The 127,845-nt window shown below is 37.0% G+C and overlaps 10 protein-coding genes, 2 non-coding genes and 2 pseudogenes across 17 annotated transcripts; 10 read left to right on the top strand and 4 right to left on the bottom strand.

The window, feature by feature from the left end:
• Positions 1–15,664: 15,664 nt before the first annotated feature.
• LOC147286657 (uncharacterized) lies at positions 15,665–25,736 on the bottom strand. The gene is made up of 6 exons (XM_086240810.1): positions 25,726–25,736; positions 25,164–25,209; positions 19,801–19,956; positions 16,399–16,672; positions 15,880–15,979; positions 15,665–15,797 (listed from the first exon to the last, which is right to left on the bottom strand). The coding sequence occupies exons 3-6, from the start codon at positions 19,942–19,944 to the stop codon at positions 15,665–15,667; spliced, it is 651 nt and encodes a 216-aa protein (XP_086096936.1). The 5' UTR covers positions 19,945–19,956; positions 25,164–25,209; positions 25,726–25,736.
• Positions 25,737–31,545: 5,809 nt separating this feature from the next.
• LOC147286656 (mediator of RNA polymerase II transcription subunit 15a-like) lies at positions 31,546–33,507 on the bottom strand. 2 transcript variants are annotated; one of them, XM_086242107.1, is made up of 4 exons: positions 33,371–33,507; positions 32,994–33,088; positions 31,956–32,067; positions 31,546–31,829 (listed from the first exon to the last, which is right to left on the bottom strand). In XM_086242107.1, exons 2-4 carry the CDS (start codon positions 33,077–33,079, stop codon positions 31,731–31,733), a joined length of 297 nt encoding a protein of 98 aa, XP_086098233.1. In that variant the 5' UTR covers positions 33,080–33,088; positions 33,371–33,507; the 3' UTR covers positions 31,546–31,730. The 2 variants fall into 2 exon arrangements, with proteins under 2 accessions (XP_086098233.1, XP_086098232.1); XM_086242106.1 differs by having other exon boundaries at positions 32,994–33,106; positions 33,371–33,506.
• A 354-nt stretch (positions 33,508–33,861) lies between these two features.
• Positions 33,862–45,279, top strand: LOC147286655 (RING/U-box superfamily protein). Of its 2 annotated transcripts, none has more exons than XM_086240136.1 (15): positions 33,862–34,442; positions 35,196–35,268; positions 37,056–37,183; positions 38,126–38,241; positions 38,357–38,417; positions 39,304–39,349; positions 39,431–39,508; positions 40,289–40,446; positions 40,536–40,595; positions 40,739–40,832; positions 41,293–41,460; positions 42,984–43,312; positions 43,973–44,089; positions 44,168–44,327; positions 44,742–45,279. In XM_086240136.1, exons 1-14 carry the CDS (start codon positions 34,263–34,265, stop codon positions 44,267–44,269), a joined length of 1,710 nt encoding a protein of 569 aa, XP_086096262.1. In that variant the 5' UTR covers positions 33,862–34,262; the 3' UTR covers positions 44,270–44,327; positions 44,742–45,279. The 2 variants fall into 2 exon arrangements, with proteins under 2 accessions (XP_086096262.1, XP_086096261.1); XM_086240135.1 differs by having other exon boundaries at positions 39,283–39,349.
• A 1,741-nt stretch (positions 45,280–47,020) lies between these two features.
• AAC3 (ADP/ATP carrier 3) lies at positions 47,021–50,473 on the top strand. The gene is made up of 4 exons (XM_086239371.1): positions 47,021–47,159; positions 48,296–48,788; positions 48,992–49,363; positions 49,880–50,473. Exons 2-4 carry the CDS (start codon positions 48,318–48,320, stop codon positions 50,177–50,179), a joined length of 1,143 nt encoding a protein of 380 aa, XP_086095497.1. The 5' UTR covers positions 47,021–47,159; positions 48,296–48,317; the 3' UTR covers positions 50,180–50,473.
• Positions 48,021–48,168, top strand: LOC147286654 (small nucleolar RNA snoR135). Its single transcript, XR_015122186.1, has one exon. It is a non-coding gene; the product is annotated as a small nucleolar RNA snoR135 (small nucleolar RNA).
• Positions 50,474–52,360: 1,887 nt separating the features above from the next.
• Positions 52,361–53,668, top strand: LOC147286652 (Leucine-rich repeat (LRR) family protein). Its single transcript, XM_086242450.1, has one exon. The coding sequence runs from the start codon at positions 52,361–52,363 to the stop codon at positions 53,666–53,668; it is 1,308 nt and encodes a 435-aa protein (XP_086098576.1).
• Positions 53,669–58,319: 4,651 nt separating this feature from the next.
• Positions 58,320–59,395, top strand: LOC147286651 (uncharacterized). The gene is made up of 2 exons (XM_086240809.1): positions 58,320–59,305; positions 59,380–59,395. The coding sequence occupies exons 1-2, from the start codon at positions 58,320–58,322 to the stop codon at positions 59,393–59,395; spliced, it is 1,002 nt and encodes a 333-aa protein (XP_086096935.1).
• A 199-nt stretch (positions 59,396–59,594) lies between these two features.
• Positions 59,595–60,516, top strand: LOC147286650 (uncharacterized; annotated as a pseudogene).
• A 170-nt stretch (positions 60,517–60,686) lies between these two features.
• Positions 60,687–67,758, top strand: LOC147286649 (Prefoldin chaperone subunit family protein). The gene is made up of 11 exons (XM_086241291.1): positions 60,687–60,969; positions 61,100–61,159; positions 61,245–61,412; positions 62,061–62,127; positions 64,379–64,653; positions 64,790–64,870; positions 65,393–65,426; positions 65,774–65,886; positions 67,030–67,071; positions 67,151–67,228; positions 67,323–67,758. The coding sequence occupies exons 1-11, from the start codon at positions 60,757–60,759 to the stop codon at positions 67,377–67,379; spliced, it is 1,188 nt and encodes a 395-aa protein (XP_086097417.1). The 5' UTR covers positions 60,687–60,756; the 3' UTR covers positions 67,380–67,758.
• A 2,764-nt stretch (positions 67,759–70,522) lies between these two features.
• Positions 70,523–76,532, top strand: LOC147286647 (ADP/ATP translocase 3, mitochondrial pseudogene; annotated as a pseudogene). The gene is made up of 4 exons (XR_015121792.1): positions 70,523–70,635; positions 74,643–75,132; positions 75,336–75,701; positions 76,219–76,532. The product of XR_015121792.1 is annotated as an ADP/ATP translocase 3, mitochondrial pseudogene (transcript).
• On the top strand, positions 74,375–74,522 carry LOC147286648 (small nucleolar RNA snoR135). The gene has a single exon (XR_015122187.1). It is a non-coding gene; the product is annotated as a small nucleolar RNA snoR135 (small nucleolar RNA).
• A 5,986-nt stretch (positions 76,533–82,518) lies between the features above and the next one.
• Positions 82,519–90,395, bottom strand: SWI2 (switch 2). 2 transcript variants are annotated; one of them, XM_086240406.1, is made up of 8 exons: positions 89,888–90,392; positions 88,399–88,505; positions 87,140–88,061; positions 85,516–85,763; positions 84,757–84,883; positions 84,407–84,682; positions 84,029–84,302; positions 82,519–83,241 (listed from the first exon to the last, which is right to left on the bottom strand). In XM_086240406.1, exons 1-8 carry the CDS (start codon positions 90,260–90,262, stop codon positions 82,916–82,918), a joined length of 2,655 nt encoding a protein of 884 aa, XP_086096532.1. In that variant the 5' UTR covers positions 90,263–90,392; the 3' UTR covers positions 82,519–82,915. The 2 variants fall into 2 exon arrangements, with proteins under 2 accessions (XP_086096532.1, XP_086096533.1); XM_086240407.1 differs by having other exon boundaries at positions 83,069–83,241; positions 84,033–84,302; positions 89,888–90,395.
• Positions 90,396–107,986: 17,591 nt separating this feature from the next.
• On the bottom strand, positions 107,987–109,791 carry LOC147286645 (wax ester synthase/diacylglycerol acyltransferase 4-like). Its single transcript, XM_086240808.1, has 3 exons — positions 109,465–109,791; positions 109,158–109,295; positions 107,987–108,133 (listed from the first exon to the last, which is right to left on the bottom strand). Exons 1-3 carry the CDS (start codon positions 109,789–109,791, stop codon positions 107,987–107,989), a joined length of 612 nt encoding a protein of 203 aa, XP_086096934.1.
• A 940-nt stretch (positions 109,792–110,731) lies between these two features.
• LOC147286644 (wax ester synthase/diacylglycerol acyltransferase 11-like) lies at positions 110,732–116,167 on the top strand. 2 transcript variants are annotated; one of them, XM_086241309.1, is made up of 5 exons: positions 110,732–111,010; positions 111,602–112,150; positions 112,881–113,246; positions 115,370–115,507; positions 115,670–116,167. In XM_086241309.1, the coding sequence occupies exons 1-5, from the start codon at positions 110,819–110,821 to the stop codon at positions 115,817–115,819; spliced, it is 1,395 nt and encodes a 464-aa protein (XP_086097435.1). In that variant the 5' UTR covers positions 110,732–110,818; the 3' UTR covers positions 115,820–116,167. The 2 variants fall into 2 exon arrangements, with proteins under 2 accessions (XP_086097435.1, XP_086097434.1); XM_086241308.1 differs by having other exon boundaries at positions 110,732–111,013.
• Positions 116,168–127,845: the final 11,678 nt, after the last annotated feature.

Here is a 127,845-nt window from a genome sequence, read left to right as displayed (position 1 = left end):
TGACTTCCACGTCATCACTGATCAGCACTTCCTCTACCAGCTCAGACCGGATCTCCACACCGCCCCTCCTTGTTCGGTCCGAGCCGAACCGATGATCTTCCATGGGATCGAGTGTCCATCTTCCCACGATCATCCCGGCTCGGCTCGGCACAAGAGATGGCTTCCTTCCGAGTTCTGGCGTCGACCAGTTAGGGCTCGGAAAGACTCCAATCTATGGACCGGCTCGGCCTGGAATCCCATGTCCGATCCGACCACATATGGACTTCGTGTCTTCGCATGGGAACATGTGTTCGTATCGGCTCGGCTCGGCTCTCCGCCGCCATTCCCAGGAAGATCACGCCAGGATGAACCGCCACACTTAAATGCACCTGACACATTCTTCTGACAGATAGAATATCAGGCCTGCATTCATGAATGTTGGAGCAGTCTACCTGAACCTTCCAACCTTGCATTTAATGGAGCATTCAATGCAGCATTGAATGCTGAGGAAGCAAGCAGCTGAGCATGCAACTAGGTCTGACCAGGTGCGTGGGTCTCTGGCAACCATTCATTCACATGCAGGTATCTTACTCATTAAGGTTTCCTTTGCTTATATATACCAAGTCATATGTGCAAAATGAGGCGGCTAGTAAGCTACCGATATACACGAAAAACACTTGCATTCCCATCCACAAAAGAGCCTACCCAACTTGCTGAGAATAACCCAGAACATTTGCCTTGTTCTTCCCATTCTCCCAAGTTCTTCCTTTGTTCTTCCTCACCCACCATCAAACATCACCACTGATTTCATCATCGGAGTGTGTTTGGCTGGTACCACACCGGTCCATCTCCTTTGATCTTGTTTTTGTCTGCAGGAAGATCCCAACCAGCATCCACTTCATCATCCAGCGAAGCACCTGATCAGCCAGATCATCTTATCTAAGTTGTTGCATCTACCTTACGAGAATTTGCATCAACAGATTGGCGCCGTCTGTGGGAAGATCGACTTCAGCCGTTGTGCTCATCACTGCAAGCGCTGAGCTCTTCCTTCAAACAAGTCATCATGGCTACCGTCTATCGGGACACCAGTTCTTCTTCAGGAGCGTCTCAGAATGATGAACAACATCAGCCTGAGACACCTGAGAAAACGAGGGGAGCACAACTCCCCAGGACACCAAAGTCCAAAGGTTCCTCCAAAATCCGAGCCGCTCACAAACTCCTTAAGGAGAGTCAGCGACACCTGGCCGCTGAGAATGCACTCCTGAAGCAGAATAACGAGCTGCTCGCAAAACAGGCCGAGCTGGCCGGGGAACTTGCACGCCATCGTGCTCAGCTCGAGAACAGTGGGGGATCGGGTTTCCGATCGCGCCGGACCCGAACCGAGCAGGAGGTCCTTTCACCGTCTCCTTCTCGGCAAAGCATTCCTGCCGAGCCGAACGACCAGACCGATCGGCAGGATTCTGATTACGTCTTCCCGGGCTTCGAAGACATGCCCCCGGCCGAACAGGCCGAATGCCTGAACGCCCACCGTCTTCTTCAGCAAAAACAGGCGGCTTTCGGGAAGCATGCCCCCAGGAACTCGGGCGGAAACCGTGCCGACCCGAATACAAACCGACGACCCCCGGCCCAATCAAGATTGGGGGCCAACAGTCCGGCCGGTTCAACTGAAACCAGGGGCCCGATTCGGAATAGACTCGGCCCTATCACCAGCCAGGATCCTTCCCCATCAGGAGTGCATTCGGGGAGACGATCAGTTAGCGACCGACTGGGATCGACCATGATCATGTCGGATCGACAACCGGCGAGCGAGAGACTCACTCGTCAGCCGGTGAGTGAGAGACTCGGCAACCAGGCCGAGTGCTCAGGGGAAAATGTGGCCGAGCCGCCCCCGCCCAATGTGGAAAATCTTGTTCGGACTTTGGTCCAGGACCAAATCCGAAGCGTCCACGACCGGCTCGGCCATGTCGAAATCTCCAGGGGATACACTGGTAGGGCCGACCACGGAGAGGAACTCCCCCTCCCGTACACCAGCAGAATCATGGATGCTGAGGTCTCCCGCGACACCAAGCCCCCCAAGATGGATCAGTATGACGGGACCAAGGACCCCTACGACCATCTCGACAGCTTCAGATACGCCATGGAGGCCCGCCAGGCATCTGAAGCCACGAAGTGCAGAATCTTCCCTTCGACCTTGAAGGGCTCGGCTCGGGGTTGGTTCCGAACCCTCCAACCGAACTCCATCGACTCTTTCCCCGACCTCCGGAGGGCCTTCCTGGCGAGATATCGGGTTGTATCCGAACGACTCTACAACTTGAACGATATGTCGCTCATCAAACAGCAGGAAGGGGAGAGCCTCAAGGCCTATCTAATCCGCTTCAACATCGAATATACGAAGTGCGACGATTGCGACGATAGGTCAGCTAAGAATGCCCTCATGCAGGGTCTGCACGCCGGGGGACTCCGCTCCCACCTAATGAGGAATCCTCCCTCCACTTACGATGAGCTTTCTGCCGAAGCCACTAAGTGGGCGCGGGCTGAGGAGTGGGATGCTCAGGTGGAGGCCCTGAATCCCAGGCCGACCTCGGCCAAGAGGAAAGAGGGAGAAGTTGCGAGTTCCAAACCCCAGGTCCAATCCAAAAAGACCAGGACCGAGGAGCCACGCCAACTTCTGGGCAAGGGACCCAAGTTTGTCCAGTACACGGAGTACACTCCCCTCAACGCCGGTCTGGAGACAATCTACTCCAAGGTCAAGGACCAACTCCCAGTCGCAAGGGAGATCAAGGGACCACCCCCAGACAAAATCAAGGAGGGCGTCTTCTGCAAATACCATTCCAATCACGGCCACGTCACGGGTGATTGCTACGCCCTCCGCGACGGGATTGAGACTCTTGCCCGGGCGGGTAAGATCAATCAATTCCTGGCCGGTGGGCCTAGGGTGCCCAAGGCCGCGCCGAAGAAGCCCACCAACACCATCGAGGTCCAGGATGCTGCCATCGGATCAATCGGCGGGGGACCGACCTTCGTGGGAAGCTCTAACCGATCCCAGAAGGAGTATGTCAGACAGGCGGCTCAAGCTCACGAGTCCCTGTCGATCCAGGCAGGTCAGCCCAGCACTTCAAAAAGACAGCGGAAGGACTGGGCGCCGGTCACCTTTGAGCCGAACGAGGCAAACGAGATCATCTTCCCCCACTATGATCCGGTCGTCATAGTGGCTGAGGTGGCCGGAACAACCATCGCGCGTTCCTTCGTCGATGGAGGGAGCTCAGTCAACATCCTCTACCACTCTGCGTTCGCGCAGATGGGCATCGGCGAGGATAAGCTGGAGACCGATACACCTGCCTTGGTCGGGTTCGGGGGAGAAGTGGTTCAACCCCTCGGACACATCTACCTTCCCCTTTCGCTCGGGAAGGGGCCGATCAAGAAGACCTGCATGACGTACTTCATTGTCGTCAAGCGGCCGTCAGCCTACAACATCATTCTGGGCAGACCGGCTCTGGTCGACCTTGACTGCATCGTCCATTACGCCAACCTCCTCATCAAATGTCCGGTGGGCGACGACTGCATTGTCATTCAGGGAGACCAGTGCTCGGCTCGGTCATGCTACGCCGCTTCGATCAAGCAGAAGGGTCAGCTGCCGAACTCGCAGGAGCTTGACTCCATCGCCGATTCGGGCAGGTGGCCGAGGGCGGAGACATTCGACTTCACTTCCGAGCCGAGCTCAGATTCTCGGCCCCTCCCCGCCGAGGCTTGGGAGGAAGTGCCGATCTCGGCCGAGACACCGGATCGGCTCGTCCGAGTGGGGACTCAGATCAGCCCCGAGCAGCGCTCCGCCATAATTGACTTCCTCCGTGCCAACGCGGAAGTGTTCGCCTGGTCTTACGATGACATGCCAGGCATATCGTCTGACGTGATCACCCACAGGCTGAACACTGACCCGGGATGCAAACCGGTCCGTCAGAAGAGGAGGTCATACGATCCGGTCCGATACGCCGCCATGGCTGAAGAGGTAACCAAGTTGCAAAACAACGGGTTCATCCGGGAGGTCAACTACCCCGACTGGCTCGCCAACGTGGTCATGGTGAAAAAGAACAACGGGAAGTGGAGGATGTGCGTGGACTTCACCGATCTGAACAGGGCTTGTCCCAAGGATAGTTTTCCCTTGCCCAGAATAGATCAGCTCGTCGATGCAACAGCAGGACATCAGCTCCTCAGTTTCATGGACGCCTACTCTGGATACAACCAGATCCTGATGCACAAGTCCGACCAGGAAGGCACATCTTTCATAACTGATCGCGGCATGTACTGCTACAAGGTCATGCCCTTCGGCCTCAAAAACGCCGGAGCCACCTATCAAAGGCTGGTCAACCACATGTTCAGATCTTCCATCGGCAAATCCGTAGAGGTTTACGTGGATGACATGCTGGTCAAGAGCATCAAGGCGGACGATCACGTCAAGGACCTCTCAGACATGTTCGGAGTCCTGAAGGAGTATCAGATGCGGCTGAACCCAGCCAAATGTGTCTTTGGGGTTCGGTCAGGAAAGTTCCTGGGCTACCTGGTCAGCCAACGGGGGATTGAAGCCAATCCGGAGAAGATCCAGGCTTTGATCAACATGAAGTCCCCAAGGACACGCAAGGAAATCCAGAGTCTGACTGGAAGAGTTGCCGCCCTGAACCGGTTCATCTCAAAATCTACTGACCGGTGCCTCCCTTTCTTCAAAGCCTTAAGGGGAGCAGGGAAGAGCATAGAATGGACCCCCCAATGCGAGCAGGCCTTTCAAGATCTGAAAAGGCACATGGGGGAAACTCCCATCTTATCCAAACCAGAGGAAGGTGAAGAACTTTTCCTCTACCTCTCTGTCTCTGACTCGGCTCTCAGCTCGGTTCTGGTGAGAGAGGTCGGCGGTGTACAACACCCCGTCTTCTATACGAGCCGAGCCCTCGCCGATGCCGAGACCAGGTATCCAAAATTCGAGAAGATGGCTCTCGCCCTGGTTAGCTCGGCTCGGAAATTAAGGCCCTACTTCCAGGCTCATTCCATCGTTATCTTGACGGACCAGCCGCTCAGACAAATCCTGGCAAAACCAGAGACTTCGGGTCGGCTCATCAAATGGTCAATCGAGCTCGGCGAGTTTGACATCATCTACCGTCCCAGGACGGCCATCAAAGGTCAGGCCATGTCGGACTTCATCTGTGAGTCGACCACCTCGACGGAGGATCCACCACGCACCGACGCTATGACAACAGCAGCCGATCCGAACACAATCGGCGAACGCGGCCAGGTTGATCTCCTCACCTGGACCCTCTATGTGGACGGATCTTCCAACGCCATGGGAAGCGGAGCCGGGCTTGTTCTGATCTCCCCAGAACAAGTTGTGATGGAGTATGCTCTTCGCTTCAGTTTTCAAGCATCAAACAATGAAGCAGAGTATGAGGCACTCATCGCCGGGCTCAGATTGGCAAAGGAGCTCGGCGCGACCAAACTAAACATCTTCAGCGACTCTCAGCTAATCGTCAATCAGATTCTGGGAGAGTATGAGACTCGAGAGCCCAGCATGACTGCTTACCTCGAGAAGACTCGTCTGCTACTTGGGAACTTCCACGAATACAAAATATCCCAAATCCCGAGGGCAGAAAACTGCAGGGCCGACGCCTTGGCACGCCTGGCTTCGGCCACAGACACCGGATCCGCCAGGCATGTTCCAGTCGAAATCCTGGACAGACCTAGCACCGCCGAAACCGAGGCCGCAATTATGCAGACCGAGGCCGAGCCGAACTGGATGACGCCGATCATCAGCTACTTGGTCTCCGGGATCCTTCCCCCGGAGAGGGATAAAGCACGTCTCATCAAAACGAGGTCGGCTCGGTTCAGCATGATCGATGGTCAGCTCTACAAGAGGAGTTTCTCCCTGCCTTACTTGCGGTGTGTCACTCCCCAAGAAGGTCAGGATGTGCTGAGAGAAATCCACGAGGGGATATGCGGAAACCACTCTGGAGGAAGAGCCCTCGCCTACAAGACGATCAGACAGGGTTACTTCTGGCCAACACTGAACAAGGACGCAGATCATCTGTCTCGCGCTTGTATCAAATGCCAGCAATTTGCCGCGGTTCCCCATCAACCTCCCCAGTTGCTGACCTCCATATCCAGCCCCTGGCCGTTCGCGCAGTGGGGACTCGATCTGATCGGCCCTATGCCGAAGGCAAAAGGGCAAGTCACCATGGCAGTGGTAGCAGTCGACTACTTCACCAAATGGGCCGAGGCCGAGCCCCTAGCCACAACCACAGCCGAACGGATGGAGACCTTCGTCTGGAAGAACATCATTTGCCGGTTCGGCATGCCGCACACCATCATTGCGGACAATGGCAAGCAGTTCGACTGCAAGAAATTCAGGAGTTTTTGTTCACGTCTGAACATCAACTTGCGCTTCACCGCGCCTTACCATCCGCAGTCGAACGGACAGGTCGAGGCTATCAACAAGATCATCAAGAAAACCCTCAAGACTAAACTAGATAATGCTAAGGGAAATTGGCCTGAACTCCTGCCAGAAGTACTTTGGTCCTACCGAACTTCCTATCGCAACTCCACGAAGGAAACACCCTATGCATTGGCGTTCGGAACTGACGCTGTTGTCCCGGTCGAAATGGGGACTCCTTCATTCCGGACCGGCACGTACAATCCCGAGACCAATGACGCCGGACTTCGGCTCGGCCTGGACATGATCGAGGAGAGGCGAACCGGCGCCAATCTCTGCCGAGCCGCCTACCAACAGAGGGTAGCCAAGTACTACAATCAAAGGGTCAGACCCAGAAGCTTCGGATTGGGCAATCTCGTCATGAAAAAGAATCCCCTTGCCATCAAAGAGAGCTCATTCGATCCGAACTGGACCGGACCATACAGAATCACGGGCATAGTCAAGCCCGGCACTTACAACTTGGCCACTCTGGCTGGTAAGCCTCTCAAGCATAGCTGGAACGCTGAACACTTGAAGACTTATTACCAGTAAAAATGTAGTTAGGATCGGGGACTGTCCGACCTAACACCCATTCCAATCAATGAAAGGATGAACACATTTCTACTCATTTTTCTACTTATTTTTCGAAGCAAACACTGGGGACTCCACTCCTATACACTTCTAACAAAGAGGAAAGATCTAAGTGTTTCCTTCGAAAAAAATAGTAAACCCATGTGCCGAGCCGAAGTGCCATTTTCGGCCCGACGCTCGGTGCATTACAGACTCATCAGGTCTATAAACTCATGTGTCGAGCGGGCGCGCCATTTCCGGCCCGATGCTCGGCATATTACAGACTCATCAGGTCTATAAACTCATGTGTCGAGCGGGCGCGCCATTTCCGGCCCGATGCTCGGCATATTACAGACTCATCAGGTCTATAAACTCATGTGTCGAGCGGGCGCGCCATTTCCGGCCCGATGCTCGGCATATTACAGACTCATCAGGTCTATAAACTCATATGTCGAGCGGGCGCGCCATTTCCGGCCCGATGCTCGGTATATTACAGACTCATCAGGTCTATAAACTCCCGTGCCGAGCTAGCGCGCCACTTTCGGCCCAATGCTCGGCATGGTACAGACTTATCAGGTCTATAAAAATCCCTGTCTGAGCCGAAGTGACTTCCTACAGTCCTAACGTTCAACAGGATATTTCTAAAAGAAAAATATACACTCCAACCAAAACTTTCATCGTGCATACCGAGCCGATCTGAAAGTAGGTTTGAATATTTTTCTCAAAAAACTGCATTCCTAAATATCTCAATGGGTATGCCGAACCCATCCGAGACGACTAGGGTCTTTAAATTTTTACTTATCTTGGTTATGCTTATCAAGCTGATCCGAAGACAAGTTCTAATTTATCATTACCATTCATTTTCATCGCGATCGGCATGCCGAGCCGATCTCCAAATGCCTTGGTTTTTATTATGTTTTTCATTTTTATCATTTTCTTGTCCATGTGTTATTAGTTTTGTCTTTAGCTTAATTTCCGAGCCGAACTGACAACAACTTGTATCATAAAAAGAAAATACTGATAAAATTAAACGAGATAAATCCAAAATATAATCTGTTCCAAAATTAGTCAAACCCGAGCCACACCTCGGCTCGGGGAGAAATATAAAAAACATAAACATTACAATTAAGCAAAATAAGCCATCATGCAGATCGCTCGGCAGGGCCTTCCTGGATCGGCTCAGTTGACTCCTCGGGCGTCTCCTCGCCGAGCTGCACCACCTCAACCCCGCCGATCTGCATCTCAGCGTTGGGATCGGATTCGGGGACCGGGGGGATCGGGGTCGGCTCGTACGCAGGCAGTGGAGGGTCTTCCGGAGTCGGCTCGGCTTCTGCGGGGACTTGGCGATCGAGAGGAGGAAGCTCATCCTGATGACTCCCCTGGGTATCTTCCCCCTCGTCATCGGACTCGCCGAGGAATGAGACATCCCAGTCCGGCCTCTTCGCTTTGATCGCCTCCAAGAGCTCCTGATACCCATCAAAGTGGGCATCAGCCAGTGCCTGGGCGCTTGGAAGCCCAGCTCGACGCCGAGACTCGGCCGCCCTTCGTTCAGCCTCATCAACATCCCGCTGGAGCTGGTCAGCAAGTTGCCCCAGGTCGGCCACCTTTTGCTCTGAAGAGGCAAGCTCCTTGCCGAGCCGAGCGACCTCCTCCTCCTTCCCGGCCAGCCTGGACCGCAGACCCTCCGACCGTTCACGCTCGGCATTGACCGTCCGCTCGGCCTCGGCTAGCTTCTCTTTTAGCTCCAGGATTCGTGCCCGAAACCTCTCCAGTTTCGCCTCGGCATCGACGGCGGCCTTGGCAGCTTCGAACTGCCTCATGGCGAGCTGCAAAAAAAAAAAAAAAAAAAAAAAAAAAAAAAAAAAAAAACAACAAATTCATTACTAATCCGAGCCGAGCGAATAGACGAAATCCGAAGTAAAAGAGACTTACCAACATGGCCTGGCGGGATGCGATCAGAGCCTGGTGGCTGAAGCCCGGCTCGCCATGATCGGCCCACAGCCCCTCCTGCACCCTCGCGGTCATCACGCGCTTAAGGCCCGTGACGAACGGCTCGAGGCCGGGGTCTACCTCCACCGCCTTGAGGGGCGCCGAACCAGACGCTCCGGCACCAGAACCGCCGGGCTCGGCCCGAGCCCTCTTCTCCACCGGGGCCTCGGCCTGGGGAGCCTTCCTCTTCTCCGCTTGCCGAACCGGTCTCGGCGCAGGAGATCTAGGCTGAGCTGCCGCTGGGGCAGGAGCCTGGACCGGCTCGGTAGGGGGCCGCCCCGCCGCTTTCTTCTGGACGCTCCGAGCCGCCCTCCTCCTAAGGCGAGTTTCCAGTTCGGTGGGCGCCATTCCCCTTTCGGCTCTAGGATTCCACCTGGGCACAAACCAGGAGATCCCGCTCAGTCTGATCTGGGTTTCCCCGAGCAGAAACTTGGTTGACAGGTACTCTGCTGGTGAGTCCCTGATCTCGGCGATCTGATCCTTGAGCTCGCCTCGGAGCTTGTACTTGCCCCAGCTGACTGCAAAGACGAAACCAAAAAGAGTTAGGAAAAATACAATTATTACAAGACATATACAAATTGTCCTCGGACCGGCCCCAAACTCCCAATGCCCACCTGGAATTCTAAAAGCTCTGGGGACCCGAGCCGAGGTGATTCTGTTCGGATCGGCGAACTCCCAATCCCCAGAGACAAAGAAGTATCTTTTCTTCCATGTCTTCTGGGAGGAGGGATTCCCACCGAAGAGTGATCCCGAGTACGCCTGGAGGTTATAAAATCCGAGCTCGCTCTGCTTCGACCTCAGCGCGTAATTGCAGAACAGGATATCCTTGTGTGGCACACACTTGTGCACTTTGTGCCACAAGATGTGCATGGACAGGATGATCCTGTATACGTTCGGGTTCAGCTGGTGCGGCGCCGCGCCGATCGTCGCGAGCCAGTCCTGCAGGAAGGGATGCAGGGGAAGCCGGACCCCATTTTCAAACATCTCGGGGTACATTGTCACCCATCCAATTGGGGGTCGGCTCGGCTTCTCCCCCTCGTTCGGCAACCTCATCAGCACGGAGTCGGGGACTGAGTACCTATCCCTCAAATCCCTGAGATGATACTCTGTCATCTCATTGGGGATTTGATCGGCCTTCCACGCCAATTCTTCGTAGAAGTCCGGGTCGATCGGACTCCCCGTCACCCCCTGAGCCGAGGTCGACGCCTCGTGACCCCTGTCCCTTTCATCCGAGCCTGAGGTGAGTCTGCTCGGGATGGTGGCGATCGGCTCGACGTCGAGAGGCTCTTCGTCGCCCCCTTCGGCCGTTCCTTGTTCCCAGTCGGAACTCAGTATCTCGGGATTTTCTTGGTCCCCTCGGGCTCGGCGCTCTCCGCCTGGATTGCGATTCAGTGCCGAGCCGGCCTCGTCCAATTCTTCGGACAACCCGTCCCAACTCGCCTCACCCGCAGGTGGGCCTCGGCTCGGCTCGGCCTCACCCACCGATGGACTTCGGCTCATCTCGGCCTCACTGTCTCCTTCAAAGGCTTCTCCCGAGCCGAGCCGGCCACTCGAGTCAGTCTCAGACATTACAAACACTTTCTCACTTTTCTCTCTCTTGCTTTTTGGATCAAAAGGCAGTCTCTCTCAAGAACACCAAGAACACACACACCCACAAACCCGAAAATACAAAAACTCAAAAGTGAGGAGAATCACTTACTGGTTTTCCTCCGCCCAAAGTCTCCACCCCTCACACACTCAGACCAACCTCGCCTACGGCCACGCTCGGTCGGAACTGCGGCCGGACTGCTGCACTGACGACGGAGATAGAAGAGGACTCGCGGTGGAGGAGAGGATTCGCAGAGAGAGAGAGTGGAGATTTCTGGAAAAGCTGGAAAGTGAACAGGAAGAGAGAGAGAGGGGCCTTTTATACCCCATGCAAATCAAATCTCAGCCCTTCATTTCTGGCGCTTCGCATGCCACATCTTGACACCTGTCAAGCATTCAAAAATACCCATAACGAGGTGACCCTTACGTTCCCCCATGCAGAAAACCAAACGTCCCTTCACATGTCCCTGAGATATTTTGGCCAATCACAAGTCGTCTTGTGTTCGGATCTTCGGGAATATGGGCTCGTAGGGTTCGGCTCGGATCAAGCAACCTGCTATCTTTGGGGTAGCCCTTACACTTCAACTTCCAATCCACGACTGCCCGCTCGGATCGGAAGTTGGGGGACTCCTGTTTGTGGGAAAATCCACATCGATCCGAACAGCCAGTCACAGCTCGACACGTGGCTGGTCAAACATCCACCTCGGAGTTGATTCTCAGTGGTCAAACTTTGACTTCCACGTCATCACTGATCAGCACTTCCTCTACCAGCTCAGACCGGATCTCCACACCGCCCCTCCTTGTTCGGTCCGAGCCGAACCGATGATCTTCCATGGGATCGAGTGTCCATCTTCCCACGATCATCCCGGCTCGGCTCGGCTCGGCACAAGAGATGGCTTCCTTCCGAGTTCTGGCGTCGACCAGTTAGGGCTCGGAAAGACTCCAATCTATGGACCGGCTCGGCCTGGAATCCCATGTCCGATCCGACCACATATGGACTTCGTGTCTTCGCATGGGAACATGTGTTCGTATCGGCTCGGCTCGGCTCTCCGCCGCCATTCCCAGGAAGATCACGCCAGGATGAACCGCCACACTTAAATGCACCTGACACATTCTTCTGACAGATAGAATATCAGGCCTGCATTCATGAATGTTGGAGCAGTCTACCTGAACCTTCCAACCTTGCATTTAATGGAGCATTCAATGCAGCATTGAATGCTGAGGAAGCAAGCAGCTGAGCATGCAACTAGGTCTGACCAGGTGCGTGGGTCTCTGGCAACCATTCATTCACATGCAGGTATCTTACTCATTAAGGTTTCCTTTGCTTATATATACCAAGTCATATGTGCAAAATGAGGCGGCTAGTAAGCTACCGATATACACGAAAAACACTTGCATTCCCATCCACAAAAGAGCCTACCCAACTTGCTGAGAATAACCCAGAACATTTGCCTTGTTCTTCCCATTCTCCCAAGTTCTTCCTTTGTTCTTCCTCACCCACCATCAAACATCACCACTGATTTCATCATCGGAGTGTGTTTGGCTGGTACCACACCGGTCCATCTCCTTTGATCTTGTTTTTGTCTGCAGGAAGATCCCAACCAGCATCCACTTCATCATCCAGCGAAGCACCTGATCAGCCAGATCATCTTATCTAAGTTGTTGCATCTACCTTACGAGAATTTGCATCAACAAGTAGATTAATGGGTGTTAGATTTATTTTTGTCATGACATGTATTTTATTTTTAATATCTTAAATAAAAAATTAAAAAGTTTAATATTTATGGGCTAAGCTTTAATGAACAAGCCAAGCTCGAACTAAACTCAAGCTCTCTCATAAAAATATACGAGTTACTTACAAGCTTTACAAGTTAGGTATACTTAGCAATTAACTGATTTTTCTCTAATATTTTGTTTGAGCTTAACTCATTTATTTTATGGGAACTCCAACGAGCAAAAAACAAGTCAATTTCAAACTATATCAAACCAATTTACAGATCTAGAGAAGACTAGGGTTCGTGCCCGCGCGATGCTGCGGGTCTGAAAGAGTTTTAAAATGTGTTCGAACGTTATAATATTTAAGTTTAAAGTATTGGAAATGTTGTTAAGGTTTGTTAAATTCATATTTAATGTAATTAAGTTATTATGCGTGTGCAATATAAACAGAGCAATAAACATAAATTAATTATTTGAAGCAATAAATAAACAAAGTATTTGTAATGAGAAAATGTGTAAAGACTCTATCATGTGAATTTTTTTAAAAATGCATGGAAGTATGAAAGTGTGAAGATATGATAAATGTGCAGAACTGGAATTTGAAGTTGTAATAACTTAATAAAATTTAACAAATATATTTGTAAATAGTAGCATCAATGTTGCTGATGCATTTAAAGTTACAAAATGATGGTTGACAGTATGTTCTTTATGCTGGTTGCGAGATTAAGAGATTGCTGATATCTTAATAAAGCAAACAGCATGCAAAAAATATTACAACACTTGATTATAGAATTGTATGTGATACATAACAAAAAGAGCAACATGCACTGTTGAAGAGTTGTTTTATGGATCTGGAGTGGTTGATGTATGAGTTTGAGGAGATTTTTGTTCAACATTGGGTGGTTGCTCATCCTCTTTGCTGTCTCCTGCAGGTGGATGCTCCTCTGTTCTGCTGAAAAATTAGAATATGTTATTTGTTAGGTGTAGATGAATAGTGAAACTGTGATTGTGTGGAGTTAAGAACAGTTGGTAGTCGAAAGTAATGTGAATTCAATTTTTCAGTAATATTATGATATTTTTGAACAGGAATTGAATGGTTTGAATGGATTGTGGATGTGAAAATAATGTGGAGTGTATGCTTTTTTGTGAAAACAATGTTGGGCTAAAAATAATTTGTTTGGCAGAGTATATAGTTTGTTTTCGCATAATAGATTAAGAATTGATTTTTGGAAACCAATGATAAAGTAAATAAGAGTGAAAGATAAATGAATGAATGTAAGTAGTATTATTAAAGCAGTTAGTTAACAAAAAAAATTGTGCAATGTTTCATCTAAAGTAGATAGTTGGGAGAAGGTATGTTGTGTGTTTGATGTTATCCAATATATTTTGGCATAGATTTAGTTATTTGATAATTAAATTATTTTATATAGCAGCTAAACTATTTTAAAGAAACATGGAAAAGAGATTGTTTGAAAGGGAAAGAAATTATAGAATTGTTTCCTATATTGGTATATTGCTTGCAACCTGATTTGAAGAATTTGTTTGTTATATATATTGAGGAGATTATAAATGTTTGGAATTGTGAAATCAGCAAAAATGGTTTACAAAAGATAGATACACATACACAGTGTTAAAACTTGTAGTTTCTTTTATTTCTAATATTTTTTCTATGTTGGTTTAAGATGGTTGAGTTGAGGAATACTGTGAATGAAGCAAAATTTATGTTGGTTTTGAATTAGGTTGGTTCTAATGTAATGAATAAAAATTAGAAATGAGATAATTTAATTGGAGTTGAATAAATTATGAATTATAAATAGGAGGGGGATATAATCAAGAGCGTGTAGCATTGTGTAAGGAAAAACAAACCTGATTTTAGCTTTCTTTGCTGCTGGTTTAGTCTTGAATTCCTTGAGTGGAATATCGTCGAAAGTTGAATCAGATTGTTCTGGAGGATTTGGAGCATCACTTTCCTCAGCTTTTTCTTCAGTTTCACTAACAGTTAATGAGATGCAAAGCAAAAGAAAAATGTAAAGCTGTTAATAAGTATTAGAGCTTGTGTGTAAGTCATAGGTAAAGAGTAAGAATACAAAAAAATGTAAATTATTGGAAGAGGAATTACCTTTGGTATTTTTTCCTTTGTTTTTTGATAGCACTGAAAAGAGCTCTTCTCACTGTGAGGTTGGCTTTTGATATGGTTCTTTTCTTCAAATTGGTGGATGAGCTAGGAGTGGGTGTAACTGGAGCTATTTTAGCAGAAGGTGATGGGCTATGGAGAAGCAATTTTTCAGGTAATGGATTTTCTTTTGGAATGGGTACTTGCTCAGCAGGTGGAGTTGATGATGATTCAATCAGAAGGGGTTCTTCATCAAACACAGCATGTATAAGGAGATCATTCCTATTCAAATCACTTTTCAGGGTTCCAAATCGAAGCTGGAAAATTTTTGCCTTTCCTCTCACGCGAAGCAGTGCCTCTGGAAATTGGTTTTGATCAATGAAACCACTTTCAACAACCAGATTGTAGCATGAAACCCGGAATAATTGTTCTGCTTGTTTTCCAATCACAATCACATTGGCCACATCAGTTTGGTCTGCAATTACAAAGCTTACTTTGAACCTGTAATTTCAATTTGTTAGATGTTGCATCAATCAAGTATAATTGTTGAAATTAGTATAAGTCATGTAAAGAAATTTCCACGTTAATAGCTGTTAATTATACCAAGGAATTGGATTGATTGCACTGTGCTTCGGGCAGATGAGTTTGTCATTTTGGGCAGTGATTCTTAGTTGTTTGAAGCAAATTGGGCAAGCTTTATACCACCATCCAGCATGCGTGTCAAAACGCGTTATTGTAGCTCTACAGGTGAGAATCTTATCCTGCATTAGATTTAGAGATAAAGAATAAGAGTTAAAGATAATTTAGATCAGAAAGGAAAATAAAGTTCATGAAAATTGTTAAATGTATTTTGTAAATAAATGTTTACCTTGCAAAGTTGTGGATCAAGCCGATTCAAAGCCTTGACAGTTAATCTGTCAGTAGTTTCTAGTTGCTGAGGAGGTAGTCGTGGGGCTGTGGAAGGTGGTAAGATGTTGATAGGCATTGCAAAACCACGAAAACTGCAAGTTTCATATTTAAAAAGGAATGAAAATTGTTAATTAAAAGGAAAAAATAGTAACGTTTGTATAGTGAAAAAGTGTGAGAATCATACGCTAATTTATATGAATCAATTTCTGGTATCTCTGGATTGAGGAAGATTGCAGTGGCATTGGTGCTGCTCAGAACTGGTTTTTCTACATGTTTATAAGAGGGTGAACTTATCATATTTACCATAAGATTATAAATAAATTGAATAGGAAAAAGGATAAAACAATTGCTTATTTACTCTGGTATTCCTTGACTTTTAAACTGGTGATAACAACGAAGACTGGTGGTGGTAATTGTTGTACAGCTTCATGATCAAAGTCTTTGGCAGCATCACTCCATAGTGTAACTCTGATCTCATTTCTTCTGCAGTAATAGAGATAAAACAGCATGTGTAAGCATTAATATGAAAAATTTGGAAGTTGATAGACAGTTTTTAAGAATTTACCTCATATTCTCTATGTGAATTTCACACTTGTTCTCAATCCTTGCGTTGTCAACCATCATGTGTTCCAAAGGTTGGATAGCAATTATCCGTCCCATTAAATCTGGTAATCATTGGCATGAGATGTTCAACAGTTTGAATGATTTGAAATTGGATAAATGATATTTGAAAGATGTTTAAATTCAAATGATTTTTCACCAGCGCGAAAATTTAAACCTAGGAGAATTGATTTGACAGTTTGCCATGCATTTATTATGTTACTATTAGGAAGAATTCATAATGAAATGATGATTTGCATTTTGATAGTTGGAAAAAAACATAAAAGCAAATAATTAATTGATATGTTTGTAAAATAGGTAGCAGAATCAAATGACAGCACATAATTTTGTATTTGATGGCATTACAAAGTGAGCAAAGTTAAATAATTTATTGTATCTTGAAGCAAATAATGCAACTGAGAATTAGCAAATTGAACTTAAGTAAATTTGTAAGCAAAACTATGACATTAAGTGTCATGATTACCTGTAAGAAGTGTATGGACATTGATCCGCGATGGAAGTTGACTGTAGTCAAGGAGGTGGAAACGATGGATTGGGATGGCTGGGTGAATGGCTGTTAATTTTTTGAAATTTGTTCTCTCATTGAAGATGAGCATTCCAACGTGAGGTACAATCTTGTAAGATGATCGATTGTTGACAGTATGGAAATGAGAAATCTCATAAACACACCCAGCTTCAATTTTTGGACCAACAATATCATAATCTATCTCTTTAATTGTTGCTTGGATTGCATCTCCCTTGATGGTGAGAGACAAAAAAGGTTGGGAAAAAAAGAATTGAATAATGAACACATGGAAAGAAAAGTTAAAATATTAATAATAATGAATGAACAAAAGTAAGCTTGGTGTGGAAAATTGTTGAGAATAGATACATAGTTAAATTATAAGGTATATAAGAAGGCAAAAAGTGGAATGACTTTTGTAGAGTAGGATTGAGCATAAAAAAAAAAAAAAAAAAAAGCAGAAAGTGCAGTCTGTATTTTAAGAGACTTAAAGTCATGCTCGAGATGATTGTAGGTCCATTTTACGTTGGAGAATTCAGTTAAGGATACCCAATCAACAACAATACGTGAGGATATAACACATATATATCCTAAACAACAAAGTTAATAAACACATAGCGTATCATGTTTTTTAAATACCTAATCACATAACCATATAAGACATATAACTCATAATATGTAATGGATATATAACTTATAATATGTAACGGATATATAACTCATAATATGTAATATTCTTAACTCATAATAGCTAGAATGTTTGTTAACTGCCACATAATCATATAACATATATAACTCATAATATGTAATGGATATATAAAATTATCGGTTCTTAAATATCTGAGGGTCTGAGATATATGGTTATTTGATTGGTTTGGCTATTTTTAAGAGCAGTGTTAGATATAACCAAGTTTTGAAGGGATTGAACTAATTGAAATTTGTAGAGTGAAATTAAATATTTTGCTGTGCATATGAGTATATTGGATTAGAGAGTATGTTAAGTATACAGTTGAGAAGATATTAGGATAGATGTTGGAATTGAAAATGGGAGTTACAGATTAAGAGTACTATGTTTTAATAAAAAAAGATAGGGTTGGTGAGCAAAGAAAGTAAATCACATAAGCATCAGACTTAAAATCATCATAAATGAAAATTATTACTGGACAATAAATTTTTTAAATGTGTTAGAGAAAATTAGCGGAAAAATTTAGAATCATCAATAAGTATGGTCATGTTGTAAGGTTTACCAAAAAAATAAAAGAAAAAAACAAATGTTTAAAAACACAAATTAATTAGAGAAGGAAACCAATTGAATTTTGGATTTGTTTGTGATTGGTTTACTCTTTAAATGGCTGTGGATGTTAGTTCATGTTTTATACTTGCAGTATAAACTGAAGATATTGAATGTATTGAAATGGATATTATTTCAAGTGCGAGTTGGTTATAAGAGGTTATCATAACTGATTTAAATGATCAGGAATTTAAGGAATGCAATGTAATTTGAAAGAGGAATGAAGTTAAGCTGAGAATTTGTGAACAATGTATAGAAAGATAATTTGATAGTGTTAGGAAATTGAAATTGGCCATTAAAATTGTTAAGACGCTCGAAATTGTTAGTAATTTAGGAAGTTTAATTATAAGGGAATTTTTTAATTAATTGATGGTAGGTTTAATATGATTATGGAATAAAAGAGCTATAAAATATGGAGTAAGGTTTTAAAAAAGAAGCGTAATGGAGTAAGGTTATAAAAAATAAGCGCAAGTGTTGATTGGAATAAAAGGTATAAAAAGGTGGACTGATGTAATTGGATAAATGTGGATGTATGAAGTGTTTAGAATGTAGAGATACATACAAAGGTTAAGAAATGTTCTAAAAGTCTATAAGATGTGTAGTAAGTGTATTACATTTATATGAAAGTTCTAATCTGTTTATTTGTATAAATATACAATATAATTAATTTGTAGATTGCACAGTTGATGCTGCCAATCAGGAGATTGTATGGTAATGAAGGTAGAAAATTGCTGTGTCATCAATTTATAAATTGTTAAATTTTTGTATTTGGTTATTGATGGGTCATTTTGGCATAGGGGAGCAGTTTTAAATAAATGTGGGGCATGCAATAGCAAAACTGACTGTGGGAATGTAGATTGACAATTGACTAAATAAATGGAGTAGTAAGTAATCTTATCACATGAATCTTTTTGTGTTATGGGTAGATTTGTACTGAATTGTAAGAAAGTGAATAAAAAGTATACTTCTTGTACTCATAGATGATTTCGAAAATTTGATAGTATTGTAGATAATAAGCAAGTGAAAAAGTGAATTGTAGTTTAGTTGCGGACTAACTAATAAGGAAGTGAAAAAGTGAAATGTAGTTTTGTAGGGTTTAGTTGATAGTGTGTGTGCAGCAGAAAAGTATAGAAAAGTATTTAGAATATTATCTAGCTCTCCTTTTTCATAAGGTGCTTTGGTTGGGTTTAGTTGAGATGACTTATTTTCGTGTAGAATTGTTATGGTAAGAGTTAAAATTTGGAAAAGTAATTTTCATTCAGTTAGTGATTGGATTGTGATGTGGAAGTTGCATTATTGTCAGGCAGTATTATACATTTACAGTTATGATTGCTGAAATGTTTGAGTTAATATATATATGTATATACATATATATATGAGCCAAATTAATAGTAAGGATACGATTAATAAGTAATAGAATTTGTTTGATAGATGTATGTGATGGGTTAGGCTATATGAAACAATGCAAATAAGTTGGTTATAGATGTTAACGAAATTTGATTATGGTTTTCCAGACATGAGACAAAAATTGATATAAGAAGATTAATTTGACTGACTTCAGCAAATTTAGTACGGATTAGATTAATTAGCTAAGTATGATAGATAGATTGTGAATAGCATCTTTGGGTGGTTAAATTTTTGTGAGACCATTTGACTATAGTTGGTGTATTTTTATTATATGTTATCACAGCTAGATAGATCATTGATTTATGTTTTGTAATATTAGGTAAGTTGATAAAAAAACATAAATTGAATGAAACACAATTGTAAGTAAAATGCTAAGGTAGGTCTGGTATGATAATGCAGAAAAAGAAAAGTTGAACTGAACGTGATTAACGAAAGTGAAATAGAAAGAAAATGAATAACATAGACAATTGATAAAGAAAATGAATAACACAGACAATTGATACAATGCATGGATAACAAACAGTTATAATTTACAGAAATGAAAAGTAAATATTGATTAAAGGATAGTGAATGCAATATATAGCAGATATTAATGATTGTAAATTTATGTATTTGAAAATTAAGGACAATATGAATAAATTAGTATAAGAAAAGAATTTTCTTACAATCGAATCTACCAACACGCAGTGCAAGCCAGCAAACTGGTCATTAGATCCATATGCCCTTGGCCTCCAAAGCCTGCAAATGCGGACCCTGATTTTTTTATTGTCTTCAAAGGGTATCAGATTGCGGATTGGAACCAAGCTCATTGTGCTGCAGATCTGCAAACATAAGATAACTGTGACTTAGAAAAAAAACAAAACAATGAAATGTTTGTAATAGCAAATATGCATGAATAAAATGACATTCTTTTATAATATGTCCATGGTGTATTTAACCTTTTAAGAAAGGCTGGAGAACATCTTTGTACACTATGTTTTTAGCAAATTTATTTGGTGCTTCTCCATTATTTTCTATCATGATTTTCAGTCCTTGCCTAGATGTAACTCTAGATAATGCAACATAGAGTTGCCCATGAGTGAACACAGATTCTGGAAGATACAAACCAACTGTTTTAAGAGATTGTCCTTGACTTTTATTTATTGTCATTGCATAACATGACCTGATTGGAAACTGACGCCTTTTAAAAATGAAAGGCCATTTTTTTTCGGTGGCAGAAAGAATAATTCTAGGTATGAATACTTTGTGGCCAATGTTATTACCAGTGACAATTTTTGCTTCAATGGCCTTGTCAAGCATTTGAGTAATAACTAATCTTGTTCCATTACAAAGGCCTGAGGATTGATTTAAATTTCTTAACAACATGATAGGCATACCTACTTTTAATGTCAAAATGTGTGGAGGCAGACCACTAAATTCAAGTTGGTTAAGAAATTCCACAGGATACATCAGACTAAGATTTTCAAAATTGCTAGACGAAGAGCATAAAGAATCTGAACTCATATAAGTTCGATGAGTTCCAGGTACTAAATTAATGACAAAATTGTTTATTTCTGTAACTGTTGAATTTCTAGGAGTAATGATGGCTCGTTCTCTCAGATAAGCAATGTTTTCAAAATTGTTGTCAAAATTTGGGTACGCAGCCAAAAAGATTGAATGAATGGGATTTTTAGATGGCTGAATGAGCAAATCTTCAGGAATTTCTATCCAAGATGCTTCTTCATCATTTAAATCATCCATATCATTGATTTGACCATCTCCAATTTTAAGAATCCAGCTGGCAAAATCTGCTATTCTCTGCTTTTCATTAATGTCCAAATCTTTTTTTAATAATCTCATATTTTGCTTCAAAAAAAATATTTTAAAGTAAGGCCATAAATAAGAGTTATTAAAACAGGCATCCACTATTTCCTCTCTTGTTCCCCCTGGAATTACTGGCAAGATTTGTCTAAAATCACCTCCCAGCAAAACAGGTTTTCCACCAAATGGTTTGGCATCACATGAATCATGTATTTCTGATAAGATATCACACAATGATTTGTCCAATGCCTCAAAACAATATTTATGATTCATCGGTGCTTCATCCCAAATAATTAAATGAGCTTTTTGAATTAATTTGGCAAGATGTGTTCCTTTTTTTATTTGGCATATAGAAGAATCTGTAGCATTTAATGGAATTTTAAATCTTGAATGAGCTGTTCTACCTCCTGGTAATAACAAAGATGCTATTCCTGATGATGCAACAGCTAAAACAATTTTGCTCTCAGATCTAATCTTGCTTATGATTGTGTGCCACAAAAAAGTTTTGCCAGTTCCTCCATGTCCATAGACAAAAAATAGGCCTGGTTTTTTTTCATTCACAGCAGCTATGACAGAATCATAGATATTTCTTTGCTCTATGTTTAGTTGTGAGATTAAGTTCAAGCATTCACTTTGTAATTCATGAATATTGTAATTTAGCTCCTCTGTCAAAAGTTTATTTTTTAGCTCTAACATCTTATTTTCATCTGGCAGTGGAAGATTGTGATTTTTTAAAGAGCTAGATGATGCATTAAAAAGTTGTTCTAATTCATACAAAAGAGAATTTTTGAGCTCAGACTCTGGCACAATTAGATTTGGCATGTCAAAAATTTTTCTAACTTTGTACAAAATATCCTCAGACATACTTTGCCAATAAGTATCCAAAAGTAGTTTAGGATTGGCCACATCACAAAACAAAATCATTGTAACAAATAGTTGTCTTAATTCAGAGCATGTTGCTGTACTAATAACATCTCCTAAGGCTTGAAGCCATTCTTTGTCATCACCTAATAAACCTAAAGATTGGCATGCAGATTGATATGACAAATGTTGAATGCCGTTAACAGTTTTGATATCATTGAAGTTTAAGGCACCTTTCTGCAAATTCAAAAGCATCCTAAGATAATACAATTCACCAGATGCAGGATGAACATAAGCAATTCTACCTAAAGATGTTCCTCTTTGCCTAGGTTTCCAAATTTTATTGCGAGAATCCCACACAAATTTTGAAGGGAATTCTGCATAAGATACATCTCGTGCCTGAGGATAGTTTTTATTTGCTTCAAACCAACTTGTAAGCATTGTCATTTGAACAGTTTCTCGATTAACTATCGACTCAAGTGATTGATCAGCGCTAAAAACTACATTTTGCTCTAAAGGCAAATGTATTGGCAATCGTTCCACAGCAGGTTCTCTAAGATGAATAGGGTATTGAAACAATCTCCAAACAGCTTCATATGGAGATATGTACCTACAATTTAGATAGGCTAGGATTTCATCATCTGGTTTATTTTCAAGAACAACTCTAGCTCTATCTGAACCCTTGCTTATATACTTAAAAAGATACTTTATGAGCATTGATTGACAACATGATTCAACATTGATATGAGCATTGTACCTTAATAATAATTCTGAGTTATAAGGAACTACAAATCTGTTGTCAATTTTAATTCCATTTTTTAAGACAAATTTGTCTGGATTTTCACGACGCCTATACACAGGAAAGCCATCTGTCTCCAAAATTGTTTCACTCTTATATTGCTTTGGGAAAAACTTGGAACATTTACCTCCTCGCATGCAAGGAGATTCAAAATTCAATTCTCCACAGGGACCATGAATCATAAATTGATTGACAATATTGTAAAGAGTTGGATGCACAGTCCTATCTGGTATTTCGGCAGAAATTATGCTATTTAAATCTACTGGCGAAGTGCACTTATATTGTTGTTCTAACCAAACTAACAAATGACAGTGAGGCAATCCTCTTTTCTGAAACTCAATTGCGCAGATTTCTGTTTGGAATAAGTTAAAAAAATGTAAGTGTAATTAGTATGATTATAATGAAAAAAGAAAATCTAATTAAAAGAAGCTTCTTAGTTTTGTAAATAGTACCTGCCACAGTGTCTCCAAAAGGTTTACCTGATTTGATATAATTAATCATATCACTTAATTTCATTTTGAAAACCCTTGAAATAATATCAGGTCTATCTTCTGGTTTGTAGCCAGGCTTTATATCCAATTCTCTAACAATTTCAGGCCATTTTACATTGCAAGTAAATGTAATGAATAGGTCAGGATTTCCATATTTTCTACAAATTGCCATAGCATCTTGGTAGTTATTTATCATGTTTCTAGGACTTCCAGTATATGAACTTGGCAATATTACTTTTTGACCTATATCATTTGCATTTTTATCACCTTTTGAAATAGCATCATAAATGCCTTTAAATATCTCACTTCTCAAAACTTTTTGGTTTTTTCGAATATAATCTAATCTGTCTTCCTCAAGCGTTGCATAAGCATCTACCAAAAATTGTTGAAATAATCTTCCACCCTTTAACAATGTACTGAATTCAAGTTCTCTTTCTTGAATTTGATAAGCGATAAAAGCTCTCATAGGCACTCTACCTCTTTTCATTTGATGATTTTTCAAAATATTATTCCATTTGATATCAGGCCTATAACCATCTTCACCGTAGGGAAAGAGAATAGGATACTGTAAAGACATGAATTTTGGGTGTAATTTTGTTATTCTTTGCAATTCTCCACCTTGCAATTCGATGACTATATCTCTATTTGAATCAAAAAGTCCTATATCTCCCACAATTAGACCACCAATTTCATCACATGTTGGCTGTTCATATTGTTTGGTGTCATTTGGCTGCCTAGCTAACAATTTGATTCTGACATTAGAAAGAGAGTTTTCTTCAAATTTGTCCCTCATTGTGCGGAAAAATTTAACCAATTCATTTGATTCATCAAACATCTTGATAAGACTTTTAACAATATTGTCATCCAACTTTTGATTAGTCTGAAGACGGTTAACAGCACTAAGGCGATTAATTACTTCATTATTTGTATCATAAACATAAAGCTGGGCAAATTTTGGACATTCTCCTTCAGGTGGTACTAATGAACCCATTAAATGATGAACTTGACCACTAATTTTAAAGATGTAAGGGCCTGGTCTATTGTTAATGGAATTATCAACTTTGGCTCCCATTGAAGTGAATGCAAACATAGAATTATATGCTCTAATGTTCTCCCTAAATGCTAAACTTGACTGACCTTTAGCTGGATTAAGTAAAGTGTCTAAAAAAGGGGGTGTTGGCTTGACAATTGGAAGTTTTACCTTTCCTTCTTGACAACAAAGAGTGAATAAAGGCTCATTCTTTTTAGATTTTCTTAGAATAGATTCATTTAACCAAAACAGTGCATTACAATATATACACTTATAATTCTTATCTCCAAAATCAACATATTCGTGAAGAGTTCCTAAAAAAAAAAAAAAACACACACAAAAGAGGGAAAAATCAGAATTTCAAAGTATGACTAATATATCAACAATGTTGAAATTGGAAGGAAAATTGGAACAAAAAAAAAGACATACTCTGTCTCTTCTTATGATAATGTGCCTGACCCCTATTCATGTGATTTGAGCTATCTTCGATAGGTGAGGAAATTGAAGCTCCAATAGCCAAATCAAAGTGACTTTGATTAGAGGCTAAAACATGAGAATCAGAAATGATTGAGGAACTGGAAACTCCAGTACCAGAATCAAAATGACTTTCATCAGAGGTGAAAGCATTAGAATGAGAATCCACTTGATCTAGAAGCATTTGATATGTGCTTGTTTCAAGTGCATTTGCATAGCTAGACAATCCACTATCAGCAGTTTTTTGTCTTTTATTCTGAGTTATTTGTTTTTTTTTATAGCCACTGCCACAATTAGTATCACATACTTGTTTGCTAGCTATATCAATGCTACTTGATATATTGGAACTATGGCTTTGTTCTATTATTAAAGTTCTATCACACAGCCTAGGCTTTTTACGCATTGCATTCAAAGCAAAATATTGGAAGCAGTAGATTGATGGCTGGAAAAAAAAAATATGTATGAATATATAACAGCATGTCTAAATGATACATTACTTGTAAAAGTAAGAGATGCACATTGTAAAGATACTGTAAATAAAGTGTTTGAAAAATAGATTAAACAGATACTTACCTTTTGCTTAATGCGCAGAACTCTCACAAAAGCAGGAAAGGAATGCCTACAAAGCAGAATTTTGACAACTTTATGAGCGAAATTTTTCTTTTAAATGAGAATTTCTTATTTTTAAATTATTTGATATTGAGTTTGATGATTGGTATTTTTTTTATGGCATAAATAAAATTGACATTTGCAAAGAACTGGTTGTATAAATGTTTAGATCAGCAAGTAAAGGGTTTAGGGTTTAGAGAATATGAAGAGGTTGGACTCTGGAAACACTGGATCAGACAAAGGTTTAATATGAAGTAAAGACCTTACGATGACATTAAGATTGAAGAAAAATTTTGGGAGGAGTTTGACATGCATATATGAAAAAAGTGTGATAGAATGATGAAACTTGATGCAAGATATTTTCCCATTGAGCTTTAAATTTCAATGACTGACATCATGCTAATTTATATTTGTTCATATTAGCAATGTCCATGAAAATGGCCAAGTTCATTTTTGTGTTTTTTTCAAGCTGACTGAATAGTGGAATTTTAAAAAAAAAATTGAAAGATATTTAATAACAACTCACCTATTGGTTGATAGAATTACAAACACGAAGAAAACAATCTCACAACAACCTTTGCACTGCGAACATAACAACACCTACAGAAGAAATTTTCTTTTTAGTTAAAATTGTAAAATTCATATTTAAAAAAGACATTCACAATATTAGTACAAAGAATTAAGAACCATCACACCAATGTTTTACATTTTGATGAAATTAAAAATTCACTAAACAACTGAAACATATTTGATAGAAACTGACCTGTTGCCAAAAAACAATTAAATAGATTGATAAATAATTTGAACAGATGTTTTCTAAGAGTAAGATATTTGTTTCGCTACTTTGAAGATCAAGCATAGATATAGTTAACACTTCAAGGGATCAAACCAATTGGAATTTGTAGTTATATCTATAATGTAGAGAATATTGACTATCAAAGCATGTTATTGTTGCTTATCTGATGAACTATTTAAAAAATATGATATGTTTATGTGTTTATAAACTTTATTCTTTGGCAAGAAACTTAGTAAAAGCCGAAATAATATATAATGGATTTATAAAATTGTGGGTTGCGGCCTGGCATATATAGTTATGTGATTAATTGATTTGTTCACTCTTCAAAGCAGCCTTAGATATAACCTGGAATTGAAAACGGATTGAACTAATTTAAATTTGTAGCGCAAAAAAAAAAAAATACTTTGGTGTATATATCAGTATATAGTAAAAGTGTTAAAACTGACATCTTTAAAAGAATTTGATAGTAACGACAACATTATTTATGGGCTGTGCACAAAATAAATGGCCTCTTGCACATTTTATAGATTTTCCAGACCTGGAATAACAGACAGGCATTTATTCGTCATTAAATTATGCACTATAATTTGATTATACAAAGCCAGTGAGCACCTTCTAAATGTGAGCAAAATCATAGAGGCATAACAAAAACTCAGTTCACACAACCATATAGATGCATAAGCTAACAGAAGATGACTCAATACATAATTATAGGTTAATTTCTCAGAGCGAAATAACACATCAACCAATACTAAGGGTTATTCATTGAATTGTTTTACGCATGAATGTGCATGTACATCTTTAAAAAGTATTGAATAAAAACGAACCTGCTGCCGAACAGAATTCCCTAAACGTGAGTTGAATGGTGACCGTTGCAAAAGAACGACAATAATACCTATGAAACATAATAGCACCAAATAAATTGAAAAATTGAAACCATAACAATATGAAAAGAAACTATCAAATTATATTCTCCAAATTAGAAAATAAAGAGAACCTATGTCACAATTGACAAAAGCTCGATTGACAAACTTAATTGAATACTGATATGAAAAACAAAGTCAATAAAATGTATACAGTAATTAAAGATTAAATGAATGTATTGAAAGCTGCAGCGATCAAAAAAATTAATGCCAGCTGTGAAAGATCATATAAATCTCAGCCAAAAAAGGAAACAAATTGACCTCACTGAAAGCCTCTCAATGTTTGGCTTTGTTTTTATGATTAGATATATACAGTTGACTCATCCACCAGGGAAACACAAAAAAGGCAAAGAAAAAGCCATTGAATGATAGTTTGTACTCATTTTTTAGCACAAATTTGAAACCAAATAAATGAACACAAATGTGTGAAAAATAATAATTGAATTCCAGAGAAAAAGAAAAAGCCATTGAATGATAGTTTTTACCCTTTTTTTAGCATAAATTTGAAACTAAATAAATTAACACAAATCTCTGAAAAATAGTACTTGAATTCCAGCTCCAAAAAAATATTTTTCAGCATAACCCGAAACTAATTTGTTCTGGTTGATTCAAATTGCTTAATAAGCATTTGTTTGTATTTAAGGATTTCATATTTAAGCATAGAATGTTATTGTTAGCTTCCACAGCATTGTCTTCATTTTAAGGAACACGTATTCATGGAACTGTTCAAGTATGTTAGCTGTGAAATAATAATACTATAGAGATATGATTGATTTTGTTAAACCATCAAAATTGGTTATGTATGTTTTAAGTAGTTGATGCACTCAACATACATACAAACTAATGTAGGGCTGGTTTACAATAATTGATTGCACATGCATTTCATAAGATTGAAAATATCCAGTCAAATTGATTCATGATTGTTAAAATTAATTGCTAGGTTTTAAAATTATTTGGTGCTATTATGTTTCTTTGGTGCATTTCAATAATAATACTATAGAGATATGATTGATTTTGTTAAACCATCAAAATTGGTTAGGTATGTTTTAAGTAGTTGATGCACTTAATATACATACAAACTAATGTAGGGCTGGTTTACAATAATTTATTGCACATGCATGGCATAAGATTGAAAATATCTAGTCAAATTGATTCATGATTGTTAAAATTAATTGCTAGGTTTTAAAATTATTTGGTGCTATTATGTTTCTTTCGTGCATTTCAGTAGTTGTAGCTGAAGTTATGTGACTATAAATATACATCATTAAAAGATCAAAGAAACCAAAATTATTGAAACATATGAATATAACTTAATCAGGTATCACCATGCAATCATGCAATGACATGAAGACTTTTCTTTTGTTTGAGCTTGTTTTTTTTTTACATATAAGAATGACTGAAGTGCAAAGAATTTGTTGGGAACAATTGATAGGAACAGACCAATTAAAATGGTTTAATCTATCTATGTAGATAAAAAAAAAGTACCTTTTGTGACGATATAAAGGTCTCCAATATCTTTTCACTGATGAACCTACCACAAAATGACCATGAAGATTAAATACAATATAAACTAAGCTGTGGGGAGGTGATATAATGTCATACAGGGGACACCCTTTTGGCCAAATGGTCAGTTGTGCGCAGATATAAGAATAAAAATAGATTCATAAACGGGAATGGTTTGAAAAATAGATAAACCATTGGTTCTCTCTAATAATGATACTGGAAAAAGAAAAGAAAAAAGTGACTTATTGATTCTTACCTTAACTGCCGTATGAACAATTGGTATATTATGTCCCTACAAAAAAGTAAAACATACATTAGCAGAAGTATAAAGATAATAAAATACATACAGACGTCAGTGGCATGATCCAAAAGGCAGGTGTAAATTATAATTGGATATGTAAAGCAGCACAAAAGTGAGAAAGTGAATTTGATAGCGAAGATATTGCCTGGGTGCCATATGTTCTTTGCGAAAACATTTAGTGTACGGACGAACCAAAAGAGACACAACCTCCAGAGTAACAGTTTTTCATCTAAAGGTTTGTCAATAAGTTCCAGCGAAAAGAAAAAAAGAATTATACACTTATGATAGAAGCCGAAACACATTAAATGACTGTCATAGAAATGGACCAAACAATAACAACAAATTAAAATAAATGAACCACAGGAGGAATAGACAGAAAAAAAAAAATTTTGAAAGAAAGAAAATCATGAACAATGAAGAATGATATTTGACAAAAGAAATGATAATTAGAAATGATAAATAACCAAGATAAAAGAAAACAAATGATAAATAATGAAGATAAAAGAAAACAAATAATTGTAAATTTCTAAAAATAGTAAAAGATAATGAAGGAAATCAAATAGACTAAATGCAGAGATGAAGAGAAACGCTGACGATGTGGATGAAATGAAGTATATACATTTACTTGACTGCATCTCTTGAACCTCTTAGCCCGTATAGACCCAGTATATATTCATAAAACATAAATAAGATGATAGCCTATTATATGAACCATTAAATTCCCATATGAACAAAAGCTATGTATGCGGAGGTTTAGATAAAAATAAAGCGACAGAAAAACAGAACCAAAATAAATCACACAATAGCACTCAACTCCACTGATATAACTGCATAGCAACAACATCAGTTAGGAAGATAAACAAAAACTGACAACAAACAATCATGCAACAGAAACAAAATAAGTTAAAAAGAGAATTACCCAAGAGAATCGAAAACTCACAAACCCTTGAGAGGCAATCACATTAACCCAGAACAAATACAGAAAGCAAGGAAACATAAGCACACAAATAAAACAGAGCTACTGTAATGGAAATTAGACTTATCTCTTGAAGAACCAGCGAACGGACAGATTCACCCATCGCAATGACAAACACAAATCAACGACGATCGCAACGCCAGATCAGGATGAAACAGTGATTATCTCCTCGGATGCAGAGCCTGCAACATTTCTTATCATCAATCACTGATTATTAATTTTTTTTAAAAGAGGGAAATTTCTTTTAAAAACTTGTGGCAGACCTTACCTCCAACGTCAATCAACGACATGATGGTCTGAACTCATCACCCACCCCAGTCGCGCGACGACGAAATGGAAATCTCGTTAGCAAACGCTTCTCTCAAATGCATCGTTCATCCAGTCAGAAAAGAATTGCACAGTTGGAAACCGACCAAACCCAGGAACCAAAAGGCAAATCGAGCAGAATTACCAAAAGGGGCAGGCCCAATTCGACAATTGCACAGGGGCAATCAGATAAAAAAAGATAACAAATGTGAGGCAACCATGAACAAATGGCAGGAATCGTAAAAGAAGGGAAAACCGAAGGCCAGAAATAACAAAAAATTGCAAAGACGAAAATAGGCCAAACTCACCCTGAAAATTACAACCCCCACCAACACAGCAACAAAAACCCAAGGGCCAAATAGATTTTTCCGTCACACCCAGAAACTAAAAGGCAAACGGGGCAGAATTACTAAAAGGGGCAGGGCCAATCCGATAATTGCACAGTGGCAATTAGATCAAAAAAAAAAATATATGTGAGAGAACCATGAACAAATGGCAGCATGGGTAAAAAAACGGAAAGTCGAAGGGCCGAAAGTAGGAAACCGCGAAAAGACGAAAAAAGACCAAACTGAGGCCGAAAATTACAACCCCCACCAACACAGCAAAAAAAACCCAAGGGCGAAAAAGAATTTTCCAGCTACAGTCTAGCTACAGTAAGCCTCATCTGCGCGTTTAGTATATATAGAATTTGAGTATAAATAGAACTTTTAAACACAAAACACTATCACACCTAAGGGCCCGCCATAAGACCAAACCAGATCACCCAACCAAACATATACAACACAAGAAATGCTTTGGTGTGACAGTAACACCACCACGTGGTACTACTTTTAGGGAATAGAACATGAGTTAATGACAAATTTATATTTTTAGGGTATGTATTAATAAATATACGAACACGTAAATATAACATAGGTGAATTGGTAATATCACGTGGTAGTCTTATAGTTAGTCCGTTACACTGAAAAATTAATTATAATCTAAGCCCTCCAATCAATTGGAGCATGAGTCCCAACTCCCAAGTCCATTAAGCGTGCGCCTACCTCCCAAACAGAGCCTACCCCTCTGACCTGCATTTACCGAAAACCATAGCACAAAAACAAGAAAACCAGTGGACATGCCTGCCACAATTGCCACAAACACCACCACAGCTTCGTAGCTCAAACCCCTTCTTTAATTTTCATTTGGTGCATATAAGAGACTAACAAATTAGTTAAGTTAGGCATATTGAAAAGACCAAAGCAAGACTTAATGTTGTTGGATATAGTATTGGCTGTGCTAACAATTGCAGCTACTCAATTGCATGTACATGCTTAATACACTACAATTATATTGACACAAGCAAATGGATTTAAACTCTGATATAAAACAGCAGAGAATCACTAAATAATCCACATGCTTAACACAATACTACAATTACATCTTTTGTGTTATCATGCATTACCTCACCAAGAATGTCATGTAAATGCAGGGGAAGCAGATGATGATGCTAACAAACTTTGAGAAAATATCAACTTTGCATCTAGCAGAATTGGAAAAGCTTGTGAAAGAAGGAAGATCAAGAATATAAATAGAGTAGTTATTCAGGAATATTACAAGCAGCTTAGGAATCTTGCTATGCTTCAATAGTCAATTGAGTTTCTGAAATTCAGAATATATATATATATATTTTTCTAATTTTGATACATGGATTTTATATAGGACCAAGTTGCAAAACGCGTATACTTCAAGCACGGACACGATGCTGTTTCAGGTTGGAGGGGGTGGTTTGAGACTTGGTCTCCATGGTGAGCATCTTTAGAGAAATTTTCCGTAGATAATCCGACTGGAAAATAGATCCACACAAAACTTAGATTACAGTGCCATCCACAACACAGAGAGTTTAAAAATTAACTCTAAGTAAGCTTGCATGTACTATGAAATATTAGGACCCCAAGAGTTATGGAAGTACCTGACTTGTGGCAGCAACATATATCTTTTCCTCAAATCTTGCAGCAATTCTCTCTAGTTCGTGCAATCCCTCTTCACCAGAGAAGGGAACACACCGCTTTAACGTATCAGTTCTTTATATGCAATACATTTAGTAAGTTATTGACATGAAGGAATGAAGATGGATTTCTTAACAACAAAAGTGGATTCTAAGTGAATAAATAACCCGACTAAATTGTCCCAAAAGAAAAAAAAAGTGCAAAGAATAATAATCCATCAATAGATTTGACAAGAAAAAGGAAAAAAAAAAAAAATAATACAGCATTGGCGTGGACTTGTCCAAGAAAAAAATAGCATGTGCTCTTTTAGGTTCAATATCCGAAGCAGGCATATATGGAACCAAACCTCAGCAGTCACTAGTCCATCATCATATTAAAACAGAAGGCATAACTTGACAATAACAATTTCCAATTTCAATAACTTGAAGAAAAAAAAAAATTGCCATTCATAGTTTTTAATTTCACTACATCCACATGTATAGGAATTCTCTTATAAACATGAGAAAAGTGAGCAAATATGAGAATGGTGAGCTATTGGATAGCAAAACACCTATTTTATTTCAATTAAAATCTTGTAATCCAATGGCTCACATTTCTCATGCTTATGTATGCTCACCTTTCTTATGCTTATAAGAGTTTTTCTCTTTACACTCATGGGTTTCATCTAAGTAAATGAATATATTACAGAGACAACACAATTGACTTATCTATTTTTTATGATAAAACCAGTCTTTAATTATCAGCTATATATCGATCATATGTCTCAAACTTTATTATTTCAATAGTGTTTGCATAATTGAATTTACTGCAAACTGCTAACTAAACGCCTACATTCAATATTGGGATTGCCCTTTATAACAAACCATGACACAACTGTCTCTGACTATTTATGAGCACTTCCATACAAATTACAAAACCTTTTCTGGCATGAACCAAATAAACTTTCACCCATTTATGAGGTCAATAATTTCTAGCTTTTCCTTCTTTATCAAACTACTTACATCTTGTAGATAATTCTCTGTCGTCCATCTGGCGGCAATTGGCTCCTCCAATCGCCTGTGTTCATTGAGGGTTCTCCACCTTCCATCAAATTAATCTAACCAACCGAAAAAACCTTCAAATAAACAACAATTTGAATTGCAAAACCAGATGAAAGAGGAAAGTCAAAAGCAGATACCCAAATTTAAAAAGACCAGCAATCAGAAATTAAGAATGATATGCTTTATATTAAAGGGTACGATCTAAAACATACAGTAAATCAATTCCCTAAGAATTGGATTAGTGTGACTGAGACTGAACTGAGTATCAAAAACTGAATCTATTGCATATAAAACTGAAACAAACCTGGGGTTATTGCCTGAAACAAGAGATGGGTTACCTGGAGGCTGGAGTTGCAGACAAGAGTGAGAGAGTTTGAAAGAGGTTGAAGATGAGTGCGAACAGAGGTTGAGCGAATGTCAGTCAATGCGAACAAGAGCTCAGGTTTTGAACTTGTCAGTGTACTTTACCTCATTTCTCACTTTATAAAGGAGATCATTTGCCAACTCTAATAAAGGAGGAGAATATTTCTAGACTTAATTATGGGCCTGTAAAAAGGCCCAGGCCCGATTAGCCATATGCAAACAAATAAATAATTGTGAGCCCTCTTTAATGATGGGCTCTGGCTGGCCCTGCACAACACTATCATACGTGAGAACCCATCAACATGCAACAGAGCCCAAGTGACTCAACCCAACCAATACAAATACCCAATTGGAGCGTGAGTGCCACACTCCTCCAAGCGCGTACGCCTACTACCTCCCAAACCAAAGCCTACCCCTCTGACCTGCATTTACCAAAAACCACAGCACAAAAACATGAAAACCAGTGGACATGCCAACCACCATTGCCACAAACACCACCACCTCGGCTTCGTAGCTCAAAACCCTTCTTAACCTCCAACCCTTAATCATTAATCAATTTGTTGGTTGTACTATATACTATATTTAATTCTCCTGAAGACCCAAATGAGAAATTTTCAAGGTCTTGTTGTTTTGTTGTTGTCTGTTGTAATTAGTTTTGTTGCTTAGGAGGTCAATTAGTCGTTGAGCTTTCACTTTCTCTATTTGATCGGCTGGTAGTTCCTATGTTTGACTCTAATTGAAGCAACGCATCTCTCTCTTAAGCTCTGTACTGTAATGGGTATCCCATTATTCTCTTCGATTCTCCGCTTTCAATTCCAACAAAGAGGCTTGGTGGTGGTGGTGGAGATTCGGCATTGAATTTCGGGAATGGGGTTTGTGGGTTTTGATATGGGGGTCTTGAGAAATTTGGGGTTTTTGTGGTCACGGAGGAGGAAGTTGAGGTTTCTGTACTTGGTTGTGTTCTGGTTATGGGCAGCTTTTGTGCTTCTTCAGCCAGTGGCGGGTCTCAGACCCTTACGCGAAAGGGCTCGGTCGTGGGGTGATGAGGTTGGTATTGAGAATTTTGATTCTTTTTGGTGTATATGGTTGTTTGTGATTGAAATTTATGGTGTTTTTAGGGTAAATATTGTGGCTTTCAATGTGGAAATGGGAATTTGATCTTCTGCTAAGTGCTATGTGTATTTGTTTATTATATATAGTTTAGCATTTGCATGAATATAGTGTGAAATATTGATGGGAGATACGATGAGAATTGCAAAATTAAAGATGATGTTTCTAGAGTGAGGTTGGAGGAGCTTAATAGTGGTGTGACAGTAACTTTTATTTGCTTGCTAGAAAACATAATAGGTCATGTTCTGAACCTTGTTATGAAGTTGGCTCCAATGCTAGCCCATTAACTAAGTACTGAGCCCTACAACCCTTCATGATTTTCAAACAAGACAAAGATGATTCAGTATTTTACGTAATCTATTGTTGTCTTCTATTTTGTTACTCAGATTCTAATAATTCCATTGATTGAATGTGTGATGGAAACTGTTTTACATAAAATCTTATTTAGTGACATTTTAATTTGAATGTTGATTAGGTCATTAAATCTGTAGCCACAGAAAAAATGAAAGAAATAACTCGTCGTTTACTGTTAACCAATAAATCTTTTCAATTACAGCACCTGCTGATATTGACATTTATATTAGTTGTTTGACATTTCAATTTATTGTTTCTGAGGAAGACCACAATTGATCTTTGGAATTGCAAAAACTATGAATAAACCTACTAAATTCCTCATTTTGCTTTTTGCAGTGGCTATTTGTAAGAAAAGATGAAAGTGATTTGGGTCCATTTTCTACATGGAACATAACAGGAACTTACAGAGGTTTGTAACTTATATATTTGTGGATAAATTTAGTTATTGGGGCTATTTCTTGTTCAGAAGTTGTTGATTACTAACTGGATCAGATGATATTCTTATTATTATTCATAGCATTGTGTATTATGAGGCTTATTGCTGGAGTAATTCTGAAAAATTAGCGGATCATGTAGCTCTAACAATGCTAGTCGAAGGCGCTGGATAAAGAAGGGGGAGGGGGTGCTATAAGCCTGTAGCGAAATTATAAGAGGATGTTGCAATGCAACTTTCGGAGAAGAGAAAAGGTTGGGGATTGGGGGGTGGGGGTAGGTTGTATATGATTCCGAAAAGGGAATATACATAGAGGTTAATAACCTATTTGATAGCTTAAACTTCGGCTGATTCAAAAGGTTTTCAAACTTGTTTGAGATAGATAGAAACATGCAGGGATCAAGTGCTATTATTGATTAAAACACTTAAACGAACTGTTGCCCTAGTTGGCTATTATCTTTCTACCCATCTGTTTGGTTGGTTTTGTCCACCAAAGTTGTGACCCTACTTTTGACACACAAAAAAAAAAAAAAAAATCAACCCACTTTTTACACAATTTTTTTTTTTTTTTACCGTACTTGTGGGTTTCTAATACTCAATAACCAAAGGCATATTGGTTGTATGTTTCAAGGTGCATATCTAAGGTTTTTTTTTATTATTTTTTAACCCTTGATGCAATTGATAGCTTCTAAGAGGTCTACAATTTTGTAAGTAATGCTTCCCTTGGTGTTTTAATAAATTATTTTATACAGTAACGGATTTTGAAAACTTCATAATTTCTCGTGTCATTGGTTTTAGTTTTCTTAAAAGGTTGCATTCACCAATCAAAATCATGAATTTGTTGATAAAGTTATACAAAGAAGGTTATTAGAAATTTAATATTCATGACAGTTTTAACTTTTAACTCCTGAAAGACTTAATTGTGCTAGAATACAAATAATTGTTGTTCCACATAGTAACAGTTTAGGTTTTCAGAACAGTGGTAAACTAACAAACACTTAACATGATGTCAGAGTGGGAGGAGGCCCTTGAGTTTGAATCTTTGCAACTGCAACCTCCCAAATTATACTGAATTCCATGTGTTCCAATGGTGGGGGAGGCCCACACGTGAGATGGAGTGTTAAAGTGAGATGGAGTGTTAAAGAATAAGTGACTGTTATTCCACATGCTAACAACTTAAGCTTTTTGGGAATAAACCCACAAAACTTAATTAATTGAAGATGCAAGAAGATATCTTATTTTCTTAAATTTACTTGGGTTCAACCACAATCACTTTTTGGTGATTTTGTTACTAAAATGCAAAGAAAATATATTTGGATGAGTCCTTAGAATTGCTTGTTCACAGGAAGCATGGAGATATTTACACTATAAGGCTCCATTTGGATGGAGGGATTTAAATAAATGGATTTTTATTTTACAGTTAAGATTACATTGATTAGATGAATCATAAAAATACTAAATACAATGCATTTGAAATTTGAAATGATTGGATTCGATGTAGTATTTTGGATTTGAAATATTAACTACAATGAATCTTTTGAAATCCATGCATTTCTTCTACTTCTTCCCACACAAATACAAAGTTCTTTGCACTGTTAACATTATATTCAAGCACGAACTATAAAATTAACTAAAATGACTACATTTGAAATCTCACAATCCAAATGGATCCTAAAAGTAAATTTTCAATTTGAGGTCCATTCATTGAGCAGGTGTTTCTATCTTGACCTGATTATATATACATCTTTACATGTGAGTTGCAGGGACTTGGAAGTTTCCTGATTCCGCAAATAGCTCTTCCAGGTTTCCAGATTTTAGAAAAACCAGTGGCAACTCTATCATTGAATTAGTTAGCACACAAACAAAAATAACTGGCGTACATTATGTGCAGGTGCGCAGTTTGAACCCTTAATGATGATCATATCAAAGTAAAGTCTGCATCTGTAATTAGCATGCCTTAGTTTATCAGATAAAAGGTGCCTTATTGATAAAGAGGACCATTGCCATGAATGATATTTGCAAGACTAAAATGCCATGTCCATTATCTATTTTTGACAAGTTTGTGCATCTATATATGCTGGAGGTGGGTGGGTGAGTTTCTGTGTGATGTGTAACTGAATTTAGTTCTGTATAAATGTATGTGTGAGTAATCAAAGAATCAAAAGTCAGATGATTTCCTTGTATACTAATGGCATAAACCTATGGGGCCTTCTCCTGCAGACAGGCAAATGCCTCAGAATGCTTTATACCATGATAAATTTTCTCCTGATTGGACATGTTCTCCATGAACTTAGCTGTCAAATGTTTTCCCTGTATTGTTAGCAGCTTGATTTATCAAAGTGTAGCGACTGGTTTTTGAGTCAATCTTTTGGTAGACTTTATCATTTCTTGTTGAGCTTAAGGATCTGTTTTACATTTCCTTATGAGTAATATATTTTGAGGCTCTCAAGTGTCTAATTCAGATACAGTTCCTAGGGCAGAAGCGAGTATGGTTAATAAACAATAATTTCCTGTATATCACTTTGGGGTACATGTTCAATTCTATGATCTGCATGGTATGGGCACTGATCATATTTAAAATGTCATATTATGAAGATGAGCAGCCAAAAGACTCAAATATGCTATCTTGTGACAACCTATATGATTCTAGTAGTCTTTCTCAAGATGTTTATTTTTTAATAATTTGTCCTCTGTAGTGTACTCCTTTATTTTCTTTTAGTGAAAGTATGTTTTTATAAAAATACATGAATAAAGATTTGTTTTACCTTTGAGTTTTCAAGTTAGTATCATACTCTTATAATAATGTTATATTTCTTCATTTTTCTGACAACAGGGCGTAATTATTTTCCATGATATGTTTGACAATGAACACAATGTTGGTGGTGTTCAAATCAAGGTGGAAGGTGTATTTATATGGCCATTTAGACAACTTCGAATGGTGGCTAACAGGTAATTTTCATGTTTTTGTTATTGGAAGTTTGTTCTCCTTTTTGTTGATTCATCATTTGCACCTGGTTTGCATTTAAATTTTTGTATTGTACTTATGTGTCCTATCATTTTGTAGTGGAAAAGAGGGAGAGTCAAGCCAAGAAGAAGATTATATTTTGTCAAACCCGTATCATATGGTAACATTTGTTGCGCAACTCATATTGTTATGCAGCCTAATAACTCTACATGACTTTCTGCCATCTTATGATGCATTGTGTCTTGCTGTTTGTCACATATCTTGATAATTTTCATTATGTTAAGTTTTGTCATCTGTTGTGCAAGAAGGGTGACAATAGAGTGGATTATTGCTTTGATTGTGTTTTAAATAATTTCTTGAACTAGGTTTAGGGATATGCTGTTGTTAATATACCGTTGATATTTTGGAGTGGATTATTGCTTTGATATTTTCGACTAGGTTTAGGTTTAGAGTGGATTATTGCTTTGATATGTTTAGATATAGCTGATAGCTGTTAGGCAGATTCTAGTTTTGGTCTGGTTTTTGTTGTTTTGTGGTAGTGGACATCTTATTTACTGATTTTATGTCCTCTCTATTTTATTGGAAATAAAAGCTTTGGTTTCTCTCTCTATACATTTTAGAGGTACTGCTTTTAGTGTTATTCTTCTTGATTGGGAGGAGCTTTTGCTTGTTGATGTTTTCCAAAATACGATGAGGTTCTCATTCATTTTACTTGTATCTCTTTCTTTAGTCTAAATAAAATTTGTGTTTCGTATAGAAAAGTAATAATAACATTTGGTTTTTATTAAATTGTTATTTCATATTATAATTGTCAAAAGTGAAATAAGCAAGCAAAAAAGAATTGAATGCTTCATTGAGTTTGGTTGCACGTTCCCAAGCCTGCTACCATTCCTTGAACAAGGACTTGCATTTTAATGAATGACAGTATTCATTACACTAGTTCATATCTGTGTACAATATACATAATACATGTACTGATGAGAGTTTTGAGTACTCACATGCTACATGTATTACTTTTTGAACAGCTTGGAGTTTTCTCTTCCCAGGTTTTCCAAGAATCTCCACGAGATAGGATATGGAGGAAAAAGCATTGTAATTTCTCCTACTTCACTATTAACTCACTTTTATATTTCTTTTATGATCTTATAATAATTTATTTTGTTCTTACTGCAGCACCAATTTATGAAATGGAGAAACTTTGTAATATAGAAATTGCGGGCCAAATTTCACGTGTCTCATCCGCCCATAATGGTATTTGAGTTTTCTCAGCGTATGGGTTCTTTCTTTCCTTTTAATTGCTTCCTTACCATCCTTTTCCTAAAATATTAAAAATATGGTATTTTAAAATTTAGGTTCCGTTTGGCAGCATTTTTTTTTTGTTTTTGATTAAAGATAGAGAAGGAGAAAGAAGAGAAAAAGGAGAAGAGAGATCATCAACGTGAATGAGAGAGGAGAAAATGTATATAAAATGAAAAACTAAAAACAATTTAAAGAGTTTATTTTGTTGTTATAGTTTCATATATTCTCTTCATTTCTTTCTCACTTCTCTCATAGCCCTTCTACCTCTCTCCTTTCTTTCATATCTTTGTTATAGTTTTTGTTACTTTGCAACTTATTTTGGTGTTTTTCTATTCAGCATCTCTGAACTTGTGTCATGTTATATGCATATGTGCATAGAAAGTATTTGGCTTATATGAAACTTATTCTACCATCTCATACCTTTGCATAATAATATTTATGTAATTAACTATCATAATCATGTAATTCTATTTCATCTTATTGTGTAAAATTCTGTGTCCTTTATAAAAATTTTTGTTCCTATAAGAAAGTCATCATACCATCTTTATTTTTTATTTATGTCTATTTGTATTAGTCTTTTTAATAAATTTAATAACTGAACTTCATGCATTGAGGGGCTTGTGCATTTGGGGAGGTCAAAACTTCTAACTTTAGATTATGACTGGACATTTTTTTTGTTGTGTTTATGAAATTTCTACTCTTATTACAAATTGGCTACATGTCTTCTATTAGATGGAGATCGTGATCGTTACCAAATAGAAGGGTTGATGGAGAGTCCTGCAGTTGATGATGATGGAGATTGCTTCTCACCCTTGATATTAAATGCTACTTCCATCAATGTTGAGGTGTACTACAACAAAGCAGTGAACTTTACGTTGATGGTCACCTTTGTATCCTTTATTTGTCCTCAGTCTTTCAGGATAATTTCAATGTTATATGCCACTTTTAGGTAGGAATATTCCTTGACATATTTTATCAGATCTCTTTCCTCCAAGTTCTTCTCTTAATTCGGCAAATGGAACATAGCAACACTCAGTCAGTAAGAATTTTTGTCTGAACATACTTTCAGAGAAACAATGGACTTCCTTTTACATGCTGTCATTTGTATTTGTAAGTGCAGTATTTGTCAATTGTTGTTCAGTTTTATTATTTGACAGAAGTAATTGCTGTTGCTTTTCTCAGGGGGCTGCCAAAGTTTCGATTCTAATGATTGGCCAACAGGCTATCATGGATGCTTATCTTTGCCTTCTACATTTGACTGCAGGAATACTTGTTGGTATGTTTAGTTATTCATCACTACCAGCTTATTTGTAAATTGCTTGGTATGTTTCCAATCTTAGAATTTTTAGTATACTAGTAAGACACTCACGATGAAGCTATTGTAATTATACTTGCTGCAAAACATGAAGTTATTGTAATCATCTAAGGTACTTGGTTTCCAATTTGCCATTCAGATCATCCAATAGCTAAGAAGTATTGAATTTAAGATTACATCAACATATCTCCTGTCTTTTGACACATCAAAGTTACAAATAGAGAGAAGTGCTTCATAATTAAAGATTAGAAATTGATTGCAAATAATTTGAAAATTATTCCATTAATTTATAGTAGCTTCTGGAAACATAGATTTCTGAAGGATTTCAGCTAGCTGGAGACTATAAGTGTCTTTTCATCTTGTTTTGCTTTGTTTTTTTCTGTTTGGTGTACCTAATGTGCACTTTAAACGTGTGCTGCAGAATCCTTATTTAATGCTTTTGCAACTGCCGCTTTTTTCAAGTTTGTTGTCTTCTCAATATTTGAGATGAGATATCTTCTTGCGATATGGAAAGCAAGTAGGCCTTCAAATAGTGGAGAAGGTTGGGAGACGATGAGGCGTGAGCTTTCAGTTTTATATAGCCGTTTCTGTAAGTACTATTTCAGAATGGATGCTTCTTTATTTGCATGTGGAATGCCACTTCATCAACTTATGGTCGAAATTCTGAGTTATAACATCTATTGGGAATGATGCACACAGATACACTTGGATTCTACATATCCATTCACATTCAACTCTTTGAAGTTAATCTCTTTGTATTCTCTTGGAAGATTGGATAGGAAATAAAGTGATCTGACAATTGTAGGTTGTGTGTCAGTTTCTTCTTATGAAATTTTGGTTTTAAGCTACATACCGAGCTTTTAGTTTTTAGCTAAGTAATGTTAAAGATGGTTGCTTTTCATTGCTTTTTTAAGGCCGTTAGATAAGTTGTTTGGTTTTTACCTAGTATAATAAGGTAGACAATTTCATCTGATGGACTGGAAGATAATTGGGGGAGAGGTGTCATAAATTCTCTTGTTATTTCAACAAATGTGTAATTTGGTAATGGGCCAATGGCTCAAAACTTGATTGGGTTAATGGCAAGAAACAATTTATCAACATAGACTGGTCTAAGAGTGGGGTGACTTTGGAGACCTGTGGACAATCCCTTAAACCCAAGATGTTCTCTACCAACAGATCAAAATGAGTGTCTCTACCAAAATCAGTAGTTTCATTTGAGTTTGCAAATGACATAAGATTTGTGAATCTTTTGAACGAATTATTCTTGATTTTATGAGTGGGCAAATGACAGGATACTTTCTTAAATGATAATTTCTTGGATATTTTAACTATGGTATACTCCTTAAGTTCTGAGAAAACGTAAAGGTTGGGGCGGAGATAGTGATAGGGTTAAGTGGCCGGGAGGAACCCAAGGCAGATATTGTGTGAAGCTTTGGCCTATTTTTGATTAATACAAATGACTTAAATTCATTAAAAGAAAAAAGTAAAGTTCGGTGAAGTCTCTTACTTTCAAAATTTGCGAGTTCAATACCCTCTGATATTCCAACAAAACTTCTTAAGCAGTTTTCACCATAGCCAATTTACAATTTTACATATTTGTGCTAGATTAATATAATTTGATGATTACTTTGTAGTTTCAAATGTTTATATCCAAATGATATACATTATCATTGCAGTTACTATGTTATAGTAGATGGCCGTTGGTTTTAAAGTATATTTCTAGAAGTGCTCTACTTTGTTTCTCTTCTCAAGGTTCTTCAAGGATGTATGCTGTATCACATATTATTACTAAAGTGTTAAGTTACTAAGAAACGTGCAAAACTTCTTTTTACAATCTATCAATTCATTTCTCTGAGCTACTAATGTAATGATGGAACAAATTCTATTTATTGTGATATTTGTTACCTAATGACTTGGTTATCATCCTTAATCTTTGCTATTTCACTATGGAGAAATAGTCCTTAGACTGTATTGGTTAGATACCCCGTATGCTTTAACCTTTGTTGTGTGCTCTCTGATTTCTGTTTTAGCTCTATGCTGTTGACTCAGATTAATTATATTGTATGATTATTTGTTTCAAATGGCTTTACCTAACTATTTGACTATTTGCAGATGGGATCCTTTTGGGAGGCATTCTGGTCATGTACGAGTTCCATAACTTCCTGAGACCTATTCTTCTTCTTATGTACTCCTTTTGGATACCTCAAATAGTCACCAATGTTATTCGTGATTCGAGAAAACCTTTGCATCCCCATTACATCTTAGGCATGACTGTTACTCGGCTTGCAATCCCATTATACATATTTGGTTGCCCTAACAACTTCATGCGCATTGAGCCTGACAAGAGTTGGTGTATTTGGTTGGGTGTATTTATTGGACTGCAAGCATCAATTCTTCTTCTTCAGCACTATCTTGGCTCTCGGTGGTTCATTCCTCGTCAGGTTCGATGCAACTCTGGTCATTTATATCTTCCTGGAAATTATTTTTTCTTTTTTCTCTTCACTTTTGATGCGACAATGAAACACACAAGCAAATTTGCATAAACACACCATCTGATTGCTGCATTTAGAAGGAATGTTAAGTATATGGATAAGATGTTGGGGAACTTTCCAAGGAGCAGGGTTATTCATTTGGACTATAATGCAAATTTCTTCTTGCAGTCGCATGGTAGCTAATTTGTTTTCACATAAGAATATTAATATATGATTTTATAAAAAAGACTGCCACTAAATGCTTTTTGAATTTTCATTTTGAAGGTCTGTAAAGAATATCATTGTCACACCCAAATTTTGTATTATAAAAATAATATACTTTATGCCGGCTTGTAGCACCTTCACATTCTTTCTATAGTAGTATATGCATGTATAGAGGTACACATATATGGTTTTCTGCTGCTCTTTTGCAATATTTGAAATATACAATGGCCATATGAATATAATAGTAGCCTTTATAATTGTGTACTGAAAAATAATAGCATTTATAATTGTTTTTTTATTTTTTGAGGTGCAAATTATGGCAGGAAGGTTTCTTTGTGGAAGTGTAATTATATTTTACCCTCACAATGTCACATGTACGTGACATTTCTGTATGATGGTTTGCAGATTCTACCTGAGAAGTATAGCTACTATAGACGGTTCGATCAGAATACAAATCATGCCTCAGACTGTGTCATTTGCATGACTGCAATTGATCTCACACAGCGTTCAAATGATTGCATGGTACAGTGATGGGGTGTTAAATATTGTAAATAGTAGCTAGACTTTGGTGCTTGATCTAATTTGCTATCTCCCTTGCAGGTGACACCATGCGATCATTTCTTTCATTCGGGTTGTTTACAAAGGTGGATGGATATAAAGATGGAGTGCCCAACTTGTCGGCGTCCACTCCCACCTGCCTGATCCACTCTGTCTATATCACGTATAGGATCAACTGACATCACCCAACTCACTAATTTTGGTAAATTGGCTTAGATTTTGACTGCTCAGACAAATTTTTTAATTTCTGAAGGCCTTTTTTTGGCCACCAATTTCTGATTATTCTTTGCGTGCCAACGTTTGCTTAGATTTTCCCATGTGAATTTTGGATAACTAGTATCACAATTTTTGTCGCCAAGTTCCAAAATAATTCAATAACCAAAGCATGCCTTTTTATTTTAAGTAAACGTTCTCAATAACGAAAGCATGCCTTTTGTTCAAATCATTCTCATTCTCAATATAATATTGTACATTTGTTTTCTGACATTTTGGAAATTTTGGTTTACTTGAGTGTTTGCTTTTTTGGCTTTTCATGATCTATTCCCGCCAGTTTCCATATGATACCTAGTTGCAAAATCTCATAATCCTGAAATTTCCATTCTGTATTCTATTTCAGGTTGGGTACTAAATCCACGTTCACCTTGAGTGCACCTTCAGGAGAAGGGTGAGATACAACATAATCAATTTCCAAATTGTAACAGATTCTGCAATAGTTTGCAACTCTAGCCAATAATTTTTTGCATTGTTGTATATTGTAAATTTAGTCAGCAATTCCATAGGTGCAAATCCTCATCAATCCCATAAAAATTTGGTTCCCACTGCATTTTTTTGGTTTCTAAAAGTAGGTTGAGAGATGAGTAAATGTCTTCAATGATGATTAAAAAGAAAAACAAAAAAAAGGGGCATTGGTTTTAGGGCTATTGATACCACATCTATGTTTCGTACATCTTAATATTCATGTATCTTAATTGTAGAAGGGAGAAATTAGATTGGATAGCGCAATTGTAAGCATTATTTTGTTCTCATGTAGTAGAGGGTATGCAGTGCCTACGAGGCTACAAGCATCTTTTCTCCTAAGCTATATGCTTTTTATAAAATACTTGTAAGACCTTCCTTGATTGAACCTTACGAGATAGAGCGGAAGTTATGATGAACTGCTGAATTCTTTCTCATTGATAGTTTCGTCTAATTTTAAGCTTGTTTGTTACCCCCTATAGTTGATTTGGCACCAGTTCTAGTTTTTGGTTCGCCATTTTTAGATGTCGCTTGCCAAATATTTCTTAAATACTTTCTCAATTACTAAACATAGGAATGATAATATTGGATTCCCTTCTCCCTAGAAAATGCGAATTAATTTCCCATAAATTTCATTCTGCCAATCAAATGGGATCTACAACTACTATTCTACATGCTAAAGTAATTAGCCCTACATTTGAAGCCCTAAACCTCATAAAAGAACAATGCTTGGCTCCATCCCCGGATGGGGGAACTCTGAACTCTTGTATCTCCATCTCACAAACTCATGTTATTTTTTGTCTTTTTATTCCAAATAAACAAAAAATTAATTCATACATAGAATGATATGAAAAAGGACATACATTTGTGAAATGGGATGGATCCGAGGTTGGAGCCAAGAATTTTCCTTCCTCAAATAAGAAGTTAAAAAAAAAGAGGGTCACACATGTAATAATCTTGTTCGTATCACATAATCTTTATTATTATAAAGTTAGGAGAATGGTTTGATGTTATAGGTTTCACCAAAAATAGGATTGCATAAAATACTTTTTATTCAACAAAATAGTCACATTAAAACAACCTAATAAATGAAGGTATAGTTGTAAAAAACAAGCATTAAAATAAAATTTAGAAGATAAAAAATACCCCCTACCTTAAAATGTAGAAAGAGTAATAAAAATTTATTAAACAATAAAAAAAATAAACACAATATAAATATCAATTGATACGTAAGGAGAGGCTAGTTGATAAGAAAAAAGACATGGGGGGGGCTATGCGCACCACCCCATTCTGCTGAGTTGACCACCCCCCCTAATTTTTTGCCCATTTTTGCCCATTTTGCCCTCCTCTCCTCCTCCCCCACCCAGCCACCTCTCCCCCACCGATCCCCTCCCCTCCCCCACCCAGCCACCTCTCCCCCACCGATCCCCTCCCCTCCCCAGCCCGCCCCTACCCAGCCACCTCTCCAGCCCCTACCCGCCCCTACCCAGCCACCTCCCCAGCCCTCCCCTCCCCAACGACAACCACCACTGTCAAATCCTCATCAAAACCCTCTTCTTCCTCCTCCGCCGCCCCCACCAAGCCCAAGAAGCCACACAACCAAGCCCCAAAACTCCTCAACTTCCGTCGCCGCCGCACCCCTACCCAGCCAGCCCACCCCTACCCAGCCGCGACCCCCGATCTGGAGAGAGAAGATGGCAGACAGAGGGGAGAGAGAGAAGATGGCAGAGAGAGGGGAGAGAGAGAGAAGGGAGATCGGGCGGCGGGGAGGGCTGGGTGTGGGCGGGGTCGACCGGCGAAGGGGAGGGCTGGGTCGCGCCGGCGGCGGGGAGGGCTGGGTGGGTCGCACCGGCGGCGGGGAGGGCTGGGAGGGGTGGCCGGCCAAATTGGAGGGGCTGAGTTTTTTTTTTTATTGCAGGGGCAAAATGGGCACAAAGGGGTAAAAATTTAAGTGGGGTGGTCAACTTAGTGCATTAGGGTGGTGCGCATAGCCCCCCCCAAAAGACATTTTCCCATACCCTTGCCATCTTGCATTCCGCGCTAAATAGCCCAAGCCCGCATCTTAACCAATCCAGTCATTACTGACTGGCGGGTCGGGTCAACTCAGTCAACATGTTCTTACTCAAAGCCGCCAGCCAAGCCATTAATTCGCAGGCAGTACAAGGGTAAAATCGTCATTCGGAAAAACCCTAATGGTCTCTGCGGTCTCGTTTATATCTATCCCCTTCATTTGCTCACGACCGGGAAGTTCTCACTCTCTCTCGCTCTCTCACTGTTTCTCTGTCCGCGATCGTCTCAGGTTAGGCGTTGCTTCGATTTCTCGAATCGCTTACTCTCTTTCATCAAACATCTGCCTCTCCATTTTTTCATATTTATTTGGTTTCTTCATCTCCATAGCTGTGCTCTGCTCTTTTTCCTGACTTTTCTAGTCAACCAAACAACTATTTTCTATATAAGTGTTTATTCCTGATTAATGTTTAATTTTGTAACTGATCGTATTTGGTTGTTGGTTTAGTAACACCTTTACTTCTTTGCTTTGTGAAATGCATTTGATTTCCAACACACCTAGTCCGTAGATCATTTTTATCTTCTCCATGTTTACTTATCTTGGTTGCTGACATGGGAAAGTTTAGATGGAAATTCTGGGTCTTAACAAGTTAAAAATACTATTGATTTTCTACTTAAATCTGGCGCAAATTTATGCAGCCCATTAGTTGTATTAGGCTTTTCTGTAGGAAAATTTTCGTTGGCTGGGAGGAAATGATACAATGCTGTAATGAAAATGTCTCACATTCTTGATAAATGAACATGATTAATTGTAACAAAACACTTTGCTTGCAATGTTGAATTGTTGACCTTTAGTCATGTATGGTTGAGTGGGTATAACATGGTTTAATGATAGGCTTCCTCATTAGTTAATGTAGAATTTGTTGAACTTGTGCCAAATTTATTTCAAGGCACATTGAAGATATGGCCCCATATTTATAATCTCTAAGACCATGTTGGTAGTGTCAATTTGGAAGAATTGGGTATCTTATTGATGCATTGTATGTTGCTTTTATTAATGCCCCTTGACATGTCTCTATGCTTCAGTCTGTGTACGTGTTTTTATCAGTGTGTGAAGATTGATTTGGATTTTTGATCAATTTTTGTTAGTAGATAAGCAGGGATTGTGTGTATCAGCGTAGTGCTACATTCAGTGCACTCTGATCTGAAAGAGTTCCCTGCAACAACCAATCCAGGGGAAGATGGGCAGTTGTATTTCATCTCAACCTATTGAAATTTCAACAATCATCTTCCCCAAATCCCATATTTTCTTATTGTCCCTAAACCCTAAACCCTTTATGACATTGGCATTTTACATATCAGTTACATAAAACCATACCCTTCTTTTTGGTGCTTGCCTATGTTTGAAATCTTGTTATTATTTTTCAGGTCACTGGCTTGAGTTATAATCATGGCTGATGGGTCGTCGCATCCATCGGTATTTCAGAAAATATATGGGCAGTCTTCGCTCATTTCTAGGCTTTCCCCCAACTTGCACACCAGAAACTATGGTGTGACCAGTGCTTATGCTAATGGAGGTTTGCAGAGCTCCCTGCTGCCAGCATGTCAAAGCACTGCCCTTGCCCAGGTCTCATCTTTGCCCCCCATTATGGTACAGGCTCCGTCAGAGAAAGGTGCAGCTGGTTTTGCTGTTGATTTCCTCATGGGAGGTGTGTCTGCTGCTGTTTCCAAAACAGCTGCTGCTCCAATTGAGCGTATTAAACTGCTAATACAGAATCAGGACGAGATGATCAAGGCTGGTCGGCTTTCTGAACCATACAAGGGTATTAGTGACTGCTTTGGCCGAACAATTAAGGAGGAGGGTATCATTGCTCTGTGGAGAGGAAACACTGCTAATGTTATCAGATACTTTCCTACCCAGGTCAATTTTGTATTTTTTAGCTCTTTTCTATTCATTTCAATTAGCATTTTGTTTCCATATTGGCATAAGTGTTGCGTGTTTAATTTTTTTTTTTTATAGAAGAATGTGAGATCACTTCCTAAACCCAAATATCTATATTGTTGTGTTGGACTATAAGCTGCCTTCTAATTGCCATTCTAAACTTGTTAAAACTTGTATATCAGGCCTTAAACTTTGCTTTCAAGGATTACTTCAAGAGGCTTTTCAACTTTAAGAAGGACAAAGATGGCTACTGGAAGTGGTTCGCTGGGAACCTGGCATCAGGTGGTGCTGCTGGTGCTTCATCTCTTCTTTTTGTTTACTCCCTGGACTATGCAAGGACACGTTTGGCAAATGATGCTAAGGCTGCCAAAAAGGGTGGTGAGAGGCAGTTCAATGGTATGATTGACGTTTACAAGAAAACCCTTAAATCTGATGGTATTGCTGGGCTGTATCGTGGATTCAATATCTCATGTGTGGGAATTATCGTGTACCGTGGGCTCTACTTTGGAATGTATGATTCTCTGAAACCTGTGGTTCTGACTGGTGGCCTGCAGGTATGTTAAATCTTTTGAACCTTTGGGAGTTTTCCCTTTTTTTTTTTTTTTGGTGTGTTCATTTGACTTTTGTGCCTGTTTTATTCTCTTATTTGTTGGATATTTTCCTTTATTTTTCCTTATAAATATTGCGATAGTAAAGAGGCAGATTTTGTGTTTGTGTGAAAGGCAGGCAGCTGGTTGAATAATTTGAAACATGGCTTCTCATGGAGTTGTTTTGACCACTGCCTGCCTTGCCCAAAATCAGGTGATGAAGGGCCAACATGGGTTTTGCAAATAGCTCAGATACGTAGTTGAACCTTGGGTTTGTTCTGTTTATCCATGCCATACTAAGTATATGTTGGGAATAATATGTCTAAGTTAGTATTATTTGGCCTATTTTCCAAAAGTATTGGATTTGAACCTTGTGCTTCTGAAGTGTTGGAAAAATATGCATTTGGATGCTTTAGTTTTTCTAGGCATTTGCACTTTAAGGTATGCTTGTGTTCATTTCTATTTTCTCTTGGTGTTTTGCAGGATAGTTTCTTTGCTAGTTTCTTGCTGGGATGGGGAATTACGATTGGTGCTGGATTGGCTTCATACCCCATTGACACAGTGCGCAGAAGGATGATGATGACCTCAGGAGAAGCAGTTAAATACAATAGCTCTTTGGATGCATTTAAGCAAATCGTCGAAAAAGAGGGTGCTAAGTCGCTGTTCAAGGGTGCTGGAGCGAACATATTGCGTGCTGTTGCAGGTGCTGGTGTGCTTGCTGGCTATGACAAACTGCAAGTTGTACTTCTTGGCAAGAAGTATGGATCTGGCGGTGGTGGTTAATGAATGCTATGTTGACGAAAATCATTAGTGATTGTGTAAGCACTGTCTGAGTTGAATAATTTTGGATGTATGAAAGTGCTTTTTCGTCCCCAAATGTTTAGAGATGTGTTATTAGAAAATCATAGTTACAGGAATGAAATGTGAATTTTGGATGCTTGTTATACGTGCTTGAGTTCTAAGATGTAGTATCATGGTTCCGTTGAGAATTATTAGTGGTTTGTGCTCACAACTTTGTTCATTTCAAAATGTAATGGTCTCGTCTGAAATTAGCTCTGAGTTGATCTTTATCCTTAATTTTTGTGTCATCCAGTATGATAAAATCCTTTTTAAACTTGATTATTCATAGCGTTGTATGTAAATTTCCCTACTTTTTGTGTCCAATTCCGTTTCATATTTTACTGGTGCCCATTTTCCAGTTGTTTTCAGCTGTTTTGGCAGCTGCTTTTTTTAAGGAATTTGTTTAGAATATTCAACTAGGCTCCGAATTGTAGGTTTGTAATTTTTGACATTAGATCGAAACAGAGATTTGTTTGTGTGCAAATTGCCCCCCTCTTGTGTGATTCTTGTGGTTCGGATCCGCTCTCATGTTCTTTGTATTTGTATGAGTGGGTCTCGTTGTAAAACCAAACACACAAGTTTTTGGTCATGTATAATGATCAAGTGCTTCTTTAATTTTGACCGTTACAGTTATCAGTCCATTCTTTCTATAAACAAATGTAGTCTGAAGCAAGGGAGTGTAGTTAAGTGTGATTGTTAATAACCCTATGGCTGCCTTCAACAGTGTAATTCACAATCAAGATATCCTGACTAAAGTTTTACTCAATTACAATTATAAGAGATTTTTGCATTCATTCGGGGCAATACATCCGGCACACACACACGAGGTGTGGGACCCACTTTTTGATAGTAGGTCCTACACCTACTCTTGTGAGAATCCAACACAGTGCGTAGTATGTACAATAACTTTCTCAGACTAGAGTGTGTGACGAAAGTAACTGGATCAGCCTTTAAGGGCTAAATGCCTGGCATCAGAGGCCACCAGAACCAATGCTTGAAGCCCCCAACACGAGCAAGTTGGCTGAAAATGAACTACTGCCTTAAAAATAAAACATGTATATACGGTGCTTTTGCAGGCTTGGTTCTCTAGCATCCATGGGTAAAACTGCCTTTAAGATTGGTCTACTCTCTCTCTCTCTCTCTTTCCCAACTTATAATCACTGATAGTCAATATCTTTCATAAATATATACTGTTTAAGTGGTCAAGAAACAACTTGGAAAATTATTGTGCTTTGTGCACCCATCGCAATGCATCGGGCTTGTACGTGGGACTGGATATAGTGCGCCGGGTCACACCTTGTGCATAAGAGCTCGGCGTAGTGCGCCAGCACACACAAGAATTCCTCAGCTTGCTCCAGTTGTTAACTATAGCACAGTTTGTATATGGTATCTGCTGATTGTCAATGTCCTCACCAGACATTAATTCTCAGTAGTCAACAAAATCCGCTTAATTGCTGTCTGAGTGATGTTGATGGCAAGCATAGCAACCACCTTAGTTTCCTTGAGTTTCAAGAAACCACCCCTCTCTCTCTCTGGCCTCTGGGTCTGGTCTTGGGGGGGTTGAAGCTGTCTTTCTCCAGCTCCACTTCAAACAACTGTGAAAACTACGTACACTGGGAGCAGGTAGGTCCTAAATCCTTATCAATGGATGCTAATATTTTGACTTAGGCTGCAGACACTAATATATACATGTACAACTTTATATATATCCAATCCTGTTGCCATCATATTCATCTTCCAAACGTAAAGTACAAGAATATTTTCATTGGTGCACAAATTTAAGTTTGATATAACCATTTAATTGAAAGATGAAGGCTGTTAAATACTCAAAGTGCATATTTTCTTCTGTTGGGGCAGTTGTTATGGTTAACTGTCGCTGTAACAAGTATGTCGATGTAACATTTTCTTTCTGCGTTATCATCTAATCTAAGAAAGAAATTAAGTCTGTTTCATCGGACTCACATGAAGAACATGATTAAAAATGAGACTAGACAATTGATTGTGTTTCTTATAATTTGAATTGAATGGGAGAGAGAGAGAGAGAGTTCCTTACCTTATATATACAAACAGCTCTCTAGCGTCTACCATGAATTCGGACTAAACTCACTGAGGATTGAGTGAGGAATGGCTTCGTTTTCATTTGCTTCCATTGCTATCCATGTATTAACATTCCTATTACTTATAAATCTATCTTGTTTGTTCAACAATCTCAATCTGGCTTCTTCTGTAAAACACAGCAGCAGCAGTGCCACCTATGCCTCTCATCACCATCCCCATCACCATCGCCACCACAACCATCCTGCAGCACCAGATTCTTCAAACCCAAGACTCCACCAAGCTTTTCTTGCCCTCCAAGCTTGGAAATGTGTAATTTACTCCGATCCATACAACTACACCACGAATTGGGAGGGTCCTTCAGTTTGCAACTACAAGGGTGTGTTCTGTGCACCAGCTCCTGATGACCCCAAAACCCAAGTTGTTGCTGGCATTGACCTTAACAAAGCTGACATCGCCGGATTCCTCCCGGAAGAATTAGGCCTCTTGTCGGACATTGCACTTATCCACCTGAATAGCAACCGCTTTTGTGGGATCCTCCCTCAAAGTCTGGTCAACCTTACACTCCTGTATGAGCTTGATCTCAGTAACAACAGATTTGTAGGCCCTTTTCCCACAGTTGTCCTCTCTCTCCCTTCCTTAAAGTATCTTGATCTTCGCTACAACGAATTTGAAGGGCCATTACCTCCTGCACTTTTCAGTAAAAAAGGAGTGGATGCAATATTTGTTAATAACAACCGCTTGACCAATATAATTCCAGCTACTATAGGAGGAAGCTCAGCTAGTGTGGTGGTGTTTGCTAACAACAACTTTGGGGGGTGCCTTCCCCCAAGCATAGTCAACTTTGCAGATACTTTAGAGGAACTCTTGTTGATCAACACAAACTTGTCAGGGTGTCTGCCACAAGAAGTTGGGTTTCTCTACAAATTGAGGGTGTTGGATGTGAGCTCTAACAAGCTTGTTGGTCCTGTACCTTACAGCTTGGCAGGGCTAGCTCATTTGGAGCTACTAAATTTGGCCCACAATAGCATGAGTGGGATTGTACCAGCTGGAGTTTGTAGTTTGCCAAACTTGGCAAATTTCACATTCTCCTACAATTATTTCTGTGAGGAAGAGGGAAGTACATGCCAGAATTTGACATCCAAAGGCATTGCATTTGATGATCGCCGGAACTGTTTGCCAGAGAGGCCTTACCAGAGGACCAAGAAAGAATGTGATGCAGTACTTGAGCACCCTCTTGACTGCTTTGAACATCCATGTAATGGTGGTGGTGTTGGCGGCAGCGGCGGCGCAGCTGCTTTTGCCCCTAGCATTGCTGCAGTGCCAGCAGCAACGCCTCTGTCTTCGCCTCTTAGTACAGCTCCTAGCTATACATAACAATTGTAAGAAATAATAAGAATAATCGTAAGATTGTCAATAATTCTAGTCTTTCTAGAACCATAGTAAGGGCACAAGTTGGTGTAATACCGTGTGGTCTACTGGTCTTGTAAATACTCGGTGGTGTAAAGTTTGTTCAATGAAGATATGAATGTCTTAACACAGTCGGACTTGTTTGATGCGTAGAATTGGATTGGATTAGATAGAATAAATAGTTAAATTAATGTGTATTTAAGGATAAATAGCTAAATATTGGATTCGGATCGGATTTATTAAAATGCTAGACATAATGGAAATTTAATTAGTATTAGGTTTTGAATTTATACAAACAAGTACACTCTTTTTTTTTTTTTTTTTGAGAGGAAACAAGTACACTCATTTAAGTGTATTTTCTATCTATAAAAAATCTCAAATTACTTCTACACACATAGGGTTCATTTGTTGGGTAGGATAAAGAGTAGGAATAGGATAATTAATCCTTCTATCATGTTTGGGCTGAAATTATGACTTTGGATTGGAAAAGACCTAATCTAACCTAGTCCAACTCAACTTATATTATGTAGGATAACTTGATTTGGATCCTCTGCAAATCTCTTGTGTGCTAATTTTATACTAATCAATCAAAACTATGTCGTTTTACTGTGTAAGCTCATGATCGAAACCATTCATTTTTTTACCAAATCTGGATAACTATCCCAACAAAATGGTTGGGATAAGTGAGGATAACTTTAGAGATCGACTCCAAATCTTCATCCTCATCCCAACCACAGCTCCAATCTCTAGCCAACTCCAATCTTTGACCATCATTGTCGTCTTTGTGCACCGCATTCAAGGCTCGATTTGAATTTACCACTACCACCACCATCTTCAACTTAGGCCATCCATTTTTCTCTCATCTCCTCTTGCATCTCCGACCACTGTCACCACCATCGCATTCTACCTCCAAGGCGCTCCGATTTGTTTCTCAGTTCAAGATGAATGTATGACAATTTATTTTGGCCATGGAATATTTTGGATGATAGATTGTTTCTTTGATAGGTTTCTTGTTTCAGGCGCTCCAATTTGTTTCTTAGAATCTTTGTCTCGAGTAGTTTGATTGATAGATTTTGGATCAAACTTGATCACTTTTTTTTTGTCTCTAATAATGCACTCCAGCAAATCTTTGTACACGTAGCACTGTTAATCAGTTCGATACAACTCAAGTTTAGTTTGAGTTTGGCTTGTAAAAGAAATAAGTCGAGTCGAGTTCGGCTGGTTTAAGAAATAAGTCAAGCTTGAGCTTTGGTATATTGGGCTCGTAACACTCGTGAGTAGCTCATATTTTATTATGAACCAAAAAAAGTGTAGCATGTGTATATACCATCAAATAAGACTATGTAACTGGATTAGGATTAGTAAAGAGATCACTCAATATATAATTGCAATTGTAGCTAGGCTTTTAGCATTGGTACATCATCATATAAGACTATGTAAATTGGCTCAATATAGCTTGAGTTCATATTAAGTTCAATATTTTTTTTGCTCGTATGTTTTAAGCTTGAGCATGATTGTGTTTGGCTCGTTTAAACCCTATACACAAATTTTTTTTTTTTTTACAATTTATCCAACTAAACATTGCACACGTACTGATTTTTAATAAAAATTTTGAAATAATGTAACTGAGGTTTGACATTGCAAAATTTTTTAAGCAGTGAAGTGAAAACGAGTGCAAAGTTCAACAGAGTAAAGTGGAAAAAAGCCACAAAAAAAATTATCATATATTTGGGAAAAAAAAAATTTGGGACAAAGGCTGATTAGGGGGATTATTTAGTTATGGGTTGGAGCAAAAACAGTTCAAAATCTCTACATTTTTGTCTTGGGTGTTGCTATTTAGGCCAAACTTATTTATTTTTATCCCCAATACACTTTTTATTCTAAGGAATTAAATTTCGAATTTCGAATAAATTTCGAGGGTTCAAAAATATAGAAATTTCATTGGAAATTTAAACTAAAACAATTGAAACTTTTTACAAAATTTCGACAATTTCGTTTCGATAATATTTTGAAACCTAAAAAAAATAAAAATTTCTTCGAAATTTCAAAATTTAATTCCATGCTTTACACCAATTTGTAAAACTAAAATTATAAAACTTTATCTCTATACCCAACAATTTTTCAAACCCAAGACATTCCTAATCTCTATACCCAATAAACACACCCAACAAGGCAAAAACACCCTCACCACCACTAGCCAACCCCATAACCACCCTATCTAACACCCTCACACCCTCATCATCAAACCCAAAACTATCCCCATTGAATAGTATTTGTTTTCCAAACAGTAGCAACTCCCCCTGCATCAAGAAGGAAGAACCCACCTAATTAAAGTTATTTTTTTTTTTTCAAAAAACATTTTATGAATCATAGATTTGGTTTGATTTTAAGTCTTTTGCTAAATAATTTTTGTTTGGGCTACAATACTATGAATCATAGATGTTTAATGTTGGATTTGAACAAAATGATGAGAGCTTTGAAAAATAAAAAATTTGCATTTTATTCGGCGCTGGTTAACCGAATGCCCTATGGGGTGTTCGGCAGCATGACGACATCATATTGAACCAGTCTAGGAACTTTTGGTGTGGAACCGTTGAACAATTTTTCTTGAAAATTAATTATGGGGAAGCGTTCAGCTGATGACTATCGAACGTCCTCCTTCATATTTGGTGGCTTATGACCAAACGTTCTTTTATGTGTTCGGCCTTGTGTGCCAAATGTCACTCAACATGTTCGAACCTGGTGTGCCTAACATGTCTCAATTTCAGTTTTTAAGTAAAAACTTTTTTTTTTTGTTAAAACTCGAAAGAATGATTAGAACACGCACTTGAAGACTCCAAAGCGCTGTTTGAGTATTTATTTGTTAATATTACACTTATTTGCACCCATATATAGAGTGCTTTATTGAGTTTAGGATTTTGTTAGAGTTGAGTGGGGCGGATAAATTATGTTGGTTATAGAGTTATTTTGAATTAGGTATAGAGACAATGTTGGGTATAGGTTAAAAGATTTTTTATATTATTAAAATAGAAAATTAGGATTAAATACTAAATATCAATAGTTCTTCAGCAAACAATAAGACACTAATATTTTTTTTTTTTTTTATTTAGGTACTAACCTAAAGTAAGACATTTTGGATTAGGTCACAAATTAGTTTGCTATACAATTGTAACTGTCGAACAGTCACAGTCCTGGCTGTTTCAAATTCATAAAAATTCAAAATTTATAAGAGTTTAATGTTTTTTATTTAGGTTTGGGGGATGAAGTCTTATAACTCTGAAACTAAATATTAAAGTTTAAGCCTTGCAAATATTAAAAAAATAACAAATCAATAAAAAAGTTATGACTGTTAGACAGTTACAACTCAGTATAACTATGTGTTTTAAAGTTAGTACATAAACTGAAATTTAATATCTAAAGTAAAATGATATAAATATTTTGGTAGTTAAAATGAAAAAAATTATAATTTGATACTTAAAATCAACGGATCTTTATTAAAATAGCATGTCCTTATTGATTATTTATAATAGGTTCAGTGCCGGCTAAGGCCCAAGGCGACCAAGGCACAGGCCTAGGGCCACAAATTTTGAAAGGCCTCCATTGTCTGATAGTCTACTACTCTACTATTGAAAAAAAAAATATTTTATAATGGAACTATGGAAGCCTAAAAGCCTCCATCCTTTTCTCTTTGAAAAAAAAAAAATTTAGGCCTAATATTTTTTGGAAGCCTAGTAGCCTAGTAGCCTACATGCCTTATGCCTACAATTAATGTTGCACACGGCACCTCTACAATTAATGTTGATTTCTTGATTGAGTGATTGCTGCACTTGCATAGTTGCACGCCTACAATTAAGCATTAGACTCTACATCTTTTACTTGTTGTCTATTCCTTATTCCCATCAGACTCTCTCTCTCCCTCTTCTCTTAATCTCTTAATCTCTTCTAGTTTTCTCTATTCTCTTTGTCTCTCTGACTCTCCTCACTCTCAGTCTTTCTCGTCTATATTCTCTAATAATCTCAACTCTCAATCTTCACAGTTCAAACTCAATAGTCAAGGCTCATTGCCTCATTGGATAGCTGGTAAGTTTTTGCTAATTTTTTATATTTGTCATTCGATTTTTGGTTGTTCAAAATTGGTGTGTAAATGTGCAATGATATGATTTTTTATACTAATCAAGATTTTTTTCTTCAAAATTGCAGAGCCTTTTACTTGTTGAAATTGCAGAGCCATTTACTTGTGGAAATTGCAGTTGAGCAAGGTTTTATTGTTCTTGTATCTCATTAGTTTTTGTTTGTTACTTAGTTGTTTAATTATCAGTATAAATATCAAATATGTCTAGCAGAAAATTTGAATCAGGGTATGAAAAACTTAAGAAGAAAAAAAGAATAGAAAAACTAATTCAATCTCAAAAAGGAGCTCTTGATAAGTTTGTTATTAACAATAAAGAACCAAGTCAATACCCAAATCAAGGACTAAGTCAAGAACCAAATCAAGAGCCAATTCAAGAACACAACCAAGAACCAAGCCAAGAACAAAACCAAGAACCACACCAAGAACCAAGCCAACAACTAGGCCAAGAACCAAGTCAAGAACCAAATGAAGATGTAACAAACATTTATGATCCTTGCCAATGGAAAAAATACAAACATAAGAAATTTATTAGTGGAAAGAGGTCCCATTAAAGACTTTGAATTCAATTTTCCTAACGATGAAAACTCTAGACATTTCTCTACAAGACATTACAATCGGAAATTAGCAAATGGAGAAGAACGTGAAAGAACATGGCTAGTTTATTCAAAAGAGTTGGATAGAGTATATTGTTTTTGTTGTAAGCTATTTAATTCAAAGACTAGTAGAAGTCAATTGGCTAATGAAGGATGTAAAGATTGGAAAAATCTTAGTGAAAAGCTAAGAAGTCATGAAGCAAGTATTGAACATGTGACTAATATGGGTAGTTGGATTGATTTAGAATTAAGATTGGAAAAAAATAAAACAATAGATAAAAAATTACAAGAACACATTAACAAAGAGAAAGAGCATTGGAAAAAAGTATTATTAAGAATTATTGCAGTTGTAAAAAATCTTGCTAAAAACAATTTGGCATTTCGTGGAAAAAATGAGAAGATATATCAAGAAAATAATGGAATTTTTTTAAGCTTTATCGAAACAATTGCAGAATTTGATCCAACAATGGAAGAACATCTTGAACGTATAAAAAATGGTGATGTTCATAATCATTATCTTGGTCATAACATACAAAATGAATTGATAGATATGTTAGCATGTGCAATTAAAATTGAAATTCTTAAAAAAGTTAAAGAGGCAAAATATTTTTCAGTTATACTTGATTGCACACCAGATATAAGTCATCATGAACAAATGTCTCTTATATTGCGTTGTGTGGATCTTTCAAAAAGTCCAATAACTATAGAAGAATTCTTTTTAGGATTTTTAAAAGTAGATGATACATCAGGAAAAGGACTTTTTGATGAACTTATAAGTGAAATAACAAATCTTGAACTTAATATTAATGACATAAGAGGACAAGGATATGATAATGGATCTAACATGAAAGGGAAAAATCGAGGAGTACAAAAAAGATTGTTAGAAATAAATCCAAGAGCATTTTACACTCCATGTGGTTGTCATAGTCTTAATCTTGTACTTTGTGACATAGCCAATTCTTGTTCTAAAGCTAAAACATTTTTTGGAGTGTTACAACGTGTGTATAAATTATTTTCTTCTTCACCTAAGCGGTGGAAATTTTTTGAAGATAATGTAACTAGTTTAACTATTAAAGCATTGTCACAAACACGTTGGGAAAGTCGTATAGCAAGTGTCAAAGCAATAAGATACCAAGCTCCACAAATTAGATATGCTTTACTCCAAGTAGCAAAGCTTAGTGACTTAGATCCCATATCAAAAAGTGAAGCCGAAACATTATCAACATATGAGATTGAAAACTTTGAATTTTTATTGGGCATGATTATTTGGTATGACATATTATTTGCTATTAACTCTGTTAGTAAAAACTTGCAATCCAAAGACATGCATATTGATGTTGCCATACACCAATTAAAAGGTTTGATTTCTTTCTTTGAAAAGTATAGGGAAAATGGATTTGAATCTGCTTTGATTTCAGCTAAAGAGATTGCACTTGAAATGGAAATAGATCCTATTTTTCGTGAAAAACGTAAGGTTTATAGAAAAAAAACAATTTGATGAGAATGTGAATGATGAAACAACTCAATCAGCTGAGGAGTCTTTTAGAGTTGAGTATTTTTTATATATAATAGATCATGCTATTTCTTCACTTCAAAGTAGGTTTGAACAATTTCAAACATATGAACAAGTTTTTGGTTTCTTATATGATTTGAAAATTTTAAAGTCATTAGTCAATGATGATTTGAAAAGTAAGTGTCTTCATCTTGAAGAGTTTTTAAAAGATGGCAACACTTCTGATATTGATGGATTAGATCTTCTTCAAGAATTAAATGTTTTAAGAGAAATATTACCAACAGAAACAAAAACTCCAATTGAACTACTCAATTTTATTGCGAGGTTTGATTCTTTTTCAAATGTTTGGATTGCATATAGAATATTATTGACAATACCTGTAACTGTTGCTTCTGCAGAACGAAGCTTTTCAAAATTAAAACTAATAAAAACTTATTTACGGTCAACTATGTCACAAGAAAGATTAAATGAGTTAGCTATGTTATCTATTGAAAAAAATTTGGTAAAACAATTGGAATATAAAAATTTAATCACTAATTTTGCATCTCAAAAAGCAAGAAGATTAATTTTTCAATAATTTTTTTTTTAAATATTTTTGAATAATATATTTAGAATGCCTTTTTGTAGTTTCGCCTTAAGCCTCACTTTTTATTGAGCCGGAATAGGTTTCTTTATTTTTTTTGGAGGGGAGATTGAAGTTAGTGCATTGTTTACGACCCTTCCAAGGCTACTAACAAGAAACAACTACTCTCGCTCCCAAAACCCAACTCTTTTCTAAACCTCTAAACCGTGCGTTTCGACTCCCGCCTCCGCCATAATGGAAGACGCAGCAGCAAAGGGTAAGGGAAGGGTGACGTCACTCTCGTCGTTGTTCCCGGTAGAAGACGCACAGAAAGCAGTGAAGCGCGTACAGGACACGATCGCCAAGAAGCACCGAGAGCTGGAGCACCTCCGAGGCTTCGTCGCCGACAACAAAAGTCTCATCAGCCTCGTTGGGCGACTCCCCGACCACCTCCACCACGATATTATGGTACACCCTCCACCACCGAATCCCAACCCCCACTCTTTTTCCAATTTCAAGAAATTAATTGCTTTTGAATAATTGCTTTTAAACAATTGCTTTTTAAATAATTTCTTTTGAATAATTGCTTATATTGTAGGTTCCGTTTGGGAAGGCAGCATTTTTCCCTGGGCGTTTGGTGCACACCAATGAGTTTCTGGTAGAGCGATTGCTTTTATTTATTTATTTAAATTTGTTTTAATTGTCTCAGCAGCCAAACAGAGCGCTATTGTAATTTAGTGCAGGTTCTACTGGGAGAGGGTTACTATGCGGAAAGGACATCCAAGCAAACAGTGGAGATTTTGAAGAGAAGAGGGAAGACATTGGAGTCCCATGTGGATTCGCTCAATGCCACGGTTGACGATCTGAGGGCTGAGGCTTCCTTTTTTGATGCTACGGCTTCTGAAGCTGCGGTAATAGCCTAAATTTGAGTAATTTTTATTCATATAACGTGCAATGAGGTTTAATTTTGTTCACTTCCTATAGAATATAAATGGATTTCATTCCTTGCTCACCAAGTCACCAACAGATTCTCAATTTGCAAATTGGTGTAACAACATTTTACGCATATGGTTTACTATTCAAGTGGGTTTCTTTTAGAATCATAGTAAACTAAAGAATCATGCTTATTTTCATGTATGAAGGCTGCATTAACATTTACATCCTAAAGTAAATTAAACTAGTAACCACCGTATTTCTGTTGAGTCTTGCAATTACATGACATTCACACCAAGAAAGGAAGAAGTTGCAAACTTGCAAATACGTGCATCACATGTGATTGGATGTTTTCAATTAAATGTATAATAAGATTTCTTTTTTCAATATCTAGGGGCTCTTGAAGGGTTCTTTTCAGTGCATATGATGGTACTAATTTGGAGATAAGTTTTTTATGTTGGAGTTGTAGATTTCTGGTGTATATGTCTTGAAGAAACGTTTCTATCTTTGTTCAAATGTTAGCTTTACACATGCGGTCAAAAAAATTTGCTTCCATAAAACTTTTATTACAAGGTATTTTTATGTATATATATGAACTTGATATTTTCTAAAAAATTGTACAACAGGAGGGCCTTGTAGAGATAAGGGAAGAATATGAGGAGGAAAGTTCTTCTAAAAGAGAATCTGAGCCAGGTAGGTTTTTGCCTCCTTTCTTTCTTATATTTCTTTTCCTCTCAATCATTGGATTTATTGTTAAATATGCAATGTCAATTTTCTTATTGATGTTTCACCGTTTTTGTAAATCTTCTAATAGTTTACATTGCAGAGATGATTGAATAGTCTCTCTTTTTTTTTTTCCCAATGTTATGTTATTTGTTTTTCTGTCAAACTTAAGCCTTTTATCCCATGCGAAGGACAATTGATCCATAATAAATACTTAGAAAAAAGAAAAGAAATATTTTTTTATTTGCCAAAAATTTCATTTTATAGAATTTCTTTACCTCCCATCATCAGTATGGGATGAAAAATAACTCAACAGATGCACCATCTCTTTATTTGGAAAAATCTAGCCAGGTACTAATTCTATAAGAAATAGTAACTATGGTGTTTTGAATATAGTGTTTAAACAGATTACCTCTTTATAATTCATTTAGTCATTACTAACCTTGATGATAGAAGCAACTGAATCAAAAATCACGATCTCTTATTATTAATTAATTAGGGCTACCTTGTCAAGTTCAAGCAGTATCTTTTTGATGTCTGTTATAGAGACATTTGCAAACCATAAATCGGAGAATCTTTCTGGTTAGAAAGAAACAGGTGATCTAGTTTGATTTACGATTGCGTTTCATGATTCATAGGATTGAAATGATCTAGCCTAACTTCTGGATTGTATTATTATTTTGTTCATGGCCTGGGGTGACTTTGGCCTTTCTTACCTATTGTGGAAAAAAAGAAAAAAATTAAGAGATAAATTAGCTTCCCTTCAATTTCTAGCTTGGTTGGATTTTAGACTTCATTTATACTCATTATGCGTTTAGGTGAAGTGGTTTTAAGCCCGTCTTCTGGTCTGTTTTTTTATTTGTTAATGTCTTGGGGATAACTTTAGCTTTCCTTATTAATTTAGATTTGAGGGGAATATAAAAACATGCCAGATTTCTTCAAACTGTTAATTATCTGATGTTAGATTTAAGAGTTCACTGGACTTTCTCACCAAATCATGTGTCAACAGATCCCAACTGAAGTGGTTGATTCTTTGCTGTTCGGATTTTATGGTCAATTACACAGACACATTAATTTTTAGTTGTTTTTAATTCCTTGATTCAAACAAGGAATAAACAGAATTTTGAACTAATTTGAGACCAACCTAGGATTTAAATAACAAATGTGATTCGTAAATTGATCCCTGCTTTGAATTATCAAAAGCTTTCATTATTTTCATGGGCATCAATTGGGGCTTTCAGGTTTGGGCATAGATGGACTTCTTGTCCTTTGCTAGTACTTCACTTTTCCCTTTGTTAATAAAAGATTATGTTTCCTATTCAAAAAGGGTTTTCAGGTAGAAATTTTAGGAAAATTAGGTAGGGACTTCTTTGGGATGATGGCATAATTTTTATAAGCGAAAATCAAACATCGACTTTTTGTGACTAACAGCCAGTGTGAATCTGGAACTAATAGGACATAGCAACAGTGTTAGGAGACTAGCCAAGAATCATATTGGTTTAGTTACAGGCTAAATCTGGCAGAAATAATTTAAATTTACAATTGCATCTCAAGAATATTTGTATATACAAGAGTAGAATCTGGGCAGTTCAGAACAAAACAAATAAAGTTCCTCTATAACATCTTTTCTGCCCTTTCCTCTTTTGGCTGAGAAGTGGGGCTTTCTGTCTAAGATTTTTTGGTTCAATTTAATATCAATATATGCAGTTGCTTTTGATTTTATTTTATTTTGGTGAGTTTTAGTCTTAATTGATACAATATATTAGATGGTTTTCTTGTGAAGATAGATTGTTCAGAGTGAAGAATTATGGAGATTCTGCAGTTTTTGTATCTTAATCCTTTGTTAAGCCCCAATACTTTGATATCCCTTTTGCAGCATCAAATGACTGTTGGTTTGAGAATTCTTGGATGTTAGTCATGTCGAGTGGATAGGTTTGATGTTTTGGAGGTTATAGAAGGTTCCTTGGTGTTTGTTTAATATTGTTTCTACTTAAAGTTTTTTACATGTGTTTTTCATAACCTTGAGCATTCTATTACTTATATAAGGGGCAATTTGGAGACTCATTTGGTTAGGAGAAAGTGAGAGATGTCTTGCCCCCCCTATATATCACTGAATCTGTTGGCATTGATCTGAACCTTTGTTGCCCATTTCTCTTGGTTTTATGCTTTTTTGTCCTTTATTTTCCCAAGAAACCAATAATTGAGATCAATTATTTTTCAGGTCCACTTAAGCAAGATTCTTCTTTTTCTTCTGGACCAGACATTGCAAAAGTTGCAGATGAAGATGAAGAATTTGCTCGTATGATGGCCAGGATGGATGAACTTGAGAAAGAAGAACTTGAAGCTGAAAGTGAGATAGAGAGTGAAGAAGAGCAAACCAAGGTTGAATTTGCTGCACAATGTGATGATGAGAGTGATCACGATGAGAAAATTGAAGTTGATGAAAATCAGCTTACAGATCAGAAATCTCTTCATCAGAATCTCATAATTTCTGAGGTAATGTTTAGGAGTTTAGGCATTTTTCTTGAGGTGTTGAAGAAATGTTTACAAGCACATCTGATTGGTAATGTGTAATTACTGTTCCAAGCCAAAGAAAGGGTTAATTACTCAGTTTCAATCACTGATCAAATAGGAGTCGAGGTCAAGAAAATCTCCAGAGCAGACAAAAGATTCAATTGCTTCCAACAAAGAAAATTTTACTGATCAGTCTAGTGTAAGTGATAACATCTTCGTGTTCTCTTTCTTGGTCATTCTGTTTGTTTAGTCTTTATTAGAATTTCAAGCTTTGAAAGATTCATATTCTCTTTCTTGTGATGACAAAATAGAAATTTTGGATTCATGAATTTTATAGCGATCAAATAAAAGCTTTCATTTAAAAAGGAAGTTTTATCATGTTTATCCAAATGAGTTGCTTAACTTGTCTTATTAAGAAAAAAAAATGTTAATGTTTCAATTGCTTATATATTAAGATGTCCTTATCGAATTTATCTTCTTCCTTTTTTTTTTCTTTTCTAATTTTAAAAAACTATTATTAAGATTGTATTTGGCTAATTGGAGATACAAGTGTGTAGGAATTTATAATTTTATGAAAATATTATGGTCATGATTCGTCTTTTGTAAAATGTTTCAGATTTTGTTTGTTTTTTGGGGGAAGGTAGGATTTAATGGTACTTTTCCCTTCATTCTACTGTATTAAATAGTTGATTTTCGTTTTTGGGTAAATTTGAAAATGCAGTGTTCAGGCCTGACGGTGCAATCTATATCCGAAGGTTAGTACTGACTTCTCTCTCTCTCTCTCTCACTCTCTCAAATCTCAATCAAGAAAGCATAGAATAAGGCTCTTCTATTGATAATTTGTAACTTATGCTACAGATACTTGCATACTCAAGACATCCCGTTTCTGTTCTTAGGATGTCATGTTTTAACAGGACAAGCTGCTTAGTTGTTATCAACACATAGATATTCTGATATCCAATTTATATTTTTGAGATTCTGCTATCAGGAGATATGATATTGCTTCGATTGGTGCACATTCCCCATTCATCAATTACTGTAACTTTATCTCAAATTTTGCTAAGTACTTATTGATTCCTTTTTTTTTTTTTTGGTCTTCCAGATAAAGTTTCTCCTAGCAATTTATTGGTTAGTGATGTGGAAAGTTCTGCTGACAAAGCTTTGGTGCCTTCTGAAGTTGAGAATGTTCAAACTGTGCCCTCGTCAAGAAATCAGGTACATATCGCTTATTTTTGAGCCTCTATAATCTATACTATATAGCATTTTTCTGCTTTTCTTTAAGGCATTGCTTGCATGTTTTCTTGCCAAGATTGCAGGAAAGTAAATGATTAATTTCCCTTGGTGCCTGATGTTGCATATAGTGGGGATAAGTGGAAGTTGGAAATGGGAAGAATTAAAGGTGGAAAGAGACTATTCATTGCTTGTTAAGATGTTGGGAGGGAAAGGAAAAGAAAAGGGATGTATCACTTTCAGGGACCACCCTTTTCTTCCAAAAATGGGTAGATTTGAGGGAGGCTGAGAAGTTAAACGCTTATCCTCAAAATTAACTATTTCGACTAGGATAGAATGCCAACACTGTCTTTGCTATTTCTTTCATCTAGAGCAGGGGTAAAATAAATAAATCTCTCTTGCTCACCCTATCTTTCTCTTGGCTCAGGTTCTTCCATTCCATTCTTAATGGTTGGTATCTTAAAGTCACAGCAACACCCAGCTTATTTTAGCTCAATGTTCTTCTAAATTTCCATTCATACTTTGGCTTGACCTCAGTTTTAACGAGGCATGCATGATTTTTTCTTAATTATTGGCTATAACATGACCCTGTGGAAAAGGCATTACAATAATGGGTGATTGTTTCTTTTTGGTCTGAGTTGATGGTTGGTGGTGGATGTTTGTTCGGTGATTGTCGTTTTGGTCTATTTTCTCATGCTTTTGGTCTGAATAGATTTCGTCGTGTTCTTATGTCCATGCCAAATTCTCATGGTTCGTTAAGCATGATTTAATGCCACTAGGCCCACTACTCTCTTGAACTTCATATCGTTAAAATGAGTATGGGTTGGTAGGGATATGCATTTTTCCATATCACCTACTACAATTGATTGGCTCAGAAAGTTTTTGCATAAGTGATGGGTCTTTTGGGCTCTGATTGTGATCTTGCAATTTTTATCAATGAAATTCAAGTGATTAGTGATAGTTATACAGAACCATATCTATGGTGCTTTATTCATGAAGAGTTCCAATTGTAACTATGAGCTCGAACACTTGTTATATATATGGTCATGTCTCCACACATACACATTGATTGACACTCAATAGCTTGCATTCAAATCCAGCTTATTGTGGCCTCCTTTTGTTTTACAGATTCCTCTCCAAAGTTCAAAACCAAAATTTGAGAGTCAGACAGTATGTTTCCATTGCACTTAATTCAATTGGGTTATTTGTTATTTGATTTGTTACTGTATTTACTATTCTCTATGCGTAGGCTTTTACAGGTTCTATTGTTGAGCGCACTGACAATCTACAGACAAATTCAAGGGAACAAACTACATCTACATCACAGGTAGATTTGATGCTACTCTTTACATAATTAAGAAAATTGGTTCTAGTGGCCTTATTTTTTGATTAAATGGTAATGTTGGTTTTCACTGTTGCAGTCTTCTGGTTCTCGACCTTCAAAGCCAGTTTCAAGATTTAAGATGCAGCGAAAATAGTTATATTGAAATATGAGACTTGCTTACACAACAAGAGGTCGTTTTGAAATCTGATGACACTGTCTAGCAATGCTGCAGATTACAACTTAAATAATTTTCACTGTGGGGCCAAGTAAACTCGACAGAAAAAAAAAAACCAAAAAAAAAAAGAAAGAAAGAACCAAGCACTGCTTTTGTTAGAGAAGCCAAAAATTTTGTGACTTGAGCTAAGGGATAGCTTGATTTGAGTATACAATGTCAAAATATGATATACGTGTATCTTTTTAGTTCATAATGTGCCACACTAGCTTCAATTGTAGACTATGATCATTGCACGTTTACTTATTTGAATGAGATTCCCATTCCACTCTAATTTTGTGCTTATTCGTATTGAAAATAAAAAAATAAGTGGGTCTCACTCCAAAATGAGGAATCACTCCTCCGATCTCATTTGTTTGGGGCATGGTATTGACTTTTTCCTTTCATCAGAAGTTATTAATTAATGTTAAAAGTATTCTCAATTTTTTTAATAATTTCAAAATATCTATTAAGAAAATAATTTTTTTTAATAACATTCAAATCTTTTGGTAATTAATAAGTTTTTATTCTGATCCATAATCATTAATAAACACAGTAGTGAGAATTAATTTTATTTTAAGGAAAATTAGAATTTAGTCGTTCTAATATTTTTTATTTGAAAAAAAAAATCTTATGATTTTTATTTTTATTTTTTCTAAAGGCAAATTACACACAAGTACTTCAACTAACCACCCATTTTTACTTGAGTATCCCAATAAAAAAAAGTTGCTCAGAAATACCTCAATTATTAATTTTGCACACACAAGTACCTTCGTCAACTTTTCCGTCTGAAGACCGTTAACTGCATACGTGGCGCGTTGATATGGTTTTTAAAAAAATGCCACGTGGATAAAAAAATAAAAAATAATCTTTAAAAAACTGAAATAATGATTAAGAAAACTAAAAAAAATAAAAACCCAATAATTAAATTAATAAAAAAAAAGAGCTGAGAAGAACCCAGCAACCTCGCATTCCCGTTCCTTCCTCCCCCCATCAGCCACCCAACCCACTACCTTCCTCCCTCTCTACAGCCACCAGCTCCACCCTTCCCCTTCCCTTCTCTACCACCTTCACTGTAGATCGCGTCAGCCACCCAACCAACATCGAGCCCTCCTCCCTCTTCTTCTTCTTCTTATTTTGCAAACACCTCCAACCATGGCTGCAAATTGAAGGGACCAGATTGAAGTCCGAGAACTGAATCTAGCCCCGCCCCTCCCTTCCCCGCCCAGCCAAGCCCCCTTACCAAGCCCCAGCCCCAGCCCCAGCCTCGCCTTGCCCAGATCTGCTTGCTGCGCCCAGCCTTGCCCCACCCAGCCACGCTGAGCCTTGCCACTCCCAACCTTGCCACGCCCAGCCTTGCCATGCCCCGATCAGCCCCACGCATCCCAGCCTCGCCCTGCCCCACCCAGCCTAGGCCCCACCCCACCAGGCAGGTCCGACGTCCGAGCTACACGTGGTGGGCAAGAGAGAAAGAGAGTGAGAAAGAAAGAGTGACAGAAAGAGAGAAAGAAAGAGAAATAGAGAAATGAAGTTGGTGGCCAGAGAAGGGGAGGGAGGTGGCTGGGTTGGGTGGCCAACATGGGGGAGGCGAAGGAAGAAGGGCTGGAGCTGCGCGAACAAGTTTTTATTTTTATTTTTTAATTTAATTATTGGGTTTTTTATTTTTTTTAGTTTTCTTAATCATTATTTCAGTTTTTATTATTTTTTTTGTCTACGTGGCATTTTTTAAAAAACTATGTCAGCACGCCACGTAGGCAGCTAACGGTTTTTAGACGGAAAAGTTGATGGAGGTACCTGTGTGTGCAAAATCAATAATTGAGGTACCTATAAGGAATAAAATTTCGGGTTTCGAGAAAATTTCGATGGAAATTTTGACGGAAATTTCGAAGATTTTTAAATTTCGATAGAAATTAGACGGAAACGATGAAAATTACTCTAAAAATACAGAAATTTTGAATGAAACTTTACTATATGTTTATTTAACATATTATCTACTACATTGATAAAAAACATTGAAGAAACCAAATTATATAGTAAGTTTCATGTGATATAAGATAGAATATAATGTGCGCTGAAGGTAAATACTATGAAATAAAATTAGTATAATAAATAAATAAAATAAATATATTCTTTATACTCTATAATATATACACTAAACCCTATATGCTTTATAATCTATACTCTATATTGTTTAAGATATCGTATAGGATATTAGGGTTTAGACCCTTTAGGATATTTTTAATTATTTTTTATATAAAAATGTATTAGAGTTTATTGGTTTAGGATTTAAAGACAATTAAACGCAACCCCAAAACGGCTAAACGAAACCCCAAATCATTTTTTTTTCAATTGCCCAAAAACCTCAAATTAGGATATGATATATGATATTAGGGTTTAGGGAGCATTTTAAATTATTTTTTATATAGAAATATATTAGAGTTTACTAATTTAGGGTTTAAAAACAACTAAACGAAATTCTAAAACAGCCAAACGAAAACCCAAATCATTTTTTTTCTTTACAATTGTCCAAAGTCCCCAAACCCCAATCAACCCTAAACCTTTTAATTTTTTTCTCTTTTTTACTTTTTTTTTTCTTTTTTTTTTCTTTTTTTCTTCTACTTTTTCTTTCCCTCTTTTTCTTTTGTTCTTTTCTTTTTTTAATCTTCCCTTTCCTTTCCTTCCTTCTCTTTCCTTTCTTTTCCAGTTTTCCCCCGAACTCTCCACCCACTGTTTCTCTCTCTCTTTCTCTCTCTCACTCTCTCTCTCTCCTATCCATCACCAACCCATCCTCACCCTCACCTTGCCGTCGCCCCCACTGCCGCCCCCCCTGCCGCCCCCTGCTGCCCCCTGCTGTCGCCCCCTGCTGCCCCCCTGCCGCCCCCTCTTTCTCCCTCATCTCCCCCTGCCGCACCCTGGGTTTTTCTCCCAAAACTGGGTTTTTCTCCCAAAACCCAGATGACCAGATCTCACCTTCAAAAACCCAAAACCAGATCTCACCTCCAAAAACCCAAAACCAGATCGAGCACCCACCGGCGAAACTTTCGGCGAAATTTCGAAATTTAACACCTAAATCGTCATTCGGAAAAACCCTAATGGTCTCTGCGGTCTCGTTTACATCTATCCCCTTCATTTGCTCACGACCGGGAAGTTCTCACTCTCTCTCGCTCTCTCACTGTTTCTCTGTCTGCGATCGTCTCAGGTTAGGCGTTGCTTCGATTTCTCGAATCGCTTACTCTCTTTCATCAAACATCTGCCTCTCCATTTTTTCATATTTATTTGGTTTCTTCATCTCCATAGCTGTGCTCTGCTCTTTTTCCTGACTTTTCTAGTCAACCAAACAACTATTTTCGTATATAAGTGTTTATTCCTGATTAATGTTTAATTTTGTAACTGATCGTATTTGGTTGTTGGTTTAGTAACACCTTTACTTCTTTGCTTTGTGAAATGCATTTGATTTCCAACACACCTAGTCCGTAGATCATTTTTATCTTCTCCATGTTTACTTATCTTTGGTTGCTGACATGGGAAAGTTTAGATGGAAATTCTGGGTCTTAACAACTTAAAAATACTATTGATTTGCTACTTAAATCTAGGGGTGGGCATTTAAACCGCGAACCGGACACACCGAACCAAACCGGGGGTTAAAAAATCGTAAAAACCGTGTTGACCAAAACCGGTCAAAGATTGGACCGAATTGGACCGGACCGGTCCTATACGGTTCCGGTTTCGGTTTTGCTTTCCTTGAAGCCGGGCCGGACCGGACCGGACCATATGTGTATAAACATATATATATTTATATATATTTATACCATTTTATATTTTTATACACTTTTTTAGCACATTTTTATACACATTTTTATACACTTTTTTACACACATTTATATATATTTTAGATAATAAAATTAATATTAACCTAGCTATATTTTAGACCCTAAAATATATTTTATATATATCCCTATATGGCCTATATAGTATATTATATATATATAGTACTATATAGTATATAGTTTATAATACTATAGTATATCCTAACTTATAATTTGTTTATATATATTATTGTTTACTATAAGACTATACCCTATACCCTAAATGGCCTATGGCCCCTATACTCTAAACCCCAATTGAAACCCTAATTGAAACCCTCAAACCCCAATTAGATTAGTTAATTACAAATTACCAATTTAAACCCCAATTGAAACCCTCAAACTCCAATTAGATTAGTCAATTACAAATTACCAATTTAAACCCCAATTGAAACCCTCAAACCCCAATTAGATTAGTCAATTACAAATTACCAATTTAAACCCCATTTGAAACACTAATTATATATTTGATAGTACTATATAGTATATAATTTATAATACTATAGTATATCCTAACTTATAATTTTTTTATGTATATGTTTACTACAAGACTATACCCTAAATACCCTATACTCTAAACCCCAATTGAAACCCCAATTGAAACCCTCAAACCCCAATTAGATTAGTCAATTACAAATTACCAATTTAAACCCTAATTGAAATATTAATTATATATTTGATAGTACCCATATAATATATAGTTTATAATATTATAGTACATCCTAACTTATAATTTTTGTATGTATATGTTTATAAGCTTATTATAAGACTATATCATATACCCTAAATACCTTATACTCTAAACCCCAATTAAAACACCAAAATTAAATGAAACCTCAATTGAAAGTTGAAACCCCAAAATCAAATGAAACCCTCAAAAAGTCAAACCCTAATTACTAATTAGATTAGTCAATTACCAATTTACCCATTTGGCCATTTAGCCAATTTCCCTACCCAATTACGGATTAACCCGGTCCCCAACCCTAAAGCCCCAATTCGATTTCTGTCTCACGCAGCCAATCTCACTCAGTCACTCTCATCTCAGTCTCTGCCTCTCCTCTCTCACGCAGCCAAATCTCTGCTCTCACGCAGCCAATATTAGAGTTAATTAAGGCTTATGCCTGATAACTAAGCTTGTCTGTTTAGTTAGTTAATTCAGATTGTCATTGCTTAGGTGGCATTGCCTCATAGGGTGATGTTTGCTTTGCTGTAAGAGCTCATAGGCTCATGTGTGGCAACGGTCTTATTTGATCAATGCTATGTCGTTTTATATAACTGAATTTGCAAATGGAATATATGGTTGCTGGTGTGTGCATCTTGCACATGTGAGCATGCCTTTCTCGTGAATCACTCTCTCTTCCTTCCCTCATCACTCTGCAATTCTCTCTGTAATTCCAGTACCATTTTTCATGCTTTCATTCCTGGTCACATTCCAGGTATATTCATTTAAGTAAAATCAACAGCCAAGTCTCTCACTCTCAGCTCTCACACTCGATCTCAGGTAACCATCTCTCTCACTCTCATGATCTCATCTCGCATCTCTCATGATCTCATCTAGTCATCTCTGTCTCTCATCTCTCATTCTCACTCGCGAATCGCAGTCATCTGATTCAACCACTCAAGAGCTGTTCCGGTACATCTCGTCGGCGTCGTCGCAGCGTGAGAGCTGATCTCGTCGGCGTCGTCGCAGCGAATCAAAAGCTGTTCCGGTACATCTCGTCGGCGTCGTCTCAGGTAACCATCTCTCTCACTCTCATCTCTCATCTCGCGTCTCTCTCTGTCAGTCTATCATCTCTCACTCTCTCATCTTGTCATCTCTTTGCAATTTGGGGTTTGATTTCGGGTTTGGGTTTATATTAAGGTTATTCTGTAATTTTTGTGCAATTTTTTTGTTCTTCCTTGCAATTTCGATTTTAAATGAGGGTTTATAGTTAATGACTTAATGTGGGGTTTTATGGTGTATTTGATGGCTGCTGGCAAGGGTTATTTGAAGACAATGAGTGATTTATGGTGTTTGTTGGCTGGGGGATATGAAATTTTGTAATTATTGATTAATGGGTTGTTTTGATCCATATTGTGAATCCTCTTTACATATCTGTATACTGTATAAGCAAATTTGTGTTTTATTGTGTTGTGCTGTGTCAAATTACAGGGTATGTTTGACTGTAGACCATAATATGTCTGGCAGGCCCTTAGCTGCTATTCATGGTCTAGTTTTTGGTTACCAATTTGATTTGCTAGCTTGTGGCTTTGTTTTCTCTTGGATTTTAATTTTCTATCGTTTCTTGAAATGTGGTGCAGTGAAAAGCTTATGAGTGCATGTTAATTTGTTCTGAAATGAGAAGTGAGAACATGACAGGATGTTGATTATTTTTTTGCCCAAATTTTTAATTGGGCTCAGACAAAAAAGCCCAAAACAGTAAGGCCCAAAACAGAAACAGTGCACTGGACCGGACCGGAACTGTTACAGTTTGGTTTGGTCCAGTTCTGCTGCAACAATTCTCTCACACCGGCACCGCACCGCACCGTATTGTCCTCTACAGTGCAGTGCCGGTGTGGGGGGAGAACTGGGCCGGACCGCACCGTGCCCACCCCTACTTAAATCTGGCGCAAATTTATGCAGCCCATTAGTTGTATTAGGCTTTTCTGTAGGAAATTTTTCGTTGTCTGGGAGGAAATGATACAATGCTGTAATGAAAATGTCTCACATTCTTGATAAATGAACATGATTAATTGTAACAAAACACTTTGTTTGCAATGTTGAATTGTTGACCTTTAGTCATTTATAGTTGAGTGGGTATAACATGGTTTAATGATAGGCTTCCTCATTAGTTAATGTAGAATTTGTTGGACTTGTGCCAAATTTATTTCAAGGCACATTGAAGATATGGCCCCATATTTATAATCTCCAAGACCATGTTGGTATTGTCAATTTGGAAGAATTGGGTATCTTATTGATGCATTGTATGTTGCTTTTATTAATGCCCCTTGGCATGTCTCTATGCTTCAGTCTGTACGTGTTTGCATCTGTGTGTGAAGATTGATTTGGATTTTTGATCAATTTTTGTTAGTAGATAAGCAAGGATTGTGTGTATCAGCGTAGTGCTACATTCAGTGCACTCTGATCTGAAAGAGTTCCCTGCAACAACCAATCCAGGGGAAGATGGGCAGTTGTATTTCATCTCAACCTATTGAAATTTCAACAATCATCTTCCCCAAATCCCATATTTTCTTATTGTCCCTAAACCCTTTATGACATTGGCATTTTACATATCAGTTACATAAGACCATACCCTTCTTTTTGGTGCTTGCCTATGTTTGAAATCTTGTTATTATTTTTCAGGTCACTGGCTTGAGTTATAATCATGGCTAATGGGTCGTCGCATCCATCAGTATTTGAGAAAATTTATGGGCAGTCTTCGCTCATTTCTAGGCTTTCCCCCAACTTGCACACCAGAAACTATGGTGTGACCAGTGCTTATGCTAATGGAGGTTTGCAGAGCTCCCTGCTGCCAGCATGTCAAAGCACTGCCCTTGCCCAGGTCTCATCTTTGTCCCCCATTATGGTACAGGCTCCGTCAGAGAAAGGTGCAGCTGGTTTTGCTGTTGATTTCCTCATGGCAGGTGTGCCTTCTGCTGTTTTCAAAGCTACTGCTCCACATGAGCGTATTAAACTGCTAATACAGAATCAGGACGAGATGATCAAGGCTGGTCGGCTTTCGGAACCATACAAGGGCATTGGTGACTGCTTAGGCCGAACAATTAAGGAGGAGGGTATCATTGGTCTGTGGAGAGGAAACACTGCTAATGTTATCAGATACTTTCCTACCCAGGTCAATTTTGTATTTTTTAGCTCTTTTCTATTCATTTCAATTAGCATTTTGTTTCCATATTGGCATAAGTGTTGCGTGTTTAATTTTTTTTTTTTATAGAAGAATGTGAGATCACTTCCTAAACCCAAATATCTATATTGTTGTGTTGGACTATAAGCTGCCTTCTAATTGCCATTCTAAACTTGTTAAAACTTGTATATCAGGCCTTAAACTTTGCTTTCAAGGATTACTTCAAGAGGCTTTTCAACTTTAAGAAGGACAAAGATGGCTACTGGAAGTGGTTCGCTGGGAACCTGGCATCAGGTGGTGCTGCTGGTGCTTCATCTCTTCTTTTTGTTTACTCCCTGGACTATACAAGGACACGTTTGGCAAATGATGCTAAGGCTGCCAAAAAGGGTGGTGAGAGGCAGTTCAATGGTATGATTGACGTTTACAAGAAAACCCTTAAATCTGATGGTATTGCTGGGCTGTATCGTGGATTCAATATCTCATGTGTGGGAATTATCGTGTACCGTGGGCTCTACTTTGGAATGTATGATTCTCTGCAACCTGTGGTTGTGAGCCTGCAGGTATGTTAAATCTTTTGAACCTTTGGGAGTTTTCCCTTTTTTTTTTTTTTTTTTTTGGTGTGTTCATTTGACTTTTGTGCCTGTTTTATTCTCTTATTTGTTGGATATTTTCCTTTATTTTTCCTTATAAATATTGTGATAGTAAAGAGGCAGATTTTGTGTTTGTGTGAAAGGCAGGCAGCTGGTTGAATAATTTGAAACATGGCTTCTCATGGAGTTGTTGACCACTGCCTGCCTTGCCCAAAATCAGGTGATGAAGGGTCAACATGGGTTTTGCAAATAGCTCAGATACTTAGTTGAACCTTGGGTTTGTTCTGTTTATCCATGCCATACTAAGTATATGTTGGGAATAATATGTCTAAGTTAGTATTATTTGGCCTATTTTCGAAAAGTATTGGATTTGAACCTTGTGCTTCTGAAGTGTTGGAAAAATATGCATTTGGATGCTTTAGTTTTTCTAGGCATTTGCACTTGGGTATGCTTGTGTTCATTTCTATTTTCTCTTGGTGTTTTGCAGGATAGTTTATTTGCTAGTTTCTCTGCTAGTTTCTTGCTGGGATGGGGAATTACGATTGGTGCTGGATTGGCTTCATACCCATTTGACACAGTGCGCAGAAGGATGATGATGACCTCAGGAGAAGCAGTTAAATACAATAGCTCTTTGGATGCTTTTAAGCAAATCATCGAAAAAGAGGGTGCTAAGTCGCTGTTCAAGGGTGCTGGAGCGAACATATTGCGTGCTGCTGCAGGTGCTGGTGTGCTTGCTGGCTATGACAAACGGCAATATGAACTTCTCTTGGCAAGAAGTATGGATCTGGCGGTGGTGATTAATGAATGTTGTGTTGACGAAAATCATTAGTGATTGTGTAAGCACTGTCTGAGTTGAATAATTTTGGATGTATGAAAGTGCTTTTTCGTCTCCAAATGTTTAGATATCTGTTATTAGAAAATCATAGTTACAGGAATGAAATGTGAATTTTGGATGCTTGTTATATGTGCTTGAGTTCTAAGATGTAGTATCATGGTTCCGTTGAGAATTATTAGTGGTTTGTGCTCACAACTTTGTTCATTTCAAAATGTAATGGTCTCTTCTGAAATTAGTTGTGAGTTGATCTTTATCTTTAATTTTTGTGTCATCCAGTATGATAAAATCCTTTTTAAACTTGATTATTCATAGCGTTGTATGTAAATTTCCCTACTTTTTGTGTCCAATTCCGTTTCATATTTTACTGGTGCCCATTTTCCAGTTGTTTTCAGCTGTTTTGGCAGCTGCTTTTTTGAAGGAATTTGTTTAGAATATTCAACAAGGCTCCGAATTGTAGGTTTGTAATTTTTGACATTAGATCGAAACAGAGATTTGTTTGCGTGCAAATTGCCCCCCTCTTGTGTGATTCTTGTGGTTCGGATCCACTCTCATGTTCTTTGTATTTGTATGAGTGGGTCTCTTTGTAAAACCAAACACACAAGTTTTTGGTCATGTATAATGATCAGGTACTTGTTTATTTTTGACCGTTACAGTTATCAGTCCATTCTTTCTAATACAAATGAAGTCTGAAGCAAGGGAGTGTAGTTAAGTGTGATTGTTAATAACCCTATGGCTGCCTAGGCTTACTTCAACAGTGTAATTCACAATCAAGATATCCTGACTAAAGTTTTACTCAATTACAATTATAAGAGATTTTTGCATTCATTCGGGGCAATACATCCGGCACACACACACACGAGGTGTGGGACCCACTTTTTGATAGTAGGTCCTACACCTACTCTTTTGAGAATCCAACACAGTGCGTAGTATGTACAATAACTTTCTCAGACTAGAGTGTATGACGAAAGTAACTGGATTAGCCGTTAAGGGCTAAATGCCTGGCATCAGAGGCCACCAGAACCAATGCTTGAAGCCCCCAACACGAGCAAGTTGGCTGAAAATGAACTACTGCCTTAAAAATAAAACATGTATATACGGTGCTTTTGCAGAGGCTTGGTTCTCTAGCATCGATGGGTAAAACTGCCTTTAAGATTGGTCTACTCTCTCTCTCTCTCTCTCTCTCTCTCTCTCTCTCTCTCTCTCTTTCCCAACTTATAATCACTGATAGTCAATAAGAGCTCGGCGTAGTGCGCCAGCACACACAAGAATTCCTCAGCTTGCTCCAGTTGTTAACTATGGCACAGTTTGTATATGGTATCTGCTGATTGTCAATTTCCTCACCAGACATTAATTCTCAGTAGTCAACAAAATCTGCTTAATTGCTGTCTGAGTGATGTTGATGGCAAGCATAGCATAGAATTTTAAAAACCATAAGGTTTTAATCAATATATTATAAAACTAAAGAACCTAAATGGAACTCTCCTTTATTTTTATTCTCATTTTATATGATTAGTAAACAAATTAATGATAATCAGTCCCCCTCCCACTCCAATTCCTTCTCTCACCCTTTCCTTTGAGGGCTGCTATTTACACACCCTTTTTTTTTCTTTTTGCACACCCTTTTTCTTTTTTTTTTCTCCTACACACCCCACACACTTACTTCAAATTCAAAATCTCTCAACACACACCCAACCCATTACTAAAATACCCTCATTTCATTACACACCCTTCTTTCTTTCCCTCTCTTTTTTCTCACGTTCACACCCCCTTCCACCTGTTTTTTTTTTTTTTTTTTTTTTCTTCTTCTTCTCCAACCCTCCCCCAGCCAGCCAACCCCTCCACCCAACCCACCTAGCCCCTCAACCCCCTCACCCGACCCACCCCTCCCTCCCTCCCCCTCCGGCCTCCCCCCTCCACCCAACCCACCTAGCCCCTGCACCGACCCCCCCGCAGCACCACCTCCTCTCTCTCTTCCCCAGCCCACCCCAACCCAGCCCCGACCACCCCTCACAGCCCACCCCACCCCAGCCCCGACCCACCCACTTAGCCCCTCACTGGACCACCTCCTTCCCTCCCGCACCCCAGCCCTGTAGCAGCACCACCTCCTCTCTCTCTCTCTCTCCTCCCGCGCGTAGCTGCGCATCCGTTCGACACTGGCCCGCCGAAAATGTCACACTCGTTCGGCAGGCATCCGCCGAACGATGTGAGTGTTGTTCGGTAGGTACCCACCGAACATCAAGGACCCGTTCGGCAAGTGCTCGCCGAACCAGCTACTCGGAGAGAGAGAGAGAGAAGGGCACGCCGGTGGTTGGAAGCCACTGCGCGCGGTGGCTGGAGGGCTGGGGTGGTCGGGGCTAGGTTGGGGTGAGAAGGGGCGGGGCTGGGGTGGTCGGGGCTGGGTTGGGGTGGGCTGGGGCGGGGCTGGGGTGGTCGGGAGAGATGGTAGAGAGAGGGAGAATAGTGGTGGGCGTGGCTGTGCAAGCTTGAGAAAGATGGAGGAGTGTGTACGGGGAGGGGATGAGAATGGGGTGTGTGGGTGAGGGGAGGGTTAAAGTGGTCTTTTTCTTGAGGCTTTTTTTTTTTTTTTTCAAAAGGGGTGTGCAAAAAGAAAAAAGAGGGTGTGCAAATAGAAAAAAGAGGGTGTGCAAATAGCAGCCCTCTTTCCTTTTCACTCTTATTTATTTTCTCTTTCATTCTATGTTAGTAAATGTGACCTAAATTTACTATGGGAAAAATTTTCAAAAAGGACATGTACTTTGTGGTTAATCCCATTTTAGGACATGCGTTTGAGTTTATGTTAGTGTTAGACACATATTTACAATTTGTGTTATTGTGGGACACATCGTCAACTCTGTTACATTTTTCATCCAAATGAGGGATAATTTGGTCATTTCATATTAAATGAAATTTTAATTCAATTCTAACTTAATAAATATTATTAAAACTAAAAACCTAAAAAGATTAATACTAAAAATAAATTAAAATATTTTAAATTAATTTTAAAAAGGCTAAAACAAAAAAAAAAAAAATTGAAAGAAGAGGAGATCGATGTTGCACCTTCCTCCCCACCAGGCCCTCCCTTCCCAGCCCCAACCCACGTCCTGTGACGGCTCACCTTCCCCTCTCTCTCCATATCTTCCTTTCTTCCTCTTTGTCTCTTTCTCTCTTTGCATATCTGTCTCTTTCCTATTTCCCAATCTTTCTCTCTCTACTGTAACCCACCGCCGGAGCGATGAAGGAGGCCGGCGAGGTCGCTACTCTCCAGATCAGCGTCAAATTGATATGGAAAATTGATTGTTTTTCTTTTAGCTACAAAATTGGATTTTTTATTTTTTATTTTTTGAGTGTTTCTTACCTTAATTTGGGAAATTAAGGGTTTTGAAAGGCATTTGGTTGTGGTTATTCTATAGGTTCTTGGCGTGGAGAGAATCTCTATGTGGTTGTGGTTGTTCTATAGGTTCTGTATAGGGAGCTAAAGAGAAGTTTGAGCAATTGCAAAATGTGATCTCAATTTTTGGGAGAGAGAGAAAGAGACAGAGAGGAAGCAAGGAAGAAAGGAAGAGAGGAAGAAAGGGAGAGATGGAGAGAGCGGGGAGGATGAGCGGTCACCGAAGGTGGGTTGGGGTTGAGTGCGGAAGGCGGTGTGCTGCCTGCCTGCCTGCTCCTTCTTTCTTTTATTTTTTTTAAGTTTTTATTTGTTTTTAAAATATAAAGGGTGAATTGTCAATTTTGCCCCATCAAAATACGTCACGTGTCATGCACATAGTCTATTTTTAACAGAATTATTAACAGAGTTGACAATGCGTCCCACAATAACACAAATTGTAAATATGTGTCCTATACTAATACAAACTCAAACGCGTATCTTAAAATAAGATTGACCCCAAAATACGTGTCCTTTTTTAAAAATTTTCTCATTTACTATACACTCTAATTTGACATGAGAATGGTATGACCAACAAGATATTTCAAAGCAATGGTTAAACATCATATGGATTCTTGTTAATTTCTCTTTTATTTTTTGGGTGACCTGAGGATTCATTTTTGCTCACCATGGTGGATAGGTGACATGTGTGACTTGACCCAGGGCCGGATCTGAGAGGGAGAGAGTTGAGCGCACGCTCAGGGCCCCAAAAATTTTGGGCTCACTTATATATTTAATATTATAATATATATAATATAATTTAAAAGTATAAAAAAAATATTACTGTAGGAAATTTTTTTTTGTTTATTAACTGATCGCTTCATTTTCTGCTAGTTACGTACTCTCTCTATTTCTCTCACTCCTTTCTCTTTCTCACTCAATTTTCAATCTCTGCACACTCTCAGCTGTCCACATGCATCAAACTCATATACATTCTATTCACGATCTTTTGTTTAGTTCCTCTCTCTTTTGTCAATTGATACAGAAAAAAATAGTGGAATCCCTAATTTATTGTTTGAGGAAATTACAGATTTGGTCCACTTATTTTATACCTAGTTCAATTTTGGTCCACGATCTTTTTTAAGTTCTGTTTTGGTCCACTAATTGTTTCATTTGTTCAATAAAGGTCCAGATTTGTGACTCTAAATCTTTTAGGTTGTGTTTTCTTCAATTATAATTGAAGTATAAGTTATATTTCATCATTTCTTAGTCATAAAAACAAATTTAGAGTATTATAATCTAAGAGAATTGAGATTGGGTGAAGTTTGAAAAATTGGCAGTTTTGGATACCCTACTTTGGGGTCAATTATCTTGAGTTTTAGAACTCCAATTTGAATGATCTTTATATGGTTGTAAAGAAGAAATGCATACCTTTAAAACAAGTATATGTTTGCTGAATTTGGGTGAGATTTGATAGGGTAAAAGGCAGGTCAAATTTGAGAAAACAAATCTGGACCTTTATTGAACAAGTGGAACAATTAGTGGATCAAAACAGAACTTAAAAAAGATTGTGGACCAAAATTGAACTAGGTATAAAATAACTGGACTAAATCTGTAATTTCCTCTTATTGTTTCAATCAATGATTTTTTCTTTTTTAGTATTTTTTTGTGATATGTTAGAGAGGGCCCAATTTTTAATTTTTGCATAAGGCCTACAAAATCTCATATCAACCACATTTTTATGACACGTGTTATTCATTCATCGATGGTAATGTTCACCGCAATTTTGGTGAGCAAAAATGGACTCGTGACGCGGGATAGATATGTAGCCAATGGAGCCTACGCTTCTGTCTTACCCAATTTTCTGTCTTACCCAATTGATGTCTTGACTTTTGTAAACCAAGCAAGATGTTGATTGATGTCTGTCTGCTCTCCCATTTTGTGACAGGACCAAGAGAGGCATGAATCATTTGTTGTACTTGTACACCAAGAGAGCTATTGTACTTGGCTGTATAATAGTAGAGGCTGTAGAGCTAGTATATATTCATTTTTTGCTAAATTATATTTTTGGCCCAAACTACTTAAGTTTCACTTAAGTTCTTATAGTTCTAATTGCGTCAATTTTGCCCATGTAATTTTTTAATGGTTGCAATTCAAGCACACACTCTTAATTTGATTAATTGTCACTGTATAAAATATTCTTAATTTGATTAATTGTCACTATCTAAAATACCTCAAACGTATACGTTTGTTGACCAAATTGACAAAATGAAGTATGTGTCCTCAAATTGCATTTGCTAGGAAATTACAGAGGCTTCTCTCTCAAAAAAAAAAAGAAAAAAAAAAAGAAAAGAAAAGTACAGAGGCAGCATTAGCACAACTGAAACTATAGAGACCTTGGTAGAATTTGCCCTAAACTATAGGGATCAAAAATGTAATTTGACCATTATATTTTGACGTTTGAATCTAAACTATAGGCACTTTATCTTTATCTTTTTCTTATTGTTTACTGCTGGAAATTCTATTTTATATCAGGGTTTTCAATATTGCTACACCAATGACCAATCCTAACGTTAAGCTTGAGCTTGAATCTTAACGTTAAGCTTGAGCTTACTGCTCTGGAGGTTCTGCATAACCCAGGCCAAACAGATACCCTTTGTAATACTGCTGCAAAAGCTTCTATTCGGTTCAGGAATGCCTCCAAAATTGGTTCTACAATTGCAGGAGATTACAAATTTCTTCAATCTTACACGGGCACCAAGCTCAAACTCAAAATATAGGAACTGGTATGTTTATTGACTCCCCGGAATTGATTAACTCACAAGACCATCAAGAATAAATCATTCAATTATGGGGCATGCCTGAAACGACATGCACCAAATTTTGTGCATGAGAGAGCACACAGAATTTCTATTAACACGTCTTGGAGATACAGAATTGAACATGAGGAGCTCAGCTGTTAGGTTGTTGTTTGAAGATAATGCTTCAACCATTAGGTATCTTCTCCTTTCTCTTCCTGTAGTCCCGAAGCACTTTCTCCCTCTCCAGAGGAGTGGCAGATATTACCCACTTGCTAAATTCAAGCTCTCCCAAACCCATGAACTTAGCAAGGATGCTATACTGAATCCTTTTCCGATCCATAGATGACCAAATATTCTCCTTTCCACCAATACCATCTAGTCTCTTTCTCCGTGCAACATGAGTTCCTGGGTGCCTGAGGTTATCATTCTGAGGGATCGTCATTTCCATTGTCCCATGAATTCCAGGTCTACAATTCACAATGTCTTCATTGCGATGCGCATACAGAATACCTAAAGAGTAAAAGACATTTTAGTTGATTCTTAACAACAAAAAAAGAACACATTATTTTTACTCAGCCACATTCTCTCCTTCCCAATATGCTAGCTAATATGAGATATATAGGTCTGAATTGCCTCACATACCTAAAACTGGGCAAACCCATTCTTTAATGGGTATACAATTTGTTACACCTCAATATAGCCTTTATCCTTCAATATTTTCTCCCCTTCTTTCATTCTTTATGGTTCAACTCAATCCACATTACTTGACTTGGCTACATTTTCATTTTATATTTGTTGATTTTTTTTTTCTCCATTTGGCAATGTTCCCTGAGAAGACTGCCACGTCTTTGTTGACATGAAGATTGATATTTCTATATCAATTCTTGCAGCACTGGCACATGTTCTTTTCAAACTATCTATTCTCCTTGCAGCCAGTGATTTACTTTCCCAGTACAAATCTATTTAATTTAAAATAATGCAGCTTTAACTTCTATAAATGCCTCCTTTTTTCATAATTGTTCGTTAGAAAATTCACTGCAGAACATGAAATGAATGAAAAAAACTGTCATGCCCTACAAATGAAAAAACAGAGTTCCCTAATGACTACAAACTTCCTATCTAATCTCTTACATAAAAGAAATTTGAAGTCCACAATGAGCACAAGGAAGTTGCACCTAAATGTAACTATGCGAATCTGAAAATCCTCAGAACAGGAAAAATAAAGAAATTACAATGATATGACATGCAAAGAACAAGTAACATAAGACCAAAAATCTAAATTAGAATTCAAACATACCCACATCTTTGAGCACAGGTTGACTTGTAAAATCCTTCTTAGAATCTCTAGTTGTTCTGGTCTCAGAAACTGATGAAGATGTCACACCCACTTCCTTTAATGAAACAAAATTGCTTCCAAGTGTTGTTGATTCTTGTTTTGCACTATATGAATGCCCTTCTTTTTGTCCTTGCTTTTCATGCAACTCAAAAATTTCGCTGGTAAAGAGCTTATCTGAAAGGTCACGAAACAAATTGCAAATTCCAAAAAGTTCCCCTTGAAATTCTTTGCAATCCTGAAAATAAGCGTATTATGTGAAATGCAAATTATTAAGTAGTTGAATACCAATAGCAAAGTTCCACGACAAAACAAAAAACAAACAGAGATTGGTTTCTCTACCTGTACCCCTTCAAAATATCGTTTTTCCATTTTTCCAGAAACAGCAATGTTCGATAGCTGTTGTTTGTACACCTGGCGTGAATAAACAAGTTCATCAAGGGAACCAGCAGAAAGAAGGCGGAAAACAACAACATGCCGCTTCTGGCCGAAACGAAATGACCTGTCCTGGGCCTGTAAGTCTTGGGCAGGATTCCAGCTTGGATCAAATATTACCACACGATTTGCACTGACAAGATTCAATCCAAGCCCACCAGCTCGAGTTGATATAAGGAACACCTAAATCAATAAATGACTGTCAAACAGCAATTTAAACACAATCTTCTCTAATCATATTTGAATTAAGAGTATACCTGTTTGCTTGGACTGGAGTTAAAGTCATCGACAAAAGACTGGCGCAAGTTGGTTGGTGTAGAACCATCAAGTCTTGAGAAGCAATAACCTTTGCGTATAAGAAATTTTTCCAGTATGTCCAGCATCCTGGAAGAAGTAATTTCAGTTCAAATATCCAAAGAGACAAACTTAAAGAAAGAAAGGCATGCACTGGACAATCCATTTGACACAAAAAATATTCAGTTAAACCATTGACTATATAACCAACTTATTAAAAAAATAAACCACATAAAATGACAAGTCAGGTCAGGTTGAAGTCTCCTTCCCTCCCTCCCCGTCTCCCCCCTCTCACAGACAACAATTTTATAGCCAAAGTTAACAAAGTTCTTAGTCGTCCTGATTTCTATAGATTATCAAGCAGTCCAAGATTCTATAGATTATCAAGCAGTCCAAGAGATCTGGGGAGTATTTCACAAAAAGCGTTGAAGTATTCATTTTTTTTTTTCAGATAAAATGCTTATATATTCAGTTTTTTATTTCTTATTTGGGAAAGGGGATCCAACATTGTAGAGAGAAATACCACTAGACCAATAGCTAGTTGGTGTTTAAATTAAATTTGTGCTTAGCCACAAATGAAAAGCTGTTGAACAGAATATTTTAAAAAATGACTTACATTATGTAACCCTGACAGAACACAACTATTACAAAAAAATAAAAATAAATAACAAAAAAGAACTACAGTATGTCAGTGCCTGAGCAGTAAGGTTGTCATGTATCACCTGACAGAGTAACTGAACAAAAGAACTTTGTCACCCTGTGAAATCCATGAGAACAAAAACTTTTCAAGTGCTCGCATTTTGCCACAATCTTTAACATCACTCAGGCCCATAAAACTCTCATTCTGGGTGTTCCCTCCCACCAAATTAATATCTGGGCCAAACACAGCAGAGGAAAACTCTGCATCTTTCTTTTGTTTATCAGGATCATCCTTCGTATTAGGCTTAATCAGCTCCAAGTGATTACTTATCTGCAAGACATCTTCAAAGTGTAAACACGCACAAACACAATAACAACATAAAATTATGAAAAGTAATGTGATAACAGTTCAAAAGACATATTTAGGAATAGATCAGTCCACATAGTTCAGACTTCAGACAGCAAATGTAAAACATGCTCTATAAAATACAAAAATCCATTGCCTCACTCAAACAACCTGTCTAATATATTCCATGTAAGCACTGTTTTCATACTTTCTTAATGCAGTATTAAGTACATGACCTGATGCAGGCTCCACGCATATATCCATGCAGAACAAAGCAGTCTTGATGTACAAGCTAACAATTAGCTCATGTCTCAAGGTGCCAGGAATACAAAAGGAGCATGCCTCATGTCTTAAGTTTATCTTGTGCAAGGACTGTCCAGAATGTTTATCTTGTTCCTCTTACACATGCTAGACACACAAGGTTCAATAATTTAAAAATAATAATAACAAAAAATAAGAAGAAAGTAAGTGAGGGTTTTTCAAAAAATAAAAAATAAAAAATATTGATAGGACACTGAACAATTCTATCAAGGGAAAGTAGAAACAGTACAAACATAGTGAAATGGAGGTCCACCTAAAGAAGACACGAGCAAAACCGAACAAGGACAAAAAATACATATCGAACAGCCAATCACAAACAGCAACACACCACAACAAAAAAACTCGAGGAGACTAAGAAACCGGTGCTTCCAGTTCACATTCAACAGGAAGAAAGGGCAGTCACTAAACTCATTAGAAAGTAAGAGGTTTTGGAACCTAGTTAGTTATTAGTTTGGTTTGATTATATCAAGCAATCAAACACCAATACAATCCCAAAATATAACGCTACTCCTAATGCATTTGAAACAATAGGCAGACAGGCAGTCAATCTAACAATTCATGAAATGATTAACGAAAGAACTGATCCTGGGAAGAATCTGAGGGTTAAGAACTCTTCCAGAGTCAAACTAAGTATACTAATTCCACAGTGCGAAAACCAAAAACACTGTATTGGAATATATATAATGACTTGGACATTTATTTAGATTAATGACATATGATGCATTTCTTCCCAGTGATTTTATTTTCTATTTCATATTTTTCTGTCTCACATTTAAAAAGCATGAATCACAACCATCAGGGTTATCCGTCCTGGAAATATCCTGTAAGTCTTGCCACTAAACCTTAAACTCATGCCCTACTGGACGGAAAGAAGAATAGCCTTCTTCCACCTCTTCCCTCAAAAAACTATAACTTCACTAGTTAAAACTTAAAGAGGTCAACACACCTCCAGAAAACAAAGTAAAATGTCTTCCTGATATAAACAAAGTTTAGCAACAGTCATAGTACTATAGTTTAAAAAAACTTGAAATCTCATTAACCTGCTGGAGCTTGACAAGGCAAGGAAGGACAATGCAAAAGGGGCATGAATCACAACCATCAGGGTTATCCCTGTGAAGGTATGGCCAAATTTTTCCATCTGGTACAATCCTTTTGCAACACTCAACTTGAGTAAGAGGGCTTCCACAACTACATGGGAGGTCCTTATTTATTAGGCATTGGATGTCTGGTAGCTGTAACATTCTCCTATACACCCGTTTTTGTAATTCGCTCATGGCACAGAATATGACATTATCCTCCTTCCCCATCATAAGATGCCCAATGGTTTCCTCTTTTGTCCTTCTTAACATATATTTATGAAGAACTGCCACTAGGTGCTGTTTTCGCTCATCAGCAACACGGACAAATCTTTCAGGAGCAGTTGACCTTTGGCCATGTTTGAGGGGCTCATCATAAAATTCCCGAAAATGCTCCCGTGTTCCCAAGGATCCAGGTGCAACCCAGTCAAAGAGATTAAATAGTTCCATGATTTTGTTCTGCATTATGGTTCCAGTGAGACCAAAACGTTTTAAGGTTTTAAATTCTAAACATGCCGTATATAGCTTTGATTTTTCATTCTTAAGACGATGTGCCTCATCAACAATGACAATCTCCCAATTGACTTCTGACAGCTGGCTGCCACAAATTCTGTATGTGTCAAAGCTCGTGATAAGTATCTCAACTTCATGTGTTCCTAATTTATCATAAATCAAATCACGATTTGCACCATGGTAAACAGCAACACTAAAGTTAGCCCACTTAGAGAATTCACCCTCCCAATTGTGGATAACTGAAGTAGGGCAAACTATGAGAACAGGGTCTGCTGTTTGATTTTTCTTCAGTATTGTGGAGTCGATATAATCGCCATCTTTCCCAAACACAGCCGCCAAGAATGCAATTGTTTGGATGGTTTTGCCTAGTCCCCTGTTCAATGAGTAAGAGAAATAAAGAACTTGCCAACTAGGAACTTCAACGTATAAATTATAAGTAGCTAGAGATCATCAGACACACACACAGATATATAGATATACAGGCTAGTTCAAGTGTAGACATCGCATTGTGGACTGGGAGTGAGCATTCAAATGCTCAGCACTGGGTATTCGACTGCTCACTCAGAATCTGCATTTGGTTCACAGTCTGAGAGATCAGATGCTTCATGTAGTCAACTATTTCATATATTCCGTGCTCCAGGTACTAGAATACATATCTGACGAAAAATTTAAAAACTATATAAGATATAAGGTCACCACAATAGACTTACATGTCGTCTCCAAGAATACCTCCATGGTTGTTCTTGTACAAATTGTATAGAAACTTCACTCCATCTCTCTGATGTTCAAGTAACCTGCAGTTAATAGATGCAGGAACCTGCAACCGGAAAAATAAGTCATACCAATATTTCTAAAAACTTTCATATCTCATTCTTGCAAACCATTTTATAATATCAAGTTACTTATCACATATGTAACGACCCAAGGCCTCCAAAATTCCTAGCTGAAGTTGACTTTTGGATTCCTAGGCCTTGCTTAAATACCCTAAATCTCCCCAGTACCCAGCGCATTACCGATGTGGGATTAGGGATATTACAATCTCCCCTCCTTTAGATCTTCACATCCTCGCCAAGGGAGGAATCATACATGTCACACTTATACAAATGGACAGGCCTTTCCAATGCAGGACCAACCATTTACCACCTACAAATCCACATTACCCCGTAATGAATAGGGAGTGACGCCCTTTCCATAATTGGCAAAAAAAATTTGTCATACCCATGGTCCTTGAGCCCACATAGGCAATGTGCTGGGTTGCACTCTGATACCGTTTGTAACGACCCAATGATTTCTCCAAAAATGTTAGTTGAAGTTGACATTTGGGTCTTGCTAAAGTGCCCTAGATCTCCCCAGTGCATCACCGATATGGGATTAGGGGTATTACAACATCTTGTAAAGTGACCTAAAGCTGTGCCATGAAGATAAAAATAATTGCCTTTTTCTTTCTTACAAATTTATCCTTAAAGGACAAAGCTACAAGTTAGGTATACAGCAGGGTCAGCCATTTACCATCTCAACAAAGTGACCTAAAGCTGTTAAGACCCCATAAAATGACAAATCAGTAAGAGAAATTGTAATCCTTTCCATTCCATACGCTTCAAAACTTCCAAACATTCTGTAAGCTGGTAATGCTATACAATGACCATACTGCTCGGTCTGTCACAAGTTTTTGAACTGAGAAGGAAAGGGCCTAATAATAAATATCTGTAAGATTAAAAGCTGATGTTATATTTGTCCTAATTAATAATTATGCTCTTTCACCAATAATAGCCACCATATTCTTCTGGTAGTTGGCCCAGATCACATACACTATATAAGCATAGCACTGCTATGATCTTTTGAAGCCATATTACTATTTCAACTTCTAATTATGCACCCAAGTAATTTCTATTGACACAAATTTACTTGAGTTTTAAAAATTAAACACAGACCCGAAACTCTCCCTCCCTCCCTCTCATATTAGAAAATAAAGATTCAATTGTGAGGAAAAAGCTTCTCCCTTTTTGTTCCCTATACCAAACAATTACATTGAGCAAGCTAAAGAAATCACAATCATCAGAATTAAAAAATTATCTTCCTCATTCACACACCAAAATATTTAGAAAAAACTAGACATACATCAATATCCCACACATGAATTAATGCAAATATGTCATAAAAGTTGAAATAAAATAAAGGGAAAAGCATGTAATAAATTACCTGTATAACAAGAAATTCTCCCTCTGAGGACAAGACCAAGGGTTCATATGGTCCTGTGTGATCAAATTGAAACAGACCCTCTTTAGACCTCCCAAACCCCAGTGGTTCTGCGTCGTCTTCTTCTTCTTCAATTTCATCATCCCCAACATTCTGGTTTTGGGTTTGTCTGGGTTGGCTCTGTGGTTGAACTGGGGGCAGAGAGAGAGGGTCTTGGAGTCTCAGAAGCTGCTGAGACAAAGAGGATTTGGGGGGCTTTCTGGTAATTATGGTGTCTGATATTTGGGAGATTGAGGACTGTGCATGGGTTTTTTGGGATGTTAAGGTTGATGAGTATTTGCAGGGTTTAAGGGTTTCTTTGAAGTCCTGTAGGGACATTGGGTTTGGCAATGATTCTTCAGCGCAGGGTAAAATTGTGGTCTTTGATTTTAAATGCTGCAGGTTATGTTTCTGTTTTTGGTTTTTTTCCTTTTTTTTTTTTTCAGAAAACAAAACTCAAGTTTTGTCTGACTACAAACCAAACCGCCATAGCGGTTTTCGATGAACTCATAGGCACTTTGAGAAATGCCATCTGCCATGATTCATAGTAATTGCTTCCTAAATTTATCAATATAAATTTTAGTGAATTATAAAAAGAACAGAACATGTTTTTTTTAGTCGGGGAAAGAGATCAAACTTAGGTACATTATGAGTAATTATTCGGTATTTTCAATTAGGTTAGTTAATAACGGTAAAGAACATAACATGTTAAGATCCAACTTACAAATTTCACATTAATAAAGACATTGTAGCATTATTTCTTCAGTTCAGTGTTACGTCGACACTTGAAACAATCTTTATTTGACATTACTTATTTGCTTTGAACATGTCTTTTACAATTTTTTTATGGCAAAAAAAAACAGCTTGATTCCAAGGCAGTGTCACATGCCTCTTAAAAAGAGAAGAAAAGAAAGTTGTCACAAGAGCGATCAAACAAGGCTCACTTCTAAAGGGACTTCACAAATTTTTTTAAGGTTAAATTTCACTTTTAGACTTATAATTTAAGTCGGTTTCACTTTGGCCTTTATAGTTATAATTGTTTTGACTTTGATTTTATATTTTATAAATCGTAACAATTGAAAGACACATTAGTATTTACATGCATTAAATTGTCAAATTCATTGCATTTTTTATCACATACATTATACATTGTTGCCATTTTAATTATTTATTTTACACTTCATGAAAAGATTGATGTATAGTTTTTTTCGTAAGGAGATTGATGTTATGCTTGTTGACATTAATATATTACAATTGTTTAGAATTGTCCCGTTCCAACAATTCGGTGCAATAGGTACTCTTCTAATGTAATTTGATTAATATAGCTTTTGAAGATTTTAGGTTTGTTTCAAGGGTCATTTAAATGTGTCTAAAACCAAAGGGGGAAGGGCATTGAAACTATGGTTTTAAATGTGCAGTGAAGTACTCTTCTCTTGGAAGGACAGTCAGCCAACACTTTACTTTCTAGGAAATTTTTTAAACCAAAGCTGCATTTGCATTTTTAAGCTTCATCTGCATCTTTATTTGCAGCTGCAGTTGCATTGTAGATGCCAGATGCATCTGTATTTGCATCTCCAAAAGTAATTTTTTTTTATTTTTTATTAGAAAAAGTTCCAAACGACATCAAAAATTCAAACTAGATCTACATCATCAACAATAATTGTTAGTACTAGACTTAAAAAAAATTGTCACGTGTCACTCCCTAAAAAATTGCGCGGGAAAGAAAGAGGTTCACAGAAGTCAACTTAGTCAAACTCTTGGTCGAGAAAACCGCTTCTTAGCCTCAATCTATTTGTCACATCTACAACAATCCATCCAGCATCCACAACTGAGAGAACCATGGGACAAAATTAATATTTGTGACATCAACCAAAGGACAATTTATGAAAAGCAACCTTTGCTACACCCCCATTACAGCTTGAAAAGGACACAGATGGTACGCGTGATATACTAGGAATTTGAAAAGGAAGAGCAGGATTCTATGGACCCTACACGTGGAGCCCATCTGAGAGGACCCTTGAGGGAACCCTAATCGCAAGCCTCAATATAAAAAGACAACTTTAATTTGTAGAGAGAAGAGGATCATAAAACCCCCAAAAACAAACCCAAATCGCAAGAACATCCTTTGAATATTCAAAGCACTGTCCTCTCGAATCAACCAATTTCCTCAAAGTTTTTAGGTAGTTGTCAATTCATTATCACTGTCCTCATTTGTATTCACTTGGTTTTCACTCTATTTGTTGTTAGAAATTGATCATATACACTACTACAAATCTTAGCAAAGCCAACCAATTTCCATGGGAATCCTCCCTCCATTAAACAACTAATGCTTAGTTGTTTAAGCTATTAGCCACCAACTACCCTCTAATGTACTGTTAGTTGTACAGATTGAGGTGGCTAATACTCAATACATGCCAATGCAAAAATTTCGGTTGCTGCAAAGATCAAATCTGACATTGATATAGACAAGGGGACATTGATGTAGACATGGGCTTAAGCAACTAACAGGAACTTTTGTTGGTGATTTAGTGAAACTAAATATATAATAAAAAACTGATTAGCCATGCCTTATTAAACCAAAGATGATTGGTTTGACAGTGATCCTCACCATTGCTGCAGTGGTTGGTTAAACATGTCAACTCTTTCACAAATGGTTTGAAATTTATTTCAATTTGGTGGCAACCTGGAGATTATGTGCTACCAATAATACCAACTAATTCCATATATGGTTTGAACATATTCCACTAATATGGAAATGGTGACATGGAATTACTAATACAATTCAACCCCATCTGTTATGAAAATTATTGGTTGATTAAAATTGGAAGACACTAATGACAAACAGTGGATTCATTACTTGGATTTGCTGCATTGAAACTATTGTATTTGCTGAATTGATTTTGTGGCTAATAAAATCATCATAGAACATACATTCCAAAAAGACCAAATGGGAAGCTAATCAAATGGAACTTGTTTTCCAAACGTAAGGATAAACATATATTCATATTGATGAGTGCCAGAGGAATTACAAACATTGCTGCTGCAAATGCTATCTCTAAAGCATTTTTCTAATATGCACAGCTACTTAAAAAGTTTGCATTCACCAACCATTAATTACAACCTGAAAATGCAAGTTTCATCCCTGATGAATTAACACAGCAGACTTAACCAACCATACGCTAGGATGCCCAAAAGAAGTACACTTGCTATTATATATTTGGCCAACAAGCTAAGATATATTAGCAAGTGCTACTATCCAAAATAAGTTTCAAAAACAAAAGTGTTGCATCAGATATATTGAAGTCTAGCTATCACACACCTCTCTGGCAGTATCACCAACTATTTCACTTCCGAGAGGCAAAGTTCCCCCCACTAGCAGCTGACAGCCTTCCGTGCTGACTTGTGCCTTCATTTGGAGAGGAGGAAGCATTCTGAAAACTACCACGATAGACCTATTTGCAGCAAAAGGGTTATGAGCATCACGAACTGGAAGTGGTCGTTGAAGCTGTGGTTCGGAACACTCTGCTAAGACTTGTAGTGACGCACCCAAGCTTGCTTGCGTGCGTGCTTCCAGTAGGAGAAACAACATTCCTGAAGTAATTGTCAAGAGTACTTGTAACACGAGTCTTAAAGTGCATCTCCATGGGCCTGATCATTCTCCTCTTCATCAGCCTGCCCAACATGAACCGCAACCTCTATGGGATTTGGAATGAATTGGTCATTAGCAAGTGCCTGTGCTTGAATAACATCGAAGGCTGCCTGAACATCTGCTTGGTTTCCCATTGCTTGGGTCTCAGACTCATTCTCCAAACCATACTCACCCCCATCTCCAGTCCCTAATCCTTGCACATCATCGAGTCCCACTGCCAGAAGGTCAGGTACAGCTTCACTGGTTGTTTAAACAAAAAATAGGCACTCATCAGACCATAATTGGACCACATGCAATTATTAAATGTTTTTTTTGTAAAAAACAATCTCACTGATGCCATATAGGATTTAAACATTTACTTTGTTTCTGCCATTTCTACCAAGTGCAGACACTTAATCGAAAATTAGCTGCACAATCGAAAGATATTTAACTATGTTAGTCCTAAATTCCTTTCAACTGCCACCAACAAACAAATAATGTATTAACATTATGTACTGCTTGGTGAGGTTATTTGAATCCATTAGACATTATGTATAACATCAAAATAATAACATATATAAATGTCTTTCCATCCAGATTCAAAGCCTTAAAAACAAACATAGTTAAATATAGGTCCGGTCCTCGAAGGAGAGAACCGGTTCTGAAGCCCTGAAATTTCAAAGCGACTTACTGGAGGTCCGGTCCTCAACTGGTGAGGTCCGGTCCTCAAGCCTTAAAACAAACATTGTTGACTAGAGGTCCGGTTCTCATGGAGAGAACCGGTTCTCAACCCCAGAAATTTGAAAGGGACGTACTGGAGGTCCGGTCCTCAACTGGTGAAGATCGGTCCTCAAGCAGTTAAAATAAACGCAAGTAAACTGTAGGTCTGGTCCTCAAAAGAGAGAACCGGTTCTCTGAAATGTACAATTGTAATGATGCCAAAGACTACAGAGCATTACAATTGACTATTAAAATGTGCTCTTAGTCTTCTAAAAGTAGTCCAATTCTAAAATACATGACATTATTCAAATTCTTTTTTAAAGAAACATTTCAGCATAAACTTCTATTTAAAACATTGTTGGTCCACATGTCATGAATAAACATTTCATCCAATACTTGTTACACCCCTTTCAGTGACATATATTTCTAATAATATTGTTTCATTACTTCTACTGAAGATTCAATCTCACTATTTTAATTTTGTGTTGTCATTTTTGTATATCAATGTGTATACCATGTATGAATAGGCCCTATTAGGATTTTCAATTTATTCTGTTAGAATAGGCCTTATTATTCCATCCAGATTCATAACCCTAGTAAGAATCCAGGTTTTATGCAATAGACTTAGGCCTTGTGTTAGTGTATGCAGGTTTATAAGAGCATAAAATATTCGCATTTGGCAAAACACACTTTCACTATATCATCTTCTAGAGGAAGGCTACAACACAAATGTCCAAGAAATATGAAGTAGGTGCTGTGGAATCCTTAACCTGCAGACTTAAAGTAACATATTGATACAACACAGTAAGGTGGACTGTTACATGTGAGGATTGCCTACAACACAGTAATGAATAAACTAAAATAATAGCATACATACATCACTACTAGCACCAATAGTGTTTAATGTACTGAAGAGAATCTCGACTCTACAACCAAAAAAAACAAAAACCAGTTGTGTTTTAATTACCTGATGCTTGCTCAAACAAACTTTAACTCTCACCTTCACCTAACACCCACTAGATGCACAGTTCTTAAGAGAAGATAGTAAAGGAGCAAATAAAGTTATGTATCCCACTGAAGCAGCATGTCTCTTATATAAAGCCTTCACGTATATGGCCAAATAATGGCTTAGGAATGTGGCCCAAAATAATCTCACTCATCTTTTATTTTAGAAATCAATTTTTTTTGTTAAAGAAATAATATATTCCCATCACTTTTACAACATTTGGAGGTAAAACATTTGGGCAAATGGATTTGATTTACTTTGAACTTTTAGACATGGCGCCAAGTGGGTAAAAGTTTCCCTCCCACCACTGTTGTTGCACATCCTTCCACACCAAAGAAACCAACAGCTAGGTTAATTTGTATACAAGTACAACAATAGTTGTCTTCCACTTTATCACAAGTACAACAATAGCTGTCTTCCACCTTATTAATAAACCTTATCACAGTTAGGTTACTGGAGGTCCGGTTCTCAACTAGTAAGGTCCGGTCCTCAAACCATAAACACAAACACGAGTTTACTGTAGGTCCGGTCCTCAATCCTAGTTTTCTCAAACACCAATATTTTTGAATTTTTATAAAATGTAATTCAATCTATCCTCCTACAATATTTGTTTTCACATTGGTACAAATTTCAGCCACAAACAAATTTCAGCCAAAAACAAATTTCACAGGTCAATAATTAAATAAAAGCATAATGACAATAGAGTTTGGGGAAAAACTGGGCAAGTCATAGAACACAGTTACCTTCCCAGTTCCTTGGTTATATTGCACCGAACACAGTTACCTTCCCAGATAGTATGAGGAATTGCTGAAAACAACCAATTTACAATCCATAAATTCCATCAGTTGTGAAAAGATAAAGTTTCTGGTATGATAGAGCTACACACACAGTAAGCAACTAGTTTAGGAACCAATAATCATCTGTTGATGCTATTAACAAACCTTAGCCATGAAATAGTTGTCAATCAAACCCACGCTGCCAGATGCCTGCAATTAGTTCCTTCATCAGTTACAAGGTGTGCGACGTCTCATATTGGTGGTAGCATAAGTTGCTATGGATTTTTCTTCTCACTAACCTTGTACCAGTTTGAAATTTGGTTGTTTAACAGGGAAACAAAAAGGGGATCGGTCTGAAAACAATGGTGAGGAAGGAAAGAGTTGTCAGAAAACGTTAGGCTACCAATTCACCAACGGATAAGTATTAGCTGGGCCAACATATCAATAGCCAAATAATGACATATTTACAAATTTAACCCTCACAGAAACTATTTTTCATTTTAGTTATAACTGTTGTCCCCTATGTTTTAGTGAAATTAGGTGGCTCATGTCAGGCACAGTAAATAGTGCATTGTTTGGAGAATAACACAAACTAACTTAAACATTAGTTATGATATTAGTTGGCTTTGCTAAGATTTGTAGTAGTGATAAACGCAACGGGAAATAAAATTTTATATGATCATGCTTCGAATTGAGATATGATATAATAATTTCTATGATTTACAAAATAGGATTCATACCTTGTTCTCTTGATTGAAAGCCTACCAATGTGCGAATCCACAAGCTCTCCGCCAGTTGATTCTTCTAGTCACACAAAGATGTATGATCTCTAATTAGTCCACGTTAGGAGAGGATGGAGGGATTGAATTTTCTGGAGAATGGGAATACTAGCTCTCTTTCTCAAGAGTGACATTTTGATATAAAGAACATAAAGTGATTTATCTGAAGTTTCACTTCTTTAGAGAACTTGACTAAAAATCCATATATATCGACTTGAGTGGGAACCATTATCCCACTAAAGGCCCAATACTTAGTATATATTATATTCTACCATAAAACCTTATTTCCTTGATCTAGTACTTTGGCCAAAGATTCATGAATCTAAACATCTGTTACCTCTTGGAACATCTCTCATATTACCAGGAATGATAAATCATGTGTTGAACACACACATTGCCCCCATAAGTCAGTGACTATACCCAATCAACATCTTTGACTAAACTCTAGAAATCTAGTCTTATAATATAGTTAAAGCATAGCGATCGAGTGCACAGGACAACTGTGGCATCTCAAGTCTAGAGACCAGTTGTATTATCAAGACTTAATAAATTTCTATTAACGTGTGTGTAATACCTAATTAAGTGTATATACACATGCAAGCAAAGGATTTTCTTTCTTCTCATCATTACTAGATTTCACAAACTCCTTCACTAAGTCGTCCAAATTTGCAAGTATACCAGCCTACAGAAAGAAGATTATTCTTAAGAAAAGGACAATAATTTGATGAGGTATACATTCATGAATTTATATGTTACTAACTTTGGAAGTAAGTTGTCCTTTCCCATCTCTGCCAGTGCCACATTTCTCATGATTGAAGTCCACAAAATCCTCTAAATTAATCTCTGCCGCCACCATATTCTTCACCGAGAGCTCAGTAGCGCATTCACATATTCGTTCATCCGCATTTGATCGAATATATATATATATATTATGTAAACATATAGGCCCCTTCCATTGAGAGATCCCTCAAATAATTTAAGGGATCCCTCATGGGGCCCACTTCATATAGTATTTTAACGATCCGAACTGTCTATTGTTTAGGTCTGTAATCAAATAGCATCATTGCAGAATATTAGACAAATTGGAAACCATTAAACTATTAAACTTTGATCAAATAAATAGAGGAACATAATATTTTCAATAAACATTTGAAATAGTGACCGTTTAATCAACGGTCAAATGGTTTCCGATTAACTTAAATTTTTGCAAGAACAATCCTTTAAAGGGAACTAAAAAAATAGAAGATTTGATTCATCAAAATATAATGTGGGGTAAACCCCACAAGAGATCCCTTAAATAAGCTTATTTAAGAGATTTCTAAATGGAAGGGGCATGTATAAACATATATACATATAATTATTTTCAGGTGAGTTGGACTATACAGGAATCACTTCATTAGGTATCTAAAAAAGAAAATAATTGCAAATATCCTCTCTGGAGAAGAGTTGCATACATATAGGCTTATCATCTGTTTTATGAAAAATTATTAGGTATATATATTCAATACACCGTCATGTGATGTAACCAATCCAACGTGTAAGAGTATTATTAAACGGTATATTTATATTAGTAGAGTATATTATTAATAACATCTACACATATTATGACACATTGGATTGATTACATCATGTGGCGATGTATCGGTTATACAAAATAATTTATCATGTTTTACTACCCAAAGTTGAAATCTAATCTCACATTACTATCTGAAACTTTTTTTTCCCACTTAATTACTTATAACGAACTTCCGTGTCTCACGTTAGTCTTTTTCATCTATTATGTCAGCTAATCCATCAAAATTAGTGACGTGACAAAGGGTAGTTTTGTCAGCTCATCAAATTTCGTCCACTTGGACAAAAAGATTCATAAAAAATTCAGATAATTTAAAAGATTGGTAATGTACGTGACACCTACATAGCCATACAACTCTACGGTACAATCATTGACCACCCTCAATAACATCAAATTTTACAAGATCTAGTTAATGGTTGTTGGAGGCTTGTAGCTACCATTAACTAGATCTCTGTAAAATTTGGAATGAGTTAGCAGGGACGCACGCGGAATGCTCCATATGCATTGTCACCCAAATTGAAAGCAATAAATAAAAAGGGTTTTTTTGGAGTAGAACAGCACCCACCTTTAATTTTACTAATCTAGTTATTTAATTGATTTTAATCTTTTAATATTGAATAAATTTGAATATGTAGCCATGTAGGATATAGCAGCAACACTTGCATAATATTTTAACTTCGTTCTCTATAGAAGAACATATACTTCATTAAGATAGAATAATAGTCAAACACACATTTTTTAAGTCAATCCTTCCACTATGGAAAGAAGTTTCGACACTGAGAATTGTATAACTTAATGTAATAAAATAAAATAAAAATTAAATTTTGACACAATATAATCCGTCACAAAATTGCTTGACACAAATATGAAATTTTTGTCCCTTATAACAGTTCTCCTTGATGGCGCTAGTAAAGTAATATATGCCAATTCGCGTGACTTGTATCTTACGTCTTCGATACTCCACAGGAGATGATTTGTTAAGGTTACAATCCTTGTACTCATCCCAATTGTTGATTATAGCCAAGGTGGTCTTCCCAGTAGTTCTATCGTAGAAATCTGTGAAATTAAATTAATCATTCTACAAGTTAATTACTTAAAACGTACTTAATGAGATTTTGCAATAGCTAACACAACTGGGAAGGCATCAACTATTAGCTAACAAAAGAAATGCATCAAATATTAGAAGGTATTTTTTAATAAGAAGGAAAGATATTCAAAGATAAGGTAAACTCAATAGTATTTGTTTGAAAAATAATTAGGTATAACCGATATACCGTTATATGGTATAATCACTCCAACATGTATGTGTATTATTGGACGATATGTTTATATATTTGTAGAGTATAATATTAATAACATTCACTCATATTATAACACATAGACTGATTATACTACGTGACAGTATATCGGTTATACAGAATAATTTTTCTATTTGTTTTTCGTTTAACAATAATTAAGTTAAGTTGTTTGCCTGTGACTAGAGAAGTTTACAGACCTAATACGTCTCCAACAAAAAAATCATTGGCTGCAGACCACAATTGATAAAAGGTTTCTGTAGGAGGTTCAGTCCAACCATAGCTGCTCCCAACTACGTGTACTTTAGCTTCTATCGTAGGCAACAGTACTGTTGTCACTACCACAACCATAACAAAAATTGCCACTTTCATAATTTGTTCCTACCTTGTATTGAAAATCTGGAAATTAAGATATGCTTCCAACTTCATTTTCGAAATTTAGAGAGAGAGAGAGAGAGGTCTGGTAGTTTACACTTCATGAAAAGATTGATGTGTAATTTGTTAAAATTATTTAGATTAATTGTCCCATTCCAAGTTTCCAACAATTGGATGAATAAGTATTCTTCTATTTTAATTTGATTAATATAGTTTCAGAAGATTTTAGGTTCTTTTCAAGGGTCATATATTTAAATGTGTCTAAAACCAAGGGGGGAAAGGGCATTGAAATTTGAAACTATGGTTTTGAATGTGGAGTTAAGTACTCTATCACTAAGTGATAGAGTTACAAGTATGCGACTTTTCATATATTTTATGGTGTGATTCAATTTAATTCATTCATATCCTCACTATGATTCAAAAGAATTGAAATTAAAATATTTTTATTTTTTACGATATACATATGTAATGTTTAATATGAGACTATGCAAACTTTTGTATGCCGCGCCGATCCATCTCTTGGCCTTTATGGACTCTACTTCATTTTAGATTGCATTCAAGTTACAATCGCAGTGTTTTATTTTTTTACCAAACACCAAAACTGCTGTAGGTGATTGAGAATTGTCATCCACAGCAGCTTTTGGCTCATCCACCGCAATACCAAACGAAGCCTTAATTTGTTAATTTCGTTTGAGTCATAACATTCAATTGATAGATTTATAAATACCTGAATTGGAGCCTATAATTTTGGAATATACGATTGCAACTTAATCGGTTTGAACCAATCTTGAAGACTTCCAAGTAAAACATGCTAAAAAATACGGAGTAAGAATCGGACACATCTCACAACACATGTCACACCAAAGCATAAAACAAGCTTACTAATTACAAACTAACTACATTTTTCCACCAAAAAACGAACTCCCAAACGAGCCTCATCGATATCACCTCATTAATTCCACACTCACCCTGCTCTCCTCTCCCTCTCTGTGTGTCTCTCTCTCATATATGACGATGAAGCACATAACATTTAAACTAATTATTCTCCATGTGATGGCCTTGGTGATGGTGGCCGAACCAACCCCATACACAAACACACACTGGGGTGCAACCCGACATCTCTCAAGCATGAGCCGGGATGGAAGAGTGGGCGCGCCGCCACACGAATGCAATGGCTTGTTGGGTGAGTGCCTGAATCATGAGGAGGAGGTGGCCATGGAATCTGATATAAGTAGAAGAAGTCTAGCTCAAACGAGGTACATAAGCTATGGAGTCCTGCGGAGGAATAATGTTCCATGCGATCAACGTGGAAATTCTTATTACAATTGTGGTACATCTGGTCGGGCTAATCCTTATAGTCGTGGCTGCAGTGTCATTACAAATTGTGCTAGATATTGAAATTTTTGTTTTATATGGTATGGTACCAATTAAGATTTATCAATTTCTTTGTATCGATTTCAGATTTCAATTTTATCAGATGTCTCCGAAGTGATTAAGATTGACCAATTTTAGTTATGATTGTACCATTAATTATGTGAGATGTGGGATCTAAGGAAAAAAAAAAATGGTTGCTTTATACATTGTATACAACACTTCTCTCACATTCAACGAACATATCTTAATCAGACTCAGGTCATCAATTTGATACGTGAGTTGAATATTCTATAGAATATATAGGTCATACTCAATAACTTCTCATTTGTAAGACTCATATGGTACCCAAATTTTTTTTTTGGTACATAAAACAATGAGACATTTAGACCAATTAGTCAATTACCAAAGGCAAATTGTGATCAATCTACTAGTAAGTAGTAACCAAGTTTCGGTGAGCATTTGTGATCGTTCTACTAGCAAGTTTCTGCAGTTAGATCTTATCGAACTGAGGAATTAGTAGCTTAGTTTCAGATAGGAGGCAGCTTTTTTTTCTTTTCTTTTTTTTCTTATTCCTCTTATTTTCTTTCCTATTCTGTTCACTCTCATCTACTAAGACTACTATTATGTGTCAAATTTTTTTCGCATTGCAGAGGAATCAATAGGTTTTGCCATCAGAATTTGAGATTTAGGGTTCATTTGGTTTTGTTCTGTATGCCCTTCAACTTGGAAACCCCCCATAACTTTTCTCTAATTTTACCTTGGAAGTGCTTGAGTATTGGATTTTTACAGAACTTAATAAAAGGCAGAATAAAATTAAAACTGCCTCAGTCATGGTTTTAGGAGAAAATTAATGGGATCCCTGTTTCAGGGTCTACTGACATTTCTCAACTCTCTCCACCTAGTGTTTCTATGCCATAACTTTTTTCTAAAAATATAATTACACACAAAATAGAAAACAAAACACCCTAGCTATTTCCTCTCATTTAATCACTCTCCATAGCATCAAATACATAGATGAAATATACTAAGTTACAATTAACACACAAATAGTACATTTAAATATCATTAAATCATATGATGACACTATTAAATTTAAAAGAAAAAACAAAAATTGAAATATAATTATAAAATTAAAATTATATAATATATTTATTAAGATAAACTGGTATACCGGGTGGGCCGGGGTGGGGAGCGCTATTACCATGCCTACTTAATCAGGGTGGGGCTCCGATGGGATTTGTGGGGCTGGGGATTTTCGCCAGCCCTAATTGCTAGCTTCTATTTGGCCTAATAAGTGGTTGGAAAGGAACAGAAGAATTTTGACAAGAAGAAAGAGGAGGTAATTAAGTTTTATTTGGGGCATAATTAGATTCCTTGCCTCTTTTTGGGCACCATTGTGTGAGCATTTTAGGTACGCTATTTTAGTTTTTTGGCCAAATGACACTTACAATTGCAGACTAACTTTCTTGGTTAGGCTTTAATTTGGTATTTCGTGCTATACTCAAAATGGATTTTTTGTTGCAGAAAATAGAAAATGACCATTTTTTTTTTCATTTTTTTTTTCTTTTATAGTTTTAATTTGAGTTTTCTTTGATGCTTTTTCTTTGGATCTTGCATGGTTTACTTAAAATCTAAATGAAAATTTGCTCTAAAGTGAAATTCAGCCACTTGGATTTGATCTATCTCTCTTGTCCTTTATGGACTCTACTTCATTTTATATTAAATTCAAGTTAAAAATTCACTTTGGGTCGATATATTATCATGAATTTGTCTTCTATGAGCCTGAGAAGGCTTGTGCATGGTTTGGATGGGTCTCTTTTCGATCGCAATCCAATAGGCTAAAAATATATGTTGGCCAAAACTCAAAAGTGTACAAATCCAGTGCCAGTTAACAACCATAAATGTTTTTCTAAAAAAACTAAGTCATAAAAACGAGAAATTTTTGGGTGTGACCATAAAACCATCACATCGTGTTTGATCTCTTTTTTTTTTTTTTTTTCCAATACTTTATGAATCTCTTCTTAGGGTATAATTGTACTAATTTTTGTGAACTTAATTTATGGATTCTTCCGATTGATTATTAATTAGGGTTTTTTTTTTTTAAATACAGTTAAAAAATAAGATTAGTAACCCAGCTCATTTGTTATAGTAAATCTCAATACAGTCAACTTAAATAAAATGTGCGCGACACGAAACTCATTGAGCGCTCGATACTATTCACTAAGTGTTCGGCAACTGCCACTGACAGTAGCAATTAGTAAATTCCAGTACGGTCCACTTAAATGAAATGTGCGCGACATGGAACCCACCAATCGCTCAGTACTATTCACCAAATGCTTAGTAATTGCCACTATGTGACAGTAACTATTTAAAGCTGAATAAAAATAATACTTGTTGATATATCTTATGTCTTTTTTTACATAAACATGTCAAAAACAAATTAAACCAACATAAAATACACAATTCAAATTTATGAAATCACATTAACCTGTATTATAGCATAAAAATGACTGTTACTAATTGTCACTATCCGAAAGTGGCAATAATTGCCCAGTTTTTTTTTTTTTTTTTTTTTTTTTTTTTTTTTTTTTTTAACTCACTAAGCTTTCGGCACCAAAAATATGGAAGAGTTATAACGTGAGTTTTATTTGTAATAACTAATAAGTAGGTCTAATTATCATTGCAACCTTTTAGCTGAGTTCGTTTATCATTAAGGGCTGTAAAATTGACTTTAGATTAATTTACTGTATTAATTACGTTTCAGTTATAACAATCAATTGATAGATTTATACCTGATTCGGAACCTATAAATTTGGAAGAAATAAATGTCATTTTGCTCCCCAGACTATTACTCGTGTATCAATTTGCTTCCCAGAGTTCCAATTTGAAAAATTAAGTTATTTGACTTTTTAATTTTGTCAATTGAGGTAATTTGTGAATTTGCTCGTTTTCCATCTAAAACTTCGTTTATATAAACTAAAATCCTCATCACGAAGCTTTGGCACCTCACTGGCTCCGTTTGGTAGCTATAATGTCTGCTCAACACCGTTGTGATGAGATCTTGAAATTTCTATGAGTTTTGATGCTCCACTTATATAGGCTTTTGTCTTCTTGTAAGCCTTTGGGCTCTTTCATTGTATTTTTTCTGCCTTTTGGCTGATCTAATGCAATGAGATGATTTATTAAAAAAAAAAAAAAATCCCCATCACGAAGAATTCTTATTGATAGAAAAATGGTACTCACGTACCCATCACTTGTATTAATTTACCGAGTAAATTGACAGAATTATCTCAATTGGAAAAATTTAAAAAATTAAGTTTCTTAATTTTTTCAAATTAAAAGTTTGGTGAGCAAACTGATACACAAGTGCGATAGTCTGGAAAGTAAAATGACACTTATTCCCAATTTGGAATATATGCATGACAGCTTAATTTGTTTGACTTTAAACCAATCAAAGACTTCCAAGTACAAACATACATGCTAAGAAATAAGGAGTGAGAATCGGACACATCTCACAACACAGGTCACACCAAAGCATAACACAAGCTCACATTAAGTGATCATCCTAATTCCAAACTAACTACCTTTTTCTACCAAAAAACTAACTATATATATATGCACACCAAGGCAGCTAGCCTCATCGATATCACCTCATTCCACACTCACTCTGCTCTCCTCTCTCTCTCTCTCTCTCTCTCTCTCTCTCTCTCTCTCTCTCTCTCTCTCTCTCTCTCTCTCCATCGTATATGGTCATGATGGACATAACATTTAAACTAATTATTCTCTATATAATGGCCTTGGCGATGGTGGCCGAGCCAACCCCGGGCACCAACATACACTGGGGTGCAACCCGATATCTCTCAAGCATGAGCCGCGGTGGACGAGTGGGTGCGCCACCACACGAATGCAATGACTTGTTGGGTGAGTGTCTGAATCGTGAGGAGGAGGTGGCCATGGAATCTGATGTAAGTAGAAGAAGTCTAGCTGAAGCGAGGTACATAAGCTATGGAGCCCTGAAGAGGGATACTGTTCCATGCGATCAACGTGGAAATTCTTATTACAATTGTGGTACATCTGGTCAGGCTAATCCTTATAGGCGTGGCTGCAGTGTCATTACAAATTGTGCTAGATATTGAAATTCTAGTTTTATATGGTATGGTCTTATATGGTTGCACCATTAATTATGTGTGGATATGTGGGATCTGCCTAAGGAAATAAAAAATGGTTGCTTCAATCGTACGTTATATACAACTCCTCTCACATTCATTGGTTATATACTAGTCCGTCATCAGTTCTCAAACTTCTCATCCACTATTATGTTACCTTTTATAATTTTCTAAGGAAATAATAGGTTTTGTATGGAGTCTGGCTTCGTAATTTGAGATTTGAGGGGTTTGGTTTTGTCCTTATATGCCCTTCAACCTGGAAATCCCCACAACCTTTCCCGAGTAGAGTGCTCTATTTTAACCTTGGAAATGCTCGAGTACTGAATTTCTAAAGAACTTCAACACAGCCTTAAATGGGAAAACATTTTTCGGTTTATAAAGTCAATTTTCAGAAATCATATTGCAAAACATTACCAGACAAGTCTTAATTAAGGCTGATTGGAATCATAAGTGTGATAGTTTTACTGGCAAATTTAATTTTCCATGGAACCTTAGGTCTCCAGTTTGGGATTTAACCACAAGTGCAACTCTCGGTAGGCCGATGGTGTTTCTGACAGTCTGGTACATTAAACAAGGTACAGTAATGCTATGAAAGACCCAGTACGAAAAACTGATAATAAATATCAAACAAAGGCCATTCTCTTGTGCTTCCAGACATGCTGTGTAAAATTACGCAACAAAAATGAAAATTCACTGAAATACAATCTTTGTGAGGTCATCAATGTTGTACCAGGAATAAGGAAATCAAATGCCCCAGACATACAACCCTCAAGAAAACCTCCAATCCATTGTCAAGAAGAAATTTGCCATGTAATCAGAAACCATATTCTTCTCACGACGCACAAGCTTGAAGCTGCAGTTAGGCAAGAGGGTGGCAACTGGATGATTCAATCTGATCCAGAGTCACAGTTGAGCAAGAGTCAGCTTCTACCAACATTCAGCTTCCACAACCCTGCCACACCCTGAATTAGCAAGAAAAGCCAAGCATCCAATCTCCATTAGCATCCCAAATAACTCCCCAGCTCCTATCCTTCCTTGGCTAATAGATAGAGCTCCATCAACGTATTTAGTTTAACCAATTTTCTGGGAGGAAGTCCTAAGCAAGCAAGGATGTCTGCCTTTTAACACCCGCAAGACAAAAATGCAAGGAGATAATGGGATCCCTGTTTCAGGGTCTACTGACACTTCTCTATTCTCTCCACCTAGTGTTTCTATACCAAAACTTGTCTCTAAAACTATAATCACACAAAATAGATGACAAAACAACCTATTTGCCTCTCATTTAATCATATCCGTAAAATCAAACTAAAGAAATGCTCTTGAACCTCCTTAGCAACACCTCCATTCACCAGAAACCCCCTCACCCTTATTTTCATCTACCAATTTCCCTCCTCTCCTTTTGCTATTACCAAAAAAAGTATAATAACAGCAGAAACCTAACAATATTTACATGCATTAATTTTGTAAGATTGCAAACGAATACAAAAGACCAAGACCAAAGACAGCTATGCAATTTCCATTAAGGATTCAATTGTCCTGAATCCATGATTCTCTGGAAGAGGTGCATTTCCTGGCCGGATGGATATTACAACATCTAAACCTGAAATATTGATCAGAATGCAGATTACTAAATCAAAATAATAATAAAATAAAAGAAGTGATTAGCAGAGATGTTTAAAAATTAAAACATTTCCATAAGATCTCAATCATATAAGCTTCTTCCCTTCACCCCCTCCCTTTCCTCTTGTTATTGTCTGGTTCAAGTTCAATGACATATGCAATCTCATTAAAACACCCTTCTGACTCGTTTGGACACAGGAAATCATCAGAACCAAACCCAATTCCACTGGTTCAATATCACAACATTCTTAAAGATCATTAAGGACATTAATATACATAATCGAAAGGGAAAATGTCAAATTTTAGAGTGTCAATTTCCATCCCTTAGTTTTTAAATTGAGTATCGTCCATCCTGTTCTTAGAAATTGGGAAGCAATTGAACTGGAACTGGGCCATCTCCCAAATCAGAAAAATACTACTGCTTTTACACCCTGGTATTATGGTCCTGGCACCAGAGAATTTGTGCTTAGTAATTCGGAAGCTATTGTACTGAGGACTGGGCCATCTCCCAAATCAGAAAAAAATAATTGGTTTTACTACATGAGATTATGGAGATAACGTCAATATTATTACCCACTACAGAATTTATACTTTAGTAATTGGGAAGCCATTGAACTGAGAACTGGGTCATCTCCGAAATCAGAAAACGACTATTGGTTTTACACAATGAGATCATGGTCATGGTGTCATCCACTAAAGAAGTAGTTGTTCTTAAAGCTGGCATTGAATATATGCCTTTCTTAATTTATGCTTAGGATTTTTTGTCCGAGGCCTTCACAATCATCTCAAAGGCGGTTTTCATGCATGACTTGAACTTTTGTGGATCTATAAGGCCCTTTTCCATTTTGAACGCAACCCTCACCTTTCCCATATAACTTACAATTGTTACGTCTAGACCCTGCAAACACATATTAAAACCATATGTTATCATAATATTAATGGCTAAATGTTAGGAAAATAAATTAAAATTAAATATCAAGATTGAAAGTTACACAAGAAGAAAATTGATTTTAACAAAATTCATTAATTTACTATTATATACTAAAAGCTTAACATTATATCAAGATATTTTCATTTAATTAACTGTAAAATATCTGTCACAAGTAAAAATGCTTTCAATACAAAATTTGACTATAATGTGTAAATATATTGAGCTTCCGTTAAGGATTCTTAACATAATTTTATTTAAGAGATATTTCATAGAGTCCATTTCATACTGTATATAAACAATCTGAACCGTTTATTTTTAAGTTTTTGATATTTTTCTTCTTCTTAATTTACTCATTTCGTGTAGAGTTTATAGAGTAGCTCTTCGAAGGTTTTAGCCTAGTGCTCAAACTAGGGTGTGTGAAAATAATATGCAACACTTGCCATGACTAACTAGAATAATTATGATTTGTTCAAGTTTATTGGCAATTGACTGAGATTTCCATCTGCAGGTGCGGAAACAACTTGACGGATAAGATCAAAATTTTATTGCTTTTTTATTATTGCACTTTCTTGTTATTTGAATGATGGTTACTGACTTGTGGCAACCCCTCTTAGGAATTGTTTCTTCGAATTAACATTCTGGTTTTTGTTTTATTGTAGACCACAATGAGGGGGTATGACAGGTTGAGTGTCCAAACCTTAAATCCCCATGCCCAAATGTTGAAAATGGTGGTAATTAAGACAGATAAAGAGGAAGGTTATCTACCTAAAAAAACTGAATTGCCCTCCCACTCGCACCTTGGATTCACGTGTTACTTTTAACGATTAAATGCACAAAATATTTGGCATGTTCTTAATACTGTTTTAATTAATAAATATAGTGACAAAATTGACAAGATTAAAAATACGAAAATGAAATTTGACTCAAATTAAAGGGGATGAAAAGTGAAATTTGGTCTCTAATATATTAAGAATAACAATTTCTGACATACCTCAGGTGAACCAAAGATCAAGAAGTATAAGCCCTTAACTGGATTATTAGCCAACGACATTTGTTCCACAGGCCCAATCATATTTGAGACTACCATGCTCGAGTTCTTCAACGTGCGACGGATGTATTTGGCTACTGCCTGAAACACTAGCAATATCATTGAACTAGAGAAAATCACATAAAGTAACAAATATAAACTAGGAAATTAAGTTGACCAAAAATTATGTATTAAAGGTTAATTAGTAGTTAATTATATGGCATATATATATATAGTGCCTAGCTAATGTTATATTATAGTGTGAGCTCACCTCATGGCCTCCAAATTTGTTGAGTATCTCCAAGAACATACTAGTGAGATAAATACCCAAAGAATTTCTTTTCCTTTTAATTATTTGCTGTGCCTTCCAAACAAAGTCAAGCGGATTTGAGAAATCAATAGTGAACTTGGGTATGTCTACTTGCAAGAGTGTGAAGCGATTCCCCCATGACATCTTGCTGTTGGGTTTCATCATCTCCTGGATTGAAGTGTAATCCACCATCATCCTTGTGCTGAGCACAACCATAGCTGTGCCTTGTGCTTTGCTTGAACTTTGGTCAATCTCTTGCATGTAAAGTCGAGTGCCAAGGAAGATCATCCCAGTAAGAACATCATTTACCGTCTGTGATGGATATACAATAAGTAAATTACCTTACATAATGAATGAATAAGAAAATAAAAAACTATATATGAATGGCTAATTAATTGGTACCTAATAACGTACATATAGGTTTACCACAATATTAAACAAGCACACACAAGTCTCACAACACCTATATTGTCCTAATATATATTGAAAATTGAAATTAGTTGATGCGGGAACATCGCTCGGCCCCGAGGGTTGGCCTATATATATGGTTCTAGGTCTCGTGGAGACCTAGGCCAGTCCGTAAGGTCAAAAGCCCGAACGGGTAATTCTAGAGGTACTAAATTATAATTTGCTCTTTTTTTTTATCTCAGTAGCTACCTTCTCTATAAGTGCGTCAATCTTGTCTTCAAACTTCTCAATATTAGTACTACACTAGCATGTACGGCTAATAGAATATTTAATGTAAGCATAACAAAAGGTGCTTTAGCCCTCCTAGCTCACAACGTGGATCCGTGCCGTGCCTGTAATGCAACGTACTGTAGGGTTGATAATTAATGTATGATGTATATACGTATCAATATAATATCATGTACCATTTTTTCGTGGCTTTGGCCACCCCACGTTTAATGAAAACAACATATCATGCATTATCATATTAACGGTAGACAAAAACTTGGTCCAACTCCTCCTGGGCCGAAAAAACGGAAAAAGCAGCGGCAAGCTGGTCAATAGATGCTATTTAATTAGTTATCCTCTGGCTCCCTAACCAATTGATTTTGACTTGCTATGAATTAAGAACCTTTAAATTTCTGTTTGTCTCCTAATAGAGAGAATGCATAATGTAACACTGATAAAGAAGACGTTGATCCTACCAAAGTATTATACTATAAATACATATATAACCTTTGCAATACCATGCATGAAATTAAGTAATAAGTTTCCAAGTTACTTTAAAGATATAAAAAACAAGAATATAATTCCATCTGGTTGTTTTCTTATACCTGATCAGCAACACTACGCATAGAAACTAAGATCGATGGAGTTGGGGGAGGAAGGAGTACTCGAGCCAGTGAGTCCTACTGGTCGGTACTTCAATAGCTCCGCTTTATCATTATCAATTCTAGGCGTTTTGGAATCTCAGATTCCAATTGATATCGATGAATCTCAAACCATGTCATTGCTTAAGAATGTCTTCCTCCCTATCAGCCCACGCTTCTCCTCTATCATGGTGGTCTCTCTCTCTCTCTCTCTCTCTCTCTCTCTCTCTCTCTCTCTCTCTCTCTCTCTCTCTCTCTCTCTCTCTTCTTTCTGACTTCCTAATTGAGGAGGCACTTTTGAAAGCAATATTTGTCCTAATTTTAATTTTAGTTTTTTCAAGTAAGACCTAACTTTTCTATGTCTTTGTTTAATATTAAGGAAATTCAAAGATAGGATAAGGGGATCGATGAAAAAGAGAAGAAAAATGAAAGAGTTGAAGGGGAGAAAAGGGGAGAAGAAAAAAAAGAAAAAGAAGGGGAGAAGAGTAATAGTACATAAAATTAAGAGCGGGCATGGTCTAGATTGGTTTAAATTTTTTTACTCTTGCCTATTTTTTTTTTCATTTTTTTGGGCATCAAAAACCGACCAGACATTAAAACTCAACTGTAACCTATAATTATATATACAAATTGTGACACAACTGCACCTCTTGGGTGCATTTTTTAGGACTTAATTAGCTCCTTTTACCCAAAACGTACTTAAAAACTAAACCCTACCGAATAAATGACCAGCATGTTTTTTATAAAAAATAAAAAGTACCTAACTAATTTGGAAACTGCAGGTTGAAAATAATGGAAATAAACAGTGGAAAAGGGTTGAAGTGAAGCTTGAAGACCATGTTCACATCCCTATCTTCCCTTCTAGCCTTTTGCCTGAATCATATGACAAGTATTTTGATGACTACATATCAAAGTTAGCCCTAGAAAGATTCCCACAAGACAAACCACTATGGGAAGTTCATGTCATCAAGTACCCAACTAGCAATGCAGCTGGTAATATAATATTCAAGTTGCACCATGCACTTGGGGATGGCTTCTCTCTCATGGGTGCTCTTCTTTCTTGTCTGCAAAGAGCTGACAATCCTTCTCTTCCCCTCACTTTTCCTTCAAGACAAGGGTCAAAGAGTGAAAATTTTGTGACTAAAATTTTCTCCACGGTCTTCAACACCATATCAGATTTCTGGTGGGGTATTTCGAAGAGTAGCATAGATGGAGATGATCCAACACCAATCAGGTCTGGGAATGATAGAATTGAGTTTCAGCCGACTACGATAACAACTATGACGTTCTCTCTTGATGAAATCAAATCAATCAAGACCAAGCTTGGAGTGGTAAGATATATTATTGATAAACTACCAAGATTTTGTTTGAAGCTCTTCATATATATGTCTTTTTTGTGATATATCTCTCAAATATTTCGTTTTTTTTTTTTTTTAATAAGTATTAACACGAGAAAAAAATTGGGGCTATTAATTGATAATTAAGAACATATGGGAAAATAGGCGGACGTTTTTAAGCTAATTTATCTCTATTGAGTTCTTCTTACTTAATTAAAAAAAATAAGGAGAAGTGCTCAAAAACAATGGTTTTTACTTTGAAGTGTTTGCGTCGAGCGTGCTCAAGTTTAGCATTCAAATGCTAGACGCTAGAGTTTGAACCCTCAACTTGATTATTATATAGCCTTTTTCTAATTTGTTCGATAGCCTTCTTGTTTTATCTCCCTCAAAACAAGAAAATCTAGCATTAGGCCGTTTCTAGCCTTTTTCTATTTTTGATATATAGTTTGATTGTTATATAGAATAATTTTATGTTGTGATAAACAAACAGTAACGTCTTTGTCTTGAGAGAGGCAGTACATACTATATTAATTGAGAATGTCAAGTCTTGCATTACAATAAATAATAGGGTCTAGATATTATAATTAATTAAGTATCTCTTAAATTAAAAAAATTTATAATTATAAAGGAAAACTCTTTGAATAATAATAAATGATATATTGAAATGCGTTGGGATATATATATTTGTAAAGAAATATACTTATTTAGTTACAATATATGACAGACGATAAATGATGTTGTTACTGGGATGATCTTCTTTGGCACTCGACTATACATGGAAGGGGTTAGCAAAAGCTCAAGCTCAGCACATTGCACAGCGTTGGTTCTGCTCAGCACAAGGATGGTGGGGAAGTACACTTCAATCCAAGAGATGATGAAACCCAACAGCAAGCTGCCTTGGGGGAATCGTTTCACATTCTTGCACATACCCATACCCAACTTCACTACTGATACTGCCCATTTCTCAAATAACATTGCACTTGACTTCGTCAGGAAGACACAGAAAGTAATCGCCAGGAAAAGAAATTCTTTAGCTATTCATCTCACTGGCAGGTTCTTGGAGATAATCAACAAACTTGCTGGCCATGAGGTTCGTAAATTTAGATCGAGAGTTTACACTAGCTATAATATCTAGCTAACTTTAATTTATGCACTATGTTATATAATGTAGCTAACTTTAACTTTAATTTATTCACTATGTTATATATATCTAGCTAAAATTAATATCCTTTTAATGGCTTCAAGTGTTCGAGTATATATGTTCTAAGATGTTTTATCTCTTATCTATAATTTAATAATCGGAACCATTTATATTTTAGGACTCCTTTAAGCCCAATAGTCATTTCTACAAAAAAAAAAAAAAAATTGAAAACTGTTTATCCATTTAATTACAATCAACATCATTTTATTTTTATCTAACAAACTAGTTGCACAATTTATACATTTATAGATTTGATTGATTTTTAACAAAAATAAAAAATATCTAAATAATTGAGGATTGTGATCGATCATTTGAATGAGGTGGTCCCAAAGAGGATGTATGTTCTCATTTTTCTTAGACGATGACAACGTCAATTGATCACTATTCTCTAATATATATGGAAATTAAAATTCAGTCCCGCTCACCTACTAAGGGACAAATTTTGAACAACTGTGACCACATTTAATGGTCAAATATAATACAACGAGTAAATAAGTTATCTATTGATTACACATTAATTTAACGGTAATTATCCAATCGGTACTCACAGTTGCTAAAAATTGTCTCTTAGGAGAACATTTTCATGGAAAAAAGTCTTTCTAGATGTCTGAATTACTGTTAACATGGATTTATTGTTGCAGTTAGCTTTGCATCTAAGTGTTCATTTTAGACAATTTAGATTTGTTATGCACTGTTATTTATTGGATATACAAAAAAGCTATAAAATAAAAATAAAAATGGGGAAGATTTAGATTCTACGTAGCCTCTTGGAGCACATGTCATTTGGCTTTCTCACCGTTCATGATAATTGCCACAGTTGAGAGAGAGAGAGAGAGAGAGAGAGAGAGAGAAAGAGAGAGAGAGAGAGAGAGAAGGAGAATGGCCGGGTTACATGATAACTGCCTGTTATTTTCTGACTAATAAACTGTGTTAGCTAGAAAAGGGAAGCATGGAACACTAAAGTGCGAAAAATTATTACGTGTATATCTAATACATCGTTACGTGATATAACCAATTTAACGTATAAAAGTATTATTGGATAATATATTTATATTAGTAAGGTACATTTTTAATAATATCCACTCATATTATAATATATTAGATTAATTACACCACGTGGTGGTGTATCGATTACACAAAATAATTTTTCCAAAATACATAGGTTGACTTTATAATATAGTTAGCCTCTTGACATGCGCTTCTTGTATGTCATCTGGCTTTCCCACTATGTATTATAATTGTCACACTTGAGAGAGAGAGAGAGAGAGAGAGAGAGAGAGAGAGATAAATAGAATGGTTACATAATAAATGCTGTTTTTTTTTTTACATTATTATTATTTTTTACAATTTTATTCTTAAAAAATATAGCTGTTTTGGTCAATAAAATTTGCTTAAAAAAGAATATTTCAGGTAAACTAGCTCTTTTTTATGAAGCCTGCAACATAATAGTATAGCCAGAGATGTGCAGGGTCGTTAGCCATTTGTTGAAGTATAAAGTGAGAAGTTATGATCATATTGCATGCGAAACGTACTGGTCAAACATACATACTTCCTGTGCACTACGCACTATCATCATAGCAGTGGAACTAAATTCTTCCATTAGCAGTAATTTTTTATATATATGCATATAAAACCACTGATAGAACACACCATATGCATGTTAACAATAATCTGGACATCTGGATAAAAGAAATTAATGCCATGTTCACACACCTTTAGGTACATACATGGTGAAAATTAAAGTTAAAATAAAACAAACATTAAATTAAAAAACAGAGGATCTAAATTTGAATAAAATATACCTTAGTAATTAATCAAACATATATGGCTATAATTCTCGGTCATATTTAATCCAACAGAATGTTTTTATTTATTTTTGATTATCAACAATTAATGTATATGAGATTTGAATTTAAGACTTGTTTCCACAAAAAAGAGATTAAATGTCACCATTAAACCAAATAATTATTGACATGACAGATTTTTTTTCTTTTCCAATAACATGTTGCCAGGTAGCAGCCGGACACATCCGTAGCACAATAAAGAATTCGAGCATGGTAATCACAAATATGATTGGTCCTGTGGAACAAATGGCTTTGGCTAATCACCCAATTAAAGGCTTATACTTTGTGGTGGGTGGTGCACCTCAGGTATGGCACATGCATATTGTTCTAGACAAGGTCTCAAAACCACTTTTTTGTTCAGACCAAACAAAAATAATCCCTTGTTAAAATAAATTTTCAAATTAATACATATAGTTTCCTTTATAGATATTTAGCCATTACTAAAACAAAATTTCAATGGGCTTGCAGGGTCTAGACGCAACAATTGTAAGTTATATGGGAAAGGTGAGGATTGCCTTCAAAATGGAAAAGGGCCTTATAGATCCACAAAAGTTCAAGTCATGCATGAAAACCGCCTTTGAGATGATCGTCAAGGCCTCGGACACAAATACTACGTAGAGAAATTAAGAAGAGGAGCATGCACCACTATTTTAAGAAGAAGAAATTCAAAAAGGTTTTTACTCTGCAGCATTTTAGTAAGAAATTGTAATATATATCGTGGTTTAACCCATGATATAGTGAAATTAATGCCTTAAAACTCAAAATAATAAATTAAAATTTAGTGAAAGTACTACATTATTTCTTTTTTTGTTGAAAGAAAATACAACATAAGTATGTGTGTACATGCAATTGTTGGGTAGCCCAGTTGGAAAGGCCGTAGAATTACCTACAATGCACCCAAGTTCGATTTCCTCTCCCCCAACTCAAAAAAAAAAAGGTATGTGTGTACATGAGATATATTGAAGCAATGCGAGGTTTCTTGAAGAGAAATTCTATTCATACCCATCTATTTGCTTACTGCACAAGCATATACTTTGTGGTGGTTGCACTACTACAAAACACTCTATTTATGGCGGTCTCAATTCATCAGAAAAAAAGAATTTCTTGGCGGAAAAATTGCAAAATCAACTAGGATTGCATATCATTGGCAGAAAGGGTGTCCGACAGGTTTGATTGCGCAAGGAAAGCACTTTTCTTGGTAGACTCGCCACGATATTAATTTTGTGCTGACAAGGCATCAGGGTTTAAATCCAAATGAAAAAGTATTCGCGTCGGATGTTACCGCCAGCACATTTACCAATTGCGTCAGACCAATCCACAAGGAAAGTATTCGCGTCAGACCAATCCGACGGGACAATATTATTTATGTCGGACACCTCAAGTATGTCACATGTTATAGGCAAGGTCTCAAAATAACTCTTTTTTTTTTTTTTCCAGACCAAACAAAAAAAAAATACTTGTTTCCACTTGTTAAAATAATTTTTCTAATAGTTTTCTTTAAATTAAGATATTTAGCCATTGCTATAACATCATTTTAATGGGCGCGCGTGCATGGCCTTGATTAAAACTATGTAAGAATTTAAATTTGTATTTAAATCCAATTTTTTAGGCTAAGGTCTAAAAAGTGGATTTTTTTTTATTTGACTCATATTATCTCTTAAAATTAAGATAATTAATATGAATTAATTTTAAAATTATGAAAGATAATATCCGTTAGGACATTATTAATTTTTACATTTTTTATTAAAAAATTCAAGATTATCTAGTTTTTATGTTTTATAATTTAAAATAATAAAAGATAATATCCATTTAAATTATACAAATATAAAAAAAAATGCATTAACCCACAAAATGGAAAATAATCAAATAAGTAAGAAAAAAAGTATATATAAGTACATTTCAATTGTACCAATACATGGGTTGGTATATATATATATACATATTCGATCAAGTGCGTACCAACGAACATGCGCACATGATCCGAACACTCGGTTTCCATCGGTGCCGATCGCTTAGCCATGCTGCTTCTTTCCTTAAGATAATATGATAATATTATGATAATACTAGGATAATATTAAGATTTAAATATTATTAATTTTAGGATAATATTAAACATAATATTAAGATTTAAATATCATTAATTTTAGGATAATATTAAACATTTTGTAAATTAAAAACATCTAGACAATATTTTTGGACCTTAGTCAAAAATCAAAAAGCATTAGGTATTAGTCTAAAATAGGAGAGAAAATTAGATCAGTATGTGAAGAACCCATATTTAATTCAAGGCATAAAATTCAATTTAGACACATAACTATATATGTCATTTTAACGAGGTCCACGAACTTTAAAATATTTCAAATATATACCCGATTTATTATCTAAATTGAAAAATGGACTTCCGTCCATCGATTTGTTGAGAGATCAGTTAAATGCCAACTTGGCTTTTGCTGACGGGGATTAATTGGCAACGTGGCGCCAACTCAGCATACCTTTCCCGCCAAATGAGCGACATAAGTCCACCTGACACGGGCTCACACACCCATCACCTCTTTCTCGCTCGTCGAACTCTCTCCTAACCATTTAGTCTCCCAAAAACATCACGTTTTCTCCCAAATTTGAATATAAATCTCTCACCTGTCTTCGACGAGCGAGAAAGAGATGATGAGTTTATGGGTTCGTGTTAGGGGTTAGGTGGACATGTGTCACCGTGTCGCTCATTCGACGAGAAAGGTTTGCTGAGATAGCGCCATGTGGCCAAGTAATCCCGATCAGCAAAAGTCAAGCTGACATTTAACTAATCTCTCAACGAATCAATGAACCAAAGTCCATTTTTCAATTTAGATAATAGATCGGGTGTATATTTGAAATATTTTAAAATTCGTGAACTCCGTTGAAATGACATATATAATTATGTGTCTAAATTAAATTTATGTCTTAATTCAATCATGAGTTATATGGGAAATGATAGGATTGTCTTCAAAACCGAAAGGGAAACTTCATTAAATAACTTATTTTAATATCACTCTTACTTTTTTAACTCTTCTCTCCCAACTCTTACTTTTTTTACTCTTTGGCCACTTTTTGGACAAAAATTCCCTCCCTCAAGCTCCAGCAACTTCTTCATCACTCTCTCTCTCTCTCTCTCTCTCTCTCTCTCTCTCTCTCTCTCTCTCTCTCTCTCTCTCTAATGTCTTCACTTCACTTCGCAGACCCCAAACTCCAGCAATATCTTCATCATCTCCCACCCACCCATCATCATCATCTATGTTTCTTCCCTGCGACAACATCTTCCCACTTATCATCAATGCGGCAACATCTTCCCACCCATATTTCCTCTCTTTCTTCCTTTCTCTCTCGATCTCTGTTTCTCTCATTTCCAGCTATGTCGACCAAACATATTTTAAGGAGATGATGGCTTTCATTTCTATTTGACTTGGTGGACTAAGCAACCAGCTGCTTCTTGGATCTGCTGCCACAGCCCCACCACTTCTTAAATAAGTAGTTCTAATTTGATCTACATTTTTCCCACTCAAAACTCTAACACAAGACCAGACTGCCCCTTAAGTCCCTAGCTAACATGTTTGAGAAAAAAGATAATTTCATTTAGTCTTTCATTTTCTGGTTTGATTTGCTGGGTTTAATCTTTAATTTGATGGGTTTGTTATTTCAGATCTAAAATTTAATGGTCGACCACAAATGATTGACGCATGGTCGACAAATAATCTATACATGGTTGACAAATTGTGCTACAACCACTTTAGATGGTATTGTAGCCAGTTCATAATATTCATGTCAACTACACCATTTGTCGATCATGTGTCAACTATTTTTCGTTGACCATTAAATTTTAGATCTGAAACAACAAACCCAAGTCAGATCTAAAATTGAAAAAATTGACAGAAAACTTTTGACATAACTTATTCATCATTAATAACTAAAATCGGATCAAAGCCAGCAAATCCAAATCGGAGTCTGTGCATGAAACTAATTATGAAGACAAAAGAAAAAAAATTGCAGAAACGAAGAAGGAGAAGAAAGAAGAAAAAAAAGAAGAAGAGACTTGCAGAGACACGAAGAAGGAGAAGAAATAAGAAAGAAAAAAAAAAAAAAAAAAAGGAAGAAGAAACTTCAGACACGAATAAGGAGAAGAAAGCATAAGAACAAAAAATGAGGAGAAGCTAGAGAGTTGCAGAGTGAAGGTGGGAGAGGAAGAGAGGGGCATTTTTGTCGGATTTAGGAACAAAGAGCCAAAAAAGTAAGAGTTGGGAGGAAGAGGAAAAAATTAAAAAAAGTAAGAGTTGTATTTAAAAGATATATTCAATTAAGTGTTCCAACGGAAAAAGACCTCAGGTGCACAAAAGTTCAAGTCATGCATGAGAACCGCCTTTGAGATGATCCTCAAAGCCTCGGACACAAAAGCTACATAGCAATTAAAGGGGCATACATTGACATGCCACTAATATATTAAGAAGAAAAAAAAATTATACAGGTTTTTACTCTGCAACACTTTAGTAAGAAATTGTAATATATATAAATATATCATGGGTTCTTTGATGGAGTAATACCTTGGGTTTAAATAAATTTAAACTTAATTATGAATTAAATTTTAGTGAAAGTACTACATTTTTTTTGTAAGATATTATCCTGACTTACAAGAATCTTTAGCAACAATCTACCCCTAACGAAACTCTGGAAAAATGGAAAAAAAAAGTGGAAATACACTACAAGAAAAAAGGGTTTGGGAGAGGAACGTAATTCGTCGCCCAAAGTAGAGTTTCGTCGCCCAAACGTTTGGGCGACGAAATTGGTTCGTCGAGAAATTGGTCGCCCAAGGTTCGTCGCCCAAGAGTTTGGGCGACGAATCCATAAATTTCGTCGCCCAAAGACACCTAAGGGCGACGAAATTTTTTTGTCTCCCAACACATAAAATTCGTCGCCCAAAGAATTTTTAGGCGACGGACAAATTTCGTCGCCCAAAGAGGGTTTGGGCGACGAATACCCTTATTCGTCGCCCAAACCCTCTTTGGGCGACGAAATTATCCGTCGCCTAAACAAGATTTGGGAGAGGAATAACTAATTTCCTCGCTGGAACGTTCTTTGGGCGACGGAATTTTTCGTCGCCCAAAGTGTGTTTGGGCGACGAACAGGTGTATTCGTCGCCCAAAGCATGTTTAGGCGACGAAAAATTCCGTCGCCCAAACATGCTTTGGGCGAGGAATATATTTATTCGTCGCCCAAACACCCTTTGGGCGACGAAAACTTTCGTCGCTCAAACATGTTTTTTTAAAAAAAAAATTATTTTTTTTATTTAAATTATATATTTAAATTTAATATTTAAAAAAAAAATTCTTTATTCAAAAACTATATAAAACAAAATTCATAAATTTATATATCAAAATATCCATACAAAGTAGTAATTAACCCTAATATATATAGTCAATCTATTCTAAACTAGTAGCATCATCATCATTCATATCTGACGGAGGTTGATGAGAAGATGGTGGCGGGACAAACCCAGGTATCGCCTTGGTCAATGCAGCATACAACGCCTCCTTCTCCGCTCTCTCAGCTCGTAAGTCCTCCTGCAACTTCTTCACTTGAGCGGACAACCCTGCGACGACTGCAGATGGCTGAGACGAAGATGAAGACGAAGACGAGGATCGAACATCACGAATCCGCCCATATCCCATGCCGCGTATTTCCTTACCGGGCCTAACACCCAGTGAGTCTATCATAATACGAAGTCCGACATCGGGATCGGGTACTGGAATCGACTCCAACGGAGTACCCGGAGGGTGCTGCTCGGCCAAGCTCTCCAAATATATTCTCGAGTTGGCCACCATCTCATCCTTCAAAATGTTATATATACAAGTAACCAATTAGAAAAATAAATATAAAAAATTGTGAAAAAAATTAAAATATAAAAAACTAACATGTTTTGCCTTGGCCGCATCACAACCGGGATGAACATAGATATCTCCGAAAGTATCTATCTCCGGAAATTGCGACCCACGCTGAAAAAGAAAATAATTTTGTCAAAGACCCAACCAATATTAAAGAATATATATGTATTAAATTAAATAATGACGTACCCGACGTCGCGACTCCACTCGATATGAGATGGGCGTCGGACCACTATGATGGTTAAACGGCTTCTCTTTCCGGTTTCTGGCGTTGGCGACCGACTTCTTCTGTTAAATATTAAGCAAATTATAAATATGTTAGTGTATGTATACAATAATAGAATAACAAAATAATAATCGATTTTTTAAAGTCTTAAGATAATAAAACGTACCAAAAACGACGGACTCATGAAATGATCGCACAAAAAACGCCACTGGTCAGACCGCTCTACCAACTCCATAGGGGGGTTCGCCAATGCCTCAACTGCCGACGAAAATCCCTTGAAATACACGTGTAGTTCGTGCTTCCACTGCCTGTAAGACTTGATGAGTAAATCTGTCATATACGTGACAGTGAGGGGATCATCCATCTGAATGTCAAAGTTAACCTGAAAAAAATATTAGATTGTTATAAATGATCAAATTTATCATTTTGAATTAATTATTGAGCTATATACTCACTGAGATGGAGCGGATCACTTTGTGTTGAATCTCTGCCGGCAATTTTTTCCAAGTGGTTGCAATCATGGCGCACTCGGCACGAATAATAGCCCCCACATCATGCGAGAACAAACTGTCAACGTTAGGATCTAACGGTCGTCGGCCGTTTTGCACACACATGACTGGAATCCGCGCCCCAGTACTGCGCACGATCCGAGAGGACTTCAACCCACTACATGGTCCCCTCGTCGCAGTGGATGACGTGGCAGTAGATGAAGCGGAAGCGGAAGCAGTGACCTGACTAGAGCGGTGAGATCGACGGGCCCTCCGTGGCATAGAGGGGCTCCCAGTACTCGAGGATGGCTGAACTACATCATTGGGAGCTGACTCCATCGCCTTTCACCTTATAACTAAATTATATATATTTCTCAAACTAATTAATCTACATTTTGTAATTAAACTAAATTTTATATTTAAAAACTAACAAACTAAATAATCCACATCACATGAACCGCTAACCACAACACATAATTGTGCACTCCCAAACTGTCCATGGGTAATTTGGACAATTTAAGAATCATATTGGAGCGCAGTCACGCCCAGCGCCCATGCGCGCGTCCAATAGATTCTCGAACGGGTCTAAGGTGAATTTAAATTTAGTGTACAAAATTATCCACTGATAACTTCGCACAACTAGTTAAATGTACAAAGTTATCGATTGATAACTTCGCACAAGCGCTTCGTGCCACATGACCTCACCCAGTACTCGAGGAGTGCTGGACTACGTCATCGGAAATTTTGCAATTACAACTAAACTAAATGTAACATACAAACTAAACTATAATTAATCTAACAATATACATATAAGCATACAAACAAACTATTAAATTTTAGCATATAAAAACATACAAATTAATTAATCAATTTTGTAATTAATTTTAACATACAAACTAATTCACTCAAAAATTTAATACAATTATATATGAAACATTAAATACTAAATCATACAAAAACTTAACTAAAAGATAGATTAAACACATACCTCACCAAAAATACAATTATCCTTCACAACAAATGCAACACTATCCTTCCTTCACCAAAAAAAGAAATCATTGTCAAAATATGAGCCCAACATCAATCTAAATTCAGATTTCACAACCAAACCACTAAATTAAAAAAACCCACAACATTAACTAATTACCACTAAAATCAGAAATTTCACAACCAATTTATGCAAAATCCACAACAAGTACAAAATCCACAATATTAGAAAACATAAAAAACAGAAAATACCATAAAAAACAGAAAATACCATAAAAAACAGAAAATACAAAAAAAAAAACCCAGAAAATACCATAAATTCAAAAAAAAAAAAAAATACATGTTTCGGCTTGGAGGGGGGGTTTTCGGCGGGGGTGGGGGGTGGGTTTCGGCCGGGGGGGGGTGGGTTTCGGCGGGGGTGGTGGGTCTCCGATGGGGGGGGTGGGTTCTCGGGGCGGGGTTTTGGGTTTCGGGGAAAGAGGGAGGAGGAGGAGGAGGAGGCGGAGGGAGGAGGACGAGGAGGAGGAGGCGGAGGGAGGAGGAGGAGGGAGGAGGAGGAGGAGGGAGTGAGAGCTGAGGGAAGGAAGTGGGTGCGGCGCTGCGATGCGAGGGTGCGGCGCTGCGATGCGAGAGTGAGCAAAAGAGTGACTGAAGTGAACCCAGGAATGGGTAATAAGTTAAAGACTTTGGGCGACGAACATGGATTCGTCGCTCAAAGTGACTTTAGGCGACGAATTAACACGTTCGTCGCCCAAATTGAATTTGGGTGACGAATTCATGTTCGTCGCCTTAAGTATCTTTGGGCGACGACCATGAATTCGTCACCCAAAGTGACTTTGGGCGACGAATATGTTAATTCGTCGCCTAAAGTCACTTTGAGCGACGAATCCATGTTCGTCGCCCAAAGTTCTTGACATTAGGGCACCGTTTTATCCCGCCATAATTTCAGACTTTGGGCGACGCACTGTTCGTCGCCTAAAGCTACATTTTGTCGCCCAAAGTTGAATTTTTTATGAACCATGATCGTTCATACGTTCGAGCTCCAATACCAAACTTCTAGATCTCCAATTGACCTAATATTTTAGAGGAATGATCTTTGAGTGACAAACTAATAAATGAACGGTTCAGATCGTTAAAAATACAATCGACATATAAGGTTCTACATATAAATCAGTGGTTTTTGCATTTGAAGAATAAAATTATATCAACTCTTTCGTTAAAACCTTGTAGCTTCAATAATTGTGAAGACCACAACGTGATTATCACAATCAGAGCCATTCTTCATATATGTTCATACTCAAAGATCAACTCTGGAAAAAATCGGCTCAATCGGAATTCATCTACCCGTTCGATTATTATTATAAGAATCAAGATCGTTCATACATCCTAAATACTAAACCTAACTTCTACATCTCCAATTGAGTTAATTTTTTGCATGGATGATCTTTGAGTGAGGCACTAAGGAATGATCGGTTCGGATCGTTAAAAACATAATACAAAAGTGATCTTCTATATACAAATACACTTGAAGAGTATAATTATATTAACTTTTGGGTAGAAATTTTGGTGATTCAACAATTTGTGAAGACTACAATGTGATTTCAACGATCGGAACCGTTCATTCTATTCGTTTATACTGGAAGATCATCCCTGCAAAAAATCGGCTAAATCGGAATTCATCTCATACTTCGATTCGTATTACAAAATTTACAATCGTTCATAAGTTCAACCACCGTTACCTAACTTTTACATCTCCGATTGAGCTAATTTTTTGCATGGATGATCCTTAAGTGAGGCACTAAGGAATGATCGGTTCGGATCGTTAAAAACACAATACAAAAGTGATCTTCTACATACAAATACACTTGAAGAGTATAATTATATTAACTTTTGGGTAGAAATTTTGGTGATTCAACAATTTGTGAAGACTACAATGTGATTTCAACGATCGGAACCGTTCATTCTATTCGTTTATACTGGAAGATCATCCCTGCAAAAAATCGGCTAAATCGGAATTCATCTCATACTTCGATTCGTATTACAAAATTTACAATCGTTCATAAGTTCAACCACCGTTACCTAACTTCTACATCTCCGATTGAGTTAATTTTTTGCATGGATGATCCTTAAGTGAGGCACTAAGGAATGATCGGTTCGGATCGTTAAAAACACAATATAAAAGTGATCTTCTACATACAAATACACTTGAAGAGTATAATTATATTAACTTTTGGGTAGAAATTTTGGTGATTCAACAATTTGTGAAGACTACAATGTGATTTCAACGATCGGAACCGTTCATTCTATTCGTTTATACTGGAAGATCATCTCTGCAAAAAATCGGCTAAATCGGAATTCATCTCATACTTCGATTCGTATTACAAAATTTACAATCGTTCATAAGTTCAACCACCGTTACCTAACTTCTACATCTCCGATTGAGCTAATTTTTTGCATGGATGATCCTTAAGTGGGGAATTAAAAAATGAATGGTTATGATCTTTGGAAATACAATCGTATAGTATGCCACATATATAAAATTGTAAACAAAAAAATATTCTTACTTTGGGCGAGGAACTACAAATTTCGTCGCCCAAACAAACTTTGGGCGACGAATTGTGAGGTTCCTCGCCCAAACCATTATTACAAAACAGGATGATTTTTTGGGCGACGAACATATTTCGTCGCCCAAACTCATATTGGGCGACGAACATAATTTCGTCACCCAAAGTGTCTTTGGGCGACGAATTGTGAGGTTCCTCGCCCAAACCATTATTACAAAACAGGATGATCCTTTGGGCGACGAACATATTTCGTCGCCCAAACTCATATTGGGCGACGAACATAATTTCGTCACCTAAAGTGTCTTTGGGCGACGAACATAATATTCCTCGCCCAAAATGAGTTTGGGCGACGAAATATTTTGTCACCCAAAGTAAGTTTGGGCGAGGAATATATATGTTCGTCGCCCAAATTATCTTTGGGCGACGAACATGTATATTCCTCGCCCAATGGATTTCTCAATTAATTGTTTGTTGTTAATGTTTAGGCGACGAAATTTGTTCGTCGCCCAAAGTAACTTTGGGCGAGGAACGTGTGATTCGTCGCCTAAACCTTCTTTGGGCGACGAACATGTTCGTCGCCCAAACCTTTATAACTTTGAGCGACAAATTTTCTTGTTCGTCACCCTAAATTTCTTTGGGCGACGAATATATGTTCGTCGCCCAAAGTTTGGTCGCCCAAATATGTTTTTCTTGTAGTGATACTATCTTTAATGGCTGAAGCAACAGGTCAAAGAATCAGGTGGCAAGTCAACAAACGAAATGACTGCATGGCACATGATAGAGGAGCACCACTCATGGAGATGAGAATATAATGACAACGTCTATTTGCCATTTAATCAATGAACAATAATTACATAGTTACACAAGTAACCTGGTAAGATGAGGGCTAAGCAAGAAGCAAATTTAGCCATATATCCACAAAATTGAACTTGAAAATGGCATTCTCTTCAAATAGATCTTGGTACATCTACTAATTAATGTAAAACTAATTAGATGGCAAGGAAATAACAAAAATTGCTAAACAATTCATAATTCATAATATAAAAACATAGAGTGGGGGGAAACCATTAGAGAAAGTTCACAAAAAAAAGAAAAAGAAAAACGAAAAAGAAAATGAAAAGAAAAAACGAAATGAAAAAAAATTTTCCGCACTAAAAAGGTTCTCGATTTCAAACTAAGAAGAAGGGATAGCAGTAAAGTCTCGTTTAACTACAATATGATCAAGATCAGATGGCAAAATTTTTCAGCATTTTCACTCAATCCCGAGTATTAGCACATGCAAAACGAATGTTTCCCATAAGAACATTAAGTCCCCATTTCAACTATAGATGGTATTAATACTAGAAACTATATCTTTGTATTCACCTCACTAGAACTTTGTAACCAAAAAAAAAGGTTAAGGTGATAAAATAAGGGAGAAAATTAAAAAATAAACAAATAAGACAAACCCAAAACCCCTTTTCTTCCCTGGTTACCTAGGTTTTTTTTTTTTAAAAAAAACCATTGAACAATTGGGCTTCACTGATTCACCCTATTAATCATAATGACTTTAAATCGAGCATGATTAAGAAAAAATGTATTACAAGATCAACTGATAGCATTGACTGGGTGATAATGAAAAATGAAAATTTAATACTATGTAACTGGCAGCAAATACTGAAATTGCTAACGCACTATGGCATCAGAAGTGGTTCAGATGTAATCATACCAGTAAATGTAGGCAAATAGTGAATTTGATGGGTCTCAGTAATCAACACATTTGAATTTACAGAATAAATGAACAGGAATGTAGATATCGCGGTTGTAAGAAATCAACTGCTTGGTGAAGATGAAGAAGCCTGACAAATTGATCTGGAATATGACGTGGCGGAGGGTAGGATTTTCGCTGCGTGCTACCTCTGTGAGCGGTGGGGGTTGAAGAAAATAGAAATGGAGGGAAATTTGGAAAATGAAAACTGAAGAGAGAGAGAGAGAGAGAGAGAGAGAGAGAGAGAGGAGGGATTTTCCAAGGGGAATAAGGCTATTGCCAAGGAAAGTTTCTCAAGTAATCAAATGACGAAGTCTGTTTTCTGTCTCTCAAGGGCATTTTCGTCTTTCAAATTCATGGGTATTTTTTGTTGGAAAATTAGGGCTGCTATATCATATATGCACACCCTCTTTCCTCTCATTACATGGCTGCTTTTTGGTTTAGTTTTAACCGAACCGAATGACTACCAAAATTTTTTTTTTCAGTTTGTTAAATCGATTTTCAAAATTTGAAAATCGAAAATCCAAAACAAAACAAAATTAGTAAACCGATTAATTCTTGAAAAAATCGATATATTTATCAAAAATGCTGAAACAATTACTAAAATTTAGTTATATATATGTTTATATAATATTGTTATGTTGATAACATAAATACTAAACTACTAATATTATAAACTAACTATAAGCAAGGAGTAAAATTTCGGTTTTGAGGAATTTTCGATAG

This window comes from Dryas octopetala, chromosome 4 (genome assembly GCF_963921425.1).
Source record: "Dryas octopetala chromosome 4, drDryOcto1.1, whole genome shotgun sequence".
Classification (NCBI taxonomy): domain Eukaryota; kingdom Viridiplantae; phylum Streptophyta; class Magnoliopsida; order Rosales; family Rosaceae; genus Dryas; species Dryas octopetala.
This window is presented reverse-complemented; position numbering and strand designations above follow the sequence as displayed.

What these genes read in the sequence shown, in the direction of transcription:
- LOC147286657 (XM_086240810.1), bottom strand. Translation starts at nt 19,944, where the DNA reads ATGAGCTTGGTTCCAATCCGCAATCTGATACCCTTTGAAGACAATAAA. An exon ending in GCGTGTTGGTAGATTCGATT is followed by an intron (nt 16,673 to 19,800) that starts GTAAGAAAATTC and finishes CTCACCATCAAG; the next exon opens with GGAGATGCAATCCAAGCAAC. An exon ending in TGTCCATACACTTCTTACAG is followed by an intron (nt 15,980 to 16,398) that starts GTAATCATGACA and finishes AATGATTACCAG; the next exon opens with ATTTAATGGGACGGATAATT.
- LOC147286656 (XM_086242107.1), bottom strand. Translation starts at nt 33,079, where the DNA reads ATGGAAGGTGGAGAACCCTCAATGAACACAGGCGATTGGAGGAGCCAA. An exon ending in CAGAGAATTATCTACAAGAT is followed by an intron (nt 32,068 to 32,993) that starts GTAAGTAGTTTG and finishes TTGCATATAAAG; the next exon opens with AACTGATACGTTAAAGCGGT. An exon ending in ATGTTGCTGCCACAAGTCAG is followed by an intron (nt 31,830 to 31,955) that starts GTACTTCCATAA and finishes TCTATTTTCCAG; the next exon opens with TCGGATTATCTACGGAAAAT.
- LOC147286655 (XM_086240135.1), top strand. Translation starts at nt 34,263, where the DNA reads ATGGGGTTTGTGGGTTTTGATATGGGGGTCTTGAGAAATTTGGGGTTT. An exon ending in TTACGTTGATGGTCACCTTT is followed by an intron (nt 40,447 to 40,535) that starts GTATCCTTTATT and finishes ATATTTTATCAG; the next exon opens with ATCTCTTTCCTCCAAGTTCT. An exon ending in AGCGTTCAAATGATTGCATG is followed by an intron (nt 44,090 to 44,167) that starts GTACAGTGATGG and finishes TCTCCCTTGCAG; the next exon opens with GTGACACCATGCGATCATTT.
- AAC3 (XM_086239371.1), top strand. Translation starts at nt 48,318, where the DNA reads ATGGCTGATGGGTCGTCGCATCCATCGGTATTTCAGAAAATATATGGG. An exon ending in TCAGATACTTTCCTACCCAG is followed by an intron (nt 48,789 to 48,991) that starts GTCAATTTTGTA and finishes CTTGTATATCAG; the next exon opens with GCCTTAAACTTTGCTTTCAA. An exon ending in TTCTGACTGGTGGCCTGCAG is followed by an intron (nt 49,364 to 49,879) that starts GTATGTTAAATC and finishes GGTGTTTTGCAG; the next exon opens with GATAGTTTCTTTGCTAGTTT.
- LOC147286652 (XM_086242450.1), top strand. Translation starts at nt 52,361, where the DNA reads ATGGCTTCGTTTTCATTTGCTTCCATTGCTATCCATGTATTAACATTC.
- LOC147286651 (XM_086240809.1), top strand. Translation starts at nt 58,320, where the DNA reads ATGATCCTTGCCAATGGAAAAAATACAAACATAAGAAATTTATTAGTG.
- LOC147286649 (XM_086241291.1), top strand. Translation starts at nt 60,757, where the DNA reads ATGGAAGACGCAGCAGCAAAGGGTAAGGGAAGGGTGACGTCACTCTCG. An exon ending in AGAATCTCATAATTTCTGAG is followed by an intron (nt 64,654 to 64,789) that starts GTAATGTTTAGG and finishes CTGATCAAATAG; the next exon opens with GAGTCGAGGTCAAGAAAATC. An exon ending in ATTTTACTGATCAGTCTAGT is followed by an intron (nt 64,871 to 65,392) that starts GTAAGTGATAAC and finishes TTGAAAATGCAG; the next exon opens with TGTTCAGGCCTGACGGTGCA.
- SWI2 (XM_086240406.1), bottom strand. Translation starts at nt 90,262, where the DNA reads ATGTCCCTACAGGACTTCAAAGAAACCCTTAAACCCTGCAAATACTCA. An exon ending in GGTATTCTTGGAGACGACAT is followed by an intron (nt 88,062 to 88,398) that starts GTAAGTCTATTG and finishes CTCATTGAACAG; the next exon opens with GGGACTAGGCAAAACCATCC. An exon ending in GATATTTTGAAGGGGTACAG is followed by an intron (nt 84,303 to 84,406) that starts GTAGAGAAACCA and finishes GCTTATTTTCAG; the next exon opens with GATTGCAAAGAATTTCAAGG.
- LOC147286645 (XM_086240808.1), bottom strand. Translation starts at nt 109,791, where the DNA reads ATGATCTTCCTTGGCACTCGACTTTACATGCAAGAGATTGACCAAAGT. An exon ending in ACAAATTTGGAGGCCATGAG is followed by an intron (nt 109,296 to 109,464) that starts GTGAGCTCACAC and finishes CTAGTGTTTCAG; the next exon opens with GCAGTAGCCAAATACATCCG. An exon ending in TGATCTTTGGTTCACCTGAG is followed by an intron (nt 108,134 to 109,157) that starts GTATGTCAGAAA and finishes ATGTGTTTGCAG; the next exon opens with GGTCTAGACGTAACAATTGT.
- LOC147286644 (XM_086241308.1), top strand. Translation starts at nt 110,819, where the DNA reads ATGGAGTTGGGGGAGGAAGGAGTACTCGAGCCAGTGAGTCCTACTGGT. An exon ending in TCAAGACCAAGCTTGGAGTG is followed by an intron (nt 112,151 to 112,880) that starts GTAAGATATATT and finishes AATATATGACAG; the next exon opens with ACGATAAATGATGTTGTTAC. An exon ending in ACAAACTTGCTGGCCATGAG is followed by an intron (nt 113,247 to 115,369) that starts GTTCGTAAATTT and finishes ACATGTTGCCAG; the next exon opens with GTAGCAGCCGGACACATCCG.